Source organism: Sus scrofa, chromosome 16 (genome assembly GCF_000003025.6).
Source record: "Sus scrofa isolate TJ Tabasco breed Duroc chromosome 16, Sscrofa11.1, whole genome shotgun sequence".
Lineage (NCBI taxonomy): Eukaryota > Metazoa > Chordata > Mammalia > Artiodactyla > Suidae > Sus > Sus scrofa.
The window spans coordinates 11,046,706-11,190,884 of NC_010458.4; positions in this window are offsets into that span (position 1 = coordinate 11,046,706).

Genomic DNA, 144,179 nt, shown 5'->3' on the forward strand with positions numbered 1-144,179 from the left:
CCAAAATATAGTTGATATACAAAATTATGCTAGTTTCAGGTATACTATATAGTGATTTGACACTTACATACACTGTGAAATGATCACTTATATAAGCCTAAAAATCATCCATCCTCATGTTTTAAAATATCACTGACCATGTTTCTTATGCTGTATAGTACATCTCTATGCCTTATTTGTTTTTCTGAATCATCTAATCTACTGTTTGTTCCTTCTAGTTTATTTTCAAAATTCTGTTATTGTTTTCTTCAGCTCCATTTGACTCTTCTTTACATTTTCTCTTAGGTATAATTCCCATTGTATTCTTCCATTCCTTGTCTCAGTTTGGTGAACGTATTTATTATTATTACATCAAATGCTTTGCCAGGTAGATTGCTTATCTCTACTTTGTTTAGTCCTTTTTCTGAGATTTTTGCCTTATTCTTTCATTTGGAATATATTCCTCTGTCTCCTCATTTTTCTCCATTCTCTTTTTTATTTTAGTGTGTTAGGTAAGTTATATTTCCCAGTCTTGGAGCAGAGGCCTTGTTTAGGAGACATGCTATGGGTCTTAGCAGCCTTCTCCCTTCTGGTCACTAGAGCTATATACTCAGGGGGTTCTCTATAAATGAACTTCATAGGTCCCTTCTATTGCAGTGGGGTCAAAAACTAAAAGTGTAGGGGTAAGTTGAGCTGGCCTGTAGCCTGGTTGGTTGCTAGACTGTTTCTCATGTGATGGCTACAGACCCACCAGAGGGCAGGGCTGGATTCCTGGTATTAATAGGCTAACGGAAGAATTTCAAAGTGGTTCTTGCCAGGAGTTCCTGATGTGGCTCAGTGATAATGAACCCAACTAGGATCCATGAGAATGCAGGTTTGATCCTTGGCTCCACGCAGTTAAGGATCCAGTGTTGCTGTGAGTTGTGGTGTAGGCCAGCAGCTACATCTCTGATTCGACCTTGAGCCTGGGAACTTCTGTATATTGTGGGTGCAGCCCTAAAAAGGCAAAAAAAAAAATGGTGGTTCTTGCTAGACCTAGCATTATTGGGGTAGTGAACTTATTCAAAGGGCTGCCACCAGGGTTTCCATCTCTATGGAAGGTTTCACAGTTGCTCCTGCCTTTCTAGTAGGATTTCCAAGATCAGCAAGTGAGTCTGACACAGGTTTTTAAACTACTGCTCTTGAGCTGGGACTGGTACATCTGAGTGTGTGAGATTTTGCATGCATCCTTTAAGAGCAGTCTCTGTTCTCTATATTCCTCCAGCTCTCCTGAACATAAGCCCTGATGGTTTTTAAAGGTAGAGGTTATGGTGGCTTATTTTCCTAGGGCAGGTTCCCCAGGCTAGGGATCCATTGTAGGGCTCAGATCCCTTGCTCCTGGGATCTGATTATGATATTCCTCATTTATGAGGACACCAGGTGTGGGTCCTGACTGTACTGTGTCTTTGACTCTCCTACCTGTCTTGTTATAGCTCCTTCTCCATGTCTTTAATTGTGGAAAAATCTTTTCTGCTTCAGGTTTTTCTCAAAGAATTGTAATTTTTGTGTGTCTGTGGAAGAAGGTGAGTTCAGGGTCTTCCTAACTCCATCATCTTGGCTTCTCTATTTTTCCCTTTTCCTGAAGAATATATAAGTTGCAGCAGAATAGTTTATTGTTCTTTCCTGCAGAATCTAAGAAGTCCAACAGCCTTCCTTCATTCCATCACATATCTTCCCCCTTCAGCTTAAACTGGCAGTGTTCCTGACTTGACTGATTAAATCCGTGGTTCACTCCCATACTATTCTCCTTATCAAATGGTTACTGGGCCACACCCTGAGTGTTCTCTTCAGAACAGTGTTCATTTTTGCAATATAATAGGCTGAGAATTTTCTAAATCTTTAAGTTCTGGATCCTTTTTACTTAAAAATTTCTTCTTCAAGTCCCTTTGCTGTACAGAAGAAATTAACACAACATTATAAATCAACTATACTTCGAACAAGTATTTTTTTATTTTGTCTTTAATTCATCACTATAAGCAGTAATAAAAGAACCAAGCCACTTCTTCAAAACTTTGCTTAGAAATTTCTTCATCAAAATGTTGTTTCATCGCAAGTTCTATCTTCCAGAAATACTGGAACACACTTAAGCTACATTTTTTTTTGCCACTTCATGAAAAAGAATACCTTTTCATCCATTGTAAAATAACATGTTCTCATTTCCATTTGAAATTGCATCAAAATCATCTTTGTAGTTCCTACTTCTACCAATAGTCTATATATGGTTATTGATGTATTCATTCTCTAAGAAGATGGAAGCTCTCTCTATAGCTCTTTTCTTCCTGAGCTTTCACCAAAATCACCTTTAACAGTCCCTTCAAGGCAATAGTAGTTTTTTCTCGCATGTGTCTCAGAACTCTTTCAGCCTCTACTTGTTCCCCAGTCCTACAACTGCTTTCATATTTTTAGGTATTTGTTACAACGGCACCCTGCTTCTCAGAATCAGCTTCTGTATTTGTCAGTTCTGACTGCTAGTTCAGAATAGCATAGACTGGGTGGCTCAAACACAGAAATTCATTTCTCAGGCTGGAATGTTTATTAGATTCCTGGTCTGTAGACAGCTGCCTCTTTCTATGTCCTCATATGGCCTTTCCTTGAGGAATGCATAAGGATGGAGTGCACAAGAGAGAATGCAGGAGCCCTGGTCTCTTCCTTTTTTCTTTTTGGACCACCCCACAGTGTATGGAGTTCTAATGTCAAGGAGAAGATCCAAGCTACAGTTGTGACCTGTGCCACAGCTATGGCAATATCAAATCCTTTTGGACTGGGGATCGAACCTGCATCCTGGTGCTGCAGAGACACTGCTGATGCAATTGCACCACAGCGGGAACTCCTGATCTATAAGGATCCTAATCTCAGTATAGAGGACCTCAGTCTCAAGACTTTATCTCAGGATAATCACTTCCAAAAAACTCCAAGTACTTCACATTGGGGGATAAGGCTTCAATATATGAATTTGAAAGGACACAAATTTTCTGTCTATAGCACTATATCTATATTTAAAATTATAAACTGAAGTATAAATACTTGCATAGGGATACTATTCACAAATTCAGTGTATTAAATTGTGACATATGCTCTCATAAAAATACTCTTTGTGTCTAAGTCCACATCCATGGCCTTTGGTTCAGTTGGGTTTTCATTTTTTATTTTTTGTCTTTTTTAGGGCTATATCATAGCATATGGATGTTCCCAGGCTAGGGGTCAAATTGGAGCTGTAGTTGCTGGCCTACACCACAGCCACAGCAACGTGAGGTCTAAGCTGCATCTGCATCCTACAACACAGCTCATGATCCTTAAACCACTGAGTGAGGCCAGGGATTAAATCAGCACCCTCATGGATACTAGTTGGGTTTGTTACCACTGAGCCATGATGGGAACTGGGCTGTGTATTTATTTTATTTTATTTTATTTTATTTTATTTTTGTCATTTTAGGGCCACACCCTTGGCATATGGAAGTTCCTAGGCTAGGGGTCTAATGGGAGGTCTAGCCTCTGGCCTATACCACAGCCACAGCAATGCCAGATCCGAGCCAAGTCTGCAAGCTACATCACAGCTCATGGCAATGTTGGATCCTTAACCCCCTGAGTGAGGTCAGGGATCAAACCTGCATCCTTGTGGATACTAGTCAGATTCATTTCCGCTGAGCCACGATGGGAACTTCTCCACCAGGCTTTTTAAATAGATGCTGTACTCTATCCTTGTGTTTTATTAGGCTAAAATAAAATCCATAATCTTTTAGAGAGCCATGAATTTTCTGGTTTTAATAATTATCTTAGAGCCATCTTCCTTTTGGTGATGATGTTGAAAATTGAGTCCTTTTTTCTAGCGCCTTAACTCCAATGTCCCATTACCTGTTAATTCTTTATCAGAGACTTTCTTCTTCCTGTCTGATTCTGTCCATCATCACACTTATTTAATTCTCCCTGGTCTCCTAGCTGGGATACTGCTGTGAACCCAAAAGTCTGGGATGAAAAATCATCAGCATTTCCCGTGACAAACAGACTTTAGAGACAAGTCCTATTTTTCACCAAAATTAAAATAGTTATGCTAAGTCACTCTTAACTATTTGTCTTCCATCTCTATCACATTCAGCAAACTTTTCACATTCTTCAGATAAACTTTTTATTAAAATGGACTGGATTATTTCATTATGGATTATTTCTATAATAAATTTGTAGATTCATAACTGCCAGGTTAAAGTTCATTAAAAAACAATGCAGGAGTTCCCGTTGTGGCGCAGTGGTTAACGAATCCGACTAGGAACCATGAGGTTGCGGGTTCGGTCCCTGCCCTTGCTCAGTGGGTTAACGATCCGGCGTTGCCGTGAGCTGTGGTGTAGGTTGCAGACGCGGCTCGGATCCTGCGTTGCTGTGGCTCTGGCGTAGGCCGGTGGCTACAGCTCCGATTCAACCCCTAGCCTGGGAACCTCCATATGCCGCGGGAGCGGCCCAAGAAATAGCAACAACAACAACAACAAAAGACAAAAAAAAAAAAAAAAACAATGCACATTTTGACTTGATTTCTAACCAGGATGGCCATGATCTTTGTTGGAGTTTGTGATCTTTCTTTTAGGCACTTTATTCTTCCTCTATTTAATACTGCTTATTTCTCAATATTTGACTTCAACTTTATTCTCTAGGACTTTACCCAAAATATAAAAGTAATCTATTTTTCCCCAGCAAAACATCACATATAGCTTATTGTGCTAGAACACTGATCATTATAACTTACTTGTTTTCCTAGTGAGAATGTAACTTTCTGTAAAGAAAGGTGTTCATACCAAGTTTCTCTGCACAGAACATCTAGTAAATGCCTAAAATGTAATGTGGATTTTCAGTAGATATTTACTGAGAACTGAAGAAATTCTTGTGACAACAGCAAGAAAGCAAAACAACATAATCTTCTCTCCTTTGTCCTCTCATTATTGAATGTTTATTGCATATATTTGTGGCACAACAGTGTGGCTATCTCCCCTACAGTGTTGCTTCTCATTGGATTAGGAACTGTCTTATCATTTGTATACGTAGTTGTAATTGACATATAGAAAGTGAGTAAGAATACAGTAGAAAATCCAGTCTAAAAACAAGAAAATAAAATTTTGGAAATAATCTCTTCGTAGAAAATTGCCTTTATATAGTTACATACAGAAAACTTTCTGAAGGATAGCTCATGATATTGTTTCCCAGACATTTTTTTTTCTACTTGTCTTTTAATGTGATCCATGGCAGTGATTTTTTCATTAATTATCAGAAAAAAATTCTTAACCTATCCATACTATTTGATGGCAATAGAACACTGCTAAACTCTTGAATATTTTTGAAAATAGTTACACACTGAAATGCAAAAGGGCAGAACAAATAATCAGTGAAGTAGTATCATTTCATTAGGTATAATTTAAATAAATTAAAAACCAGTAATTACTGAGCCCTCTCCATGAGCAGGGCACTGTGCCTTCCCTTACTGTATATCACAAGGTCAAGAAAAGTTCCACTTGATTCCCCTTCTTTAACTCTACCCCGTTCCAAGGGTGTCTCTTCATTGCATTTGATGATGCTCCAAAGACCATCTTTAATGGGTAAGATCAAATAAATAATTTCCTCTGCTTAGTCATTCATTTTTCACACAAAAAAACAAATACTGGGTGGCAAGGTAGACGTGTGTGTGTGTGTGTGTGTGTGTGTGTGTGTGTGTGTGTATCTTTGATGACACACCCTTATTCTTTCCAGGTATCAGTGCTTAAATTTAACTCATTTTTAAATTCTTTAAAAGATAAAAACCATCCTATTTAATATACTTTATCTTCTACCTTAATCATAAATCTTGTTATTATTCAATTTGTCTAAGGTACTATCTTGGCATAAAAGTTGGGCCTTTACTAATTCATGTGGACAACGTTAGTCTGAACAAGGTAACAATAATGGACAAAATGAACAAAGAAGGAATCAATTTATTAAGTAAATCTATTAAACTAAAGGATGAATACTATAATTTCATAGGAAGTTGGAAATAATATTAGAATTTATCCAGAAATAAAAATAGAAACTGGCATCCTTTTTCCTCTTTCTTCATCCTCTCAGTTTACCAATCATGAGCTTGTGACACAAAGAGAAAAGAGAATTGAAATTACAAATATGGACTTTTATAGCTAAATGAAATATTTTAACTAGTGGGCATTTTGATGATGGTGACAGGTGTATCTATTTTTATTTTTATTTTATTTTACTTTATTTCTTTTTTACTTTTTTATGCCAGACTCCTTAGTTCTCTTTCAGTCCTGACTATGTGTTTAGGAATAGAAAATATATGTCTATTAATCTTAGAGTCACTCTTTGCCTCAAGAGTAAGAGATGAGCCAAATGTTAAAAGATTGTTAAAGGATTTGCACTGTCTTTAATTCAAATGTGCAAAATAGGACTTTTATGCTTCCTTCTCAGTTAACTATCCAAATTTCAAGGTTTAAATAAACTAGCTTATTTGTAATAAATCTTCTTAAAACATATCTCCTTTTCACTAGTGCAATATAATTCTGTATCTGATTTCAATTTTTTAGTGATTTCTGTTTTTATTAAAATCACACTTTATTGAAATAGCTGTATAAAAACATAGACTCTAACACTGGGAGGAATTAGAAGTTCAGCATTTAATGATGCAATATCAAGGCACATTAATGTAAAAAAGTTTGGTCAAGTTAAATACGACATACTTAACCTCTGAATGGTTCATTAGCCTACATACTGGAGTTCTAAATTGCAATGGAGAAATTATCATATACTGTGATGTAGAATCTATCTTATCAATTATCTTGGTATGGTTTGTGCTTTAGTTTGGGACTGCAAATAAACTCAGAGCAAGCAGGACTTCTGGGAGAAATGATCATGATCAGTCCTAATTTTCCAGAGTTATAAGAAATACTGGAATCCAGAAAATTTACAGCCAAGAGCACAGTTAATAATTATTGACATAAATCTCATTTAGTTGAGTGATTAATCTTAAAGCTGTGGAAGTTAGTGCCATCTTGATTCAGCTACTGGCATTTTATTGTTCTTTCTCCTCATTAAACATTAAAAGAAAACAAAACAAACAACTATAGAATAGTTGGGAACACTGGTTTTAGAAATTTAGACCACAACTTGAAGCCCTGTTCAACAATTTTCTAGCTTGTAATCTTAAGCAAGTTATAAAATTTTCCATAAATTCTATTTCCACGCTTCTATATCATCATCTTTATCATCCCTGATACTCTGGTGTAGCACACAATATATGTGCCTTATATATATCACGTGCCTTTGATCCATCCCGTATTTCAGCTCCAATTGTGGTAGAGAATCCCCAGGCTTTCTACTAGTGTCTTAGCACATGTGCCTGCTGAAACTCTCTTCTTTTCTGTCTCTGCTTTTCCTTGTAAAAGGAGGCTTGCTCAGATGAAGACCCAAGGGATGGAGGTGGGGTGGATCTAGGAGTAGAGATTTGCCCCAGTGCAACACCAGCTCCCCTACTTTGGAGGTAAAATTCTGTGGCACATTCTACATAATTCCTTACAGGGCCCACAGTGGGGTGAAGTCCCAGTTGCACACAGTTCAATTATACATCTGCAATTGTCTTTCTTTTTCCCTGTCTCATTTTACCCCCATCTCTATTGCCTTTCTCTTGGTTTTTCTCAAATAACTAATCCTTATCCAACTACTTATCCTAGGTTCTTCTAGACTTTTATTAGAGAGTTTTTTCTTATCATCATGATTCTCCGCATCTTCGTTGCCGTGATGATCATCACACTCATCATCATCATTGTCATAAAATCATTTGGTGTTTATTTCCATGTTTCCATATTATTACAGAAAAATATTACTTCCTTAGAATAGGTTGAGATTTCAGCAATTGATATATATATTTGACACAATGGAATACAAAGGAAGAAAATAAGGCAATTGTAAAAGGTGTATTGTCCCTTCGTGGTTACTTATGGTGCTATTTCATTGAATAACATTAATCAGAATTTGAATAACACAGATTTTACAATGACCTCATTAACTGCTCTAATATTTTTTCTTTCCTTAATTTAAACTTACTGAAATGATAAATTATATCAAATGGTTTCTATAAAAAGTATTTTTTAAAGTATGGAAATGAGCAAAGTACATCACTAAAGCACATTGAGAACCACATTTTTATAAAACCAGTAAGTCTGATAATTTTTATCTACTCATCAAATATCCATAAGTAGTTGAGATCAATGAAAATATTTATATACTAGAACATAATAAAATTAAATGCTATAAAGTCTTATATCACTTGAAATATGTATTAGCTCAGGTCATTCTTCCTCAGGAATATTATATTTCATCTGCTCAGCATATAATGACCTTCATTTTTATTCTCATTGCCTTAAAACACATTATAAATCAAAGTTATATTTACATTTAATTTTTTTAATGAGGGGAATTATTTGCAAGAAGCTGTGCTATAACTTCATAGATCATCAAGCTTTAATAATTTCAACTGAATCATATTATGAATGAGATAACAATATATTAGAATAAAAAAATAAAAACAAAGCGACATCATAATACAAGCTTGAAATAAGTTTTGCCATATAATAATAAAATTTTGGTGTTTAGTACGAACAGTTATTCAGTACTAAAGATTAAACATAAAGATTGTGAATCACTTAGAATATTATTGCTAACTAGTCAATAATTTCACCCAAGATCCCTGACTGTGCCACTTCTAATCAGAGTCTGCGGATCAAAGTTGAATGAGAATAACTTCATTTTAAGAGGTCATAATATGTTATAGGGATATAAGTACAAGTACATTTTATAGCTTCTCTATTGTACTGATTAAAAGCAAAGTATAAAAAGGTATAACTGATGATGATCATGAATATTTCATGAAAATATTACATTTGAACTGGATCTTGAAATATAAGAATGAAGTTCCAAATGGAGGTTTTTGAGAAGGGAATTTCAAGTAAAAATGTTATGAAGGATAGAAGACGTGCCAGAATAAAAGAGAATTTCATAATTAAGACATAATTAAGATTGGAGAATATGGTGTGAAAATCTGGAAATATGTCTTTTTTTTTTTTTTTTTTGTCTTTTTATAGCCACACCAGTGGCATATGGAGGTTCCTAGGCTAGGGGTTGAACTGGAGCTGTAGCTGCCAGTCTATGCCACAGCCACAGCAACCTGGGATCCGAGCCATGTCTGCAGCCTACACCAGAGCTCATGGCAATGCCACTGAGCGAGGCCAGGATAGAATCCACGTCCTCGTGGATACTAGTCAGGCTTGTTAACCACTGAGCCACAACAGGAACTCCCAAAATCTGGAAATATGCATTGGATCTTTTTATCATGGATATTATGTTTTACACTTACTTTTTTGAAATTTACCCTATAGTTAATGAAGAAGCCATTTGAAGATTATAGGTAGGCATCTCCTCCTTTATCTAAAACCTCACCTTGGGATTTCTCAAGGAGTTCTTCAGAAAACATTTCTTTTGTTCTTTGCCTCATCTAAACTCATGCCTGAGGTCATCTCTTCCAGGTCAATAGTGACTCTCTATGTGTGGATGACTGTGAAATTTAAATTTTCACTGAAGTATTCTTCTTGAAAGACAGGAACCATGTACATGTACATAATATATTGTCATGGAAAGTAAATGGTTTATCTTACATAAAATGACAGCAAAATATGGGTCTTGTCTTTGTATCTAACAAATATTTAATATGTTCTACAGATTTTTTCAGAAACAAAGTGCACTACAATCTTTCTGTCAAAAGTTGTCCAAGATCCTATACCATGGCAATAACTCTGCCTTGGCTTCAATTAGAAATAAAACCAGTCATTAAGCATTAAAACCATTCACTTGGCTTAATTGCTGTACTTACATGATTTCTCATTATGTTTGACTGTCTAGAGACATTTGCTGATGGAGAAGGACTTTTCTCTTTATGTCTGTTCATCACCTGCTCTGAAACTAATTTGGATTCACAGAAAAAAAAATGGCAGTTTCTAGAGCCTGATTTCCACCCAGTGTAGTTCATAAAATTATTATGAAATGAATTTCCAACACACATAAAATCGAGCATTGTTTAACAATTCTAGACTAGTCTAAGGAATGCAGGACAAGATTTTGGTTTATTAACTCAAGAATGTTGTCATAAACACATTTTATGATTGCTTTAGTCCTTGGCTTTAAAATTGTTCAATTATTGATTGCTTTTCTAACTTGAGACAGTTTCAGTTATTTTATATTTCCCTTATACTTTGAAACTTTAGTTGCAGTGTCATACCACACAAGTTCACATTTTGAGAAATTACCATAAAATGACATGGCAGTATTTTTAGAAACCTGAGCACTCATAAATTTTTGTTTATTACTATACATATCTGTTTCTTGATATCTCAGATGTCTCTAAGGAGTTAATGTATACTTTCTGTTTTGCTAAGGAACATCAAGACTAAAACTATGGTAATATTTAATAGTAAAGCCATCTAAAACCTCTTTTGTGGGATATGAATAGATTGAAAATACCCACAGAGAGGCTGTTCAAGGAGGCAAAGAAAATCTAATGTTTAGTTAGGTAGACAAATTGATGAGTCTGTCTTGAGCTTTAAACCTAGTATCCTGCTTTTTGTTATTATTGGAAAAGCTGTCTCTTAAGAGAAAAACAACGCCTAGCCCCTCCCCTCAGGAGTCAGAATGGTGGGAATAGAGATGACTGCCAAGTATACAGTGATTGTTAAAGTGATGGTGGAAATGTGTGGCTGCTATTTTGTGGAACATAAAACAAGTTTCTGGAGAAATGTCAATACTTGAGATTTCTTAAAACATCATCCCATCTCATATCCTCTATGGAATGTATCTTTTTCTTTTATTTTTTTCCCAAGGGCTTCATAAAATCTTTACCTTTTGTATTGGGCCATTTTAGGCCAACTTGCTTATGATAATCACAGGTAACTCAATAATAAAAATTAATCCGTTCAGTAAGAATAAGAGCAGCAATATCTCATAGACAGAGTGGGCATCAGAAAGAATATAATTCAAGAACTGGACAATATAAAATAATTTTTAGAGGAAGGAGTAATACCAATTAGATGAGAATAAGGAGATAAGATAAAGAAAAATTAATTGAGGTCCAAGTATGTACCACACTGCTTCTAGAAATCCTAGAAACTTTATTATTTAATCTTTGAAATAATCTATGCATATTAATTTATTAAAAAATTATAGAACTTGTGATGAAAGGAAAAAACCTCCAACCAAGATGACTCTACCCAGCCAGGCTCTCATTCAGATTTGAAGGAGAAAGCAAAACCTTCGCAGACAAGCAAAAGTTGAGAGAATTCAGCAATAATAAACCAGCCTTACAACAAATACTAAAGGAACTTCTCTAAGCAGAAAAGAAAAGCCCGCAACAGGAAACAAAAATTCCACAAATGACAAGGCTCACCAGTAAAGGTATATATACAGTAAAGATATGAAATCATCCGTGCACAATTATACCACCAAAATCAGAAATCATGAGAAGAGGTGGGTACAAATGCAGGACACTGGAGATGAACTTGCAATTAAAAGAACAACAACTTAAAACAATCTCATATACATTGGCTTAATTGCTGTACTTACATGATTTCATGATTTCATGATTTCATTACATGATTTCATGATTGCTGTTCTTACATCAAAACTTCAGAATAACTGCACACCAAAAATCTACAATTGATATACAAACAAGGAATCTCTAGAGAAGAAATATACCTCATAGTAAATAAGTGCATAATCCACCATGAAGGGGGTCATTTGACATCATTCTTGGAATGCTGAAGTCTCCTTAGATCTGACTCTGATTTCCTCTCCATCAAAGAATTTATGATAATTGTAATTAAATAATGCAACTGTGTAATTAAAAAAAAAAGCTTGGAGCAAAGCTATCATAAAAACAAACAAAAAAGATCAGGTGTGTTATAATTAGGACCCTTTGGAAATCAGAAATAGTCTTAATAATTTTAATTTAGAATTATGGTATGTCATTTCCTTAATGTTTTAGAGACTAGTTCTTAAAGATACATCCCTTTGCTTTCCAAGAAAAGGACAAATATATATTTTGAAGGTTAAGGGTCTGCATCGATTAAATTTACAAGTATTTTGCTCTTTGTCCAAATGTTTCTAGTTGGAAAGTAATAATTATCTTACCATCAGTGACGGTAAATGCTCATTATTATATCTCAATGTTCTCAGTATGACCACACGTATCTCATGGTTTCTTTGGGAATATAACGATAGTTTATTTCTGCACATTGTTCACTGTGTATGTGTATGATTAAATAATGGAGAGTGTGTCAAAAAAAAATTACAGAACTTGATTGAAGTTTTCTCAACTAGGCATTAGTAGAGCTAAAATTTTATCCTAGATTTATCTGACTCCAATTGCCATTGTCTTTCCAATAAATAACACTAACTATGACCAACAATAATCACACATGGTCAGGAAATTTCACAATTTAAATTAAAATAACATCATTCAGCCATACAAGAATGTGATATAAAAAATAATAGGAGACTTTCAGTGATTATTTAACAATATATTTTGTCCCAAGAGGAGTAAATTGATTAAGCTTAATTAGGAAATATTTTGAGTATAAATCTGTGACAGATAGCTGTTTATTTTCATTTTTTATTTTTCTCCCCCAGAATAGTCTTTAGAGAGTTGCTGTTAGCAATTCCTTGTGAACCTTCAAGAAATGTGCTTTCAATTTTTTTGTTTTTTTTTGTTGTTGTTTGTTTGTTTAGTTTTCACATCTTATATTTCAGAGGGAGTAATAAGTGAAATTAACATGCTGATGCTAGAAGTCAGAACACAGGACATTTAGCAGACAATTCTATTTATTTCTGTTTTATTTATTTTTTCTCTTTATGTCTGCACCCACAGCATATGGAAATTCCCAGGCTAGGGGTTGAATTAGAATTGCAGCTATAGGCCTGTGTCACAGCCACAGCCACAGCAACTCCAAATCCAAGCCACACCTACAACTCTTGCCACAGCTTGTGGCAAACCCAGATCTTTAACCCACTGAGTGAGGCAAGGGATTGAACCAGCATCCTCACAGAGCCAACACTGGGTTCTTAACCTGCTGTTCCACAATGGGAACTCCAGAAAATTTTAAAATAAGTTGAAATCACACACTTCATGCAATAAAATCTATAGAATCAGCGGAATGACCTGAAATGTTCCATACATATCTATTCATATTTTTGTCCTTACAGGGTCTACTCTAAAATTAAATAAACCATTTCTTTAAATGGATTTCAATCCAAACTGACTAAGGCACACAGTTGACAAATGTAGAAGCTATGATCTAAGGACATATTAACTTCAGTGTGACCAAAACAACTGGGCAGACTGAGGTATTGACAACAGTTATCAAAAGAAAAAAACAAAAACAAAAGCAAAACTTGACTACATGGACTGGGGTTGGATTTCAATGATGCATGTAAACTAGGTCATGAAATTTAAAAATTATAATCTCAGCAGTTTTAGAAGTACCCCCAAAGTAACTCATTTTTAGTTGCCCAATAAATATCATCAGCTGACTGGGTTCATTGTCCATATGAAATGTTGTGGATCATTCTCTAAATTAGAAGCATCACCTATAGATAACATTCATTTAAGTGTTACCACATGACTGTATAAAGCTGGTTATAGGTTTGCATTTTTCATTTTAAGACAAATATTGCCATATTCCCTCATAAAAGGATATAGCACCCGCTGTATAATAAAACTACAGGAATGAGAGTGAGCTAGCTATAGTCACTAGAGTTACCCAATTAACATCAATGTTTCATAGGTTTCTTTCATGCTAATTATCAACAAAACAAAAGCACTTTAGTATGTGAAACTCATCATAGAAAAAGTCATTTAAAAGGAAATATCATCAACAACGAAAGGAAATGGCATTTAAATGATGCTACTTCATGGAATGCAACAAACTTAAAATATGAGGAATGTCTTCACTTTTGGAACAAACTCTATAAACACAAACAGAGCTGAAAAATAAATCTGGAACAATTCAGTAAATATGAAGTTAAAACACGGTAATTTTTAGAGTATCTAGGTTGAATTGTATGTGTAGGTCGAGGAAAGAAACAACTTATCCCCAGTACTAATAGTCATGATTTTGGTGGAAAAAGCTTTCGTATACAGCAGAAATAACCACAACACTGTAAATCAACTATACTTCAATAAAACTTTAAAAAAATGAAAAAAGCTTTTATATTCCATGATCAATAAGTAGGACATAAAGGGAAAAAGAAATGAATTGTTAAAAAAACATATATAAGCAAAATTCAAACATTCCTGAGATTTTCTAATATAAAAATACTAGGGGTCTATTCCATTTTTCAGAGGTCTCAGCGCAAAGCAAAGGAAAATAATTGTAACTGCTATGACACTCCTGACATAATCACATATTTAAGGGTAAATGAGATATATCTTCCTCCATTATACACTTATTTTTTTAAATGTTAGAATATGTGTCATTTATATTCACAATCATAAACTCCCAACATTGTTACCAAATTCAAACTCTAACTGCTCACCCCACAACAGGCCAGTAAATTAAGAGACCAGGTGTTGGGGCAAGGAATAGTGACTTCATTCAGAAAGCCAGCAGACCAAGAAGATAATGGATTAGTGTCCCAAAGTACCCCCTAACTTGAGTTAGAATTGAGGTTTCTTTTCCACTAAAAGGGGAGGGGAGTGGTGGATTGTTACAAATTTCCTGGTGCCAGAATCCTTTGTTCTTGCATCTGTCTATGTAGGTCTGGTCACAATGTTCCTGTAAACCTCCAAGAAGACAAAAGTCAGAGTCTTGAGAATGGGCTATCCTGTATAATTTAAGCTAAAGACAGTTACAAATATGCAGAGCCAGCATGGCTAAACACAGGCAACAGGGCACAAGGGTTAGAGCTAAAGGAATAGATTCAATATGGAGTCAGGTTTGTTCTTCTCTGTTGCAACATTACAAAAGTGACTAAAACATCTGGAGAAAAAAAGATACATATATATATATGTATATATATATATATATACACACACATATATATACTCATATATATATATATATAAAGTCAAAGGTCTACCTTTCTCCCCATATCTCTTTATTCCACTACTTTTGATGTATATACATTCACTTTAGTCATTTCAAGAAAGAATACCAGACTTTGTTTTCTGACAAATCAATTAAATGTTCTAATAGGTCTCGCTTTTTAAATCTACAGATATTTTACACATTTTTATGAATGCAGAAGAAAACAAAGCAAAACAATCCTACAGAGTTTTTCTAGCAAGCTAGTTTGTTACATCAGAGTCAAGTGAAGAAACTATTTTTTCTACAATTTGTTTAAATAATAGACTCATTTTCTTATGTGGCATATGGAAGTTCCCAGGCTAGGGGTCAAATTGGAGCTACAGCTGCAGCCTTACACCACAGCCACAGCAATGTGGGATCCGAGCCTAGTCTGTGACCTACAGCTCAGCTCACAGTAATGCCCATCCTTAACCCACTGAGCAAGGCCAGCGAAGGAACCTGCATCCTTGTGGATGCTAGTCAGATTCATTGCCACTGAGCCATGATGGGAACTCCTAGACTCATCTTTTTTATAATGCACAAACAATAAAAGGAAAAAGGTCTTTGGAGTTGAATAGACCAGGATTTGAATCTTGATTCTGCCTATTTTCAACTATGGGTCTTGGGCAAAATAAGATCCTTAAGGCACTTTACTTTCTGTGAAATCAGAATAGTTTTAGTTTTTTTCATGCTAAAGAAATAATCATTTGGCTGTCCCTACTTTATCATCTGTAACATGATCATAGAAAGTCACAGAAAAAGGCTGACTACCTCAGTGTTGGTTTGGTGATTGTAGTTCATAGAATTTCTCATGTGTAAATTAATGAGAATTATCACCAAGGTGTGGAATCATTTTTACTTGTGTAAAAAGCATTTACCTATTTTTAAATAGTCTCAAAACCGTGGTTTTGTGCTTGAGATATTGGTATTTCTGCAGTGAAATTTCTTTGACAACTCATTTTTTTCATAATTTGGCTTAGATTTATTTATTTTCTTTTGTTTAAAATTCGATGCAAAAATATAGTCACCATTTCAAATATATTTGCATATGATTCAGTAAAATGATTTATAATTATTTGAATTTTCTCTGCATTTGGGGGCATTTCATTTATAATTTTGTATATTTTTTTTATTTTGCTCTATTTTTGTAATATGTTAGCTTCTGATTTTTTTAAAAGATTGATCTCTCATCTATTCATCAGTATTCCTATATATAAGAAAATCATGATTTTTTTTTTTTTTTTTTTTTGTCTCTCTTTTTTGTTGTTGTTGTTGCTATTTCTTGGGCCGCTCCCACGGCATATGGAGGTTCCCAGGCTAGGGGTTGAATCGGAGCTGTAGCCACCGGCCGACGCCAGAGCCACAGCAACTCGGGATCCGAGCCGCGTCTGTGACCTACACCACAGCTCACGGCAACGCCGGATCGTTAACCCACTGAGCAAGGGCAGGGACTGAACCCGCAACCTCATGGTTCCTAGTCGGATTCGTTAACCACTGCGCCACGACGGGAACTCCTCATGATGTTTTTATTGTTTTCTAATATTTTAACCTCAAACTATTCTTTATTAAGCTTTTCACTTACTTTTTGTTATTCTTTTTGAAATTACATCAGTGATAATGTTGTCCAGCTTGCCTTCTTTCCTTCCTTCCTTCTTCTCTCTCCCTTTTTTTCCTTCCTTTTCTGTTGATTTGTTCATTCTTTGGTACATTTTTTTTTCTTTCTTTTGTAATTTCTGACATTATTTCTTCCTTTCTTATTCTAGAATGTAAGAGATTTTTTTTAATATTCTTTATCACTTAGCGATCAAGGAATTCGGTTTGTACCATTCCTGATTTGGAGATTTCGTGAGATTTTCTACTTAAAAATAAGGCATAATTAAGGTGTGTGTGTGTGTGTGTGTGCATTGAGCTTGTGTCATGATCCTATACATTTTTTCTTTTATATACTAAATTTTTCGAGGGTTAAGATATGTACATTTATGTTTACTGCTATATTGTGTTTATTTCAATACTTAATTATATTTTGTGAAATGTTGCTTTATGCAGTTTGGCAAAATATTGTTGTTAGTATAATAGTATCTTTTCAGCACTATAATGCTATTTCTTTGCTTTATTTAATGTTTTTAACCTCTGGTTAACTTTAGAAGCTATTTCTTTTTTTTTTGTCTTTTGTCTTTTTAGGGCTGCAGCTTATGGTCATATGGAGGTTCCCAGGCTAGGGGTCTAATCGGAGCTGTAGCCGCTGACCTACACCAGAGCCACAGTAACACCAAATATGAACCGCGTCTGTGAGCTACACCACAGGTCAAGGCAACACTGGATCCTTAACCCACTGAGTGAGGCCAGGAATCAAATCTGCAATCTCATGGTTCCTAGTCGGATTCATTTCCACTGCGCCAAGACGGGAACTCCAGAGCTATTTATTTCTAAAATGGCTTACTTTCTTTGAATTTGCCTGCTTTGCCATGGTTCATCACTTCCAACATTTATGTATTTATTGCTCTAAATTTACCTTCTATAACCATCCAAAATTGATAGATTAAGATTTTATATATATATAATATATTATTATATATGTAGAGAGATGATTATATATAATACAAAATTGATAGATTGAGAATATAAATGGAATATGTACTATTGATAGAATTTTAAAAATATTTTAGACCTCCAATTTATGAAATAAAAATACATATCTAAGTGATACACTTTGAGGAATAAGAAAACTGACTTTTAATCAAAAATAATGAAAACATTTTAAAATTCTCAGGGTTCAGTGAAAGAACAATATATACATGTTCTTCAGTAACTGTGAATTGATTAAATGATAATACAATTAATAGTGAATGAATTCCTTCCTAAATATGGGGTGTGCCTGGGTTCCATGTCCCTTCTCAGCTTACCTCTTTTGTTCCTGTAGGGTGATTAGGTGGGCAGACTAGCATGCAGTAATACCTTATTTCCGGAAATTATTTTTATGGTAATTTAGTATATATTTGTCTCTCTTGAGCTGCCTCTGCGTGCGGTTACTGAAATGCATGCTATTTCTTTCTTCTCTTTCTTTCTCTCCCTCTCTCTCTCTCTCTCTGTGTGTGTGTGTATATATATATATATATATATATAGAGAGAGAGAGAGAGAGAGAGAGAGTTGGGAATTGTAGATAATAAAAATGGCAGCTTTGTAATTTCTCCTTTTCTCTCCTGTTCTTCAACTCCTACTGCTACTCTGTCCTCTGGAACTTGGATGCTGACAGAGATATTCTTTCTATTTTCATGGCCCACTCACCTCCCTGACTCTTTTCTACCTGATATATATTAATGTGTTTTGAACATTGCTAATATTGGGGAGGCATGGCTTCTGCTACTTAAAATGGAGAAATTTCATCTCCATTTTTATTTTAGTTTTACTGTTTCTACACTTTAATATCCTCCTCAAAGAATAATCTACAGAATTCATAAATTTGGTAGCATACATAATGATGACTGAGTGTCACAAGGAACTTGTTCATTGATTACTTATACACCAACTTTCATACCATTACTATTTGGCAAAATGTTCCATCCATGGGATATAGTGATCCATTCCTACAAAGTCCACAGAAAAACAGATTGGAAGAAATGAATTCACTTGCCTACATCATGTTTTAGAAGGAAGAAAATAATTTTCTTTCCATACATTAAAACTCTTCATGTGACATCAGCATCTGTGGGGAATGATAGATACATAACACTGAAGCATTGCAAAAGTAATCCAAGGAATAACTTTTAATTAATTTCATAATTATGTTACATTGCATACTTGTGTTATGCCAAGTCAATTTTAAAAAAGAAAATATTTTATTTCAAGTATGTCGAAATTGCTTATTCTCCCTCTTTGTGCATCACTGCCTATCAATTACACATACTGGGTGTAAAAAAATGAATATACAAATGAAAAAACTGATGATTATGAAAGTTCTATTACTCTGTTACCTCATTTTGACTAGGTAAGTTGTTTTGGTATGGTACAGATATATCCTAGTGATACTTTAAAGATTGCCTTCTTGCAAACTTAGAGAAGCTAGAACTAACATTTCCTAAAATTTTGTTCATTAAAAACTAATTTTACCCTTTCTTTGGAAACCATTTTAAGATCAAAAAGTTTGAGAACTGTTGGCTTAAACATTTTCTCCTTGTCACTATTGCATCAGGCCTCTAAAAAAACTAGCAGAGACCACAATGAGTTACCACCTTACACCAGCCAGAATGGCCATCATCCAAAAGTCTACAAACAATAAGTGCTGGAGAGGGTGTGGAGAAAAAGGAACCCTATGACACTGTGGGTGGGATTGTAAATTGGTGCAACCACTGTGGAAAGCAGTATGGAGATTCCTCAGAAAACTAAACATAGAACTCCCATTTGATCCAGCAATCCCACTCCTGGCCATCTATCCAGAGAAAACCACAACTCGCAAAGACACATGTACTCCAATGTTCATTGCAGCACTATTTACAATAGCCAAGACATGGAAACAACCTAAATGTCCATCGACAGAGAAGTGGATCCAGAAGATGTGGTACATATACACAATGGAATATTACTCAGCCATCAAAAAGAACGAAATACCAGCATTTTTTGCAACATGGATGGACCTAGAAATTATCATGCTAAGTGAAGTCAGCCATACAATGAGACACCAACATCAAATGCTTTCACTGACATGTGGAATCTGAAAAAAGGGCAGACTGAACTTCTTTGCAGAACAGATGCTGACTCACAGACATTGAAAAACTTATGGTCTCCAGAGGAGACAGTTTGGGGGGTGGGGGAATGTGCTTGGGCTGTGGGATGGAAATTCTGTGAAATCAGATTGTTATGATCATTATACAACTACAGATGTGATAAATTCATTTGAGTAATAAAAAAATGGAAAAAAAATTAAAAAATAAAATCACATAAAAAATAAAAAAATAACAACTAGCAGAGAATCCCAATAATGGATTACATTTTTCCATCCCTCAGTTGGGATTTCCATTGAGCATTTGAAATTGTTTTATTACTTATTTGATTTACAATCATAAATTAATAGAATTGTGGGGAAATATGTTATTTTTTGCTTTCAACATAAATATTAAATCATATTTCTAATTAGGTTTTTTAACAGCCAGAATTTTGTGTAATATGATTTCCATGATATAGGGAGAGACACTGGTAATTTACGAGAAAGTGTACTCATGAAAGCTATCATGAATTTTAAATGTTTATTATACAACAAATATGTCATTTTTAAATTTTAGTAGTTAAAGCTTAGATGAAAATTATAAACTACAATAAATATATAAATTGCTACCTCCTAATTAAATACAGCAAAACTATATGAGGAAAGAGAGTGTTAATCCACAGCATTTGTTATCGTTTCTCTCTTAATGAAATGGACCCTTGTTTCTTTAATATCTGAGTCAATTTATGAAAATATTTTTTAAAGTAAGTGTAAGGGGTAATGAAAACAATTAAACATTTTCATAAGAAAATTGGGGAAGCTTCTTTGTATCATGTAAATCTTGGCAATTAAACACCACAAGAGATGAAAGAGTATGTCTGGGGTCCCTTTAGCAATCCTGAGAAGTCCAGATCCTTCCCACAGTATAATTTGTAATAACCTACATGGAAAAAAAGAATGAATATGTATGACTGATTTCACTTTGCTGTACACTGGAAACTAATACATCCTTGTAGGTCCAATAAAATTAAAAAGAAAAAAATTAATGTGTGATACAGTTTTCCTGTTAAATGACCAACTGAATAAAAACACTACATTTCCTTTTTCCTTAGAAATATACAACATATGCAATATTTCATTTTGAGAAAACTCATCTGAGATGTAATCATTTGAAGAGTCATAGTTTGAGATTTTAGTTTCATAACCTAGTTAATTATCATAATGACTTCTGAGTTCAACTGCAGTTGCCATTCATCATGTGTATTTAAATTTTAAATGAAGTAAGTAAAATTAAAGAACTTAGTTTCTCAGTTATACAACCACATTTCAAGGACTCTATAGCCACATGTATCTGATGGCTAATCAACAAAGCAAACCTGAAATACTTCCATCTTTGCAGAAAATTCTATTGGCAGCACTTGCTGTATCTTTACAGTCATCTTCTGACCTATTTATTAATTATGATATCTCTTCTTCTGTTAATTTTCCCCTTTGCCATTATGGTTGCAAAATAAAGAAATCTTTATTCTCAGTTTTGTTCAGTAAAAGCCCAGAACAGTTTGGAAAAATAGTCTAGTCTTTCTAGTCTTTCATAATATTATAACCCTGATATTATGCTAAGTGTCTTTTTTTTAAATATTCAGAACTGCTGCGTTTGGAGTATGATATAATTATTGAGTGTTGATTTAGATTTGTTTTTTTAATTTGTTTCTACTATATTTTTGACCATACATTTGTATTGTAATTGCAATATTATCTATAGTTACTTTTTTCTGACTTTTATTATATCTTAATATTCTTAGGTGTATTTGTTTTTATGCACACTGTCTTAATTAGGATGCTAAATAAGTTTTAGAAGGAAATGCATGAAGGAGAATAAGAAAGTTAAAAAAAAGAAAAAAGAAAAAAAAGGAGCAACTTTTAAAGAGAATCCTTTCTGATTTCACAATTGTCTATAAATACAGGAATTTGCATATTAAAGAATCTAACCATTTATTTTTCAACAGAGGAAAATTATATCAATGATATTAAATATATTGCCAAATTGATGTATTAGTTTCTTATTGCTGCTACAACAAATTACCTCAGTATCAGTGGCTTAAGAATATACAAATTTATTATTTAATAGTTCTCTAGGTCAGAAGTCAAACATGGATCCTAATGGGCTAAAATCAAGGTCTTGGCAGGTGTTTTTTTTTTTTTTTTTAGTCTTATAGGAGACTATATTTCTTCAATTTTTCAAACCTTCAGAGATTGTCGGTTAATGCTCTTTCGATCTTTTTTTGTTTGTTTTTAATTTTGTGGTCTTTGCCTGGAGTCTGCAACATACATTTATAACAAATTTAAGTCCACTTTCTAGTAACACTACCACCTCACAGATGGTACATGTACCTTGTAACAGAGCACGCTGGATTTCTCCCTCCAGTTTCTTATAACATTGTTGTCATTTATTTTACTCATCCATAATCTACAGTTTCCAAATACATTGTTGCTGTTATCACTTGAACACATTTTTATGTTATATCAATTAACAATAAGAAACTAAAATACTTTATGAATTCTTTCTTTACCATTTTTCCTTTTTTGTAATGTAGATTCAAGCTTCTGATCCACAATATTTTTTTTCTCTCCTAAAAACTGTTTAAAACAGTTTAAAACAGTTTAAAACAGTTTTTACAAAGTGGGTCTACTCGTAACATTTTCAACATTTTTATCTGAAATTTTTTTATTTTTTCTTTACTTTGCAGGATAATTTCATTGAATACAGAATTTATATTGGTGTTTTATTTTATTTTTTTCCTTTTCAACATTTTAAATATTTTGCTTGCATGGTTTCTGAAGACAAGTCTAATGTAATTTTTATGCCTTATCATTGTTCATCTATAGGTAAGATACGCATTTTTTCCCTCCTGGCTTATTTCCAGATTTTCTTTTTGTCTTTGCTTTCTCTGTAATTTGAATATGACACTCCTTGGTATAGATTTGTTGTTATTTATTCTGCTTTGTTTCTCTGAGCTTCCTGAATCTGTGGTTTCCTGTCTCTCATTAATTTTGGAAATCCTCAGCCGTTAATAATTCAAATAGTCATTCCAACTCTTTATATTCTCATTATGCATATATTATATTACTTATAATTGTACCACGGCTCTTACATATACTTTTTTTTTTCTTTTTTTTTAATTCTTTTCCCTCTTGGTTTTCAGTTTGGCAAGTTTCTTTTGACAAATGTTTTAGCTCACTGGCTATTTCCTCATTAATTTATAATCTATTGATGAGTCCAAAGAGCACTCCTCATTTCTGCATGTTTTTGATTTCCAGTATTTAAAATTTCTTTTTTTATTATAGTTTACTTACAATGTCATGCCAATTTCTGCTGTATGGCAAAGTGACCCAGTCTTATATAGATATAGATATAGATATAGATTTGTAGATATATACACCTTTCCTTTCTTATATTCTCTTCTATCATTTAAAATTTCTTAGGTTTCCATTTTTCTTCTTGCATTACCCTTCATTCAGTTCTTATATGTTTTCCACTTTTCCATTAGAGCACTTAGAATTCTATTCATAGCTATTTAAAATTCTCAACCTGATAATACCAAAATCTCTGCTATATATATTTGAGTCTGGGTTTTGATGTGTAGTTTGTCTGTTTTAACTGGTTTTTTTTTATGTTTGTTTTTGGTTTTTCATTTGTTTGGTTGTTTTTTTATTGGCCTTTTACCATGACTTATAATATTTTGTTGAAAACAGACAGAAAGTATTGGGCAAAAGGTGCTGAAGTAAATAGGCCTCTAGTGGAAGGTTTTAAGTTTATGTGGCAAGAGGTTAAACTGTGTTTAATGTTTTCTACAGCTCTATGTATTAGAGGCTAATATTTATTCTAGTGTCTTGGATTTTGTCTCCTCTTCATGTCTTACATAGGGTCTGAGCCTTGCAGTCGTAATCCATTTAGCTGTAATCCATTATTATACAGGAGCCTGTTCTGTGTGGTGGAAAGATATGGGGGCAGGGAGAGAGAGCATACAATAATCCTATGATTAGATCTCAGATTGTTAGTGAGCACAAGTTCTGAGGCTGTGACTTCATAAGTGCTTCCCAGCAATTTCTTCCCCTGTAGGTGGGACCAGAAGGCTAGAGAGGGTATAATTTCCCTTGTCAAAGTTGGTAGGATGTTGTAAAATAGTATATTTGAGGGTGATTTTTTATAAAAAGATCAAAATGTTCAGAAGCATTTCAAAATTGTTACTTTTCCTCCTCTCCTATAAGAAGTGTGAGGGGATCTTTCTCTCATGTTCACTGTGAGAAGCTGGTAGGGATCCAGGAGGAAAAAATCATAAAGGTCATCTTCATTCCTCAATACTTGATCCTTGGTGCTTTGATCTCAAGCCAGTTGACATTGTGCCTTTGGCAATTTGTTAATAACTGTTTAAATATTCTCATAGGTCCTGGCTCCAGCTTGGAATTTGGCTCCTGGCTGTGGTGTTAGAAAGCTATGTTTCTTGGTATCCTTTTCTCTCTCTGGTTTTCAGGACAGTGATTTACCTTTACACTCACTTTTCTTATAGCTCTATGAAAAATTGTTGATTTTTAGTTTCTTCAGATTTTTCTTTGTTTTGAGGAGGGGGTGAGAACCCCCATGCTCTTTACATGTCAGGCCAGAAACTGGAAGTACAGACTCTTTTCCATCTTCAAAGCTGGCAATGGCCAATTAAGTATTTCTCTGGAATTAGCATCTGAACATCTCGAGGCCATTATTCTGTCTATCGCAGGCTCTAAATTCATAGGTCAGTTCTATGAATTATAGGTTATAATCTAGGTTTCCTTCATCCTAGGAAATCTCTTTAAGCACCTTTTAAACTGGTTTAAAAGCTTCTCTTTCTGTCTCTGTCTCTTTCTCTCTCCCTCCCTCCCCTCTTTGCTTTTCTCTCTCCCTCTTCCTCCTTCTCCATCTCTTTTCTCTCTCCTCAAACACATGAGTTTTGCAATTGTTTTCTCATTTGGATTACATTTTCTTTTTCATTGACTCAGTTTCTGTTAAAATTAGCAGGTGTTCCCGTCATGGTGCAGTGGTTAACGAATCTGACCTGGAACCATGAGGTTGCGGGTTCCATGCCTGGCCTCGCTCAGTGCGTTAACCATCCGGTGTTACCATGTGTAGGTAGCAGACGTGGCTCGGATCTGGCATTGCTGTGGTTCTAGTGTAGGCCGGCAGCTACAGCTCCGATTGGACCCCCAGCCTGGGAACTTCCATATGCCATGGGAGTGGCCCTAGAAAAGGCAAAAAATTAAATTAAATTAAATTAAAAAAATTATGCAGATGTAGTTTCAGTTTGGACCTTAGTCTCTCTGTTGAAGATGATCCTTGATAAAAAGTACCATTAAGTTATACCTAGCAATTAGCATCAGAATACATATGATGCATCCTTACTTGAAGGCTATGCTTAATATGCTACAAATGGATTTAATCCATGAAGCCATCTCTCTCTGTGAAATTATAAACACAGTCAAATAATATTGGAGACCTACAGACTATAATTAAGAACATTATAGAGATGAGAAGATAATTGAAATAAATAATGGGTATTAATTAAAAAAAAAAACCATCAGTACTCCCATTTTTCCAGGTATGTAAACTCATATAAGTTCAGATACACTGTTCTGTTAAATTCCACTATTTCAAGTGCCCCAGTTAGTTTCAGTGATCCTTATACAGAATCAGAATCTCAATAAACAGTCTAATAGTAATCCATATACAGAAATAAAGTCTTGATAAATAATCTAATATTCTCTATAAAAGGAAAGATAACAAGCATGCTAAGCAAATTAATTCAACATAATATGAATATAAAACTTTAATTATATAGCATTATAAAAAATCTTAAAAATAAAAAAGAACTGAATTTGTCTAAATTGCTCATAAATTAAAAATAAATAAATAAATCTTGGGCATGAGGCCCAAGTTTGGGGCAAATGGATATTCAATTCAAATTGCCATCTGCTAGATATTTTTGAAACTGAAGTAGTATAAATTTGTATTTAAGTATATTTTAGTCATCAAAATATTCATACCACAAAATCACCATTTTGAGTGGCATTAATTAGAATATTTGTCTGGCAGTATCTGCAGAAAGACCAAGAATTGAATATGGTAACAATGCAGCTAAATTAATTGCCTGCTGTGATGGACATCTAGGGCCAAATATTCAAAAGGCATCTACAATTTCTTCTGTGATGGCAGGTTTGAGCTATTAGTTTCAAATAACACATGCATTGCCAATCCTATTTCAACAGAACAAAAGGATATCAGTGGAATGCTTTCAGGGGTAAGAAGGGTTGAAGAAAGTTATTTCTGACTATGGATAAATTGTAAGGCACCAGCCATACAGATTAAAAAACTGCCATAAGTGATACTAGCATTTAAATTTGATTTTCTGGAGTTATAAGCTTAAATATGGTAGAACTAGAGACAAATAGATTACAAAATCTATTTTTTAAAGAATACATTATTTTGTTTTGCTTGTAGCCTATGTTTTTATTAAGGACCCATAGAAATAAAAAAAGCATAAGAATGATTTTTTTCTATGCTATTTCATAATTTTACATATAAAAGGAAGTTTAGGAGTTCCCGTTGTGTCTCAGCAGGTTAAGAACCCAACTTGTATCCATGAGGATGTAGGTTAAGAATCCAGCGTTGCTGTGAGCTGTGGTATAGTTCCCACATGAGTTTCTGATCCTGCCTTGCTGTGGCTGTGGCATAGGCCGGCAGCAGTTCTGATTCGACTCCTCGCCTGGAAACTTCCATATGCTGCAGTTGCAGCCCTAGAAAGAATAAAAGAAAAAAAAGAAAATCTAACCATGATTTATAATTATATCAACTTATATATTTTGAACTAATATAATTATATTTAGATAGTAGAAAGACAGATATCATGTCCCTTTTAAACTCTTAAAATAATGTAATAAATCATGTTCTGTTGGGACAAATATTAGTTATGAAAAATGGAATAAAACAAGGAATAATCATCACACTCTCAGGAGTTAGGTAATTATTTTAAATGCCTTAGACCTATTATAATGTAGTTAAAATCTAGAAATTAAAAAAATGTAATTAAAATAGATTACTCAATATATTCTCAATTATGAAGGAAAATATCACCAATTATTAGTTGTGGTTTCATTTGGAATATCTATTTTAAAATTCTATTATTATATTTTTTATAATATTTATATAGTTAATATATATCCTGCTAAGAGCTAATTAAATAAAGACGTTACCTTCTTATTTCTTACAAATCTTTTTTGTATATAATTCCTCCATACAAACACTGGTACTAATTTTTGAAATTTTGTTTCTGTGGTAGATATAGGACTTATGATATCACAATATTAGCAGAGCCCTGGGAATGCTTATTCTGAGTGGTAATAAATATTATGTAGCCATTCTAACAGAAAGGAAATGATTTTTCATAAGGACTTAAACAAAAAATGTTTTATCATATATTTCATTATCTCTAAATATTTTCTTTTTTATATAGTGATTATTATTTTTTTCCATTATAGCTGGTTTACAGTGACCTGTCAATTTTCTACTCTACAGCATGGTGACCCAGTGACACATACATGCATACATTCTTTTTTCTCACATTATCATGCTCCATCATAAGTGACCATGCATAGTTCCCAGTGCTACACAGCAGGATCTCATTGCTAATCCATTCCAAAGGCAATAGTTTGTATCTATTAACCCCAAGCACCCCATGCATCCCACTTCCTCCTCCTCCCCCTTGGCAACCACAAGTCTATTTTCCAAGTCCATGATTTTCTTTTTTGTGGAAAGTTTCATTTATACTATATATTAGATTCCAGATATAAGTGATATCATATGTATTTGTCTTTCTCTTTCTGACTTACTTCACTTAGTATGAGAGTCTTTAGTTCCATCCATGTTGCTACAAATGGCATTATTTCATTCTTTTTTATCTAAATATTTTCTAATTATTTAATCAAAAATTGTGAGACTGTCATGAAGGTCAAATGAAAACATATAAAGGAAAATCTTGAATACTGGCAATACTATGGCTTTTAAGAATCTTTATAGTCTTACCTCAACCAACCTATCCCTGCAGCTACAGCTACCTTTCTCCTCCAGGTAATTTTGTTCTAAATCATACTGTTGTTAGCATTGTCAGATAAAATACTGGGAAGCCAGTTACAAACAACAAATACTTCTTTTAGTGTAATTTCATGTCACATATTACACAGTTCACTAATAGTAAATAAAGTTCCCATTGTGGTACAGTGGAAATGTATCCTACTAATACCCATGAGGATGTGGGTTCAATCCCTGGCCTTGCTCAGTGGGTTAATGATCTGGCATTGCTGTGAACTGTGGTTTAGGTTGCTGACATGGCTTGGATCCCACGTTGCTGTGGCTGTGGTGTATGCTGGCAGCTGCAGTTCTGATTTGACCACTAGCCTGGAAACGTCCATATGCTGCAAGTGCTGCCTTAATTAAAGGGGGGGGGAGGTAATACTAAATAAATATGTAATAGTAAAAATATTAATCAGAGGAGTATGGAGCAGAATAGAATAGAGTATGCTGTCGTAGTCTCATGCAAGAGTTATACTAAAAAATGAACAGTTTATCAATAAATAGAGTTTAAGTATACTATACTTTTATTGACTCAATCCAGCACTCATAACCATCACTAGTTTGGCTAAGCCTGGAACTACGTTTCTCAGAATCTCTCTCACTGTAAACAGTGTTGGTCAAAGAGGACCTTGCATATAATTTAAATAATGGAAATGAAGTGGCCACTATTATTCTGCAGGGGTCAGATATGATAACAGACAGAGGGTTGTCTATTGGGCTTCAGCTGAATCTCATTCACCTCAGCTTAGCCTATGACTCTGCTTGACTGCTGATCTTACATGAGCAACAGTGACCCCAGAAGTTTGGCTGTGATAAGAGCCTTCATAGACCTCTTTAGAAGCTGGCAGAGAAATGCTTGGATTCTCCACTTCTTCTGCAAAGTCTCCAAATTACCCATCTGCATCATGCTTCCTAAAGGGCTGTTAGTCTATTTTTCTGTCTGTTCACCTAACTCATCTTTACGTCTCAGTGCCTCAACTATGTACTGCCTAACTCCTATAATATCTATGACTTCTGTAATATTCAGCACGGTTATTAACATCTGACTAAATTCAGATAATTATGAACAATAGACATACCAGTAATTTTACTGGGTTACTTTCTTTCATTGTGAATTGGCAAATGTTGCAATTTTCTTTGTGTGTATACCACCTCTTTATGGCTCATACTGTGTAAGAAGGTAGGCCTGCCAAGACTTGAGTCTGACACATTCCAGAAGCATAAACATTTCCCTTTAAGAAAATTTTGCTCGTGATTTTTCCAAACACTCATCTTTCACCAAATTCTCTAGCAAATTTGTCAAATCCATCATCTATGGATACACAGTAAGCCCAGTCAGCACCATGGTATTTTGGACAGCTTTGCCATTGACCAGATAATTTACTTCATAGCAAAGGAAGGATATAAATGGGTTCATGTTCATGGGATTTCTGTTCTTAACCTCTGGTCTTCAATACTTTGTTTTGTCTATCACTGGTTTGAAGAGACAGTGGAAGGTACTAGAAAATACCTTGTATGTTTGGAGTTATAGCCTCCAGGATACAGTATATTCTTTGAATCAATAACCAGTATATGTTGTGGTTTATTCCATACCCTGTGTTCAGGCATATAAAAGGGTCAAAGAAGGAAAATGTGAGTGAATCCTCTTGCTATGACCGGTAGCAAGTCGTCAACAAAAGCTTTGTTAAATATTTTGCAATGCTGGCAGCTGTTTTAGAGATAATTATTTCCCAATGGAGGAAGGGTTTATGAAAAAAAAAAATCTAACTTTTCCTTAAAGTAGTAGTTGAGACTACCTCTTGGACATATTATTATCCTCAGGTCCCTTGACCAATAGGCAAAGAAGAAGGTTAGCACACTGGTTGGAGTGGCTTATTGTGACTTTCCAGAAGAATTTGGGTTTACAATTGAAGAAGTGTGGAGAATGTCTATAACTCAGGAAATCCTCTATGGCAACCTCCTAGAAACCTTACATCCTAAAATACAAGCAAAAAGAAAACTAACAATTCAGTACTGGCATGACTGCTTAATTGGTCAGATACTATAAGAATGAGGATTTGGGCCACTTCACTAGGCAAGAAATCAAGACTAGATGAGATATTTTCTGAGGTCAAAGGGAATATGGAATTGGAAGCAGAAAAATGTTATAAATACTGTTATGGCCACATGACCTGTTGTAGAAATGGGGATTTCACTAATGAGGGACATATATTCCTTGCTTTAGCACGAGTATACACATATTTAATAATCAGTTATTTTTCTTTCCACTTTCATATTCCTAATATTTAATATAAAATATAATAAGCATAGTCAGCCACTTATCTTAGTATTCAATTTATGGACTATCAAAAGAGTAACAGTAGCTACACAAAAAATGAATAAACCTTACCCAAATTATGGATAGGGTATTTATGTATCTTTTAGAATAAGGACTAGTGAATTTTCACTTATATAAGGTATGGTTGCCTTATTTTGATGGAAGCAGCTAATTGCTATTTTCTGTATTTGGAAATGAATATAGTTACAATATATATTAAGGATGCCAAGATATGCTTCTATCATTTTTGTTAAGCTGGGTATTATGTTATTCAAAATACCCATATGAATGAGGAATAGAGTTGGTCAATAGAGAAATATCTAGTGCAGCAGCTGATATGTTTGGTTTTTTAATATTTCCTTCATGCCCTAACTTCTCCCTATGTCTCAGAATAATTTATTAGGAATGCTTTCTTTGTACTTTCTACTCCTCTTTCCAGACCTTCACTTCTCATGAGTCTCCCAAAATTATATAAGCTGTAACTCCCCTAAGAAAATCTTTACCCCATTTAGCATACAGATTCTGCAGTGACTCCCAATATTTTACCTCCAGGTCTTCATGCCTTAGTGCAGTTCATGCCTCCTGAGTGTGGGTGGAAACTTTGAGGTACTTCTACCTAAAGAATATAGTGAAGTCAATAGATGTGGTATCACTCCTTTGGTCATTATGTTACATTATATAAAACTTAGTCTTAGCTGGTTGCAGAGAGATCCTCTCCCACTTGTTTTGAGGAGCCAAGATGTTATGACATGAACTGCCTAAGGAAGGAGCAACTTGGAAGCAAACCATGGACAGCCACTAGGCACAAAGGGCCTCATTTTTACAGCTGCAAGGAATTGATTTCTGCCAACAACCACAGGCACTTGGAAGCTCCAGAAAGGAAGACATCCTGGCTGACGTCTTGACAACAGCTTTGGGAGACCATGAACAGAGAGAAATCAGCTAAGCTATATCTAGATTCTTTTTTTTTTTTTTTTGCTTTTTGGGGCCGCACCAGTGGCATGGAAGCTCCCAGGCTAGGGGTCATATTGGTGCTACAGCTGCTGGCCTAAACCACATCCACAGCAATGTGGGATCCAAGCTGCATCTGTGACCCACACCACAGCTCATAGCCGTGCCAAATCTCAGCCCGCTGAGCAAGGCCAAGGATGGAACCCACATCCTCATGGATACTAGTCGGTTTTATTTCCAATGCACCACAATGGGAACTCCCATATGTGTTTTGATTCTTGACTCACAGATAAGGAAGCTGTGTTTTATAAGCTGATAATTCTATAGTAGTTTTTACACAGGAATAGGAAATTAGTATACCTCATAAACTCATAATGATTCTGCTTTCCTGACTGAAACATGATTCTCAGTTCATAGTACATACTACCGTTGGACTCTTTTTTTTTTTTTTTTTTTTTTTTTGTCGTTTTGCTATTTCTTGGGCCGCTCCCAAGGCATATGGAGGTTCCCAGGCTAGGCGTCCAATCGGAGCTGTAGCCACCAGCCTACGCCAGAGCCACAGCAACGCGGGATCCGAGCCGCGTCTGCAACCTACACCACAGCTCACGGCAACACCGGATCGTTAACCCACTGAGCAAGGGCAGGGATCGAACCCGCAATCCCATGGTTCCTAGTCGGATTCGTTAACCACTGTGCCACGATGGGAACTCTTTAGTTTTTTCCCCCAGTTTCTTTGCGATATAATGGACATAAAATGTTATATATGCATACGGTATACAATTTAATGATTTTATGTATGAATATATTGGAAAACGATTACCACAGTAAGATTAGTTGACATCCATCATCTCAGTTACAATTTTTTGTGTGTAAGAGCTTTTAGATCTACCATCTTAGCAACTTTCAAATATACAATAATAAATTATCCTTAACTATAATCATCATGTTGAACATTACAACCCCAGAATTTGTTTATATCTTTTAACTAAAGATAAATATTTGTATCCTTTGACCACACTCACCTAATTCCCCTCTTCCCTATCCTTCACCACTGGCAACCGCAGATCTGATCTGTGTTTCAGTGAGTTTCTTTTTTCTTTAGATTTCACATATAGATGACATACAGTATTTGTCTTTCTCTGCCTAGCTGACTTATTACTATTTCTCCTCACCAAACTGCAAACCTTGTGAAGCAGTTTCTTCTTTGTATCTCCAATGTTAATATATGAGGCACAGTATGAACAGTTGTAGAATAAAAATGACAGACTGATCAAATCAATAAAGTAATGAACAAATTATGATTCCAATCATATTTTGTTTGGAAAATGAGAATGAACAATAGTAGCTAAAATTGTCTTCATCCATGTCAGGATAGTGCATTGCTAAAATGGTCTAATCACTAGCATAAAGTTGCTTCAGGATGTGTTTTTTAAAAATTTAATTCTCTAATTAGAGTCATCAAGATATGCAGTGTTTGAAATCAGAATCGCTTGAGGTAGATATATGGACCCTAACTCAGATACAGCGGTTTAGGATTTTTTGGGGAGGGGGTGTCTCAGAATATGTTTATTATACAGACTCTTCAAATGACATTTATTCACACAAACATCTGACAAATGGAGAAGTATGACTTTCTGTTTTCAAAATTTGAAGAAATATTTTAACATAATATAATGTAGGCTATAATTTCATATAATGTAGATTCTTCACTGTTCAATTTGGAAAATGAAAATCTTCTGTACTTAAAATTAAGTGATAACGATGAGTTCATATACTATTGCTTAAAGTCAGAAGACAGTCGAATTGAAGAAATCAATGTGTGTAGGGATATATGCCAGCAACTGACAAGGATCATTTAACTATCATGTAGAACTGCAATTTCAGAAATTTTATTTTCTGTATTGTGTGATAAATTTATGCTCTTGATTCACTTGCTTTTTGAAATGTTAAAATTAAAAAACAATCTTTTTTTAACATAACTGTGAACATAATGTCAGATTGTTAGTGTTTTTCCATAATTTTAAAAAGAAACCTTGATTCTATTTCTGTTAATTAGATCTCAGGTTTATAAAAAGGATTTTAATATTTATTTCTTGGTCCTGTTGAAAGGATGTTAATCTATTAGATTTTCACTAGCATAATGAGTAATATTTTATACTATTTTTTAAAATCTACTCATCAAAACCCATGTGTCATTTAATAAAAAAAGTAATCTAGAAATTCTTTAGCATGCATTATTATACCAGAATCAATGTTTTTACAGAAAATACTCTGTAATGATAAATATATTTATATTATACTTACTAACATAAACTATAATTTTGTAGAAAATTGAGAGAACATAAGAAATTTGTATACTGGAACAAAAGTATAAAATGGTTTGTTTACAATCATTTGTAAGAATTGATGTTTCATAAAAAGTAATACATTTATTTCAATGTTAAAATACCAAATACTAATTTGCCTTTAATACATATAATATAATTAGATTTAAGTATATGGTGTTATTTCTTACTAGCTCATCTATCTACTCTCTTTCTCTATACAAAACAAAGCTCAGAACATCTCGATGTGCTTTACAGAGTAACATGAAATGAGTTAATTCTTAACAAAAATATGAATTTATTATTGAAATTGATATGTAATAAATGGCTTCATAATTGCACTTTTTAGTATATGTCAATTTAAAAAAATAGTTTCTTGAATGTACTTATAGAATTATACATTTATGTCCTTTCCTATACCACAGTTTTCTGATTAAAAGAAAGTCTCCTTCATTTTGAAATTGGGAAGCTTAGTAGATATTGAAAAAATGGAAGACTGGAGAAAAGTCTAGTAACGCAATCAAGAGATATGACTCAAATATGGAAATATCTCATCAAAATATTACTAAAATGTAGATGCTTATTTGAGTTTTAAAGGCCTAAATAAACAAATATGCAGCCACGATGACATTTTAGGAACATGATAATTTAGAATTTAGACTTCCAGCCATAATGTATATTTTAATGGCAATCTTTTCATTCCAGAACTGATTTTTTCATAAGATACTTTAGCAAATATAGGTATTGATTGTAATGTTATATACTTTTAGATAATAAGTTTAGATCTTTAAAGAAAGGTATTAAAAAACAATTACATTGCAGTGATGACAAATATATTTAAGATATGCTCTGAAGTATGGTAAAAATATTATTGGAAAAAAAATCAGAAATCATACCATCTGCACATTCTCATCGAATTGTTAGCAATATGATCTTGTAAAAGTCAAATATAAAATAGGGTTATTTTAAAATTAAAAATATGATAACAATTAAGTTTGTTCTTAAACTGCTCAATATCATTAATGATTATTAAATGCTCAACACTATAATTTGTAAAGGATATCTTTTAATTATTTGTGCATTATTTCATAAAATACTGTAAAATAAGTTAAAATTTGTGACCAAATACTGTCAGATATGTGTTTTAATAGTTGATTTACAATGCTCTGCCAATTTCTGTTGCACACCAAGGTGACTCAGTTATACACACACACACACACACACACACACACACACATATACATTCTTTTTCTCACATCATCCTCTGTCATGTTCCATCAAAAGTGATTGGATGTAGTATCCTGTGCTACACAGCAGGATCTCATTGCTTAACCACTCCAAATGTAATAGTTTGTATTTACTAATCCCAGACTCCCAATCCACTCACTCACTTCCTCTCCCCCCTGGCAAATACAATCTGTCCTCCATGTCCATGATCTGTTTGTTTTGTAGACAGATCATTTTTGCCATATTGTAGACTCCACATGTAAGTGATATCATATGTCTTTCTCGTTCTGACTTACTTCACTCAGTATGAGAGTCTCCAGTTTCATCCAGGTTGCTGCAAATGACATTATTTTTTTTTCTCTTTTATGGCTGAGTAGCATTCCATTGTATATATGTACCACATATTCTTAATCCATTTAATCTATTGATGGGCACTTGGGTTGTTTCCATGTCCTGGCAATTGTGAATAATGCTGCAATGAACATAAGGGTGCATGTATCTTTTTCTATGAAAGTCTTGTCTAGATATATACCCAAGAGTTGGATTGCTCGGTCATATGTTAATTCCATATTAGTTTTCTGAGGCATTCAGATATTCTTTTAAACTGATCTAATTCTATCAAAATATTATAAACATTTCCACTGATTACCTTTAGGCTGTACATATAAATTTAACTTTGTACATATATGATAGAAAGAAGTTCACAGTTTGGTATTAATTTTGCCACTTGAGTCCTATTCATTCATTGAGTTTTGTATTTTCAGATTTTCAGTATCTTAGACTTTTAGAATTTTATTTTATTTTATTTTACTTTTTGTCTTTTCTAGGGCTGCACCTGCGGCATATGGATGTTCCCAGGCTAAGGCTCTAATTGGAGCTGTAGCTGCAGGCCTCTGCCAGAGCCACAGCATCATGGGATCCGAGCTGCATCTGCAACCTACACCACAGCTCACAGCAACGCCAGATCCTTAACCCACTGAGCAAGGCCAGGGATCAAACCCACAACCTCATGGTTCCTAGTCAAATTCATTAACCACTGAGCCACGAAGGGTACTCCTAGAATTTTAGAATAGGAAATGACTTTCCATCTCTATAATATAGCTAATGAAACTGAAGTTTCAGTAGCCTTCATGGACAAAAGACCCTTATAGGATCTTGTCATCAAAATTGTGTTTTTTCCTTAAATTGGGCCTCCAATATTGCATAAGCTTGCACTTCTAGCTGTTAAGGAGGGATTCATTTCTTTCCCTTTATTACAATATAGGTGTGTGTGTGTGTGTGTGTGTGTGTGTGTGTGTAGGTATGTATGAATTTTAATAGGATGAATTTTAATAGGCCTACATTGAATAGCTTGCCTATCCCAAAAGTTAGAGAGGAGGTCCTTTGAAGCTGCATTATAATCAAAGCCTTGGAGTAAGAAGAGAGAACTGTCAGAAGAAAAAGATGCTCTTGCAAACAATGGTTGAACAGACCAAATACTAGAGGAAAAACATCACACATATGACTGGAAAACAGGGCATGAGTTGGTAATATGCAAAAGATAAGTCTAGGGAGAATGCAGAGGCCAAATCATAGGAGCCTCTGTCTGTGAAGTCAGTTACATGTTATGGAATTCAATAACAGAACCATGTGACTTGTTATGGATTTTGCGAAATGAGGTGATGCAGATAGAGTTTAAGGAGAGGGATAGGCCTTGTTCTGTCTTAGGAAATTTAATGTGTTATATGACTTTCATCAAAAATGGAATAGAGAAAAAAAACACAGATTTAAAGGATGACGAAAGAAAGTCTAACAATCTATTTTGCATACAGAATAATGACTGCAATGTTTTCATGACTAATATATGTTCACTAAATATGAAATTAATGGGAAGTTATTTAATATATTTTAGAAAATATCCATAATAGACTAATCTCATTATTTTGAAATTATTTATAGGACTATTTTAGAGATTTATATTTTATAAAAGTTCAGCACTAGCAACATAATTATCTCATTCCAGCTTTGAAAACTAAATTTATCATGTAAGAATCACAATGTTAAATATGTAAATGAAGAAAACACTTAAATGATGCTGTCAAAGAAAAACAATTTCCTGCTGTTAATTAAGTGCTTTGACAAAATTCAAGATATATAAAGGTCTGAAATATTGATCTCTATTATGATAACTGCAGTTTTATTATTTAAAGCTAAAATATTGACTTAAGAAATTCAATTTCATGAATGTTTGTGACATAGAGGTACAGTTGTTTTCTCTACAAATATTGACCTTCACAAAACTATGCAAAAAAAATGTGCAAAAAAATTGTTTTCCTTGCTTTAAGCAAATCACTGAAATTTTGTGTGTATGTGTGCATCTGTGTGTGTGTGTGTGTGTGTGTGTGTGTGTGTGTGTGTGTGTGTGTGTGTGTAGGGCACTTGCATTGATTTCATTATAAAAGAAAAACAATTTTTTGAAACAATTGTTGACCTGAAACAAATAGACTGCCGGATATTTCACTAGCAAAGATGGGTTTCACGGGGTCTGCAATGATGGGGAGCCACATGCAAATCCACTGCAAGGCAAAAGAAGATCACTTTTATGGAAAGGAAAGGGAAATTGGGAAGGCCAGAGTAAGCAAAGAATTCTGGCTTTTCATTGCTTGAGTCCTTGCCAGAATTCTTTGCTCTCCATCTCGGGCTCTGATATCTTTACAGGGCATGATAGCTCCCCCTTTTGGTCTCCTAACTACATTTAATGGAAGTTTCTGTTTATTTTTCACACATTCAGCACTAACATTTATTTTAATAATTTTCAGTCATTTTAATCTTTCTACAAATCTGACAAATATATTCATAGCCTTTAGAACTGACCAAATTTCACATGACTTTGTCACACAAAGCTTATTCATTTCACACAGGTTACTCTATTCTATAAAATTTACACATTACAGGGATACGAAGAGAAAAAAAGTTGTTTTTACTTTGTCATGTAATGATTTGATTTTATTCTCAACATATCAATTATATTTTTAATATTTTAATTGTTGTTATAGTAATGACTGTCATTCTTTTCATTTATCCAGGTGACATAATCACTCTGTATATAGCTACTATTTTAAACAAATTTTATTATTTAGCATTACTAAAGATGAAACAAACAAGGAGTTCCCGCTGTGGAGCAGTGGGTTAAAGGATACAATGTTGTCTCTGTAGTAGCTCAGGTCACTGCTGAGGTACAGAGTTGATTTCTTGACCATGTGTTGTCAAAAAAAAAAAAAAAGAAACATACAAAATATTTTATCTTCATTTAATCCTTCTCCAATGGTTTACTTTTCTTTATATAAATCTGATTTTTTCATCTTTATTAGTTTTCTCCTCCTAAAAGTCGTTTTAACATTTCTTACAGCACAAATACATGTGCAATAAATTCTATTTTTGTTTCTCTAGAGAATCATTATATCTCCTTTTTTTATGAAGAGTAATTATGCTAGATATAGAATTCCAGTTTTTTTCCAACACTTTAAGTATTTCACTCTACTCTACTTTTGTGTGTGATTTCTCATGAGAAGTCCACTCCAATTCTTGTTCTTGTGACTTTATAGTAAGACTTTTTTTTTCTGTTCAAGATTTTCTCCGGTTTTGATTTTCTGCAGTTTGAATGAAATATGCTCAAGCGTTCTTATTTTTTGTTTGTTTGTTTGGTTTTTGGTTTTTGGTTTTGTTTAATTCCCTAGGTTTCCCCTGAGCTTTCTTCATCTATAGTCCGGTGAATATCATCAATGTGGGAACGTTTGGGGCCAGTATTACTTTTAAAATTTCTTCTGATTTCTTCTGCTTTGTTTTCTTTTTCTCCTTCTGGAATACCAATTACCCATATATAACAGGTCTTAAAATCTGCCTACAGTTGGAGAGAACAAGGCCCTATGTGAAGTTTTGGAATTATTTTTTCAATCTCTGCTTGTATCCCATCTACCTACATCCTACTGACCAACATAATTTACATGGCTGAGCCCAGCATCAAATCTTAAGTCAAATCTTAACTCCTATATTGCAGTACTTTTCCTAATTATTAAGAGCTCTTTCTGTTGTTTATTTTTCTAATTGTTCATTTTTCATAGTATCCTATTCCACTTAGTAGGTAAAGCGTTATTGGATTTGAGAACACTATAATGTATTTTAAAAACATTAATATGTTTTAATATTTGAATTATCTTGTTAAATATTTCTTGATATTTCACACTGAATTAGTTGTTTTGTTTCTGCACTAAAGTAGCTGGTTTTTTTTTCCCTTTCACTGCCCATGCATTTTGAGAATGAGAGACTTGCTTAAATTTTCCTAAGTAGATGGTCAGATTGTTTTTTGTTTGTTTTGGTTTTTGTTTGTTTGTTTTTGCTATTTTATATGTGTATCTTATTTTACCATTTGTTGTCACTCTCAAGCAGAAAAATTAAATAATTGGAAACTTTTTGTTGGATGCTGATACTGCCATTTAGAATATTATGCTATAGGGCTCCCAAAAGAAGAAACTTATGGATAATGTTTACCTAGGACTGGTGTTCCCATTGTGGCTCAGCAGAAATGAATCTGACTAGCATCAGTGAGGAGGAAGGTCTGATCCCCAGCCTCTCTCAGTTGGTTAAGGATACAGTGTTGCCAGGAGCTGTGGTGTAGGTTGCAGATGAGGCTCAGATGCCGGAGGTGTAGGCCAGCAGCTGCAACTCCAATTCGATCTCTAGCCTGGGAAACTCCATATGCCATGGGTGTGGCCCTTAAAAAAGAAAAGTTTACCGAGGACTACCATAATCCATACCTTATTCCTGTAAGAATAATGCTTAGGTATTTTTCCAGTTATACATAGCTGTACATAGGGTTCAGAAATAGAGTTGACATTGTCATTGCATAGAGATTTAGCAACTCTCATTTCTAGCCTCCCTTTTACTTCCAATTCCCCACATTTAATTGCATTATTATTTCCCTTATAATTCTATTTGGCAAGTCAGTTTCCTCCACTTGCTCTCATTTATTCTGGACTCTGAATTCATTTACTCTGCCTCCATGGTCAGCATCTTTCCATCCTCAACCTATCTACCAGACATGTTATTATCTATTGTATACCTTCATATTCTTTCATCCTTGTGATATGAATCCTTTAAATTATTTTTTCTACATTAAATAAAACTTCAGAAAGAAGAAAAATGAAAACATTATGGATGTTGGCTGTGTAGAATTAAAGTCCATGTGATCTCTTAGTTTTCAATGAGTTACAGAGCTTGTTACTGCTTAAGGGTTTAATTGTTTAGTACAACTGCCATATTGGCATTGCCATCAATTTACCATGGCATTACATTCTTCCACTTCACTCATCAATGATTTTGAGCCACTGCCTAACTAGATACAAAGAATGAAACAGTAGGGTGTTGGGTTTTATTTCCACCATTCACTAGACCTTTATGAAAAAACTACCCTGTTTCTAGTATAGTGTTCTAAGTAAGGATATGCAAAAGTAATAGATAATATTTATTCATCATTTATTACCCTAGGCACTAGGTAAGGCACTTTACAACCACTTCTTAATCCTTAAGGCATTCTTTTCAACTAGATAACATTATTATTTCTCTTTTTTACTAGAGAACTCTAATATTTACGCTATTGATTTATCCACAAATAGAAGACCAGGGTAAGAATTCTCTATTTTCTCTTACCCAAGAATATGTCATTATTTTCAAAATGTTCTAGCTGTGCTCTCAAATAGTATCTAGGCTAAAGAAGGAAACAGAAAAATGAACAACTAATCATTTAACATGAGTGATGTTTATTCTTCTCCTTCCCTAATTTCTGCCTCTTTACTGAGGCCCTTTTATTTCTTAGAGGAATGAAGAATAGCGTCAGAGCTCCCAAAAGTGAAGAGCACTCTTCTTTTTTTTTTTTTTTTTTTTTTCCCTTTTAGTCAAGTTGCTCGGTTAGGAGACACAGAGCTGGAAAGAAAGTCATCATGCATTTTTTATTGAAGATATGTTTTTACATGAATTTCAGCTCCAGAATTAGCAATTTTTTTCCCAAAGACAACAATATATTGCCACCAAAACAGGCTTTGATTTTTCACAAATTATAGTTGAACATTCAAAAATAGCATTTAATAGAGCATAGCTCCTATATTCACCCACATTTTATTAAATAGGTCTGTTTTCAGTATATGATTTCAGTGAGTTGGAGGTGTATTATCAGTCCAGATATTTTGATGCATGTTGGGAAGATGATGAGTTGAAGTGATTGACTGACATTTGAAGTGGACACAGTGGAAGAAGCCACAGCCCAGAACGTTTGTAGGAGCTATTTTAAAACATACAGAAATATAAAAAGAAAATATTTGAGCTGAGGTGGCCACCTTTTTGCCCAGTCCCTGTATCACAAATAAAACCTGCCAATCACCACATCAGGCTTGCAAACATAGACACTTTCGTCAGATTCCCAGGCTGGGCAGAGACCTACTGTATAGATATATCAGCACAACTGTTGAAGAAATTCACAAAGCTCCCCATGTTAAACTTTTTAAGTTTTGATTGTTAAATATAAAAGCACTGCAAGAATTATCAAATGTTTAAGGGAAATATAAGCACAATTTAAAAAAGAAAAAAAAAAAAAACAATCCAAATGACACCTGAAGAATAACTTTCATAATGCAGAGAAAAATTATGAAATAGAATATAATTTAAAGGAATTAAATTTAGTAGCTGATAAAGTGAGAGAGATGAATATATGACGGCAATAGTATTCCATGTGGAAGAAGCAATAAGTGCAAGAACCTGGGGAAGAATGAGCTTAGTTGTTGAAACGAGAAAAAAAAAATTGCAGTTCCCCTTGTGGCTCAGCAATAATGAACCTGGGTAGAATCCATGAGGATGTGGGTTCTAGCCCTGGCCTCGCTCAGTGGGTTAAGGATCCAGCATTGCTGTGAGCTATGGTATAGTTTGTAGGTGAGGCTTGCATCTGGCGTTGCTGTGGCTGTGGCATTGGCCAGCAGCTGCAGCTCTAATTCAACCCCTAGTCCAGGAGGAACTTTCTTTCATATGCTGCAGAAGTTGCCCTAAAAAGAAAAAAAAAAAAAAAAAAAAAAAAGAAAGAAAGAAAGAAAAAGAGGAAGGGAGCTAGAGGGTTTGAGATAGAGACAGCAATTGACAGTGATATTGGTGGTACTGACCAGGAATAACATTAAGAAGGGATTTGTAGGCCAAGATCAAGGATTTGCATTTTATTTGACCCATAATGCAGGAATCACTACACGGCCTAGACTAGATAATTATCAATGTTGTATTCTTTCAATGCTCACTTTAGTTTTTTATGAACAACAAACTATAGAGATCGAAGTGAAAATAAAGAGACTGGTGTGAAAATAATTTTAATAATTCATATGAGAAGACAAATACATGATGCAAAGATAATTCAAGAAATAGAAGAGAATTGAGAACTTTAAAGAATACTAATTAGTAGCTGCAGAGAGGTTCAGGACCATATTAGCATCCATCCAAGAAAATAAAATACCCATTATTAAAAGGATCAGTGAGAGACTGAAAAATAATTCTTGAAGGCTAAAAATAAGACCAACTAAATATATCCTCCACTGTTGCTACAGAAAGGGATGAGACACTGAGGAACGCATACTGACTGCCCTTAAAAACACACAGAAATGACAGTCATATTTCTCATTTGGAAGAGAAGGGGAGGAGAAGCATCATGGAGTCACTCTTCCAGAATGTATACCTTGTCCTGCCAGTTAGAAATAGAAGAGTACATTCTGAGACCAAGGGACTTTACCTGACTCTAGTTATTCTTTTTGTTTCATTGTAAATACATCCTTTTGTTCTTATTTGGTTTGGTTTGGTTTAATTTAGTCAATCTGGTGGCCCCAGGTTTATTTACTAGATTGAGAAAACATAGATGTTTATTTACCTTGATTCATCATAAGGCATTTGTTTTGTTTTATTTAAATTTTGTTTAATGGTGATTCATGTCCTTGAACATCTTAGTTTAGTGCTTTCAGTTTTGCTTTTGGAAAATCTATTTTTTAACAGCTGAGTCAGAAACGTTGGGCCATTCTAGCCAAATACTCAGGTCTGCTTAAGAGAACTGTGAGGATTAGTTTACTTTTTCATGGCATCTATCTCTTAACAATTCTTGAGTATTCTATCAGCTTCTTTTACTACCTCTCAGTTTATTCCAAGTATTAAGTAGCATTTTGGAAATCATTTAATTTTACAAAGGTAGATTTCAGGCTCTGTGGTGTGTTACAATTATAAATAGATAAGCAGGGTTATTTACGGATCTGAGGCTACATCGAAAATGTCTTACAACATTAGAGTTTCCGAAACTTTTTCAACTTTAAGGTGAAGACTCCAAGTCTTTCTTAAGATTAGAGCTCAACATAATGAGATCAGAATAAAAGGAAAGGAAGGAATCAAACCATCGTGAAATTTGGATTTTATTTAAAAGAACTTCTCTAAACCTAAGCAAAGTTATTCTCCATAAAATTTCCATCCTTTATGATAACAGCCCTCCATTTCTAATATGACACAATAGATATTCTCTATCTCTCTCTCAGAAAATCCTTCCTACAGATATATAAACTAATTATTATAATAATGACATTGAAAGGAGTCTGTCTTCCATGAATATGAACATACTCAAGGGAGAGAGAAAAGGGAAGTTATTTTCCCTTGGAATATTTATTTCCATTTACAGGAAGAAAAGATTAAGATGGCTGTCTCTAAAGTTTTAAGTGTTAACCCATATACTTCAGCCTGCTGAACACCCATCACATTTTATCGTTAGCAGTCATAGTAGAGTATTTGCTGTTAAGGACAGCTAATATAGATGAATTCCTTAATTTATAATTGCAGTTAGCTTCTCTCATATTATATACACTTGTATGGAATATTCCAGGGATCTTTGAGTGAACATACTTTATAATTGGTTTAGATAGGAAATACATAACATTTGCCTGATAATCATGATTATATGAGTTACATTTGACTTTGGGACTGTATCCTATTATTTGTATCAGAGCAACTTCATACGCCTATATTCTGGACTGTTGATATTCCTTCTAATATACCAAGTTATCTCTTGGGAATCTTAAATAGAAAACCCAAAGTTCCCTCAACATGATAAAAGAGAGAAAGTTTTCCTCGACTGGCCAGTAGTTTTGGATGTAGAAAATGTAGAAGAGTCCAGAGCACAATAAACTTGATATATAATATAAAGTAATGAGATAGGATTCAAAAGTTAAGAACATCCAGAGCCTAATTTTGTTCAGAGGGACGCACTTACTAAATATCAGAGACAGAAATTAGAAATAAAAATCTCAGGAACGTCAAGCAAAATTGGAGGAAGAATATCACCCAATTCATTTCAAGTTCAAAGATCTGAAAACAGCTCTCATTTAGAGGAAAGAGAAAAGTCCTCAATGATTTAAGAAGTGGTTGGTTGTGGCATGATTGCTTTAAAAGTTTGGAAATGTTTCAACTTCCTTTTCTCAAAGTATAGTTTTTATTATCAACTCATGAAATTTATTTTAAGAAGTACATGAAGCACTCCCATTGGTGGTACCAATATTTACTTGGGGCCAGAGTATATAAGAGTTCAAATTTCACCTTATTTGTTAGATTTTTTTCTTCAATTTTTATCCTTCTAGTGTTTACACAGTCATATTCGATTGAAGTTTGCATTTCCCTGATACTTAATGATTCTGAGCAACTTTCATATTCTTATTGGCCATTGAATTTTTTTATTTGGTGAAGGGCATGTTCAGTTTTTTGGCTTATTTCTAATTGTATTATCTGTCTTTTTATAGGAGGTCTTTGTATATTCTGGATATGAGAAAGTATAATTTATTAATACATTCCTTTATTTTTTATTTATGTTTTTGTGCTTTTTAAAATAACCCCCACCCCATTTCGCAAAGATAATGTATATTATGTTTTAGAAGATTTATTGCTTTAGCTTTTGTATTTAGGTCTAAAATCCATCTGGATTTTTTTGTTTGTTTTAGGTTAGATTCAAAATTTAGTTATTAAATATTTATTTGGTTGTTTTCCCATCAGAATGTATAATCAAACTTGCATCATTTATGTCAAAGTCTGTTTATCTTGTCTACCAGGTCCCCCTCCTATTGGTAGAATTGGACCATGTGTTAGCTTCCCCAGCACCAGGGAGCTGTGAAAAATACAGTTTAACTTTCTGCTTTCTGCTTAGCCACTGGGTTTCCTGCTCATGGCCTTAACTCTCATGATACTCTTTAGTTTAAAATTTTAAGTCTTTTTTGGGTAAAACAATACTATCTCAGCATTGTACATTTGCCAAGTACAATTGAACCTTGATTAAAAGCGCTGGGATATCTGATGCCCAGGGAATCTGGGGGAAATGTCAATAAGCTTAATATATGAATACTATACATGAAGTGAAGCTGCTTTTATTTACAATTTAACCTTTTTCTTAATAAATCCATTGAATGTGATAGCTCTCAAATCTTTTTTTTTTAAAAGTCTACAAATATGTCACTAATGGAAAACTTAATGCCAGTCATTACCTAGTTTTAAAAATTCCAGAAAAGGAGTTACCCTTGTGACTCAGTGGGTTAAGAACCTGCAGATCATAGTTTTCCATGAGGATGCCATTTGGATCCCTGGCCTCACTCAGTGGGTTAAATACTTGGCATTGCCACAAGCTCTGGTATAGGTTGCAGATGCAGCAGATCTATTGGTGCTATAGGCTGGCAGCTGCAGTTCCCTCTGGAACCCTAGCCTGGGAACTTCTATATGCCACAGGTTCAGCCATAAAAAAGAAAAAAAAAAAATTCCAGAAAAGCAATAAGTGGTACAAAATTTTTAGTTCAGTGATGTATTTAAAAGGTTATTTTTTTTCTATAGTCAGAATGATTTTATCCTCCTTAAATTCATATGCTAAAATCCTAACTCTCCAAGGTGGTATGGGGCCTTTGGGATTTGATCAGGTTATGAGAGAGAAGACTGCATGAATGGAATTAATGCCTTTAGAAAAAAATCTCCAGAGAGATTCGTTCACTCTTCCACCATGTGAGGGCACAGCAAGAAGTTGCCAGTTATGAACTAGGAAGAGGAGACCCTCACCAGAACACAGCCGTGTTGGTGCATTGATCTTGTACTTCCAGCTTCTAGAACTATGCAAGATAACTTTCTGTTGTTATGGCAGCTTGAATGGAATAAGACATTTTCCTTCAATTAAGCAAATTTTTCCTGTTGTTCCAGACAAACGTCTATATTACTGGTTCTCAGATTTTGTTGAACAAAATTATCATAGGCCATACATGTTTAAAATAAGATCTGAGGAGGAAGGAAGAGCAGAAATTGGAATTTATTTTAAGATATATCCTTGAGAATTCTGTTGTGAGCCACATGGGAAGTCCTATCCTTGAGAATTCTGACGTTACTCTTGGACTATTATTTATTTATTTATTTATTTATTTATTTATTTATTTATTTTTCCTTTTAGGGCTGCACCTAGAGCATATAGAAGTCCCCGGGCTTAGAGCTGCTGTTGCCAGCCTGCACCACAGCCACAGCAACACCAGACCTGAGCTGCATCTGCAACCTATGCTGCAGCTTGCAACAACACTGGATCCTTAACCCATTGAGAAATGCCAGGGAACAAACCTGCATTCTCATGGATACTAGTCCAGTTCTTAACCTGCTGAGACACAACAGAAACTCCAGCTTGGACTATAATTTAAATTACCTAAGAAATTTGGGATACTGGTTAGTTACCAAAAAAATCAGGTAAGGAAAACAGCAATGAGTCACTACATATCAAGGTCACTTCTAGAAAGTTAAATCAGGGTGCTTCATACGCAAATTTTAAGTTTGTCAAGTGACATATTCACTATGCAAGAAAGCATGCAACAGGTATTCAAGAAATGCATGAACATTTAAAAATAATATATCTGAGGTTATTTAGAGGCCTCACCCTTGCCCAGTCATCTTATTAGCATAAATTCAGGTGTGACTAAAGGGGCTTGCTGAGAATAACAAAAGATAGTCCTATCAACTCTATAACTGAAGAAATTCCACGAGTATTAGAAACTCTGTGTTCAGAAATGGAAAAAAGCGAAACAACGAACAACCAAAATAAACCTAGATATTATAATAAATGATGTTCTTATCACCCTTAACATAAGGACCTCTGTGCCAAGGAAAAGAAATGAAGACCAAATACATATATATTTCATATTATTTCACAATATCACAATTGCCATAAGGAAATACCACAGACTGTGTGGCTTAGACGGCAGAAACTTATTTTCCCACAGTTCTGGAGGCTAGAAGTCCAAATAAAAGTGCAGTCAGGGTTTGGTTCTGGTGAGCCCTCCCTTCCTAAGAAAGATGGCTGCTCTCTCTGTGCCTCAGATGGTCTTTCCTCTATGATCATAAAGAGAGAAAGACCTCTAACCTCTCTTCCTCTTCTTATAAGGGAACTGGTATTTGGGGATTAGTATCCCACCCTGTTACATCACTTACTTAACTTTAATTATCTCTTTAAAGGCCCTATCTCCAAATATAGTCAGTCATCTTAAGCAGGGGTTAGTTTTTCACTGTATGAATTTGGTGAGAAATACGGTTGAGTCCATTATCAGATGAAATTTCAATCTAGTCAATATAGACAGACCAATTAGGCCGCAAAGAGCCATAGTGTCCACGCCTTATCATCACCCTCTATGATTCCAGACATATTCCATTTTTGTCACCACAACTATTATTTTCTCCAATAGGATGAATGTCATTTGAGTTATCCACCACCTCAATAGATAACTTCTATTTTAACACAATGAGTCAGTGATACCTTTGATATTTTATTATAGTTAGGATTAGCATATTCTGGGTAAGCATGATTCAAATAAGATAAATTTGTTGTTGTTTCTCTTAAAATTAAATTTCCTTTTTTCCTATTGAAAATAGAAAGACTACAGTGTTCAAAAATAACATGAGTTTCTTCTCCTATACATTTCTATTAAACTGACATTTTGAAGTTTTAAAAAGGCCAAAAAAATATGCTGGCAATTTTATATATGTGATGGCATTAATATTCACAGTCTAAGTAATACAATACCCAGGTTATAATTACATAAGGAAATGGGATGTGCATCCTGATATCTATACTAGTTAATGTATAAATAAGATATAGCACATGACAGTCATATACAGTTGATCCTTAAACAATGTTGGTGTTTGAAGTACCAACCCCGTGCACGAATAAAATCCATATATAACTTTACAGTCAGCCCTCCATATCCATGGTTCTTCAGTCATGGTTTTTCAGTCAACTTTGGATTAGTACTATAGCATCTATTATTAAAAAAATATGTATAAATGGACCCTTGAATTTCAAATACCTGTTGTTCAAAGGTCAACTGCATACACATAACTATAGATGGTCACTTCTAATTGACTTACTCAGTTGTTGATATCACATGAAAACCTGAATGGAATCTGTGTTCCTCCTAATTATTTTTATTATTCTAGGAAAAAGAGATCTTAGATATTGGTGTGAGTAAAAATAAAACAGATTGATTTTAAAGTTTTGTACCATGGAGTTTGGAAAACATTTGAAATAAGATTTATTTTGAAATATATTAATGGTTTTCTTTTTCAATTATACGTTTAAATGTATTTTTTTTCAACCAGAGATTTATTGCACTGAAGAAGATTGAGACTGTTAGAGCTCAGTGCTAAAAAATAAAATTTTAAATATTCTGATTTAAGCTCAAAATAGATTATTGAAGCTCTTTTCAAGAAATATAAATTTTTAATATCAATTACATAAAAAATGTTTGAGATATTGTGTCTATATCATGCATCTAACAACTATTACCTTGTTCCCTAATCTTTGGACTATATGGCTAGGTCTGTGAACTTCAGACACTCTAGCATGACCATGCTTAATCAGGACCCTTTAGCTTTCTTTTCTGTTTTCGGAATACACCCTCCTACAGAAGCCAGCTTTTTTGGGCTTTTCTGCTCTCTAGAAAGTAGTAAAATGGACCTGTCAATTCAAGAAAAGACTATGGGTTTCCATCTATGCTTATGATTGAGAGTAAGAAGCTGTTTAAGTTAATATTAAGGAATGACTAAATCCTCCAGATGTAAAACATGTTTGCCAATGAGCTTTTATCATAATAAAAACTGATAGTTTGGACTTGATTTTTTTTTTTTATCAAATGCCTAAATATGAAATAGTTTTGAACTGGATAAACAAAGCAAATTGTCAGGTTGTTCCTCTAAAATTTCAGCACTTAGAGTGTGACCTGGAAAGACTGAGGTATAGAAAGTGAATTGAATGATGGACTTTAGTGTTTAAAGAAATTGAGAGTTCAGGCCAGGCAGTACATTTCCTGATTTGGTGATGTTCTGGGCATCATGCAGTTTCACACCCTAGGAGCCTGTTGACTATAATTCTGCTCCTTGCTACTTCTGCAAACCTTATCTCTGCATTGGTTATGAAAACATTAGGCTTGAGTAATACTCTCATTTGCTTTATCTTAATTTTGTTATTTTTCTTTCCTGTACTCCTGTCATTTTCAGGGGAAAGGTAGGTTTTTTTCACCCTACCATTTTAGCTTAAAATTAATTACTCTGTTCTTTAGTATTTTAAGACAGAACTCATAACTAAACATTCCTTTTAATTTCTCTTTGTTGCTTGGCCCGGGTCCTTTTATTTTTTAACATAATCTGTAATTTGTCTTGTTAGTTCTCCTAGGGAGAAAGGGCATCAGTAAGCTATGGCTTTTTCAGAAGCATCTTAATGCTCAAATAAATCCTGTAAGCCTTCATCTACTTGAGTTGAATAACCCTACCTGAGGGATATTATTTTATCATAACAATGTGCAAAATACACACAACTCAAAACATATTCATCTGATATTATTGATTCAAACCACCTAAATCGAACATTGAGGAAACTTCAAGATAATATTTTTATAAATTCTATTTGTCAGAATCTTTAAAATGCTTGGCTGCGCATTTTCTTCTTCAACATATTTGTGCATGTTGCCTTTGTCAGGAGCTAGGGAATATTACAATTACCAATCACTTTTTTGTGAATAATTTGCTTTAGGAATTTTGCTGTAGTAACTTTGGCTGTCCCCTCTCCTCCCTCCCTCTTTCTCTCTTTGTCTCTCTGTGACTCCATCTCTGCCTCTCTCAAAGACACTAGGGATGTGGAATGAATTCAGTCCTTATATCTACCTGGTACCAAAACTAGGTACTTGAGTACACTAAAAATTTAAAGGACCATTTCCCACTCCATCCTGATTGGGGTTGAGACAGGTTTCCATCTTTCTCTCTGTTTCCTGAGGATTATTTCCCCCTTTTTTTGCTTCTCAATTCCATAGCCCTATGGGGATAGAGATAAGTTTGGGGCTTCCTGTCAGCTTCCTCCAGGTGTGCAGGCACCAGGTCTGGTTGTGGGCCCCACAAAGCTATTCAAAAGAATTATTGAGGTTAAGAGAAGTCCTTATCCTCCCTAGGGAAGTCTTGGCTTAGATCCTAGCTAACATCTCTGGATACATACTTCATGTTGGCCTCGGAATGATCGGTCTTCACTCCTTTCATTTGCTCAACACTGCCTTTAAATTTGTTTTATGTATTTTAGTAAGCATTTTTATACATTTCCAAGAGAGAAGTTCTCTGGGATATGTGCATTACCTTATTGTCAGAATTAGATCTCTCAAGTCATGTATTTGTGGATCGGCATGGGGCTTATGTTGAGAGAACGATCGCTGGAGAATATCTGCAGTTCTGTTTTCATCTCATCCCAAATTATTAGATATCTGATATTATCTCTAATTCTTTAATAAAACTACACTATCTTACAGAGATAACCCCAAATTGCTCAATACAATATGATTTTTTCCTTGTTAAGTGTCATTAACATTTAACAAGTTAGCATGCATAAATATTATGAGGGTCACTAGATGCAGAGTAGTATTATTTTTGTATTAAGTGAAAGGGCAAATTTATATATATATATATATATATATATATATATATATATATATATATGGTTATTTACTCTATGGTTACATATAAGTTATTTAATATGTGCAATGTTTAGGATAATTTATTTTATTAGATAAAAATCTAATAGATAGTTCTGTGCTTCCAATTTAGAGGATTTGGACTTGTGGTTTTAATTTGTAAAAATTATTACTAGGTTTTAGAAGATATTTGATTCTACAAATCATCTACATACAGTATTCATAACATAGGGAGTACTTTAGCTTATTAGATTAATATGAGTTAATAAATACTTTTTTAGATTTGACTTTCAGGATTGGTAAGATTTGACTTTTAATATACTTTTTAAAATAAGATTGGTAAGATTTTCTTCACTTAGAAAATGGAAGCATGAAAATGAGACAAAATTTGTTAAAGAAGTTTAATTAGTTCTTCATGAAGGCAAATTCGTGAAAATGAGAAAAGCAGAAGACATTACAATAAAAATCATAGAACTGCCAGTTTATATCTGATGCTGACAATGATGTGTGTGTTTTCTCTCTGGATCTGTAGTTATTGCCCAGTTTTAGAATCCTGGACCATATACTCTAAGTAGAAACTCTATAATGATTTTTAGGAAACAGAGGTAAGAAATAGTATATTGGATTCCCCTTTTATTTATACATTAAAAACTAAAGATCAGAAGCAGATTTAGTACAGGTTTCATCATTACTCGCTTAACCAATCTTGTCTTTAAACCAATATCTTAAACTCTGATATTTCTGATATTACTTCAAACAGTCTTTACTCATGCTAAAGGCATTTAGCATATGCCTTTGGTTATTTTATTTGAACTGATTTAAATAAAAATTTAATAGTAATGGTATATGTCATGTATCTGTATTTTCTTGACCTTAAACCCTAACTGGGGATCCTGCTCTAGCAATAAGAGGTTTTTCATCTTCCATTTCAAGCCACTACAAAACATTGATCTGTCTTAAATGATCTGCTCCACTTCCTGAGATACTCATTATTCCCCCATATGAATTTTGCTGAGATGAACACACTTAAATTGTAGAAACCCTTTATGTTAGATTCATGTATTGAGGCAAAACTTGAGGTTATTTCTTTGAAGTTTGGAAGATGTCTTAAAAATGAAAAATAACATTTTCTGCAAAATATTTGGTGTATGAAAATCTAAATGCTCTATCATTTACTTTCCAAAGCCACAGATTGAAGCAATCTGTGTTAAAAAGATATATCTTAGTGGTCTCCATAGAGCATAATGCTAGAATTTGCTCTAAATCCACCTATAAGTTCCATAGCTTTTACTTCATTTCTTCTCTATGGTATCCAGCTACTGGAATCTTTCACAGAAACAAGAACAATGAACACAAACACACACACACATGCACACTCACACACACAAGATAGAAATGTGATAGCACTTCTACAGTTGGAATTATATTGTTTATTCACTATAGAAACTGCCATTTATTTTGACCAGAATGAGTATAATATGAAAACCTTCATATCTGAGAATAGTTTAAGATATGCTTGAATAATATACAGGTTGTATTTTCAAAATATAAAAGTATGTGTATAATACTGAAACATTAATAAATGAAACTTTGTCAGAGTTAGTGTTTTATTTCAGTAGTACTGTGGAGAAGCATTTATAGAATGCACCAAACTCAGTACCTACACAATTTGTGGTCTAAGAAGACACAGCTGAAATATTACATTGAAATATTAATTATGCTTCTAAATTATAAGCAGGAGAAATTAAATCTTAACAATGCCCGATGTTGAAAATCCTACCTCAAAAGGCTTCTCTTTTTTCTTAGGTGAAGAAAGTTCAAAAGACTTAAATTTGTGTTTTAATTCTGCAGAAAAACCAGACTGTCATAGACCCCATATTTTTCTTCAAGGCCTGAATATTCAATAGTCATAGCTGAATTCACAGAAGAAGATCCGCTAGATTGCATAGGAATGAGTATTTTGAGAAACAAGAACTCTCTAATGTTGGTCCAGATCATCAGAGTGCATAGCTATGAGGTATCTAAAGAAAGAAAATACTACTACAACAACAAAACAATTGCAGGTCCCTCTCTGTTTCACCAATCTACCTATATAACTTCGAGTTCTTTATACTAGTGTTAAGACTTTTAACATTCATTTAATTGCATTGAAATACTCCATTTTTTAAAAATGCAATGAAGTGGAATACCTCATGTAATAAATTAAAACTTTCTGCAATGAAGCCCTTTGTTCTCACGTCATTTAAAAATCACACAATAAAAACAAAGATGAGTCCTAGGAATAATTTTATATCTGGGCTACAGCCATATACTTAAATAACATTTCCATCTGTTCCAGGCTGTGAGAAGTTTGCTTGAGTTTAGCGAAGACAGTGCAGCAACATTAGCAGGTTCTTAAATTTTCCTTGGTTAGGCCCCAACTTGGTGATGGCCCCCTTATTTCTGTCTATAGCAGATTAGTAGTTAATCCCTATGCTGTATTGTTTCAGTTGAAATCTCTCCGTTTCTGTAAAAGCTTCTCTATCCACCAAGATTTTTAATTTAGAATATTATTGGTTGAGTTAAATAATACAAGATTAATAAAAGAACTCAGAAATGTGGAAAATAAAGAAATACAAAGTCAGATTTTGTTGAACCACTACAGAATAAAATGAAAGTCAATACAGATAAATAGTGTGGGTTTCTTTGGATGTCTAAGATGGTTTTCTTTCCTCCTAGGGAGTCAGCTTGCACTTTTCTCCTCACTCCCCAGTTCCCTGTTGCCTGGAGCAGAGAAAGGACTAGAAGTGACAGTTACTCTGCAAACTGTATTTACCTTTTGACTTCTGTACTGTCAGGCAAACTGTTTCCCACATAATAAATATGTAGATGGACTAATTAGATCATAAACTGGTGGCAAAGTTCCCCTTTTACTATGCAGAGAGGCAGGAACTTATATCTGACCTCCACTTGAAAACTGTGAATAGGAAATGAGAAATACATGTCAATTATTTTTTAATGCTAATATTCATTCAAATTTGAAAATACTTAATGCACTTATTCCGATTTTGTGGGAATTCATTGAATGTAGTCAGGTTCACAAATTCAGCTGGGTACTTAATCATCATTGCATTTTTTTTTTTTTTCAGGTTGCCCATAATCCTAATTACAAATGCTAATAGAGGAAAGTCCTGTAGTGTGGAAAAATAAACCACATACATTTAGTGATTGTGGAGAGAGAAAGTCATGAAATCAAAACTGGTATTAAAATGATCATGATTATTGCTAAAATGTATAACAGTACAAATTTGAACCAATATAGCCAAATATAATAAAAAATTGATTTATATTAGCATTTTGATGACAAGATATAACGTGTTTTTTCAGGTCCAAGTGATTATTTAAGTTGCTCAAATAGTTTCGAAGTAAAATAATTACATCTGGTAGTTAAGATTTTATTTTCTACTTCTCTGATCATACTAATTTTAAAGTATAGTGTTTAATCAAGGGAACAAAATTAAGCAGGAATGTTCAAAGAAATAAGGAAAGAAATTAGGGTAAATGAATCATTGGACTTTACTATAGGCAAAGATTTTAAATTCCATAGTATGGTTTACATTTAGGCCTTTTTAAAAAATCTCATTACTTTTCATTTTCTGTATAATTTTTTGCACATATGTTAGTTCAGAGAATAAACATTATTTTATTTGATTTATTCCAAAATATATATTTATTCAATGAGCCCTGATTCACTGATACATCAGAAAATATATCATATATAACCTATAGTAACATATTTAAATCATAAATCATCAAATTTCTTGATTATTTTCAATTTCCTAAGATCAAGTATTTGTATTTATACAATTATATGTGTCAGTACAATTCAAAGTACATTCTTTTTAGAATAAGCTAAGAGTCGTCAGGCTAGCACAACCCAATTGCAAAGAAAATTATGATTTAACTATGTTAAAAATTGAAATAGTTAAGAGTAATCAAAATAAAAATACCCTTATAAACATACTTCGCCATATATTTATGCCTCCCAAACTACACTTCGGGACATTTAATCTCATTTGTGTTGACTCATTTCCTACCAGAATAAAACCGTCATGTTCCTTATGAGAAATAAACAAGGATGGACAGGCCCTTTTCCTGCAGTGGAAGATACCGATGTGAGGAGCAGGCTGTTCTGATTATTTTTAAAAAGGCAGTTCTCCTGGATTCCAAAGTTAACTGTTCTTTGTGTATTATTGTTCCTGCTTAGCTCTTCTTTTGATTTTTTGCTAAAGATCAATTAATCTGAACAAATTAAGATGCCATCATACCTAATGAATATCTTTGATTTTATTTGAAAGAAAAATACACAGAAACAAAAGCCATGCAAGCAAGTTAATCATTCATAGCCTACCTTGGAGTGTGAACAGATGTTTTAATTAAAATTGACTGTGAGATAAATTATCCCTTGGTATAAATTAATAAATATCCACATTGGTACAATAAATTACAATACAAATATTTACTTGACTGTTATTACTTTCCTCATTTATTGCAATGAAGACTGCATTTGCTTCAATGCCACTCTTTATAATCTTTTGGTAAGAATAGAGGTTATTTTTCTTCTTCCCTTAACAATGAGCTTTTCTACTCATCAGATTCTTAGAAACTCTGTGCTCGGCTGCTTTATCATCCATTTATTTTCGTAGTCAGTAAATGTTCAGTAATCTTTTTGAGGACAGCGGAAAAACAAAAGAGACCAGTAATGGTAACCATTTTTCTAGAAATACGATAAAATAGTTCTTCCTAACTCTTTATGTCAATTCAGATTTTTATTGCACTGAAACAAGAATCCATGCTATCATTTTCAGAAGACCTTAATGGTTTTGTTGGAGCAAGTGTGTGGTATTGGGGTGGGGTGTGTATTTATCAGAGGCTTTTTTTTTTTTTTAAGAAATACATATCAGGTAATTCTGATCTCATTAATAGGAAAATGTATTATTGAGGATTGTTTTTTCTATTTCAAAAACATTTTAAAAATACAATCTATTTGAATTCTGTAATTACATAGAGCTAATAGGAATAATATCCAGAATTGAGATTAGTTTATAAAATGTTAAATATCGGGTGACTTTATATTAGAAGGGAGTTTAGTTTACTTTGAAAGAAAGTTTAGAAGCACTGTACATGTTTTTAATTTACTTTTCTAGCCCACTTTAATTTTAGCTAAATCCTTATACATTTTGTATCAACATTCAGATAGTTTTGTTTTCTAATTTCATTTACGTCCTTAATTATTTGTATGTGGCTTGCTTTATAAATTATGTTTCTTACAATGTTTAGAGATTGCTTTAATTTTTATATTAAAAGAAAAATGAATATTCCAAAATGGATTTTAGCAATTTAGGAGTATTTGTGAGAATTTTTTATGCAGTATATAAGAACTTGAACAAGACTTACTTCATTATACTAAAATGTTCCTAACATAAAACAGTATCAATATTAATATCATCTAGGACTCCCTCCTGCGGCATAGTAAGTGAAGAATCTGACTACAGGGAGTTCCCGTTGTAGCTCAGCAGACTAGTACAAGCCTTAGTATCCATGAGGATTCTAGTTCGACCCCTGATCCCTGGACTCACTCAGTGGGTTCAGAATTTGGCATTACTGTGAGCTGTGGTGTAAGTCCCAGATGAGGGTCAGATCCTGCATTTTGTGGCCATGGCATAGGCTGGCAGCTACAGCTCTGATTTGACACTGGCCTGGGAACTTCCATATGCCGCAGACATGTATGAGAAGTGAAAAAAAGAAAAAAAAACAACTGAATGCAGTGGTGAGGGTCCTGTCGCCATAAAATGTATATATATTATTTAAAAGGTTTTTTGAATTGTCAACATTATTTTGCAGTTATTACTCATTGCATTCCATAATTCATTTTCAAAATGTAACATATCCTATGAATTATGATCTTTAAATAATTACAATTAAGTATAATCCTTTTAAGAACACTAATCAAAATATTTATGCATAGCAGTAACTTTGTTATAGGTTAGAAAAATTACACTATGAATAATTATCTTGTTTAGTTAGAAAGCTGAAAGCCTATCAGATGATGCTTAGTAAATATACATTTTCCTTTCACTATCACAATCATCTTTCTAAACCCTAAGTAGTTCCAGACTTTGAGACTTGCAGGAGATTCGCAGGCAGAGAAGTTATTTTAGAATGCTCTCATGATCAGCACTTAGAAATGCTATGAAGGGAAGCGGGTTGGAAGGAAATTAAAATTATTCTATGATTCAGTTGCATGCAAGGTCTCAATCGTCTCTAGGGAAACAGTAGAGCTAGGTGGGTACTTAAATTCTTTCAACCTGGGCTGAGGGGATGGGTTTTGTACCAGGTCTCCACATCATCTTGTCGCTGGATCCCAGCTGCTCTGAAAAGTTTGCCTTGGACCCCGCAGCTCACTTCAGCTGAGGGGAAGTTTGGGGTGGGGTTCAGATCAGAGTTATCTATGCCGTCACTTCCAGCAGCTGGGGGAAGAAGCACCTCGGTGATTTGCGATGGAGTAAACCCAGGTGTCATTACATCACATTTATTTACATGCATTACAGTGCATTTGGCTCACTCACTAGAATCCCACAATATTTTTTAATCTCCCTATTCTGTCTTTGGGCTTTTGTCCTTTTCAGCTTATGAAAATTGTTCCACTTCTACGCATTGTGCCAGCAATTCAGAATGTGGAGGTAGCAAGTGTCATAAACTTGTGCTTTCACCTTTTTGGAAAAAATTGAATTTTATGCCATTGTCACCTCTACTGTAAGAAGGTTTGAAAACATAATTACTAATAAATAGGCCAGGAGCTAACACAAATAAATTAGATTTCTCTTTATAAGGAGGATGAAGAGAACAGACATAGCCTACGCAATTAGGATCATTTAATCCTTCCTTTCAACATTTCAGATGTTTCTTTTATAAGTGACAGTGGTCCTTCACAAAGAGTTCAGTTTGAGGAAATGATAATAATTTTATCTTTCCTAGGGAATCTTGAATATATACATCATACAGATATTTTTTTCACACAGTGCATGTTATTTTCCTCTATGTATATGAATTTAATAAAATAAAAATAATAAAATTACATGACTTTCCTATTTATATAGCTACCATTCCCACTAGATTCTTGTTAAAAGTTGAATGTCTTCAAAGTCTTTGATACAATCACAGCATGCTATTTTTATAAAATGGGCCAGATAATTAAGAGGGTTGGGGGATTTCCAAGGGAAATGACTCTCTTATGAATATACAGAGAACTCACACAGTGCCTCAAAATGATCAAGCATTTAAAGTTGTTTCTCAGCCAAGACGCAAACAAATGGTGATAATTCATGGCTGTTCAAGTTTCCACATCACATTTTATAGAATATATTTGGAGAAATAAATTAGGAACCTCTGTACTGATGGCGTGTGTTTCCATGTTATATTTTTAAAATGTCTTTAGTAAATTTGTAATTAGGGGCATGTCTATAACAATATCTCTGTGGTTGAGATATTCTGATCTTGACTTATTTGGTTATAAACACTAGAATCTAATTTTAAATTATAATAAGGATTTAGAATCTGAACTTATTTTTCTGCATTTGGTATTGGCCAGTGGAGGCTTGATATCTGCTTATTTGCAAGATGCTGATTTTCAATTTAACTACTTACATGTAAAGAGACCAGAAAACCAACCTTTTCTTTTGACTCACTAGATGCAGAATGCAAGTTTTGACTAATTATCTGCAGCTGGAGAATATGAGAGTCATTTGTACATTTTAACTATGATTCAAAATTCAAATAACAGGATGCATGAAAGTTTCAGAAACATCATTAAAACATTTGGCTTGAGTTTATTTAATGGACAGACCTCCAGATAAAACATGGAATGTAGGTTGGGAGCAAGCAATACCTTCCTTTATCAGTTCGGTAACTAAAGCCTATAGTCCACTTGATATACACAAGAACCTCGAATTCTCATGCACTAGAAAACAAAACAAAATAAACGTATATTATATTTCTAGCCATTCTACCCTCTCCCAACAAGAAATCCCAAAACTCACTTTTTAGGGTAAAGTGATTTGGCTCATTCACATTTCAAATCAAAGTAGTTCTAGTATTTTATAAAAAATTATTGTCAAAATATTTTGTATAACTATTAATAGTCTGCATTAAAGAATTTGTGTGATAAAAATATAAAACTGATTCTTTCAAGTGCTGAATTCCTCAATACATGTGATTATTAATTTTATATGTCAACTTCACCTGCCATGAGGTGCCTGGATTAAAACAGTATTTCTGGTTGTGAGGATGTTTATGGATGAGATTAGCATTTGAATCAGTGGACCCAGTAAAGTAGTTGGCCCTCCCCAGCGTGGGTGCACTTTATTCAATACACTGAGGGCCTGAGTAGAACAAAAGGCAGAGGAAGGGGAAATTTGCTGGGATATTTTATTTAATCTTCTCTTGCCTTTGGACTGAAATTTATACCATTGACTGTCCTAGTTCCCAGGGCTTTGGACTCTAACTGAATTATCCTGTAGGCTTTCCTGAGTCTCCAGTTTGCAGATACAGGTTGTTGGGCTTCTCAGCTTCCATAACCAAACAAACCCATTCTTCATGATAAATCCAACTATTATCTATCTATCCTATTGGTTCTGTTATTTGTTTCTTGTTTTTGTTTTCTTCTGGAGAACCCTGAATAATACAATATGTCTATAACGGAAAATACACTTTAAAATGTTTTCAATCATTTCTTTCAGATAATGAGCTCACACTTTTAACAAAGATTATTTCTTTGACAAAGATTTTCAATTACCATCATTTTAAACCACTTCCTAGTCTGTAAAGATTCCATTAATTAAATTAATAAATAATAAACCTTTAAAATTTCTGCTAGACAATATAAGAAACATAAATCTACATCAACATATTATAATCAAGAATATAATAAATGTTATAGGTAGTTAGTAATAACTCTATATAGAGGAGTTTCCATTGTGGCTCAGTGAGTTAGGAACCTGACATAGCGTCTGTGAGGATACAGATTTGATCACTGGTCTTGCTGAGTTGGTTAAGAACCCGGCATTGCTGCAAGCTGCAGCAAAGGTTGCAGATGAGGCTGGGATCTGGCATTGCTGTGGCTGTGGCATACGCCAGCAGCTGCATCTCTGATTCGAACCCTAGCCTAGGAACTTCCATATGCCGTGGGTGCAGCCATAAAAAAAGAAAGAGGGAAGTATTTATAAAAAATAATACATAGACAGGTAAAATATGAATATATGTAGAATGCTACTTCTAATGCCATCACTGCAGTGAGAGAATTTACATATCAGAAGACAAAATTATATGCCAGGGAACCATTCCTTCAAATACATGTTGTCGTTTGTTTCTTTTTGAAGGTTAGAAGTTAGAAAATGAAGAAATTGCTGACTAGCCACATGGAAATTATTGCTCATGCGCTAGTGCTAGGAAAACTATTTTTCCATTAAATTATATATTTCTGACAAATTGGCTTTTAACTATCAGAATGTGAAGTTATTTTGCTGCTAGAAATCTCTCTTGGCAAATGTAACGAAAAGTAAACACTTTTCACAGCATTCCTCAGATTCTTTCAGCATCACCTGCCTTCATAACCCTCAGCTGCTTTCTTCATTACAGCTACTGCTACCTCCTCATAAAGGACCCAAATCTCCTAGCTCCTTCCAAATATAATTGAAAGGATACATAGCAGGGCATTGTGTGAACTCTCTCAAAGGACAGTTTGAATAATGTGGCATTGGAGATCAGTAAAAAACAGGCAAATGAACAATCTCTTTTTTGCCTCCCTATGTAGGACTATTTCAAGACATTGTTTCTGCATACAGTCTCCTCTCCTCTCCTTCTCCTCCCCTCTCCTCCCCTCCCCTCCCCTCCCCTCTCCTCTCCTCTCCTGCCACACACAGTATGTGGAGTTCCCCAGCCGCAGTGGCAACCGAAGCAGCCGATGTGGCAACACCGTATCCTTAACTCACAGTGCCAGGCCAGGGATTCCAAGAGGCCTGCATCCCAGCGCTCCCAAAAGGCTGCTGATCCCTTCATGCCACAGAGGGAACTCCTGGCTTGTGATATTCTGGTGGCTAAAATGGGTGAAAGTGCCAACAACTGTGGGTCTTTCAGATTCCACAGCAATCACTGCTAGTGCAGTAACACATCACCTTGCATTCTCTTTCCAATATGGCTCGTTTTATGTCCTTCTCCTATATTTCTACTGTCCGGGATTATTCTTTACTAATTTAGCATTAGTGCTGATTCCTCTTCTCAGGGTCCACTTGCAGGGGAACCTGGGATATAATAGAATATCATCCCTGGATCTGAGAAATCACAAAAGCATATTCCCTTAATATACGCCTATTTTTCCAGCACCTTAATTGGAGCTTTACCTATGATCTGAGGGTATAAAACCTTAGGAGTATGATAAGGAAGGCTAAGCCTCTTTTCACAAAATTTTGTTCCTTAGATCTACCATTTCTCATCACTGGGCTTGAGTAATAAAAATCAAGTCTTATATTTGATCGCTAAACATTTATTGAGAACCTGTGTGTAGCCAGGAACTGTGCTAGATATTATGGCAAAAAATGAATATGGTATGGTATCAATTTTCAAATGCCACACCACAATATCAGATGCCACACCACAAAACTTACCATTTATATTTTTCCAAATACAAGAACAGACAATGGTATTGGTTTTTCCCTGTATTGTAGTAGCAATGGAAAAGGATTCAGAGAATGGGAAACATCAAAGTTATTTTAGGAAATAAAATGGACAACTGGAACTTTCTATCTAGACAGACATACTCTGTGTTAAAGCCCCTTTCTCCCTTTCTTTCAAGAGTTTCTTCTTCTTTTGCCTGCCTCAACTGAGATTTCATTTCTTTGAGATTCACCTCTTTGACTTGAAAGGTCCCCCTTCTATATGCTCTCAGAGTACCCTGTAGTTCCCTTTCCACAGCATCCCCAAGTTTCAAGTGCAATTACTTTTTTAATATCCGCATTTCCTGGTAAACTGAGATTCCATTGGGGCTACTAGAATCTATGCTATTTATAATCTTATAACTGTGGCAGCACTTAAACAGACACTTAAAAAAATTCAGTGAATGCCCAGGTAAAGTTGTCCAGTAGAATGCTTGTAATGAAATCATGAGTTGGGGGTCTGTTTCTGAACCCTATTTTCTTCCATTGATTGTATGTCCATTCTTTCATCAATAAAACACTGGCTTGATGTACGCAGTTTCATAGTAAGTATTTTTTTCTTTTTTTTAGGGCCACACCCACAGTATATGAAAGTTCCCCGGCTAGGGGCTGAATCAGAGCTGCAGCTGCTGGCCCACACCACGGCCACAGCAATGCCAGATCCGAGCTGTGTCTGTGACCCACACCACAGTGCACGGCAATGCTGGATCCTTAACTCACTGAGGGAGACCAGGAATTACATTGGCATCTGCATGGATACTAGTCAGGTTCTTAACCAGCTGAACCACAATGGGAACTCCTCATAGTAAGTATTGAAATCAAGTACTGTGAATTCTCCAACTTATTCTTCGTTTTAAAAATCATTTCAGCTATTCTAGTCAATGTTCAGGGAGAAAAAAGGAAGACTCTAGGTATTTTTATTTGGATGTTTTTTAATCTTTAAACAATTCATAAATAATTAATGCTGTAATTGAATTGAATCTTTCAATTCCATGGCATGGTATATTTGTCCATTTATTTAAGCCTTTGTAAATTTTGTTTATCACAGTTACATTGTTTTAACTGAAGAGAACTTCATTTTCTCTTGTCATGTTTATTTTTAAGTATTTTTTATATTTTGATATTTTTAAACTGAATTTAAGTTTTTATTTGCCAGTTGTTGCTAGTGAAATTGATTTTTTATGCATTAACTTTCCCTCTTTTGACCTTTCTTCTTTTATTAATAATTTTTATTTTTTCCATTACAGCTGGTTTACAGTGTTCTGTCAATTTTCTACTGTACAGCAAGGTGATCCAGTCACACTTCCACATATACATGCCTTTTTCTCAAATCATCATGCTCCATCACCAGTGACCAGCTATAGTTCCCAGTGCTATATCCACCCTTCCTTCCTTCCTACCTTTTCTTCACTAATTTCTATCATGCTTGACTAAATCCGTGCACTGTGATTCTCATAGAGTAGAAAGAAAGCCCAGGCTCTAGTTTAGCAGTCACAGGGACACTCAAGTGGTGATTTCAATTGAGTAACTGGAGGGGCAGTTTTATACTTTATATATAAGGATAGACAGACAAATTCTTCTAGGAATAAAATTGACTTATGTTATCTCGGGTAAGAAAGTTCCCATAATTTTTCTCCTATTCTTTATTTTAAAGATAGCATTTCAAACAATGTATTTAATTTTTTTGCACAATACTTTTTTTACATAAAATAATGAATAACAGAAAGTACAAGAAAATAAAAGAGAGAATCAATTTGGGGTATTTTCACTTTTTCTTCTAAAAACATCTTCTTGCATTGTGAAAATGGTACGAGCTTCATTTTTCTTTAAAAGTTTCAAACTGCAATCAAAGGTAATTTACATAAAAGACAGCAGGTAAGAACATTTTGCAGCATATTTTTCCTTCATACAGGAAGAGAAAGAGAGAAAGAAAAGAAGAGAAAATCATCAAAGAGTTTATGAGGTCGTTTCTGAAACAAAGTTGAACATTAAAAAACAGCCCTTGGCTTTTGACGGAAAATCACTTAAAGTTATCCAGGTTCCATGGAATGCATTTAAGGCAATATAGCAGATGGGGTGTTGAGTAACATCTTGAGTTAATTTATTTTTGAAGTACACAATGAGTTTTTATGATATAATTGAATTAGAGAGTGAGAGGGAGTATCTTTCCCCTGTTATTTTATAGGTACCTTGTAAAAAATATCAGACTATTCTTGGAATCATTTTTATAATATGTAGGACATATACTTAAGTCAACATCAAGCATGTACTTTTAAAAATGTTCTTTTTGGTTTAATTCTGAGAAGATGTAAAGACAGTGAATTATAAAGTTGCTACTGTTATGTTTCAGAGCCAACCTGCTTGTCTGGCATTGAGCAAAGTTTCAGTTGATGTTGCAGAATTTAAATTTCTTATTGTATTTATATATTAAATAGTAAAGCAATTTGAATTTTTCATGACAAAGTAGAAGTATACTTTCAATTGGTTCTCCAGCTTCTGCTCTGTAGAGACAGGGAACAAAATTTAAGTTAAAAAAAAAAGGTGCTTAAAATCTCAAGGATGCCTACTTTCACTTTCATTCGTGATAGAAACAACTGGAATAATAATATGAGTAGGACGACAGCATATAAGTCATCATTTTACCCATGATTTATCACAGTATATGTACTTTCTATAGCACTGCTCAAAAAATTAAAATTTGAGAAAGCCAAATAATAATGACCAATTATATCTTCTTCTATTTGTGGTTATTTTATTTTATTTTTACATTTGTTACAATCAATAAACATGTGTCTACACATCATTATCAACCAAAGACCATTATTTACATTAGGATTCACTCTTGGTATTGTATATCCTATGAGTTTGGACAAATGTATAATGACCTTTATCTACCATTAGAGTATCATAAGCATATCTTGAGGAACACTATTCTCAAATTCGCCTTCATATTTTTTGTTGCATTTAGAAAAATATAAAACAATAGATAGTCTTGGAATAAATTACATTAAAATCTTGTAATGCCATTTGCAGAATCTTGGAAGCCCAAAGAGAAATTATGAAAGAAAGAACAGACAGCTCTTTTCTGCCAGTTATGTTTTAATATCTCCTAAGAAGAGACTTAGTAGCAGAAACCCTGAATGTTCTTAGTTTTCTTATCTGGAGTCCAATTTTCTATTGGATTCCCAAGACATACGATTCTTTGCGGTGTACAAAAGTTAGCATGAGAATATGCAGAGGCATTCATCACACCCTACTCAGTAGATCTGAGGATGACAGGTAACTTGTCAGCCATATACTGTACTTTCCTTCCTCTGTTGCAGCCTGGCAGCTTCTGTACACTCTTTATTGTGCAGGTGCTTTCCTTTGGCATATGTGTTCAGATAATAGAGCAATCCAATCAAAACATCAGTGAGACTCCCTGACAGAACATTTGCTGCTTTGGAAACATTTGCACTTACCATATGGCAAGGGCATCTTAGGCTATGAAACAGTGATTATTTGAGTTTCATTCTTTGAAAAGCATGTGGGATTTATTATGGTGAACATGCACACATTTTTTTGACGATTTATAAGGTTAGTTGCACAGTTAAAGACAAGTTTGAGTTTTAAATCCCATGATATTGAGGAAATGCAATATCAACTTCAGTCACTGTTTTCTACTTAAATTATTCCAATTATTGCTAAAATTATAATTTATCCTAACCTTCAAAAATTTCGTATCATGTAAGTTTATGAAAAATTATGGCTTATCAACAGATCATGCAAAAACTCCACATTGGCTTAAAATACTGGAAGTTCACTTTTCTATTGATTATCTGTCTGTGATGGGTCAGCAGTGGCTCTGCTCCACATCAACTTCACTCTAGGATGCAGGTTGAAGAGCAGCCTTATCTGGAACACAGTCAGTCTTCTGGCAGAGAAAAAGGATACCCAGAGGTTTTAAAGCTGACTCCCAAACCTGTTCGTCACTGGTACATGCTATTCTGCCAACCTTATATTGGCCAAAATAAATCATAGTGTTAGCCTGGTGCCAATTAATGTTGTTTGTATATTTTCTTTATTTTTCTTTTCTTTTCTTTTTTTTTTTTTTTTTGACTTTTTAGGGCCGCACTTGCTGTATAGGGGTTGAATCAGAGCTGTAGCTGCTGGCCTACACCAGAGCCACAGCAATGTGGGATCTGAGCAGTGTCTGTGACCTATACCACACTTCGTGGCAATGCCAGATCCTTAAACCACTGAGCAAGGCCAAGGCCAGGGATCAAACCCGCAACCTCAAGGTTACTAGTTGGGTTCATTACCGCTGAGCCACTACAGGAACTCCAAATGTTGCTGGTATATTTATTCTTCCAAAGGGAAAGGCTTCTGAAGATTCATATGTAAGAAAAAGGTTCATGGAGAGAGAAGTATATACAAATTCCTGGAAAAAATATGTATATTTGAAGGTGGATCATTGTGTAATGGAACATAAATTACACAGCTTATATCTGATTCTGGACCACAGCACTGCCATTTTCCTGACAAACGATGTTAGAAAATGTATTACTATATTCTATTAGACATTCACTTGATGATTAGATAGCATCAAACAGTGACCACTACAAAGATTTATGTTTGCACTAGATTCATTAAATTTTGTGATATAAAAAATACGTATTTTATTTCCTGTTTCATTTTTGAAAACTAAGAAACATTACACTAGATAGAATGATGTACCATGACTTCCATTTTCAGTTTAAAAGAGACCTTTTTTTTTGGCTGAATCCTTGATTGATTCAAAAATAAACTAATGGAAATTTTACATAGTAGGCTCTTTTAGTCATATGAATATTTGTATATTGTCCATATGCTTATATTTTTAGGTATAGCAAGTAGTATGTGTATCAATACTTAACACACACACATTCCACATATACCTACGATTGTAAGCAGAACTATTGTCTCCTCAGTGCAAATAAGAGAGATTGGCGCTGAGTGGCTGCAGTAGTCAGAGAGTATTCCTTATTTATTTTGCAGGTTAGAAGGTATATCTCTCACCCTACTAATCAATGGACTTGGCGGGCTGGATATTTGAAAAGCACAGATTTTTCTTTTTATAAACTCTGAAAATTTAGACAGAAGGATGCATTCCCATTTTGATTTATTCTTGGTACAATAAGAAATGAATCATCCAGCTTTACTTTTTTGAACAATAGTTCTTAGAAAGATCGTAAGCAGTCTGTTTATCAAACTCCTATCTATTTGCAAAAAAAATGCCTCCATTCAAATTGTTCTTAAACTAATGTTACATTAACAGTTTTTTTTTCAGTTCTACCCTGAATCATTTCCAAAATCCGATCTAGAATTACATTAGTATGAACATTGTGCGTGTACCCAGCATTTTTCAGCCATTCTTGTTGGGTTTTAGAAAACTCATTCACACTGTCACATTGAGAAATTTCTCTATTTAAGAAACAGAATAGTGTGCAGGCATCACTTTCTTTTTTTTGATTGGAAAACCAGGTAATTTATGAACGGCTCCTTTTTCTCATGTACTAAATTGATGTAGTTTAGGGAATAAAATGAAAAGACAAAAATTATTCTTCATTAAAATATTTTTGTTAAGTACCTGATCCATCTCTGCTTCTGTTCAGAGAGGGAGAGGGAGAGGCGACAGTGAAAGAGAGAGAAAGGACGAAAGACACAAAGGAGAGAGAGAGAGAAAGAGAGATTTGACAATATAGAGAAGGAAATGCAGCCTGATTGTTTCCTATGGTTCTTATTTCAAAGTGCTGTGATGTCCACACATATCACAGGCTTGAGTCCATGGATGGATAAACAAAGGAGAATAGAGTTACTCATGGAACCCGGAGTTGGAAGTGGTCTCTGTAGCTCTTCAATGTGCCTTGAAGGCCTTGGAATTGACCTTGTAATTATACATATATATATAATCTGTAAACATGACCTTGTGACTACACTATCTCTTTCAACATGAATTCCCTTCTGCCCCATGGTCCTTCTGCTTGATTGATGTCAGAATGGCCATGTCGCTTTGACGGATTCAATAAAGGAAAATTGCCTTTAGGACATTATTTTTTATTCAGTTTGGGTTCTGTTGAATATAAGTATATACCTCACAATCCTTTTAAGGTGTATTTAAATTTTTGTTAGCTGTTCCAATTTATGAATATTTCTGACCACACAGTGCCAATTCACCTGAGTTTTTATCATGAAGATGCCAAACTCACCCCTCAAAAAATAACATAAACATATTGAAAGCACCTAGATAATAAAGAAAAAAATAAGATTTTAACTGTCCTACACCAGGAACTAGACTGTAGAAAATTCTTCCAATCACTAGCTGTATAAAATTGTAAGTATAGAATTACATTCTCTTGGGTGCCACTATAAAAGAAGGTCTCTTGTTTTAAATACCCCCCATTATGCAATCTTTATAATTATAAACAAACCGTACATTTTCCTCTTTTATTTTTCCAATTGAGAGCCATGAAAAATTGATCAGAATTCTTGTCTTGTAGCCATGAACTTGTAGCAATCTCGACAGCATGCATGTGTGTGTGGAAAGTTTTAAGCATGTTATGATATTGATTATACCTTATCATGACATTGCTAGTATCTATTAGGAAGCTACAATAAATTTCTCTATTATCAAATAATTAAAAATTCCTTTGTGTGTCTGTGTCTTTTTAGGGCCACACCTGCTCATATGGAGGTTCCCAGGCTAGGGGTCAAATCAGAGCTGCATCCACTGACCTACACCAAGCAGCCACAGCAACACAGGATCTGAGCCATGTCTGTGACCTACACCACAGCTCCCAGCAATGCCCAGATCCTTAACCCACTGAGCAAGGCCAGGGATTGAACCTGCATCCTCACGGATACTAGTCAGATTCATTTCCACTGAGCCTCAAGGGGAACTCCCAAATAATTAATATTTCTAAGTATACTTTATCCTCATTGTCACTATGGCACATTAAATTCCAAAACATTTTTATACAGCCAAAATATAGGGTTATTATAACATAGAGTTGTATTAAATACTTTCTCAATAAAAACATCATACAATTATTTTGGTTTTAATGATGATTATGTTATTTGCTAGCTTTTAAAATTCAGTTTATTATGATTTATTTTCTTCACTCAATAAATGCTCACCTTGTGTCAGAATTTTTTATTTTCAATTTTGTAATTTTTTCTTAAAAAGGGCTACAAAAATTGTAAGTCCCACAAAACCTAAATCCACTCATGACAAATGTTAGACTTTACCTCACTATAGAGAGATTTCTCCCATTAGCTTAGACATCTTCTCTCCCAATTTTTCTAGTCTGGGCAGGATATTTTTTGTTCCAGATACATTTTTTTACTCTTAATCATGTTTCAGTATTGTTTTTTCTTCACTTTTATTGCTCCTGTAATCACCTTGGGAATTTTTATTTTTTTAATAGATATAGACATTAAAATATAATTTTATTTTACATATAACTGTCTCATGTTATATGCAATATTAATGCTGTGTTAAATGACATTCTTTTTTACAATTTTTATGTATAATATAATGCATAGGCAGTATTTTTATAATACTCTTGGCCAAAGGTAAAATGGTTAATAATTTTTGCAGGTACACAATTGTTCCTTGTATTAAGTATATGTCTCCCTATTGCATTAAATCATTGAGTTTCAGGGAAATTTAGTAAACAGAAGAAAGAGAAATATTTAATTCTAATCTAAAGAGCTCTTTCCTTCATTAGAGGTTAGTTATTTTCACTAGTAACTTGAATGTTCCTATTCATGCAGATACAATATCTTTTTTTTTTTTTTTTTTTCTGCTTTTTAGGGCTGCACCTGCGACATATGGAAGTTCCCAAGCTAGGGGTTGAATCAGAGCTACAGCAACTGGCCTACACCACAGCCACAGCAACACAGATTCAAGCTGCATCTGCGACCTACACGATAGCTCATGGCAATGCTGGATCCTTAACCCACTGAGCAAGGCCAGGGGTCGAACCTGTATCCTCATGGATACTACTCAGATTCGTTTCCGCTGCACCACAACGGAAACTCCCAGATACAATATTTTGTTTTCTTTAACAAGTCAGCTGGAGGCACTGAGATATAATGTCACTCAGCTCTCTTTTCTAGTTTCCATAAGTGTCACCTCCATTTTTCCTTACTGTTTAATTATTATATGTCTCATTGAGCACATTCTTAACACTGTACAGTGATCAAGTTTAAGGCTTATTTACTCTTGTAGTTTGGATGCCTTCTGAAGAAGACCTTGATCTTGTCAGTAACTCCATTCCAAATTGCATTTAAGGATCTTACTTCCTGAGAGGTTTCCAATGACAGCTAATCAAGGTATGTGGATTCTTGATATTCTCAAAGTGTGACCCTTTACTAACTCTTGCCTGTTTCAGTTATATTTTCCAATGACAGATCTTGCTGTATCTAACTTGCTTTAGTTCCTGTATTTTTCTGTCTGCTGAATAAAGTGACCGTATTAAAATGGATTACAGGAGTTACCATTGTGGCTCAGTGGTAAGGAACCCAACTAATATCCATGAGGATGCAGTTCAATCCCTGGTCACGTTTAGTGGGTTAAGGATGCGGTGTTGCTGTGAGCTGTGGTGTAGGTCACAGACATGGCTCAGATCTGGCATTGCCTTGACTGTGGCATAGGCCGGCAGCTACAGCTCTGATTCCACCAATTGCCTGGAAAATTCTATATTCTGTGGGTGTGGCCCTAAAAAGACCAAAAAAAAAAAAAAAGAGAGAGATTACAAATAATTTATCTCCAACATGCCTAAAAAATCTCAAGAATGCATTGATATTTCCTGCAGGAACTGACGCAGGACAATCATATGAGCCTCATATCACTAGTACAAGATCTAGGAGACATATTTCTGTTACTGTGGATGCTAATTATTCATCCTTGTTTATTCCTGAGTTTACACTATTCTTCATGTTGGTTAGTTAATTAAATGCCTCCTACCATAAGATGTTTTCTGTAATTAAGTTTGTGCTTAGAGAAGAACAATAGTTTATAATGAGAGCTTTTATCAAGTAAACCAAAGAATTAAATGAAGTTAGTCTCCAATTCTGAAACAGACTATCAATCCTCAAAACATAAAACAGAGGTGTAAAGCTTTAACAAATGCAACATGCATTCCAACTGCCAGTTTGATATGAAGAAACTATACAGAAGAATCTCAGGACAAATAATTTACTGGGATTTTTTTTTTTCGTTTGTAATGATTTTTGTTTTTTCCATTATAGCTAGTTTATAGTGTTCTGTCAATTTTCTACTGTACAGCAAGGTGACCCAGTTACACATTCTTTTTTCTCACATTGTCATGCTACATCATAAGTGACTAGACATGGTTCCCAGTGCTATACAGCAGGATAATTTACTGAGATTTAAATTGTGGTTTGTCTTTTGTGTCTACTAATTAAATTATTATACAATTATCTTATGAAATTATTATTATGTTTCTTGTGAGTATGTCCTTTCTCTTTATGTCACTTCATTTATGTGTTATAAGAAATATTGGATAGTGAAATATTTGTGATTAATAGGCTGCATAATTTTGACAAGTGATTCATAAAAATAGGATTTTAGAAATGATTGTAGGGACTAAAATATCAAGGAATTAATAGGATGCTATGTACAATTCAAAGAAGGTATTTTATAAATTATTTTTAGAGAAAATATCATTCTTGCACACACACAGAATCACAGAAATAAAGAAATGGCATATGCCTAGTACAACTAAACTTATTTCATTTCCAATAGGTTTAAGATCACTAGGATATTTAGTAAAGATGAAGCTTTAGTATCAACTTATGAGACATGGTAGAAGCTTATTGAATGTGAAAGAAGCTATTCTATTTTTAGTACTTGGGTTTGCCAGTTTAGGCTGGAATCACTGGACTAAAGAGTGTGATGAAAATTGCCTTTTTTTCATTATTTACCAGAAAGAAGACACATGTCTGCTAGAAATTTTAAGTACTATAAAAGTAGGAAGAAATCATTACAGTTTAGCAATTTTTTTTCTGCCACATAAAGCTAGTGTTAGAAGCTTAGTAGAGACTAACATAAACTTCAGATTTAATTTTAAATTGCAGATACTAAACTCAGTTATTTAAAGAATATTCCATAAAGTAACATTGCAGTGAAAATAATTAATCAATCCCCAATATATTAAGTTTATAATCTGTTTAATGTAAAAAAACAAAAAAACAACTCAATTTTAACCTAAACAATCCACTCATTGGTCTACAAAGCAGACAACTCTGACATTCTAATAGATATGTTAAAATGTTTTCTATGGATCTAATCGAATCCTTTCAGGAAAAACAAAAATTACAACATATCTGTAGAGCCCAAATGCAAAATCATCACCATGCATGTGGAATACTGGTTGCTAGTTTCCAGGGGGTTGTAAGAAGGGAGTGGAGAGGAACTGCTCCACAGCTAAGGGATTTTACTTTTGAAGTGATGAAAATACTTTGAAACTAGTGTTTGCATAACATCGGGTTGCATGTAGGGAATGTACAAAATAGCACTCAATTATTTACTTTACAACGGTTGATTTTATGTTTTGTGAATTTCACTTCAATAAATTATCTCTTTCTAAAAATGCAAACTCTCCATCAGATTCCCAGAATCAATTTTTCCATCTGCGTGTTCATTTATGGGGAGCTCCCTCATATGGTTCACACTTATCAAGTCCAATTGTAGTTTTCTCCATTTCTTTCATTAGGCCAGGAAATTCTTTTTCATTTAAGAATTCCTAGGACTTAATATAGTTTTGGTCTTGGAGTTCCCCTCATGGCACAGCGGAAATGAATCCACCTAGGAACCACGAGGTTGCAGGTTTGATCCCTGGCTTCGCTCAGTGGGTTAAGGATCCGGTGTTGCCGTGAGCTGTGGTGTAGTTTGCAGACATAGCTCAGATCTGGCATTGCTGTGGCTGTGGCGTAGGCCGGCAGCTGTAGCTCTGATTCAACCCCTAGCCTGGGAACCTCCATATGCCAGGGGGTGCATCCCTAAAAAGACAAAAAAACAAAACAAAACAAAAAATATATATATATATGTATATATAGTTTTGGTATTAATAAAAAGAGGGTGTCAATAAAGAGCTGATGTTAATTATTATTTTATTTACATTTAACTAGTTTAAAATGGCAGATATTTATATTTACAAATATATTCAAGACTTCTAAATAGATACACATTTCTTAGAATAAAGCAAGGAGAAAGAGAGCAAGAATGACATTTTCTTATTAGGGTTGCTGATTGCATCTCAGTAGACTTGAACTTTCTTTAAATATCATGGTTTTAGGGACAGACTCAGAAAGCGGAAGGAAATCTTTATAACTGGGTTCCATAGTCAGAATTTCCCAGTGTTCTGACCTTGTATAAGGTATCCAACATTCATTTAGTTATCAATAAAATGCTATTAATGTTTAGTTACCAACAAAATATATATGTTAATGCATATCCTTTGTATATACATATGTGTAGGTAGATAGACTATGTTCCATTCAAAGTTCTTACTGACTTTTTTTTTAAAAGGTAGGCTAGACATTAATTTTGCTTTTTCAAAAATAGTTTATAATGCAGGAAGAAAGCATAGCATTAGAATCAGATTAAATTTTAAATAGAGCTCTTCCACTTTTTAGGTTAATGACATTGGCCAAGTCTCTTAAACGCTCCTTGCCTCAGTCTACCCATCTTTAAAATGGACTATTACAACATTTATATTTGGCGATTAAGATTTTAAAAAATGCTTAAAATGCTTAAATTGCTTGAAATGGCACTGAAACATTAACCTTTTTTTGTTTGTTTTTCATTGTAAATGTTATGGTTTTAACACAGTATCTGTGAAGGTGACTAAAGTGTCTGGTTTGTATTATTATAAATGTAGCAACCCATTCCCACACCAGCAGAAATCAGCATGGTTGAGGCAACACTCTCTAAAGGGTATACCTTTCCTGATTTACCAGTTCTGGTTATCGAAGCTCTTGAATGCGTTTCAATGACTGAGATTCATTAGGTCCAGGAAATCAAATGAATCTAAACCAAGTACTAGGTACCTGGAAGATCTGTTTAACTGACTTCTCTTATATACACGTTATAAGTCCACACAATGGCATAAAGCTTTTATAATGAAATCCATGTATTCAAAACAATAAATCCCAAATTATGCAAGAAACTACTTCAGAGGACTTCAGCTCTTTCACAGTTAAGTCTCATTAAGGAACTAGTGAAAATAACTGTGAATATCTTAGAGACAGCCCCTCTTGTAGCCTGATCTAAATTTCTCCCTTTCTGTGTGACTCAGGCTATTTTGACTGGTGCCAATCTGCTCAGAGATTTCTCTTTTATAGGCCATGTTCATCACCGTTTTTAAATTTACTCACATGCCATATGTAAAACAGTGTTCATCAATTTGTTTCAAAAGTCACATGTTCCTGGTGAAAATCCTATTGCACTGCTTTATTTTCGTACTGGAATATTCCCCATTCTTCTGCTTCTCTGTGCCCCCACAGGATTTTCACTCAATGTGCTCATTCTTTGCTAGCTTCCTTCTCCTGTAGAGCTTTGGTATTCTCTGTTGCCTTGTTTTAATAGTTCTGTTGCCCCTCTGTACTTTTTTCACCTATGAAAATGTATTTCCAAAATAATGTCTTGGAAGAAAGTCCCTCATTAAACAGAAATGTGGACGCAATGATACCACTTATATGCAACTGAACTATTTCCTTTCTCCTCCAGCTGTGTCTTCGTTCTTTTCCTTACCATCAACCCATTCCGATTTGCAGGATCATTTGTCTCACTGTCTCACTCCCCACATTGGGTTGAGCACAGAGTAGTGTAGTTTTTCTCTTTTTGGAGGTAATTTGAAGTAAATACAATCCACGTAATTATCTTAGAGTTATCCCTTTCCCCTCGTATTTCAGATGAAAAAGAAAAATGTATTTTACTCTATTGTTTTCTTTTATAAGCATCTCAAATACATATAAAAAAGCATAGCATTTATTTTATTCATCAAATTTTTTTCTTTCTGTACACCATACAGTTCATTGACTACTTAATAGTAGTAACAGTTACCGTATTATGTTAACAGTACCTGTCAAAATGAGAACAACCTGCTTCCTTGTTTTATGTTAGTTTTTATCATTCCTGTTACTTATAAAGAGTTGACTTGCTCTCCCCAACCCGATATAGTTTATATCAATTTTTCTCAGCACTTTCATCATGAATAAAAACAGTATATATTATAGAATATAAATTAGAAATATTAAGCCTAGAGAAGGCATTTCACAATGAAGGTATTTAACATATTGCCCGAAGGGTGAAAAGAGTACATTTGAATTTACAGGAAAAAAGTGGTGGAAGAATTCCACAATGGACTCAAGACTCAAGTAATTTATTTGAAATCCTGTTTCTTAGTTTTTCACTGTGTATCTCCAGTTCTCTGCTTCTAAGGGTTTCTAAGCTGTGCCTCTCATATTTGGTAGGACTATTTACAGCTGTACAGACAGACAGTCTGTTATAGTGAATTAGTTGGCATTGTATAGAAGCTAATTAAACAAACAAGAGACCTATTCATGTGTAATTAAAATAAAGAATGTGTAAATCCATTCTCAGGGAAGTTAGATACTGTGTTATTTTTTAATCAGGTGAGACTACAAAAACAGTTGATGAGGGGAAGTTTCCCAGATAATAAATAAAGAATGACAGAGCCAGAGCACCATTTTGAAATTGCTAATTAATTAATAGGTTTAGATGGTGAGCATCACTGGCTGTAACATCAAAGACAGACACCCAGATGTTTGCGTATCTTAATAGACTCCACGGGGCCTATTTTAAAGTGTTTTTGTCAGAATTCCACAGGTGGGAAATGAGCTGGTAGGGGTACTCAGCTGCAAACGTGTTATTCAAAACTAGGAAGCGTGTCTCCAAGGTTGGCTCAGGTTGGTGGGCTATCGCAGCACCAAGGGCTGAAAGAGCACAGCCTCTGCTACGTGCACAAGCCAGAGTATGAGGTCACTTTCAGGAGCTCAGAGGGCAGAATGTTAAGTCACACATTGTTTTCAGGCCTTGAAACCTAATAAAATTTGCTCTGCTGAATTTTGGACCAGTAACTCCTTTAGTCGTTCCATTTTCTCCCTTTTGGAATAGGCGTTATCTACCTTATCCCTGTTCCACCATTGTATTAGAGAAGCAGATAACTTCTTTTCTAGTTTCACAGGAGACATAGAGGAAGTTCTTTCTGGACGGATTAGAAGCAGATTCTCAGTCATACCTGATATAGGTGGTTTAGATGATGAAATTTGCTGCTTTTTGATTATATATGGATGAGATTTTGAATTTAGAGCTAAAACTGGATTAAGATTTGGGGAGATTTGGGATTAGGATAAATATATTTTGCATGTATAATTGACATGATTTGGGGAGGACCAGATGTCAGACTGCGGTGGGTTGTACAGCATTCCCCCAAAACTCATGTTCATCTAGAACCTCAAAATGTTACTATGTTTGGAAATGGAGACTTCGCTGATGTCATCACTAAAGATGAATTCACACTGGATTTGGATGAGCCCTAATTCTAAACTGGTATCTTTATAAGAAAAGGAAAGATGCACAGGAGGACAGAGAGAGAATGGCATGTGAAGGTGGAGTCAGAGTTATGTGGCCACGAACCAAGGAATCCGAGAGATAACAAGTTGAAGAAGGAAGAAAGGATTCTCCCCAGATTTTTTAGGGAAGCTGGCACCTTAATGGGACTTCTGGCTTCCAGAATTGGGAGGTAAACGTTTATCTTGTTTTACTGACCTGTCTCGTGATGCTCTGTTACAGCCTCCGTGGGAAACGAATGCAACGTGTAAATGTGAAAGTAGTCATTTTGGTGATTATGTACAAGATTGTTTATAAATATTATGAGTGCTTGTGAAAGTGAATTGTGACCCACATTTTCAGTTGTGCAAACAGCAGTAATAGCAATAGCTTCAATACTACACCAAAAATAATGGCAGAAATAAGAATGTTACCAATATCAAATAACTTCATTTTTACAGTAAACTTCTTTGCAAATTCCGTTGTTATTGCCATAGTATAGATGAAGAAACATGTTTCAAAGGTAAAATTAATTCTCTAAGGTCAAATAGCAATGAATTAGAAGAATAGGGGTTTTATAATTTTTTTCCATCTAACTGAAAACATTCTCTTCACCATTACAGTGTAGCGACTATGGTATCAGTCTGCTGATAGCCTACAAGGATCTTGCCAACTTTGCTCAAGATCATGTTATATTACTAGTTTTATATTTAATAGATTTTTTTATTCCAAAGTATTACTTTACAGTTTAGACTAATAAGTTTAGACTTTGATTTTCAACTCCAGTCTATCTGTTATGAATAGACCTGTTACTCTCAAAAATTCACTATTTAAAGCACTGGACCCCAGTACATCATCACGTGATTTTATTTGGAATAAGGTCATTGTACATATAATTAGTTAAAATGCAATCATGAGAGTAGGCCCTTATCCAATTTAGCCTGAGTCTTTATACTAAGGGAAAATCTGGAGACAAAGACAACCATGCCAAGAGGGTTAATAAAGGGAAAAACACAGGGAGCAGATGGTCATCTACAAGCCAAGGCTAGAAGCCTGCAACAATTTCTTTCCTCACAGAGCCTTAAGAGAGAACCAGCTCTACCTGTCAATCCCTCAATTTCAGACTTCTAGCCTCTAGATCTGTGAGATCACACATTTCTACTGTATTAGTTATTCAGTTTGTGAAACTTTGTTACAGCAGCCCTAGCAAATGAATACACTGTACATCATATTTAAAAATTTACCCTGGGGTTATCCATTTATGAAGAGTGGGAAAATAATACATTATATGCCAGCCCTTACCTCTGACCACAGGCTCAGACCCATGAGATTTAGCAATGTAATAAATGCCCTTTCAGAATAAATCATACAATTTAACTTTGGTCCAGTTTTATTTGGGTCATTTTGATACTTTTTTTTTTTTCCAGTTTAACATGCAACTTCATTGTCTTATTGTCATTCTTGAAATGGGAATCTCTCATTTATCTTATCTCTTGAGAAACATTTTTTACTTTGGTTATGATCCATCCAATTTCCATTATACTTCTGTTTAAAAGTTTCTATTCTCAACCTAGCCCCTCAGTACTAACTTCCTTCACTGAAGTTTTTCAGCCATTATCAGTTTATGACACTTACTTGTTTCCCAGCGACCAGTCAAGTGATAAAACATTCCAGATACTTAGTAAATGTTTGTGGTTTATGATGACCACTGTAACATGTTATATGTCATAATCCAGATTAGTGGAACATAATCAAAAGTGGACTTATTCTTTTTTTCTAGTATCCATTCAAGTAATTCCTGTGGATCTCTTTCTTTCTCTCTCTCTTTTTTTTTTTTTTTTTTGTCTTTTGTCCTTTTTTAGGGCGGCACCAGCAGCATGTGGAGGTTCCCAGGCTAGGGGTCTAATTGGAGCTGTTGCTGCCGGCCTACGCCAGAGCCACAGCAATGCCAAATCCAAGCCACGTCTTTTACCTACACCACAGCTCAGGGCAACACTAGATCCTTAACCCACTGAGTGAGGCAGGGATCAAACCCGCAACCTCATGGTTCCTAGTGGGATTCGTTTCCACTGTGCCACAATGGGAACTCCGAATCTCTTTCTGTATAATTGGATGAAATTTGGGGCCAGGACCATTTTTTTTTCCCATATCATTCCCAATAAGTAAAATATTTTCCTGGTTCTTTTAGTAAACAAATATTATAGTTACACACATCCAATCAATGATTATATATTGAAGACTGATCTTTATGAGATAATGTTCTGGGTGTTCACATTTTTCAGTGGAGAAACTAACATAAATCCCTTTCCTCAGGAAGCTCATACTTGTATGCAGTGGGGGCAATTAGGTAAGGCTTCCTGAAGGAATAAATGACTTATATTTTATATACACCTCTTGAACAGTTTTCTCTACCCTAGGAGTCGTCCTATTAGAAAAAGTGATATGAATATCATCCCTTATTTTAACTAAAGTTATCAATGGCACCAACTTAATTATGGAGGACTTTCAGTCTAACCCCAACTCACTGGTGAGATTTATTATGAGTCATAGTATTGGCCAACATGTTTTTTGCAGGTCATTTAGATGTCTGAAATCACTAATATATCCTGCTGTACTTGGCTGAATACCTTGAATCAAGTGGAGAATCAATACATATCCTTGAGTAGATAGTCACTTGGCATTCTAAGCTAGAACCTAATGGTTTATGGGATTTGTTTAGCTGGTTGGGTCTAGTAACCAGAAAGAGGGTGAAAGAGGTCAATACTGACAATTAACATCATTCTAATATTTGACTTTTTTTTTTTTTTTTGGTCTTTTTAGGGCCACACCCATGGCATATGGAGGTTCCCAGGCTAGGGGTCTAATCGGAGCTGTAGCTGCTGGCCTAGCCCGAAGCCACAACGAGGCCATATCTGAGCCAAATCTGCAGCCTATACCACAGCTCACGGCAATGCTGGATCCTTAACCCACTGAGTGAGGCCAGGGGTCAAACCTGCAACCTCATGGTTCCTTGTTGGATTCGTTTCCACTGCACCACAACGGGAACTTCCATTCTACTATTTGAAGTCCAGGTGATAGCAGCCTTTTTTTGCAAGTGTTATGAGACAACTTGAATGTACTTGTTCCCAGCCCATTGACCAGGTTAATCAGAGTAGCCAATTGAGGAGAGCATTCCTGACAAAAAATTCCAGAAGCTACCATGGGATAGAAGCAAAGGGGTGGCTCTACATTCTTATTGCTGACACCAATGATTTCATCAGCTTCAGCTGAGACTGACTTTTGGCTGAGACTACAGAATTTATTGGCCCATTGCCATGACAGCACTCCTTCTCATACAGAGAAGAATAAAAAGCAGCCAGATCACTAGGAGGGTATTTTTTAATCACTTTTCGAACTACTCAGCCTATAGATATTCATTAGTTGTGAGCATAGTGTGAGACACTAACTACCCCCTCCTTACCTACCACTTGGGTGAAAGCACCTGTGACCAGATTCATGAAATCTTCCTATATCCTACAATACCATATTTCATATCTTGATCTGCAAAGTCCTCATCCTTTCTCTTCCAAAGCTATGTTTCTGACATCATTCCATGCTCCTCGCCAAAAACTATTGAGAATCTGTGAAGGGTCAGAGATTTATGTTACTCGTACCAGCTACAGTTAGCTTGCCACAACTGCACGGATGTTTGCAGAAGACAGGACATTACTGGGTCATATATAGAGGATGTTATTTCTGCACCACAGAAAACAGCCCAAGTGCCCCAGGGACAGTTCAGAAAAACTCAGGTGGAGGCTGTACATGTAGTGTTTTCACCACAGCTGAGGAATCTTGAACTTAGGGACCCAGATATTTTATAACAGGACTGAACTTTGTGCCAGGTGGAGGCATTCTTTTTATTATACTGGGCAGTAAAAAGCAAAAAGCAAACAAACATAAAAACTACCCTTTTACTCGTAATGACACACTTTCTTTCTTTGTATTTTATAATTTTACGAAAATTCTTGGTGGAGTTCCTGTCAAAGCTCAGCATTAAAGAACCCAAATAGAATCCACAAGGATGCAAGTTAGATCCCTGGCCTCGCTCAGTGGGTTAAGGATCCAGCGTCGCCATAAGCTGTAGTGTAGGTCACATACACAAGTCAGATCCAGCATTGCTGAGGCTGTGGTGTTGGCCAGCAGATGCAGTCTGATTCGACCCCTAGCCTGGGAAACTCCGTATGCCGCAGGCACAGCCCTAAAAAGCAAAAAGGAAAAAAAAAAATCTTAAAAATCTAGTCTGGAACAAGGGCTGTCATTGCCTCTGCATGCAAGAAATGTAAAAATACATTTCTTGGAAAGGAGTCTTCCAACAAATATTCCAGCAAACACTTGACCCTTAGAAATTTCACTGAAGATGTAGTCTTCTGAATTTCAGAGAGTTAACATAGCATCCTCTGAAGCCCAACTGTATTGACAAGCTCTCCAGTATGCTTGCAACCTTTAGTTCATACCAATGAACCAAACTTTAGTTCAGCAACCAATAGCATGATGTTTTCAATGTAATGGAATAGTGTGCTGTTCTGGAAATATGCCACAAGTCCAGACATCTTTGGATTATATCATGGCAGATGGCAGGAAATATGCCCTACCCTTAAGACAGAACTGGGAATGAATATTTATGTCATCCCATAGGATGGGATCTGTTTCTGATCCAGTTTTCTGATGGGAAGAGAAAGTGTTCCATTCACTACATCAATGCTGTATGCTTCTTAACTGAGAATTTATTAATATGCTTCAGCACTGGTACCACCATAGGCCCAATAGCTGTAATCAGGAATAATACTTGTTAAGTCTGCAGCACATACCATTATTCTTCACAGTTGATTTTTTTCTGGGCAGGCCAATCTTGTGAATTAAAAGGAGACACAATAGGGGCCACCACTGGAGCTTAATGCGTGTCTTTAATGGCAGTATTAATCTTTGCCATTTCTCTGGGACACAATATTGTCTTTGATTTATTATCTTGATCAGAATGGGAAGGGGGAAGTTTTGGAGATTGGCATTTGGCCTTGTTCACTATACTAGCACTAATAGGACAAGGACCCAGTGTGGGTGTTTTCTCTGACTGCCAAGAATAGCAAGTCCAATATATTTTCAGGGATGTGGGACATGACCTCTGGGATCTCATTCTTATCCACTGGGTGCGCTATGATTTGGACTTTAGCCAGGATTCTATGCATTATTTGGCCCATAAAAACTCCTTCTCTGCAAAGGGGGCCATGGCAATGTTTTGGGTCTCCAAATATCAAGGCCTTCTTGTAACTCCTTCAGTGTATGGCTTGTTTCCAAACTTAGGCCAATGTAGAGCCTATGTAAAATCACCTGAGTAAATTGCTCATAGATCTGCTTTGGGAAAGACTGGGATAATCATAACAATATATATTTGCCACAAGGTTATGGAGCCTTTCTTTTCAGGAACTTGTTCTAGAAAGGGTTCTCTAGGCAAAGGTTTCTGGACTAAGACATTGGCTCAGGTCTGAAAAATAAGCAAAGGAATGTAGCTATTGGAGCAAGCACCTTCTGCCTCTGTTCATTTGTTTTTGTCTTTTGGGGTTTAATTATCAGACAGCACCCTTGTCAGTTGGCTGTTTCATGCTTAGGGTTGCCATGTTCTTTTACCCATCACCCGACTTCATGTGAATCGAGCTCCTCAACTGCCCTACAGCCTTGATAGTCATTATGGTGACCAGGCATCCTGGCTTCTTCAGGTTAAGCACTGCCACCTGGCCCCCAGTGCTTTGACAGTTCGTTGTTCCCATGGGTGTGAATGAGCTCCAATCTCTGATTCTGTTGCCTCTTCTACTGTTAGCTATGTCCCTCATCATTCAGCTTCTTCAGAATGCAGGAGCCCCTCTTGTCAATACATTCCTCATGGCCTGTCCTGTGGGCTTGCCTACCCAGTGGGTTCTCTGACCCTACATAACAGACCTTCCATCCTGCCCACTTCCCTGAGCCACTTTATCCCTCTCTTTACTGGCTACCAGACACACTCAGGCATTTCCTCTTTGCTAAACATTGGCTATCACTTTGTTCAGCCTTTTAAATAACAACCTTGCAAGGAGGGTCCTGACCAGAGTGTATAATCTCATATCTTATGAAAAGTCTCATATTTCTAGTCTTATATGGCAGAAGCCTGCTTGACCAATCATATTTGAAATCCAAGGTCAGTGCTAATCATACAGCTTTTATTAATACCAATAAGCTACTTCTTGTAACTCCTTCAGCATATGGCTTGTTTCCAAACTTTTCAGGCCTGGCACATCAACAGGTAGCATATGCCGTGACCTGACTCTAACTACTGGCCTGGCAGGCAGGAGAGGAGGTAAGAGCAGCGTCCGAGGGCTCTATTCTTGCCTGTTGGAGAACAGGTCTCTGTAGCACCTATCCACATAGTGGAAGTGTTATCTCTTACCAGGGAAGGATAGGCAAACTCTGCAGGCTTTGGATGTCATGGGTTCCTGAAAAATCACATCCTTGGAGTTCCCTGGTGGCTCACTAAGTTAAGGATCTGGCATTGTCATGGCAGTGGCTCTGGTCACTGCTGTGGTACAGGTTTGACCCCTGGCCAGGGAACTTTCACATGCCATAGGCATGGCCAAAAATAAAAATAAAAACAAAAACCAAAAAAAACATCATCAGTTTTTCTGGATATTCTCAACCTGTGTGTGTTTCAGGGCATGGGGTTCTCCCAACCAGAACTCAGACCTTAGTGTAACTGATCTGCCTTGGCTAAGCATTCTGACATCTCTGATTTAAATATCAGTCTCTTTTAAGCTGTGAAAAAACATTGCCACTACAGGAGCTGAGGGCCTCTTTGTGAGCTACCAGAGGCCTTCTGGCTCTCCCATGCAGCCATTAGCAGTTTCTTAACCACTTTTAGTCTTTCATTATCTCTCTGTAAGATCTCGAAACAACTCTTTAGTAAACTGGTAACACTTTTTCTACAGGCATCACTCCCTCTTTATATTTCAAATACCTGGATCATGGCACCTGAGATATTCCTCTCCAGGTGGGCATTTGACTAGGTCATCAATACCTTGCACAAGGTAGCAACTGGGTCACTACCTTGTGCCAGGGATTATCTGTGCCCCACTGCTATTCAGGCTATTCAGGGTAGTGTTATCTTGGCCTGCGGGGTCAGGAGTAAAGCAGTCCTAAATTTGCTTATTACTGTCTGTATCCTTGGATTATTTCTTCCTACTACCACTTGGATTAGTTCAGGTGGTCTGTCAGGCAGACAACAAGATGTAATTAAAGGTATAGGAGATTTACTAGGGAGAAAGACTGGAGTCAGGGGTGGGTCCAGGGAGGAGAAGGGCCTGAATAGGGTTGCAGGGCTATCAGACCAGCATGCAGGTCTCAGCCTGATGCAGGAGCCTAGGGAGGACGGGCAATGCATTTCAAGGGAAGACTTGTCCAGTCAGATGAGTGGTCCTGGAGCCAATGTCACCTACTAGAGAAACCCCACATCTTGCATCTTGCAGGGATAGGCCTGCTTTGGTATTCTTGCAGTTCTCTGCCTTTGGCTGAAAGCAACCTGTGGAAGGCAGGGCCAGGGAATAAATGTGGTGGGGGAATTCTGGCCTAGCAGCAGGGTCCTTGTCAATCGTCTTCCTACAACAGGAGAATTGAGTGGCACATTTCCATGGCCTGTCTTCTGCAAGTCATATAAAGTATTGCATCTCAGCACAGGGCTGTCCAGTAGAAAGAAGGGAGAAAACCATTTGCAAACTCCTCTCTAATATTCCCTCTGTGGTATTAATTCCCTACTCTTTGAGTTTGGGCATGCATGGGTACCCAGTGTATTTCCCGGTGTCTAATACCTAAGCAGCAACAGGACAACCCTAGTGTAGTGCAAGCCTGAGACAAGGGCCATTGCTTATACCAGTATGAGATTGGTTGTTAAAGAGGAAGCTGGGCAAAAGTGTACAGAAAATGGTTGCTCTAAAGCTGAGATAGGTGAAGCTGAGAGTGTCCAAAGTGGTCCAGTGGAAAGTTCTATTACAGAGGTCCCTGGAAATGAAACATTGAAATGTGTAAAATAGTTAAGGATATTCAATGGCATTTAGTGTTTTATTTTCACTCATTCTAAGTAACCCAAACCATAGCCATTATAATATATGCATCTTAACCAAATTAAGTATATTCCTCAGTGGAGCTAAGCTGAGTTAATTGTTTCAGTTTATTTTTAATAAGCAAGCTCAAACATTGAAAAAATCCCAAATTCATCAGAGTACGTTTTTAGTTTGGATTTTTAAAATAACCCCTATAGGTTTACTTTAAAATTCTTTCTAATCCTTCTAATTTAGTTGTGAATAAAGAGTGACCCATTTCACATTATTTTTTCCTAATAGGAGGTAGTAGGAATAGAACAGCATGTTCAGCCTGAAGATAAGCAGCCTGGTTTGTCTGAATATATTTATAGCTGGTATATTATCTTTTGCTCTCTACACTAAAAAGATTAGGGGGTGATATAGTTGAAAGAGAAAAAGTAGAACTACCCTGGGAAGTAAAACTATTAGGAGCAATAGACTTTCCCACCACGAAACTGCACAAAAGACATACATATTGAGACCAGACCGATCAAATGTGCCTTTAACTTCTGCATAGGGGGTAGAAGGTTAACGGAGATGGAACACAGGCAGTTCAGAAAGTAGCCTGAGACCAAGGTCAAGCTATCAAGCCCACGATGGCAGAGCAGTTACTAGTCCTACACATTTCCACACTGCAGGTGGAATGAGGTCTAAGAGATGAAAGCAGTTAAGATGAAAAGATTAGACAAGGAAAGATAGGGAAAGCAAGCACTCTTACATTCTCCTAAACACCATTTGCTTCATATGATTTAAAAATAGTGTCTTGTGCGTTTCACACCTATGATCACACATTTATATTTACAATAGTTGTCTATCTCTACCTCAATGTCATACCTCCCTCCTACTTATAAAGTCCCCATTTCTGACTCTCCTGTCATTTTATGCTGTTTCCTAGTCCTCTGCGTTGCAGGCAGCTGCTGGCTGCTGGTCAAAGCCCTCGGTTCTTAAAAGATTTTAGCCCCGGTTCATCATCATTCTTTCCATCCAACACCTGTCTCAATTCTGTTTGATTTATTTTATCATCCATAAAAATCAGCTTCTTGTTCTCAATCCCTTAATTTTTTGTCCTCCAAAGCCCTTTTCTATGCTTCCTCAACTATTTATTCCTATAGCCTAGGAAACCCCCCCCCTAAAAGTGATGTTCCCTCTATAACCTGCTTCAAGCATCACACTCTCAGCCTAATGCCTGTTCTCAACTCTTTGCCTGTCTCATTTACTCTTTCTTACTCTGTCTTTAGAAATCACTATATCCCATCAACACCTATGATCCATTTAACTCTTGTTGCTAATAATTCTTCCGGCCCTGGCTTCCCTCTGTATTTAGCCTACATTTTGTAATCACTTTCCAGATCTTAATTTTAGTCCTTCATTAATATCTTTAATTATTGAGAAATATGCTGTTTCATACCAGAAATGATCTGACACAAAAAAAAAAAGTCCTCTAGGTTTTGATTTTTGAATGAGAGAAAACCATATGTTTTGGGAGAAAAATTGCTCTAAAATTCAATTGGTTTGATGCTAAGAAACCACCCTCAGCTATCCAGTGCAAATTAGATAAAGTGAAAAGGAAAATGACTATTCATTTCTGATCTCTTATGAAACCGCTTATCTGATCTTGCCCATTAACCCTTCTTATAACTGTTAAACCCAAATGTCTACTCAGCACAATGAGGGCACAGCTGCAATGGTTTAATTGCTATCCTTTCTGAGGACTAAAGCATTGAAAAATATATTCTTCCAAATTGCTTCTTTGTCAAGATCCACCTGTACTGAATACCTAAGCTGCCACATTTTGGTTATGAGCTGCCAGTATCATTGGTACTAAGACAGCCAGCACCTCTGTGGCAATACAGATTAGCTCTCAATTTATGGAAGCACAGGGAGGGGCCCGACAATAAGCTTCAGGGAATTGTTACCTGAAGGATCGTGGGAGGGCTCAAGAGTAACAGTCATGGTATTGGATGTGCATCTATTAGGAGTGAGAGCTTGAGCCTCAGGAACAAAAGCAATGCCTCTGGGACCTATCAGTGCTCTTGTTAGGTGCACATATTTTAGGAATATGAGTTCTGTACTAACACATTTTTCGGGAAAAACACAAGTCTTTGCATCTTACATATGATTCTTCTGTGGAGCTCCTCTACTTTATGCCTGCCAAAATCTCAGCAAGAAATTCCTAATGTGCTAAACGAACTAATCTCTGAGGTTCCCTCCAGCTTTAAAATTCTACAACTCTGTGGCAACTAGGGCTGAAAATGTACTCATGGTTATAGTTTGTTCCCTAAAATAAAAATGGAATAAAACAGATGAAGATCCAGGTGCCACATGAAAAGCAAAATGACTAACTGTGTCAACAGGAGGTACATCGCATCCTCATTGCTCAACTATAAGGCATATTTTATGGAGTCATTTGCTGTCTGCTTATCCATGTGCATAGAAATACATGTATCCTCTGTGTGGAAAAATTAATGTCACCCTAGGAAATCACAGGCATGCTAGCCAAAGTTATGAAGTCTGAAAAACTTTTATCAAGTTTTCTCGAGTATTTGTTGATAAATATTACCTCTATTAATTGAAGATTATCACAAAGTGAGAACTCCTTGATATTGAGAGAGGTAATTTTGGTGCATATTAACCACAGCATTTAATATCTATTAATACAATAGAAAGTTTGGTGTCCCTTAATGGGAGTATTTTTTTCATGGATAACAATATGTAATTTAGGAACTAACAACAAACATAGGTACTTGGAGAAAAATCAAAAGGTAAGAATTTTAAAGTGATTTTTATACATGGCAGTTGCATAAATCTTTGATGCCAGACTCACTGAGAGAACAAATGAATTTAATGAAGAAGTAAATTAAGACTTGGATGTGTATTGCAAACATGACAAGATGTTCAGTAAATATTTAAAACGTAGATTTAATTGCTTTCATGTTTGTTTTTAATTATAAAAGAAAATATAGAAGCAAACTGTTTACAGTAGCTCTGCACACCTACAGAAAGCGACATTAGCACAAATAAAATGATGGCTTAGCTGCACAGATAGCTTAAGTATGTGACTTGGTTTATGTGACAGATTGATGCTAAATCTAGCTTTTCCCCATTGGTTCAAGTTCCTCTTTCCCAAAAGACCATGAATTTTAGTCATTTAAATGATATCGAGAGATCTTAAATACACAAATGTAACTACCCTCTGCAGCAGAGCTGCTGTCACAAGTGATGGGAAGTCATAAGCAGATAAAGACAGTTCAGGCACCACCTGAACTCTGAGTGTTAAAAAGTGGAGAACCTTCCAAAAGGGGATTGAAAGCTGTGGATCATGTGACTTTATCAAGCTGATTCAAGTTCAAGGGCCTAAAATTCCCATAGTTTAAAATGTTCCTGGGGGTTCCCATTGTGGCTTAGGGGGTTAAGGACCTGGCATTGTCTTTATGAGGATGCAGGTTCGATCCCTGGCCTCTGTCAATGAGTTAAGGATCCAGCACTGACTTTTGCTTAAGCTGTAGCATAAGTCACAAATGGGCTTGGATCTGGTGTTGCTGTGGCTGCGGCATAGGCCAGCAGCTGCAGTTCTGTTTTGACCTGTAGCCTGAGAACTTCTATATGTCATAGGTGCAGCCATAAAAGAAAATGTTATTCCTGTTTTGAAACACAAAGATTATCAGCGTAGGAATTCCTGTTGTGACTCAACAGAAAAGAATCTGACTAGTATCCATGAGGATGCAGGTTCAATCCCTGGCCTCGCTTAGTGAGTTAAGGATCTGGCCTTGCTATGAGCTGTGGTGTAGGTCGCAGAAGCAGTTACTATCCTGCATTGCTGTGGCTGTGGCTTAGACCACTAGCTGTAGCTCTGATTCAACCCCTAGTTTTGGAACCTCCATATGCTGCTTGTACAGCCCTAAAAAAAGCAAAAAAAAAAAAAAAAAAAAAAGATTATTAATCTATGTATGTTCTTCCACAGTAGAGATAAAAATCTCATGAATAGAAGAACCCTGAATTATCAAAAATTTGTCTTCTCTCTCAAACCTGGCAGGATCACAGGTGTGTGGGCTGAAACATGCAGCTGCATGTCCAATGGGAAACAGGATAAATAAAGAGTCAGGCATACATAATTGTACCTTCTGCTCCTGTTGTGTATGTCTAGTCACCTTAAACAAAGGGTCTTCAATACCATTGCCCCAAAAAAGCAGTGGTGGTGGCAGCTGGGGACAGAGGGAGAGAGAGAACTTCACATGAGTACATATTCCAACTGCAGTGCTTCACCCTTTCCTCCCCGTCAATTAGAACTGAATTTGTTCAAAACCATTTTTGGTATGGGAATATATATGTCAGATTAAAATTATCCATCTTCTCTATCAAATTGTTCGGTCAGTCTGAGAAGGAATATGATTCTTGATCAGTTGGAATCCAAGAGAAGAAAAGGGAGAGGGAGAGAATTTTAAACATTTATGCTGGATGGGTGATTCTAAAGTAGAAAAGGAAAATATAAATATTTCTAGAAAGTAAGAGCTCCACATCCAATGCAAATGCCTTAAATCAACATCTGGTTTGAGTCCAACTGCCTGCCTTATCCTACGCCATCTAACACAAAAGCAAATCCTACCAGTCTAAATATGCTGACAATTTAACCAGTGTTTTCTGCAAAGCTACACATTCAAGAGAGGGGGGTTTCAGGGTTTAAAGAATTTTGAAACTACAGAGAAAAGTGTCACCAATTACTTAATTTAACAATTCTATCTATTCTTTTATATGCAAATAGAAAACATTTGGATACCATTAACAACACAAAAAAGAACAATAGATGAATTTATCTATTGAAAACATACAATTATAGGCAAAAAGAAATAATACAAAGTTAAGTCAAAGTTTATGATGGATATAAATATTAAATGGAAAAAATTAGTGCCATAAAATATATGAGGAAATATTTGTCATCTGGAGATTTTAAAAAAAAGTTTTTCTTTGATGAAGCCCAAAATTATGCAGCATACAAAATAAATTATAATTCATCAAAAATTAGAATTCATCAATAAATTAGAATTAATCAAAACTCTCATTCCTAAGACATTGTCAAGAAAATCAAAATGCAAATGATAGTCTGGGAAAAGATAGCTTTGTCCAAGACATGCCATGGGCAAATCACCTGTGTTCAAGGTATATAAAAAACTATTATAACACAATAATAAGACAAATATAGAAATAGTGATATATGGGCAGAAAATTTGAAAGATATTGCTCTTGGAGTTCCCATCATGGCTTACTGGTTAATGAATCTGACTAGGAACCATGAGGTTGTGGGTTTGATCCCTGGCCTTGCTCAGTGGGTTGAGGATCTGGCATTGCTGTGGCTGTGGTGTAGGCCAGCAGCTACAGCTCCGATTAGACCTCTAGCCTGGGAACCTCCATATGCCATGGGTGCGGCTCTAGAAAAAGACAAAAAGACAAAAAAAAAAAAAAAAAGAAAGAAAGAAAGATATCACTCAAGAATCATGCACAAATACATAACACGCACATAAAAAAATTCTGAACTTCTTTAATCTTAAGTGAGATGAAAATGCTAACCATTAGGATCTACCTCTCTACATCCATTAGATAGCTAAAAGCAATTGAAAAGTCTGACCATATCAAGTATTGTCAAGGATATGGACAAGCTAGAATTTACATATATTGCTGGTGAGAATGTAAAATGACACAACCAGTTTAGAAAACAGTTTTCATATCAGCATTATCTGTAATAGTAAAAAAAAATGATAAGAACCAAAATGTCTGTCAACAGATGAATGAATAAGCAAATCATGGTATATTCATAAAATAGAATGTTTCACATCAATTTAAAAGAAATGACCTATTAATATGCACAAAAAATGTAGATCATTTGCAAAATAATTATCTTGAATGAAAGAAGTCAGGCAAATAGATTACAAATGATTCCTCTTCCATACAAATCTAGATTATGCAAATGAATCACAATAGCAGAATTAAAGTCAATGGCTGCTTAAGAAAGGAAGATAAGGAAAGAAAATTTCTAAGAGGAAGTAGGAATCTGTTTTATGGGTAATAGAAATATTCTTATTTTTTCCTCTTATTTGATAGAAATGTTCTTTATCTTGTTTATTGTGACAGATTCAGAGGCATACAAACATCAAATTATACAGTTGAGATATTCGTATTTTATTTTACTTTAATTATACTTCGATAAGATTTAAAAATATGAATCCAGGTATATACTATAAAAGAACGCAGAACTCAGCATCTCAAAGTTGAATAAAAAGGAATGTGGAGAAAAAAGATTTTAGAGTCCAGTTTTGAAATATGTAAGCTGCAAAAATTTACAAGTGAAATTTTTGTAAATTTCAAAATTTGAAGCACATAAAAATATACCTATTTGATCATAAAAATATAAGTATCTAGCATTTATTGCAAACTTACCATGTACCAAGCATTATTCCAGTACTTTACCAGCATGGTTTGGTAACTTCAATCAGTAGCGTCCTAAGCCTTTTCTTTCAGAGCTGATGTACATGCTGATACACAACAATGCAGGGTACCCATTGCCCTCAGAAGCTCATTTCCACCTTAACATTTTGGGTGTTTTTTCTGGGAAATCAGATTCTGTGTGCTTATACCTCTTATAAGTATATAACTACATTTATATATACTGTTATATAACAAGTACACTTATTGTATATACTTATACAATATTAAGGGTATTGTTTGGTGCAACTAAGAAAAAATAACCATTAAGTATGTTGACTTATCCTATAAAAGCTACAATTATTATTCAATTTTATGAAAAGAAGATCACATCCCATAATAAAATGATTGCAATTAAATAAGTGGCATAAGGGGGGTAGAGGGTTGAGCCCAGTTTATTTATCTTCAACATTCAAAATTTTAATTACATGTTCTGCATTTAAATTACAAGAAGGGGAATTATAGATAGAGACTCTTTAAAATGTTTGTATAATATAAAATCTGCCTAATTAAAAATACTTAAGCAAAAATATTTTATATACTACTATGAGGCCATAAGAGTGTATTTACTGCTCTTATTTTCATGACCATGTCTTACAAACACATGCAAATGTAAACAATCATGAAATTATTTTTCATATACATCTGAAATATGAATCCAATTATTGTATGATTCTAAGTGTTGATCAGACACTCTGTAAGAATTTATCTGATTAAAAGAATGTTTGCTTGGAGGTCTCCTTTGGTGCAGCAGGCTAAAGTTCTGGCACTGTCACTGCAGTGGCTCGGATGCCTACTGTGGCGCAGTTTTAATACCTGTCCCAGGAACTTTCACATGCTGTGGGCATGGCCAAAAATAGAGTAAAATAATGTACATTTGAAAATATTAATCTTCATAAGATAATAGAAATACAGTTTCTAAACAAGCACAGGTAAGATTATGAAAACAGGCTCAACAAAAAATCTCTACAGTTGGCGATATTTATTTTCAAATTTATAAAATTATAAATTTCAAATTTATAAATACATTCATATATGTATTGCCTCAGAGGTAATGATAGACATTGTTATTAACAACAAAAATAGACCTAGTTTTAATAATTCACAATATGATAAAATACAATCAATTGCTTTTGCTTTTCTAATGTTTCTAAGGGTATAGATTTATTTTAACCAGTAGGTTTTATGTCCTTAATTTAATAATGAATTTTAAATATATTTTTAAGAATTGTGATAAATATTTCATTAACATATTTCAGTCTTAGGTTTTAATTTTTTTAATATTATAAAACTTTACAGTAGGGTGAACAAAATATGGTCTGTGTATTTCCTAAATCTCTTGTTCACATGACATACTCACATGTCATTCCAAATTTGACTGTAGAAGCTTTTTTACTGAGATGCTTTAGTCATTAAATTTTATGAAATTTTTACCATTCAGCTTATATAGAACTTCTATTTATCTATATATTTATCTATCTATCATCTATCTATCATCTATCTAGTCTATTAGCCTATATAAATAAAAAGAAAAATAAATGTGAATTTGTAAAATACAGTAACTTCTTTGCAAACATTTATTCTCGGATTAAAATTGTTAAAAGTATGTGTGTGTGTGTGATCTTTTCTTACTTCTTTGACATGGCCTACATTTGTTAGAAAAATCTGATGAGGTGTTAATTTATTTTTTATTTATTTATTTTTGTCTTTTGTCTTTTTTTTAGGGTCACACTCTCAGCATGTGGAGCTTCCCAGGCTAGGAGTCTAATGGGAGTTGTAGCCGCCAGCCTACTCCACAGCCACAGCAACACAGGATCCTTAACCCACTGAGCAAGGCCAGGGACTGAATCCACAACCTCATAGTTTCTAGTCGGATTCATTTCCACTGTGCCACAACGGGAACTCTGAGGTGTTAATTTAAAATTATTACTAGCTTCCTGAATTTATATTTTTGGATATATCTTTATTAAAATAGGAAACAATATGCTTTCAGTCTTCAGTTCATTAAAGCTGGAACTCAATGCCACATCTCATATTTCTAACTATCTATTTAGTAATCATGATCAATTCACATAGACAGGTACCATGGCAGCTTAAAAATAGCTCTAGCTGAGTTATCTTGAAAATTTAGGAATAATAAGTAAATCTATTTTGGTTTATTTTAACTCATAAAACACAGACTACATTTTGGTTTGAAATTGTTATAGTTAGAAGTCTTATAAGTGTGTACATTGATAAATTCAAATTTATTATTTAAAATTTGTAATATACAAAAATAAAAAAATAAATAAAAGTAAAATCTTTACGTATTTTCTGACAGCTTGTATTTTAGGCATTAGATACCATCACTTACATTTCTCTAAATACATAATTGAAAAGATCATATTCATAGCATTGGGCTTACTTTTCTATGATTGTCTTCATGGTTAAATTTGGCATTGATGACTATATACATTAGAAGGGAAAAATGCACTGTAATAGAAAAGACATATAACTTATATGTTATAATCATAAGGGTTTTATGAAGTAATTGAATGCAACTGGAAATCCAAAAGTGAATGTTATACTTCTCCCCTCTCTATTTAATCTCTTGATGTTTGGGTTTATATGCTTGAAATTTAGATAACACTGTCATTTCTGTGCCTTAAACTACTTGTGAGACTCGATCAGATAATAAATGTGATCTCTCTTCAGGAGTTAATTTATAAATATGAGATATAATGTAGTTACAGACATTTAGCAACAGAATGTCATTATGTGGTTCACCATTTTTTTCAGTGCTGTGCAAAGCAGAATTTTCTGTTATTGTAATTTGTCAATAATCATAGTGGTTATAATACATTATTTATTATATGTCAGGGTTTTACTTTGATTTTACTTTGCAAATATTTCTTTTCACTCTCATATCAACTCTTCAACGTAAGCAAAATATTTTGTTTTTTAATTGTTTTTCCACTTTCATGGCTTTAAAATTCAGAGGGTAAGTTGCATTCTTTCTATTTTTACTCTGATAAAATACATATAATGTAACATTTACCATTTTAATCATTTTTAAGTGTCCAGTTTAGTGGTATTAAATACATTCAATTTGTTGTGCAACCAACACTCCCATCCATCTCCATAACTCTTCATTTTGTAAACTGAAACGCTAAACAATAATCCTCCCCAGTGCCCGGTCCCCGGCAACCACCACTACAGTTTCTCATTTCATGATTTTGGTTACTCTTAGTTCCTCCTATAGATTGAATTAGGAGTTCCTGTTGTGGCGCAGTGGTTAACGAATCCGACTAGGAACCACGAGGTTTCAGGTTTGGTCCCTGGCCTTGCTCAGTGGGTTAAGGATCTGGTGTTATCATGAGCTGTGGCGTGGGTCGCAGACGCGGCTCCGATCCCACGTTGCTGTGGCTCTGGCGTAGGCCTCCGGCTGCAGCTCCGACTGGACCCCTAGCCTGGGAACCTCCATATGCCGCGGGAAGCGGCCACAGAAAAAGGCAAAAAGACAAAAAAAAAAAGTTGAATTATACAGTATTTGTCTTTTCGTGACTGGCTTATTTTATTTAGCATGATGTCTTCAAGGTTCATACATAATGTAGCATATTGCAAAATTCCTTTCCTTTTTTAAGGTTGAATATTATTTCATGTATACGAGAATATATATATAACATTTTCTTCCTCCATTCATCTGTTTACGTAAATTGTTTCCATGTTTTAGCTACTGTGAAAAATGTTGCAGTGAGCATGGGGATATAGCTGTCTCCTTTACATAGTAGTTTGATTTCCTTTAGGTATATATGAAGAAGCAGGTTGCTGGGTCATATGGTAGTACTATTTTTAATTTTTGAGAAACCTCCGTGTTATTTTCATAGTGGCTCTATCAACTTGTATTGCCACAAGGTGTATACACGATCCCTTTCCTCCACACGCTCACTAGCAGTTGTTAGCTCCTGTCTTTTGCCTGTCATTTTAAGGATGTGAGTTGGTATCTCATTTTATTTTCATTTACCTGATAATAGTGATATTTAGAACTTTTTTAAATGACGATTTGCATATCTTCTTTAGGAAAATAGCTATTCAGGATCTTTGCCCTTTTTTTTTTTTTTTTTGTCTTTTTGCCATTTCTTGGGCTGCTCTCGTGGCATATGGAGGTTCCCAGGCTAGGGGTCTAATCGGAGCTGTAGCCACTGGCCTATGCCAGAGCCACAGCAACGCGAGATCCGAGCCGCGGCTGCAACCTACACCACAGCTCACGGCAAGGCCGGATCCTTAATCCATTGAGCAAGGCCAGGGATCGAACCCGCAACCTCATGGTTCTTAGTCAAATTCGTTAACCACTGCGCCACGATGGGAACTCCCACATCTTATTCTTGATCTTAGTGGGAAAGTTTTCATTCTTTCAGCAGTGGGATCTAGGGTTAGCTATTTTCTTGTCATGAATGGCCATTGTTATGTTGAGGTACATTCCTTCTATACCTATTTTGTTGAGAGTTCTTCTTATTAAAAGATGTTGATTTTATCAAATGATCTTTCTACATTTATTGAGATGGCTTTATGGTTTTTGTTCTTCACTGTGTTAAAGCGATGTATCATATTTATTGATTTGATTATGGTAAAACTTTCTTGCATCCCAATAATAAAGCCCACTTGATCATGATCTGGGATCCTTATAATGTGCTGTTGAATTTAGTTTGCTAGTATTTTGTTGTGAATTTTTGCATGTGTATTTGTCAGAGATTTGGGGCTGAAATTTTCTTTTCTTATAGTGTCCTTTTCTAGCTTTGGTAACAGGATAATGCTGGCCTCATAAAATGAGTTTGGGTGTATTTCCTTCTTTTCAAATTTTTGGAAGAGACTGGGAAAGATTTGCATTAATTCTTATTAAACGTTTGGTAGCATTCACTTTTGAATTCACCTGATCCTGGAGTTTTCTGTGTTGGGAGGTTTTTGATTACTGATTCAACCTCCTTACTAGCAATTTGTCAATTCAGATTTTCTATTTCTTCATGATTCAATCTTGGTAAGTTGTAGGTTTCTGGTAATTTATCCCTCTCTTCCAGATTGTCCTGTTTCTTAGTGTATAATGGTTCTTAGTAGTCACTCATGATCTTTTGTATTTCTATGGTATTGGTTGAAATATATTATCTTTTAATCATAATTTTAAGAAATCATAATTTTAAAAAAATTATTTTTCTCATGGTAAATCTGACTAAAGGTTTATTTTATTTATCACTTAAAAAAAAAAAAAGCAGTTCTTGGTTTCACTGATTTTTTTTTTTTCCTACTAACTTTTTAGCCTCTGTTTCATTTATTTCTACTCTGATCTTTGTTATTTCCTTTCTTCTGCTAACCTTGGACATTATTTGTTCTTTTTTCCTATCCCTTAATGTGTAAATCTAAGTTGTTTATTTGTGATTTTTCTATCGTTTTAATGTAGGTATTTATTGTTATAAACTTTCCTTTTATAACTGCTTTTGGTGCATCTCATCAGTTTTTGTATGTTGTGTTTCCATTTTCATTTTTGTTTAAGATCTTTTTTGATTTCTCTTTACTTCCCCCCACCCCCACTTTGACCCACTGATTGTTCAGAAGTCTTATTTAATTTTCACATATGTTTTAATTTTCTCATTTTCCTCCTGTTATTGATTCCTAGTTTCATATCTTATGGTCAGAAAAGATACCTTATGTGATTTTTTTTTTTAATTTGCTAAGACTTCTTTTGTGATCTAATGTATGGTCCCTCTTACAGAATATTCCACGTGCCCTTGATAAGAATGTGTATTTTGCTGCTACTTGATGGAATTTTCTGTATGGATCTGTTGGTCTAAAGAACAGTCATAGTCCAATTTTAAAATTAATTTCTATCTGGGTATTCTTTCCCATTAAAAATGAGGTATTTAGATGTCCTACTATTGTATTGCTATTTCTCTCTTCAGATCTGTTAGGATTATCTTAATATATTTGTCTCCAAAATTTGGTTCATATGTATAATTGTTATTTCCTCTTGATTCACTGACATATTCATTACTACATAATGATTTTCTTTGCATTTTATTATATTTTTTACCTTAAAGTATATTTCATCTTATACTAGTTTAGCTACCCCTCCTCCTTTTTACTTCTATTTGTGTATTTTTTTTCATCCATTCACTTTTATCCTATGTGTACCCTTAAAGCTAAAGTGAATCTCTTATAAGTACCATATAGTTGGGTCTTGTTTTGTTATCATTCAGTCTGTAGGACTAGAGCACTATCAGTGGGTACAGAGAATAAAAGAATAACATAAACTATTTTATAATTAATTAAGTTGCATAGCACATTGTGTAAGAGTTAAAAAATATCTTAGTATATATATAAAATGATTACTTTGGAAGTAATAATTCTATGAATAATTATAAGGCACATCAATTGAATAAACCTGTTATTTTGGTTTTAGGATATTAATGTTGAAGACATGGTAAACAGACAAGAATAAATAAATAAATTTCTGGATCATGGTAGAGTTGTAGAGCTTATATTCTGAACTGGAACTGAAATTAGTACCTACATGTTTATTTTGGAAAAGAATAAATGTCCAAGAATAGAAGTTAAAAAAAATATAGCTTGTAACTAAAAAAAACAAATAATGCTTGCAGAAGTTGGTACAACACTGTAAATCAACTATACTTTAATAAATATAAATAAAATAAAAATCTGATGAAGAAAAGAGGAAGATCCATTTTAGGGTGGAATCATCACTAAATGCAAACTCTAAAAGGCTTCCACAGGTGTGCTTGCCTGCTTTGCTCACTGACTGTGGAGCACTGCCACATCCTCAGCATAATGTGCAGCCTTCCACGGTGACCATTTCAAAGGCAAATATACATGTGAAAATGTAATTTCTGAAGTTCTTGAAAACTGCACTTCATAAGCAATTAAATGGAAGGATCTCACAGGCAGAACCTGGAGTGGATGAAGCCAGAAGAATAAGAATAAATAGTATATGGCTCCACTTATATGAAGTTCAACAACAAGCTAAACCAATCTGTGGTGCTAGAAGTCAGATTAGTGGTTACCACTGGGGAAGGGGTATTGGATTTGAAAGTGTAGAAGGGAGACTTCTGGGGTGCTTAGAATATTCTTTCTTTTTCTTTTCTCTTTTTATGGAAGCACCTGTGACACATGGGAATTCCCAAACTAGAAGAATCAGAACTGCAGTTTGTGGCCCCCATCACAGGCATGACAACAACAGATCCAAGACACATCTGTGACCTATGCTGCAGCTTGTGGCGACACTGAACCCTTAACCCACTAAGCCATGCCAGGGATCAAACCTTCATTCTCAAAGAGACAACATCAGATTCTTAACCCACTGAAGCACAACAGGAATTCTGAACATTCTGCGCCTTAAATTGGGTGGGGGTCATGAACATGTGCACACATGTGAACTTGTATTGAGCTGAATACTTAAGAATTGGCACTACACTATATTTATGTCATGCCTCAAAACAAATTTTTGTCATAAAAAACAAATATGCATTTTTTTTTTACATCTTGAAATATTATTCACTGTGTGAATCAATGAAACAGTCTAAACCTCCAGGAATATAATAAAATGTTGCTGTATATTATCGTGATCCCTTTACCATTTTTGCATACTGAGAAGCCTTCCACACTCCATAGGTGATATGGGAATTTTTCCTGTAGAAATATGAGTAGAGTCAGAGTTTTCTGTTGCTGCTGTATTATTCAACTTTTGAAGGAATATACTGTGTGACAAGCAACTACTAAATCTCAGTGATTTACAGCAAGGTTTATTTTTGTCTACAAGTCTGAGAGATAGCTATGTTGGCTTCACTCTAGCCTGAGGGCTAGATTCGGTTGTGCTCCACATGTCTTTCATTCCTGGAATACAAGTAAATAAACATCATCATACTTCTCTTGTGGAAGGAGAGAAATTTTAGAAGTCAAACACTCATACATTTAAAGCCTCTGTTCAAACACCTGTTCATATTCTATTAGCCAAAGCAAGACTGACACTTGGTCAAGCCCAATATCAGTGGGAAAAGCGTGGTGGTGGGCAGTGATTATTTTGCTAAATATAATGCAATCAATTAAAGTCAGTTAGAACTGAAGGGCTAACTCAAAAGGAAAGACAATTGACACATACTAGATATTTTGCTAAATTAAAGACAGAAAGAAGTAGTTTTACCATCAGAAAAATGTATAAGATTATGCCCATGCTTTTCTCTGTCTTATGGTATTACTATCTTACTATTTTTTAAAAAAACTGAAATTCCAATTATAGACTTACTATCATCTCTAACTTCAATTTTATTGCAATTAATATTTTTCCACAGCAAGTTTTTTATAGAGGACACCGCTCTTATAACTGCCCAAGATTGCATTTTTCCTATTGCAATAAACATTGCTAAACATGTAAATAATTTTCATTGGCTACTATGTGGTTCTGCTGCTGGTATATAGTTTAATATGTGAACACCTAATCTCAATTTAGGTCCAGATAAATAAATACAAATAAAATTACCATGCACAATCTTATTAAAATACACTGATGCTCTCCCAGAAAACGTACTTTCTTCCCTGTAAATCTCTAATTATGGCAGCCCTGTTATGAATCAGCCTCTCTAATTATTTTGACTTTGTTTGTCTACTTAATTATCCTTTTGTTGTTAGATAAAATTGGAAAATATTATGTGCATTCACATACATAATTACAGTATTTGAAGTAGTGGTTTTAAGTATTTGGAAAAAATATGCTACTATGATCTGTGTGATTAGCAAAATTAATCAATGAATTCCTAGGAAATGTAGCATATTTTCTTTTCCAATATGTATATCTAATCAGGTTATATAGTACTTACCATTCCATAGTACTTATTGCTGGAAAGGACCCAAAAGATCAGTTAATCAAGGGATCAGCAAACTTTTCTGTAAAGATCAAGATACTAAACATTTAAGTCTTTATGGTCCAGGTGGTTTCTGTCACAAGCACTCAAATCTGCAGTTGTAATGTGAACACAACCATAAACAGTATGTCAACGAATGAAAGAGTTTAGTTCCAATCAAACTTTTTTTCACAAATTAGGAGGTGGCTGAATTTAGCCATTAGACTATTACTTATAAAGCCCTGATCTTGTCTAATATATTTATTTAAGAAATGAAGAAACTGAAACTTAAAAGGATTTGAGATTGTTATTCCACAATTAGCAAGGCAGCTTCTAAAGTTTGCTAGATATTACAAATTTAATGGGTTATCAAATGTAGGTTTAGAACCCAAGATTTGTCAGTTCTGACTGAGAAGCCAATATCTTTGAGCAACAGTTTCCATCATATGTGTTGGGAAGTCATACTTTGATTTAGTAAGCATAAATTTTAATTTAAATCATGAAGCATAAGAAATCATCTCACTGCTTTGGATGATTTTTTAAAACATAAGTATATTCTTTGACTAATTTTGGACACAGACTATAACTTGACTGATAAAATGATGTCCTAAATCACAAGATGAATCACTCCCTATACAATTATTTGTAATGTGAGGATTGAAAAAAATATATAGTTTGCAAATGACTTTATAGATATTTAGGAAGTTACTATTCTTACAGAATATTTCTGGTATCTACTAAAGGAATAACTTCTCAAAAGTGTATGTCTTTTCATAATTTTCTTTTTAGCCAATATGATTTATTAATGTAAGCCTTTTTTAATTGAGGGAAACCAAATAATTTTTACCAGAAATATTATGGCTCATACTTCTAAATTAATTATAGCAAGTTTAAAATATACCCTATATTCCACGCATTATTAAAATAGTATGAAACTAATTATTCAAAAATACATAGTATTCTGTTCCTCACAAACTATTTTAACTTTTTAAATAAATATATTCAAATCTTTAAAATCAAACCAAAAAGCAAAGCCACACAAATAAATTTTTATTTTTTCATAAGCTTTCTCTTGGAGTATTTTTCATGGGTTTTTATGTAGAATTTGGCTAGAAACATGTTTTTTTTCCAGTATTTCCTATTGAGTTTATGACCATCTACTGTATTTCAGTGTTCTCCCTTCTGAAATAAAAATAGTATACTGAATATGGATTCAGATTTCAAAGTTCTAAGAGTAATTAATAGTCACGGCTACTGTTCATACATGCCACAAAGGGAGTTCCTGCTGTGGCTCAGCAGATTAAGAACCCGACATAGTGCCCATGTGAATGCAGGTTTGATCCCTGGCCTCACTCAGTGGGTTAAGGATCTAGCATTGCCACAAGCTGTGGCATAGGTCTCAGATATGGCTCATATCCGGCGGTGATGTTGGCAGTGGAGTAGGCTTCAGCTACAGCTCTGATTAGACCCCTAGTCCAGGAATTTCCATATGCTGCAGGTGCCGCCATAGAAAGCATTAATAAAACAAAACAAAACAAATATGCCACAAAGATACATTCATGGGATGTAGAAAAATTATTACTATGGTGCAAAGGACTTAATTGGATTTCTATTCATTGATTTCTTTTTCAAACTAAGGCTAACACAGTCATTATTTCAAATAATTTTAGGAAATTTATATTTAATCAATATATTTAACCTGTAAGTCTAAATAAAATAAAATAAGGTAAGGTATTTTAAGAGTGTGACATTACCAAATTTAAATATAAGTTCTAATTCTCTTATTTTTTAAAAAATACTTAGTGGACACACTCCATATATACAATGATTTTAAAATATGCATATTTGAAGAATGTAAGTTTTATTATATTAAATGTGCTAGTTAAAATATTATAACTATATTAAATATTTGCTAAAATTTTATTGGTTGAATGATGTTGAATTAAAATAAGTGAATCCAAGTGTTATATGATTGAAATTTTAAATACGTCTGCTTAATTTATTATCAAAATGACTATAATTCCTTCACAAGTAAAGCTATAAAGCAACGAAGAAGGCTTGAGAGTGATATAGGAAAGGTGAAGAGGTGTTGGGAGACTTAACCATTTTTTTGCTTTGTTTTATTTTGTTGAGATGAGGAATATAACATTCTAAAGGAAAAGTTCAAGTTGATAGGGTCTCGACGGTGAGGAAAGCTAGAAAAAATCTCTGTGCAGCAGAAAGATATGAGATCAAGTACATATTTACATATGTACCTATCTAGTTATATTTTTAAAATTACCCCCAAAACTGCTGACAAAGGAATGGTATTCTCGTTTTCAGTGAGCTTCTAAGATGTCCTTTCAAGTAAATTTTCTAACAGTGATAGCAACGGACACAGTAATCCATGAAGGAAGAGATCGGGTAGTGGAGAGTAGCTGAATACAGTGAAAAGAGATTCAAGTAGAACGCTTTTAAGCACCACATCATGGATGGCTTTTGGCAATTCTGTGTTAAAGCAGAACTGTGTAGTCCTTTACAACTATCAATTTCAGATGTAAGGCAAAGTGAATAGTGTCAATTTACAAGGAGATTAAATATTTTATTCACTTGAAAAATAAATGAATTGATGATTGATATCAACAGAATATGAGAAGTAAAACGTATTATTTTTAAAAATTTAGTCACCCAGTGGTTGTGCTTTCTTATCCTCTTTTAAAATCCTCATTAAAAATGATTTGACATGTGTAAAAATACATTTGGGATAATAAAATAAATGCAGTAACACAGTGAATTAAAAAAATAACTTCCAAGTCAATATTTGAGTTTCTATTTTGTAGGAAAATCTAAATAATAAAACAGGATATAATTTGCATGCTATCAATACGGTTAAGATTTCAACTCTACATATAACACAAGAACAGTTTGTTCCCTAGGTACATGAATTACTGTCATTTGGCATCACTATTGATGTTTTCAGGAGGGTGAGTGCTATAATAAAGACTTTTCCTAAGATGGTGAATATTTTTCTCTTGAAATAATGTCATGAGAAGATACTATTTCAATTTGCTCTCCACAGTCTTAAGGGAAAATGAAATGCAGCATTATCATATGAATATGCAACCAACATATTCTCAACTAAACTTAAATTCTTCTAAGAAAACAAAATATGGAACATTCTTTTTGGAAGATGTTTATTAAATGTCAAGACCATATCGAGAGTAAGAACCTATGTAGGAATGAAGAGAATAGCAGAGATGGGTCACAGTAATTCTGTTTAACTGACTTGTCAGAATTAATTAGAAACACTTTCTAAATAATTAAAAGTTTCAAACATAGTCCTCCATAAAAATATGCTTATGTTTTAGAGATGTCTTTACACTATTTTGACAAACGGAGTTGATTATGAGTGAGAATTGTGTATTCTAATATATATATATATTTTTTTAATGAACACAAACACAACATGACATATGGAAGTTCAAGGGCCAGGGACTGAATCCTAGTCACAACTGCAATTTATGCCACAGCTGCAGCCATGTCAGATACTTAACCCACTACACCCAGTGGGGGATTGAACCCACTCCTCGGCAGTGGCCCAAATCAGATTCTTAACCCACTGCATGACAGTGGGAACTCCTCCAATACTTCTTTTATATTCTTAGGCATGGCATTTTAATTTAGTAAGCTCCAGAGTTAACAGGCTTGGGTTTAAATTGGGTTTTTATCTCATACCATTTGTGTATTGAAAATCAGTGCTTAGCTTGTAATAACCTATATGGGAAAAAAAAGAATGGATCTATTTATATGTATGACTTATTCACTTTGCTGTACACCTGAAACTAGCACAACATTGTAAATTAAATTATACTCCAATAAAATTAAATTAAAAAAAGAAAGCCAGTGCTTGCTCACATCCTTATTGCCACTTCTTTCTTCAAAGTATATGGTAAGCTCACAAACCCCATATCCTTGCTGTTGAGCAGAACTGTGCGAGAATAAACTAGGAAAAGAATGCATGTCACTTACAGAATACATCACTTAATAACTCCTGGAGTCTTCTATCTCTCTTTCTCCATTGCCAAGATGGTGGAGGAGGAATAAGGATAAGATGAATATATGTCAGATGGAGAAGAATTGTCCAAGGATGCCCTCCAGATCTGCAGTAGACTTTGCATAAGTGAAATGAAATTTGCTATGTGAAGTCACCAAGAAATCTGACTGTATTTGTGACCTACAAATTCATACTAGCTATGTGACTTCAGGCTAGAATTTGACCTCCTCAGTTTTACTTTTTTATTCTGTAAATGAAAAGTTATGACACACAGGCTTATGGAATAATAGCACTTTTACTTTCTTTGTTTGTATTCAGAATGTTATTAGGTGACCCACAAAAGAAAACTGATGTGGAGTTTATATCTTCAAAATTTTAGTTCCTTAAGATACAGCTATTTATTCTGACTATATAAAATAAATGAAATGATACATTTAGTATTCAGTGGGAGGTTTTATTTATTTATTTTTATTTCTTACAGACAAGTTTTTGACCTAATGAATGAACTAAAAAGCAACATGTCTCAATGGAAAAAAAAAAAGCACATCTCAAATCTTCTAGCAGATCCATAAATGCTAGGGCAAGTGAGTTCCTGGATTACTAATTTAACATCATCCATAGATAAAAGTGTAAAATTTAGGAAGGAGGAACATGTCATATAAAAATGATAATAGACCATTATGGACTTATCATAACCCCCCCACACACCAAAAAAAAATCATATATTGAAATTCAGGCTTCGATGTGATGGCATTTGGGGATGGGCCTTTGGGAGGTGAATAGGTTAACAATTGCCTGGGGAACAGTGTTATGGTCCTGGTCTCTTCTTGTTTCAATGGGGCCTTATTAGTAAAACTCGATACCAGGTCAGATCCTAGTACTTGTGAGTCTCATTAAACAATCTGATACTTTCTACTTTCTCCCCCAATACCAAAAGAGAAAATCAAAACAGAAATTACAACATATTAAGCAAAGAATCTTGAAAAAATAGTCAAAATTTGGTTATATAGGAATTCCACTTCTTATAGAGGAGCAGGTTCCCAGGTAGACTAACTGCCCCACGCATATCAACTAAAACCTTGGCTGACAAAACAAGAAATAACTACCTGAGAGCTGTAGAAAGTAAAGACATGCAGGCAGATTTTGAACGGGTTTTGAAATTTGGGGGAAGGTGACCAGCACAAAGTTAGTTTCCTGGTTTTTTTTTTTTGTACTATGTGTTTGCCCTAAGGGAAACCACAGATATGGTGGTGGTTAATAATGTTCCTAAAACTCTGACAGGAATCCTCCATCTTTTCTGCTGCAGAAAGCAGAGGAATAATTCCAAAAATCACTGAAGAACTGAGGGAGTAAACCAAACAGGAGAGAGACAGAGAAAAAGAACCCTAAATCTGTCTAAATCCAGACATGCTCAAGTCAGGCTGTCCCATTAACCACACAGGAGCAAGGTAGGAAAAAAGCTATTTCAGCTGAGATCTAAGCTTTAGCCCAACACAGTTGTGCCAAAGTTTGAAACAGAAGTATTAGTAAGTTACTTGGATTCTATAATAAAAATATCACTGTTCTTTAGAGACATATGAGATGGGAGATATGAAAGAATCTATTGTTTCCATACCTATTAACAGTGTCCAAGATATTATCCAAATTTCTTAGCATAAGAACCACTAGAGCAATGCAACTCATTCTCAGTGGAACAGACACTCAACAGCTGAGTACTCAAAGATGATTCAGGTGCTAGAATTATGAAACAAAGATTTTTAAAGTAACTATTCTAACTATGTGCAATGAGGAATACATATCTATGATAAAAGAAAATAATGGGAATTCATAAGAATCATAAGTAAAGAATCATAAAATGTAAAAAAGGAAAAAATTCTGCAAAAACTGCCATCTTAATAAAAACAATACTGAATGGTGTTCAAGAAAAATGAAGGTAGAAGAGGAATCAGGTGATGAGGTTGAAGACAGATTACGCAATCCAAAGAAGAAAAAGAAAAACTTGGGAGGAAAACAAAAGCTCAGAGACGTGTGGCATTATTGTCAGATAAGTTTAACATACAGAAAATTAGAATCTCAGAAGGAAAAAAAGCCCGAACTGGAAACAACTCTAATATTCATAAACAGGTAAATGGATAAAAATATAATGGATTAATATTCATCATTAAAAAATGCTGATACATGAAGCAACATGGATGAAAGTCAAAATCATTAGGCCAAGTGAAAGATGTCAGTGAAAAGAATACAAATTCCATGATTTCATTTATATAAAATTTTGGCAAAGGTAGATTAAATTATAATGCCAGAGGGTAGATTATTGATTATTTGAGGTTTGAGAGAAAGAGATGATACATTAAAAAGAGATACATAAAATTTTAGGGGGCGAACAAAATGGTCTGCATGTTATTTATACGGTTAACTTCATAGTTCACATTTTGGTATCATTCATTCAATAGCATTTTTTAAATGTTTGCGGATTACTGTGCAAAAATTGTTCCTCAATGCAAGTGATTAACAAAATTGTAAAAATTTCAGAGATATAGTTAAAACTAAAAATTCAAAGTTTTCATTCTCAAGTACTGCTGCAACTTAAAGAACAAACCTTTTGTGAAAAGAGCAAAATAAGCCTCTGGGAAACAGAAAGACATAATAAATACAAACACATATTAACAATTGGAATATTAATTCTAGCATTAATAAATCCATTAGTTGATCCTTTGCAAGAAACCAATCAAACAGTAAACCACTAGCTAATCTAATCAAACAAGGGAATAATCACATAACCATATTGAGAAACTAATTATAGGACAAAATTTTACTCAACTCTATTCAAATAAATTTGAAAATTGACTTCAAATTCTCAGAAAATATAATCTACCAGGAGAACATAAAATGTAAACAAACCAGTTATCATGGTAGGATTTTGAGAAAAGCTGTCAAACAACTCCTTTCCAAAATAAAACAGGGCTGAATTTTCACAAGTGGTTCTATCAAACCTTCAAGATATAAATATTTCTAGTGTTATTTAAATGTTTCCAAACAGAGACAGGAAGAAAACCTCCCTCTCCCTTTTCCACCAACTTCCCTTTTAAAGAGGTTACCATATTTATTTCTTTGTATGTTTTTGGCTCACCTCAAATGTTTAATGATTTTAGCAATGAGCTAGTGGGATTACGGGCGGCGGCTACAAGGTTACTCTATACCAGTTAGGTTGCTTCCGCTGAGTGTATAAGTATGTGTTTCCTGGGAGTTCCCGTCGTGGCGCAGTGGTTAACGAATCTGACTAGGAACCATGAGGTTGCGGGTTCGGTCCCTGGCCTTGCTCAGTGGGTTAAGGATCCGTCATTGCCGTGAGCTGTGGTGTAGGTTGCAGCCACGGCTGGGATCCCGCGTTGCTGTGGCCCTGGCATAGGCTGGCGGCTACAGCTCCGATTAGACTCCTAGCCTGGGAACCTCCCATATGCCGCGGGAACGGCCCAAGAAATGGCAAAAAGACAGAAAAAAAAAAAAAATGTGTTTCCTTAGAGAATATAAGCTAGCAAAAGACAAATCAGGTTGGACATACCACAGTATTAAACCAAGTCAATGTTTTCTCTGACAGTAAAACAACATTGCATTGTCACTACTGATTTGAGCTGCTGTTGCATTTTTCTCTTCCTTTCTTATGGACAGGACTGACCCCATGTTAATCTGATATAAATTCTTCTAATTCCCTTTCTTACTTTTAAAGGATTAAGTCCATCCATTTTTCTTATAGATTAGGTCTAAATTCAGCTCACTCATTACTGAAATTTAAATATAAAGTGGCCTGTCATGAATCAGTGACTTTTATTCTACATAAAATATCTTAGTAATTTGTCTTTACATTTTTCACAATTTTACCTACTAAAGGAAAAAAAAAAGCATTTATTGTTCAGTCTCAATGCTGCCTACCTAAAATCTATTATAATTTGATCACTGCTGAAGGGGGGAAAAAAAAGATGATGCTGAATCCTAATTAACAGTAAATGATAGAATAATTTCCCAGTATATTTACTATGAGAAAATATACATAAAATTTTCCCCTTTAATCAGTTTAAGCATTCCTTTTTGTAGTACTAAGTATGTTCACTTTGTTGTGTAACCGTCATTACCATCCATTTCTAAAACTTGACTAGATATTTTGAAATGTGAATAAATATAAAATTTTAGTGACCCACATGACTTTTTTGAAGTAAGGAGAGAAAAGAAATATTTAAAAATTTTAATAGTAGCCACTCATAGTTTAAACTTTGATAATTTTAACAAGTAACTATGGCCATTTTTACCATTATAATGATAAAATAGCTGAAACAAGATATGTCTTTTTTTGGAAAGATTATTTCACCACTGTCAAAGTAGTGATTATACAGATATAATAGGAAATAACACAACACCTTACAATTTAGGTTTCATACATAAATATTAATTATAGAAAAAGGCAATTCAAGAATTTCAAGCAAAATGTACAAAATGACTCATTCGTTCTGCAGATGGTTTCTACTTCAAAGTGAATTACTGCCAAGATGCATATAACATTTTAAAATAAAAATCAGTATATGCCATTCCAAAGTTTTTAGAATCTTTGGTTATTATTGATGAAAAAGGAATTACAAATTGCCAGTTTTTATAGACTTGCATTGGTATACATATGTAATATATGTTTAGTACATGATAACTTGATGACTTTTTATGTCTGATCTAAAATTCCAGGTTTTAAAAATAAATTCTCTTGATCCTTCTTGTTTGACTTTCTTCTAAACTTTTATATTTTCAACCTGTAAAATATAACACATATATTTGAATTTAACTTTAGAAATGTCTGTATAGTTTATTTCTCTAAATGTTTCTATATAACAAAATATCATTTTCATAAACCATAGTCATAATGAGTAGCTCCTTTCTCATTTTTCAGTAATCTTACACATATCATAGATTGTTTTAAAAGCAAGTGTAAATGCCATGTAGAAAAACTGAGGAAAGACAGATATCAGGCTGACAATAATTCAGAGTATTAAATACCATTTCCCTAGAATATTTTGCTCCTTTACAAATTTCTCCTCATCTTGTCTCAAAAACTGAGTTAAGGCTCAGTAAAATGATTGCCTTTTTTAAATTGAGATTTACAATAATTCCCCCAAATACAAAGCCTTTCATTGTGAATGTTTATACCTTCTCCCATTATCTCCTATGTTATTCAGATTTAGCCAGAGAAACATAAATCACTCCAGGTGTTTCGGGCAGTAGGGGATTGAATGAAAACAATTAATGCTTATACAACCATTTAAAAAACTGAAGTAGTAAATGTTAGGGAGGCCCTGAGGAAGTACAGAATTACAAAAGGTGGAGGCAAGCTGTCCTTGAAGATTTTAGCTGCTTGACCCATTGAAATGGGTGATTTTGCTAAGGATAGCAGGAAACTCTTGGTAAAGCATAACCAAAGTTGGCTGCTGAATTCTGTGGGCCCATTCACAGTTTCCACTGGTGACTGATGTCTTAGGATCACCTTCCAACTTCTGGATCCTGCATGAACATCTCTCATTAGGAGAATTAAAACTGGAACTCTGTGAGTTAGACACTGAGAATTTTAGATCCAGACTTCTCCACAGAAGATACAGAAATGAATATAGAAAATGTGGAGTTGGTAAAGCCCATTTAGCACCCTTCCTAGGAGAAAAAACTTCTATGTAAAAGATATAAAAAACCTACTTTCCTAAGCCTACCAAAGCAAGGGAATGCAGTCTTAAGATTTTTCCCAGGCTCATTTGAATTGCTTATTTGATTGACATTTGAGGAATAGTCTAACAATGCTGGTCAATCAAATCAATCCCAGTGTAATTAGTTATTTCATGAATTCAGAGCAAAACCTTTGGCAATTGGCAGAACATATCACGTGTTAGGGATACAATGACTTCAGAGGCTCAAAATAGAGGGTAAAGATGGGAAAGTAAAACAAGTGTTACAAAACAAACTTATGAAGGTAAATGTGTGTAGTAGAGAGCACCAGGAGAACAAGCAAACAGTCATAAGTCATTACCACCAAATAAGTAAGATTTCAAAGAGCATTCAGATAATGAGGCTGATTTTGCCAAATCCAACTTAGCTTCATTATATTCTGTTCAATAATGAACTGTCTGATTGGGACGTACAGGACTTATGAGCATTGGCACAGGCTTCAAAATTCAGTATCAAACATTTTCAGGATTAGAAAATGAGGGAAATTTTTAAAAGATTTACTTTGATTCTATCAGAGAGTTTAAGGCCTCAAAACTTTTCAGTGACACCAACTAGTAAGGTTGACTAAATCTTCCCTATTTACATGCAGATTATTTGTGCTCTGAATAAAGTAGAGACAGTCACTGGGAATAAGCATCAACTGGCATTTATAGAGCAGCTGTGATGCTCCAGAGCACCAAAAACATTGCGAGGAATATCCATTTAATTAATTTGATATCAAGGTCAGTATATAGAGCAAAATAATGTACGTGTGTGAATGCTTCTACTCTTCTATTTTGGCTGCTAAGTCTAGACAAATTAACTTTTTTATTTACTTTCAATACTGTACTGAAGCTGGAGCTACCTCTATTCTTCATTCCAAGCATCAAATTTGTGCTCCAAACTGGATCTTCCAGGTCACTCTCTTCACTAGTAAAAGCCATAATTTTCTATATCATAAGTCCCATGATAATTAAATTTTTGTACTTTAATTTTCATCAGAATCTGCAGGCATTTTAAAAATTAGTAACTCAATTTATTTTTAAATGACCACTCCTGTGGCATATGGAAGTTCCTGGGCCAGGGATTGACTCTGAGCTGCAGCTGCAACCTATATTGCAGCTGCAAACTATACCACAGAAATTCTTCCATAAGCATCTCAAATTGCTTGGTATTATGCCTTTCTCAAATAGTGCCTCCTAAAATATACATTTCCCTTTAAAATAGAGTATGGGGTCACCAAGAGATTTACTGGTATATCACCTGACCCAGAACCTATTCTTCTGTTGATAGTATCCCATAATATCAGGATATAATTTTCTATCTCGTGCCTTAACTTCACATTTAAGAGGCAATTTCTGTATTCCACCAGACTAGCAATTTCTAGGTGGACCAATATGGTCAATATAGGTTCATGGCCAATTGCGATTTCTGTTTTAGTGTAATATAGAACTCTTATTCCTAGGCAATGTGATATGGGGTATTGAGCCATGAATTGAAGACTCTTAAATATTCTGATGGTTATGCTGGCCATGGCCCTGCAGGCAAGAAAGAAAAACCTATTCTGGGAATACATATCAATCCCAGTCAAGGTGAATTACTGTTCCCTCCAGAGTAGAAGAATTTAAATACAGTAAACTTGCCACAAATGATAGCTTTATACTGGAGGTTCATCTTGATCTCTGTTGCTGACAGTTTAGGAAAGTGGCAGTAACTAGATTAGACAATTGGCAAACCATACACAACCCATTGTGTGCACAGCATCCATCTCTGCCACCATAGCTTTTCCATTTATGTGCCCATTCTTTCAGCACTGGGGTTGCCATTGATCATGGTGACTAAAATCAATGGGCTGGATTATTCTATCTTCTTAGTTGTGGTATCAAAAAAGATGCAAATGTCTTTATATTGCACGTCCATACCAATTGATCTTTATGTATGCCTTTTCCTCAGAAATTATGTCAATGATCTTTGAAATTTTCTTTTTCCACATATATGTTCAATGATAGGCCATCTGCCACTGTCCATGAACCTAGACATATTTCCTTCTTACATCACATTTCTTTCTGTACAAAGTGGATGTCCAAGTGTATCAGTTGAAGTGCTTCATTAAGGAGACTTTCTTTTTTTTAATAATGATTTTTATTGTTTCCATTATAGCCGATTTACAGTATTCTGTCAATTTTCTACTGCCCAGATATAATCTGCTTCTAGCTGCATGGTCACTTGGTTGCCAGTAAAAATTCCATCTTAGTAGCGTACCTTGAACTACTTCTCAGTCTGCTAAGTTTTTAATGTGCATGCTTTTTTTTTCTTCAGTTTACATGACTTTCCTCTCACATCCCAAGGTAATAATTACATCATTATTCTCTTATTGGGGATTCATATTAACTCCATATTAAATTGAAAGATATTTCTGGTACCACAGAGTCTACTGAACCAAGTGGCCCAAGGTTCAGAGCTATGGAGATTGGGCAATCTGCATAGTTCTTTCCTTCTCTGTACACATGCAAAGATGTAGCCTTTTCTGTTACCCCATAATCTCAAGTGTGAAATATGCTGTTTGAACTTGAAATGTTCTACCAAGTGTTGTACTTTATTCTTACTTGTAGGAGGGAACGCCATTTATATCTTAGGCCATTTGACCCTGAAAATCTTCACTTACATGGAAGGTCCCTGGATATTTGTATCCCTCATATCTGACTTTATAATTCTCCACCTTATATATTGCTAAATCATCCCATAAGACTTCTGTTGGCTTCTGCTGGAACTTGACACAAAGTCCTTCAGCTTCTTTGCATATAGGCTTTCTAATGTTTCCATCGGGCTCATCATCTCTCCAGTCAATATATATATTGGTCTGGCTGGTGGAGAGAAACATAGTATAGTTCCTGAGGATAAGCAGTATTTTGTAAAGCAGTTGCCTCTCTTCATATTTCTACAGGGTCTTCCAGAAAGTAGGCAATGTCATTTAATAAGAGCAGGTAGGTCATATTTATAGCCAGAGGGTATACAACAGTGGTTCTCAACTAGAGGCAATTTGTCAAACCCCATAGGGGACACACTTGTTTATGTCTGGAGATATTTTTGATGGTCACAACTGGGGGAGGAGGTGTTGCTGGCATCCAGTGGGTAGAGACCAGGTCTGTTGCTAAACCTCCTACAGTGCACAGGAGAGCCCTCCACGATAAGTATTATTTGGTCCAGTATGCCAGTAGAGCCAAGGTTAAAAAGTTTTTGGTTTAACAAATGATGACAAATGCCCATATATTTCCTTCTCAAGTTTCAGGATTTCACTCCTTTCTTAGAGCCCTGAGATGGGCATGGGAATTCTGCTGGGCTTAGAGTTCTTTCATCTTTAAATTTTGGTTTCTCTTGTGATTACATCATAAACTAATTTTTCTACCCCATCTGTCCAATAGAGAGATGTATATAAGAGATTTATGGGGGAATTTTCTTGAGTGATGGACCTGAAAGGTGGGATTTGGGCAGAGGAAGAAGCTTATCTGCACTACAGTTGCAACTGAGGTTTCAACCAATACAAAGAGTTCTAGAGGTGGGGTGGTCTTTCAGAGACTGTGCAGATTGAGTCAAAGGGGTGGACCTTTGAATTCCCACATGAACCTATCAGTAGCTGTGGGTCTCCCTCTGGGAGAAGGTATCTTTGAAAAAATGCAATTATCTGTGAGGATGGTGACTGTAAGCATTACCAGCAGCTCTTCCAAGAAGCTGAATGATGGATGTGCCAGCCTGAAAGAGAGCTTCAGTACAGAGCACAGCAACTATGTACTTTAGCCATAAGAATGGTTGACACATGGGGCCAGAATCCTGGTATCAATGGTGGAACTATTCAGAAATATAAACACAGTATCTAGAAGAAACAGAAATGATAAATGCATGCTTCGATTTAGAATCCTAAAGCATTAAATGGATATACAAAGGATAGGGGTGTTGGTAACTATTTGTTGGGTAGAAGAGAAGGAAGAGAATATGGATTGAAGAATGATTACTGACACTTTTCTACATGCAGGCAGTAAGAAAGTATATCAAAAATGAAGAACTGATAATTAGTAATCTACAGCAAATTATATTGATAAGAGCAATCCTTCCTATTTTTTTCCTTTTTGGAGAGAAGTATAATTTTAAAAAAGAAAATTTCAGTGTGTACCAGGTGGTATCAGGAATAACACATCTCTGTTGTTACGGAAAACTGTGTTCTCCACCCACTCTGTTGACCTTTTTTTAAAAGATTTTGCCATATGTCTTCCTCATGCAGGTTGGTGACTGAAAAGAGAAACAAACTGCAAGAAAATTTTGAATTTGAAGTGATGAAGTATAATTGTTGCTGCTTAGCCATGTTATAATGTATAGTTATTATTTCTTCACTTTTATGTGACCTTTTATATCTGTTTACAAGAAAAGTTATATTTGCCTTGGAAAATGGTTTTCTGATATTGATAACTATCATTTGAAACTTATATGTCCTTGTAATCACACTGGTATAAAAACAATAGTTTTTCTGTTTGTGTTTGCTTTGATCTTTGTCAGCTCTCCAAGTAATAAATTACGGAAGGCATCTAGGAAAAAATAACTTTGTAGATGTCATCCATCATCGTTTTTTCTTCCTACTGTCTTTGAGAGAGTGTTGTCATTTTCTCATACAAAAATTTTAATTGTCCCTGCTACTTCCATGTTCTCGCCTTGATCCGTAGTACATATTACATTCACTAAGAGCTACTATTTCCCCATAAAATATAGCAAAATAAATTCAATTACAAATGTAGATTTCTTTGCAAACATTGAACATGTGGTGTAAAAATTTGCTGAATATTTGGAAATATGACCTGTGACAACCATAAAACCAATTATTGAGTAGACTCTAATAACTTTAAATTAGTGGTTCTATCCCAGGGCAGATACTTGCACACAAGTGTGTACACACACAGATGCCAAAAGACATTTGACATCATCTGGAGATAATTTATTTTATTTTATTTTATTTTTATGTATTTATTTATTTTACAGCTGCCCCCTCGGCAAATGGAGTTTCCCAGGCTAGGGGTTGTATCGGAGCTGCAGCCTCTGGCCTATACCACAGCCACAGCAACATCAGATCCAAGCCACATCTGTGACCTACACCACAGCTTACATCATCTCTGGATCATTAATCCAATGAACAAGGCCAGGGTTTGAACTTGTGTCCTCATGGATGCTAGTCAGATTCATTTCCGCTGAGCCAGGATGGGAACTCCTGGAGATGTTTTAAATTGCCATGACTGTAATGAGTACTCCCAGAATCTAGCAGGTATATGTCAGAGATGTGACAAGCATCATACAATGCATAGGGCAGTCCCTCAAACAAGAACATTCTAGTCCAAAAGAGCAAAAGTGCTGACAGTTGGGACATCTGCTTTAGATATTCTCACATAATTAAAATAATGAAAATTTAATTGAAAATGCCATGTTTAATAGAATTAGAAAATTAGAAAATTAACCTTGTTAATTCTCTTGCTATTGATCAGATAGTTTTTCAAGTTTTCTTTTTTTTTTTTTTGTCTTTTAAACTTATTGCTTTCACACCAATAGATTCATTTGAGTTCATTCCAATAATAATATTAAGATATATCATTTATTTACCAAATTCCAATTTGACTTAAGGATAATATACAGGATATTTGAAAGTATATGTCATTATTTTGAGAAGCTCAAATGGCTCATTAATTTTAAAATACACTAGAATAAATAATGAATCATTTAAATTTAATTTTCTTTCTTATTTCTATCATTTTAAAATTCAAGTTTTATTTTCTACTGCATTGTTTCCATTTTTGAAGGGATATTGAAATGCATTATTAATGCTCAGTTTGTGTGATAAATGCTACATTCAGACTAATTTATGTACAGTCAAGTAAACCAAGTATTGAAATTAAAAACAAAATAAAACAATAAATCATCCCATTAGTAGTAGGAATAATGGAATATGCAAAAGTTTATTGAGTATTACCTAGGGCACATAAGTAAGATAGAATGTTGGTAAGGTTGTAAAACACATGAAAATAGAGATATTAGCTTCGTTTCAAAGTAACAAGGAAAATTGCCACTGAGTTGTGAAAATTGCTTTCCTTTTAAGCTCCAGGATCCTTATATTTCAATTTGACTAATTCTTCATATGCTTAATCAGTTTCTTTCTCCTGATCTGAATCCTTCTTTGTTCTCCCTTACAACAAAGGTCATATTTACAAGTCATAATAATGCCTCTGCATTTCATCTGACACTATATCACTAAGTTCCCCTTAGACATTATTGTGATAAACTTTTTCTTAGCAGATATTAATAAAAATTCCCTTTTATTATAACAAAGAAATACATAAGAAACATCCTCCCACTTATTTTTATGAAGCAGAAATTTACAAGTCAATTCTAAAAGAGCATACATTTTTCCCCTAGATATAGCTAAATGTTGATAAATATATAAGAATATATTCTCTTCATATAAACACTTTAAACAGACTCTGGTTAATTTCCATGTTTTAATCTTAGGACCTTTGGGGGAAATATAAATTACAGAAATGTCCCATCCATTAATCCTGAAAAAGTGCCCACATAGCCAAAGTTGCTATTTTAATGATGTTGTTATGCAAAGCTATGCGAAGAGAAATTGTAAGATCAATGTCAGTGAATAATCACTAATCTCATCTATAATCATAAGTTTAGATAACTAGCAGTTTCATGAAATAATTAAAATCAGAATGCAAAAGTTTTACTCAAGGACAAGAATGAAAAACTGAGTGTTTGCACTGTCCTATAATTTTTTAAGAAATGATAAGTTGGGTATTCTATTATTTATACCCCCAAAGGACTCTAATTACTAGGGCAAATATTGGATCTTAAAAATGTTACAAAATCATAATCAACTATATATAGAAGATGAAAAAGAGAAAAGTTCTTAGTGACTGCATGAACTAAAACATGACGTTTAATAAAGAAGGATCAACATGGGCCTGTGAGGGGAATGAATAGCTTATTTTATATCTCTCCCTTTAGCATTTTTTCTCTTTACCTACTCTTTATGCTTCAGAATCAATGCAAGGGATAATATATTGTAACATAAACCAAGTAAGGTATGAAGGCTGGAAAACTTATGTGAAGAGAAATAAATTTTGAAACTGCCTCTCGGGTTGCATGTCTCGCTATGAGGTAATAGAGGTAAGAAATGCCAAGCTTCTTATATTTTTCTCCTTTCAGGTAAGAAATGCCAAGTTTCTAATATTTTCTCATTCCATGGAGCCCTGGAGTTGAGAATCAAAACAGGGTTAGCCATCGAGAGAAAATTCTTGTACTTATTAGGAACATGTCTTTCCTAAATAAATAAATAAATAAATTGTAGGAAGTTGGGGATTGAGTATGGAACCAAGCAAGTAAGGGGATAGATGAATTAAATTATTCTGCTTTTGTTCTACCTCTTACTTTTAGTCTAGGAAAAGAGATTTCTTGATCTAGTTGGCTGATTAGATTTGTGCAAAAGCCCCAATTTTGCCTGAACTTAAGCCACTATTAGCTGCATATTTTATTATTCATTGTGATTATATTTCCCTCAGGGACTTTTGAAGTGATAGAAAACTTAATAACCAAATCCAAATATAGTTAGCATCATTTTACAACACCTTCTATCCTAAAATTTATTCCTTTTCTAATTATCAGATAGAGAAATGATTATGATGCATCTTCACCAAACACATATTTAATATAGTAGAAATTAGTTATATTTGATAGAATATCTAATTAAAATCTTGTTTAAAACAGAATGAACTATGGATTTAATGATAACAAGTGTTCATTTATGGGGCTCCATACTTGGTTGAATGATGAAATCCCAAACTGCCGATAAAAAGATTGAAATCAATCTGCAGGACAATGTTTAAACACACTCTCAGAGAGCTTACCCTGTTCTACTTCTGTATCAGTTCCTGGAACAGAAATGGAACAATGAATGGATCTGTAGGTGAAACTAATTTAGGATATATTTGTAAGTATATTAGATGATGGAGTCAGGATGTGAAGGAGAATTGATGTGTTAGATGGACCAAAGCAAATTAAATGATATGTAATGAGAATAAATGTAAAGTATTATGCTTAGTTCCAAAGAAACAATTGCAGGAACATGAAATAAAAAAATGTCTTCGCACCAGGATATGTGAAAAAGATATACGAGTTCTAGGTGACTGTAATTTTTATAGGATTATATTAGATGGTGTAAGAAATGCAAATTTGATCTTCGACTCTACTAACATAACACAGAATAGAGAAAGTGGGGAATTTAAGGGTCCCATTATAACCTAAGACTGAAAATGCATTTAGGGAAAAAAAAAATTTTGCCAGCCATATTTTGAAAGAAATGTCATCAAATATAGAACATACAGAAAAAGAACATTTCAAGAGAAGACTTTATTATAATAAATAAATAAATATAATAAAGCTTTTACAATTATTTAAAATGCTTTGCTCTAGAACGACAAATATTAGATATATACTACCCAATTCCAAAGAAAAAAATAGGGGCATAGATAGAAAATATGGGTAGAGAGGCCACATAAATATAGGAATTTTTAAATATTCAGAATGATAATGGAAATAACTCTGTGTTAGTTTGGACTTTTGGAAAGCAGACACAAAGTTGTAATTAGAATGTTAAGAGAGTTACAGAGAAAAATGCTTGTGAAGGATAATGGGAAGGGCAACCTGGAGTAGGGAAGAGGCCGTAAAACATTGATGTAGGTCTGACGCCTATGAAAAGAGAGGGGTAAAAGAGGAGAATTGAGTCGTAAAAGAATTGCAGGGTAGGTTGTAGAAAATCTTATCCATGCTGAAGTAGAGCCCCCAGAGGTGTCTGCTGGAAGAGCCTTTAGAGGAGTGGTGTTTGGGAAGACAAGGCTCTAGGACAGCTGCTTTGCTCAGTCAGTGGCTAAGTGCCACCCTAGAGGGTGTGGCTTCCAAGGGAACACTGACAGATACAAAAATCCTGGCAATGAGAGGCTGGCTATCTGATAACTGCACTCCTACTTTGTTGATAGTTTGCTAAACCCAAGAGCTCTAGAGCAAGACTGCTCATTAGAGGAAAATGGCAAGGTCCTTTACAGCGCTATTTTACGTAGCCATTGTCTGAAGCCATCTTGAGAAAGATGACCTCAGCTCAAACTCTAAGAAAGTAAATACCTGCGCTTTTCAACTAACCACACTTGCAGCATGTTCCTTCTTGAAGGAGGATCTGGGGCTGCATTGTTCACCATTTGCCACAAGTAGTTCCACTTCTCCACTCACTGTTCAGGCTGCAGCTTCTCCAGCGTTCCAGTGGCTGTCCCTTCCTATGTATAAAAGTTGAAGAAGGAGGATAATGAATCAAACTACCACTCTCATTCTTGCAGCTGCTCCGGGGACTGCAACTCATAGCATCCCTCCTTTATTATACATTATGAATTCCACTAACTTTCAGCCATCACCTCTGCTGTCTTTTGACTGACCTAGAACTGTACCAGAAATCTTCATTTTAGGGGTCAATCACATCCTTCTCATGTACATGTCCACCCACAATCATAATTGGCATAGGGAGAACTAACTGATGGCCAAGTGCATCACTTGCACCTTGTGTACATTCCTCATTTATCTGACACAGTGACAATAGCCCTATCTTTTCCTGATTATCAGAGTCAGTTACCTCTGAAAATATGGTAACTTCTCTTCTTGCCTGTAGGTCCCCTAGAAAAAGATCAACTTCTTCAGGGACCATAACCTTCATCTCAGCAAAGCTCAGAGTTCTGGAAATGAGAAACATAAATCAACCAAATGGAGTATTGAGAGTGAGGCCTTTACCCCATGATTCCTTGACCCTTAAGATTTTACTATTGGGGATGCAGTAACATAGAGACATCTCTGATACAGAGAGGATGGCCCCCCTCTCCTTAGAATATAGCCTCCAAATTGCCATGTCAGACATACTTTAACAAGTCATTCCAATTCTCTGGGTCCAGCTGTTTCTGAATATGGTCCACTCCAGCATTTCCTTCATTAGGAATAGTGCTCTCTATTCTGACACTCATTTGTATGGAATTTCAAGCCTATGGGCATATGCTACATAAACTCCTGAGTAATGATGTTGGCTAAGGCTCAGCAAGTTTGCAAGCTGGCAAAGCAAATTCCTACCTGCAATAAATATATATTCCTGTGAGAAAAAAATCAATAGCAGTTTTCAGACATTACAGTCTATTGATATCCTTGAGGCATCATCTCATACTAAGTACTCTGTGTTACTCTCTATTGTACACTTAGAAGTAGAAATAGCTAGGTCAACCTTAAATAAAAGGAGTCTAAGCATTTCCTTCATCTCTGCTTCAATGCACACATAATTTGTATGCTCATTTTGCCTGCACTGAGCATCAGCTGGCCAAGTTATTAATAATACCTATTTAGTTGTGCCGTGTTTCTTCTGCGTTAGGTATTTTCAGTTGCACCACAATATATGATACAAAGATCTTCACACTTCATCCTGATTCCCACTTACCTTTCCTACTATTGTTATAGGCTTCAAGCCCCTTCAAAGAGATTAAACCCCAAAGCCTCAGGCCATGTCTTATTGTAATGCCCCTTCCTCCAACTTGATCAGCCTGGGCTGATCACTCCCTACTAGGGAAGGAATATTGTCCATTCCTTATCCCTCCACTCTATAACCTGTTCCCCATGCGCATAAGGTATCCTGCCCAAGACCAATCAGAAGATCAAATATGCCCCCATACAAGATCAAATTAACACTCAGCCCTTATGCACAGGTATAGGGGGCCAGGGCAGGAGAAATTAGGTCTCCACTCACGTCTGCATTGTGGGGTATAAAGACAATTGTAGAGTGAGGCAGGCTCTCTTTTTAATCTGTGCATGCTCTCTCTCTCTGATGATTTACTTTCACTTTAATAAATTTGTAAAATGTCTGGTGTTCCAGTGCTTTTCTACAGTGAGACAGGGACCGAGGAAACTCTAACTGTATCATATTAAGATGCCATGAAATGACCTACAGGTTGATTCTCTAATCCAGTGGATTTATTATGTGCTGTACTCTTTTTTTGTTTTGTTTTGTTTTTTTGTTTGTTTTTTAGGGCCACACTTGTGGCATATGGAGGTTTCCAGGCTAGGGATTGAATCGGAGCTACAGCCACCAGCCACAGCAATATGGGATCCAAGCCATGTCTGCAACCTACACCACAGCTCATGGCAACGCCAGATCCTTAACCCAATGAGTGAGGCCAGGGATCAAACCACAACCTCATGGTTCCTTGTTGGATTCATTTCCACTGTTCCACGATGGGAACTCCAAGGTGTCCATTTTTTTCCTGGGACCAGAATTATAGGGAGGGGTATAATACTTCATGTATCTGAGATTCAGTGTCATCTCAGACCATGTTATAAATAGTTCTTGAAATATTATATAATTTTCTATGAATATCTTTTTTTTTTTGTCATTTGTCTTTTTGAGGACCAAACCCACTGCATATGGAGGTTCCCAGGCTAGGATCTAATCAGAGCTACAGCCGCTGGCCTATGCCAGAGCCACAGCAACGCCAGATCCGAGCCACGTCTGCAACCTACACCACAGCTCATGGCAACACCAGATCCTTAACCCACTGAGTGAGGCCAGCAATTGAACCCGCAACTTCATAGTTCCTAGTCGGATTCGTTTCTGCTGCACCACGATGGGAGCTCCCTCTCTAAATGCATTTTTTCCGTGTTTTTCAAATGTATGAATTATCACACTAGCTATAATGTTCCCCCTACCAGAACATTTTCCCAAGTCAACATCAGTGAAAACATTGGCAATTGGGCACCCTTCTTGTGTCAGAGAACTATTTTTGCTCTGAGCTGGGGTTTTCAGTGTCTGTTGGCCAGTGAGTGAAGCGATTCCAAAACCTCTTCTTACCACCTGCTCATTCAGGCATCACTCCCATTACTATCATGTCCATCTGCTCCTTTGTGAAATAGTGTCTGAGATGAAGTTAGAAGTAAAAACTATGTGAGGATTAAAACATGGAAAATGAAAATGGAGAAAGCTGGATTAAACATGGAAGCAGTCAAAACATGAGGAAGGGGTGAAAAAGATGCTATCAGCCAATAGGGAGTTACAGAGCAAAACTATGGCTCAGAAGAGGAGTCCCATTTGGAGAAAAGTAGCCAGGCTCTTGAACTCTTGGTCATTGCATGGGACCATAGCTTAAAAAGCATGATCTTGGCTCAAAAGATGAGCAGATGTGAAGGAGTTAACAACTCAAAGCTTCTAGTTAACCTCATTCTTCCAAGTCCTTTCTTGGAGGGGTACCTGAATCCTGCATCTCCATGTTCATTTAGGTTCATCCACACCTTACAGGTAGCACGGATTTACACTAGACTTCATTAGGACTGTTCTTTTAATTGTTCGTGTGCTTCTTTTTTTAGGGAAAAAAAACTATAAGCAATAAAATTGGATAGCATGGTCTATACAATTTATGAGTTAAAATATCATAAATACAAAAGATATTATAAGATAACTCTTAGCATATAATGCAGTAATATAAGACATATAATATATGTTAAGGAGAAAATACCATAAAACATTAACAGTGTTTGCTTTTAAAAAGTAAAAGGTGAGATTTTGGAATTTTGAAACAAGTATTTTACTTTATCTCATTTTTAAGTGAACATGTTCAGCTTTTGAAAATATCTAAATATCTTCTCAATAGCTGATAGATAGATAGATAGATAGATAGATAGATAGACAGACAGACAGGCAATAGCTATAGATCTCTAGGTCTAGATCTGGATTTAAATCTAGATATATCCTTTACCAGATGTTTGCTTCTAAGTCAGCACATCCTCTGAAGTCAGATACCAAATTTTCCTGCATCATCTGTACCTCCCTCCTTAACTGTTCTGTTCTTCTCTTTTTTCATTTATAAAATGGAGATGATAATGGTAATAATTAATACAAATTAATTTTATGTGAACTTTAGGTAGTGTCTGGCACTACAAAGGCTTCAAGTAGTGAATGGCACATATTAAGTATAGAATAGTATTTCTATTGTGACAACTTTTTCAGGAGGAAAACTGGGAAATAATAAAAGTTTGGATTTTTTAAGCCAAAGTTTGACCTTCTTCTTAGATTTAAAACTTGAAGGAAATGAGCTGGTATCTATGAATCCTTGTTCAGCATCTCCAAATAGGGAATAATTAAGATTTTGCAATTTGGAGAATGTATAAATGAATGCATACAAGTTCTCTATTAAAATGGTATAAATCTCTGTGATGATGATGATAATTTTTCTTTGAGAAATTTGTGAAGTGAAAAAACTCTTCTAGCAAATAAACCTCATGGATTCTTTTTTTTCTCAGAGAACTGGAGCCCAAGTCGTCATTGTAAACACCGTTATCATTATTACGATTATTATCTTCAACATTATCAACATTTCTTCATCTCCAATTTTGTACTTTTAGCCAGATTTAACTAATAAACTTATGCAAATAATTTTTTAAAATATGCAAATCAATCACTTTTTGTGAGGAAAAAAAATAATCTCCATTTCTTGTTAATCCTGTTACTAATTTTTATTTCAAAAAGATTACTCATTGTTTGGAACAATACATTTCACCCTTAGATTAAATTTTTCTTTGCATGTGCTTAATTTTCATATTTTAATTATTCCATGGGGTCAAAGTGATAAGAGAGAGAAAATATATTCAATTAACTAGAAGCTGTGCACATATATATTTAAATGATGTAAGTAATTATTACTTAAGAGTAATTCATTATCATTTTTAGCTTTGGGAAGTAGTACTTTCAGTTTTTTCAAATTAATTTGATTACGTGAAAGATGTCTTTCTCTAGAAGAATATCAAGCCCTTGCTATTGTATGGTTTGCTTACTCCATAGTAAATTAACCACTTCTGGATTCATCTTGGACATCTAAAGAACTGGAAAAAAAAAAGCTGCAATTAAAACGATAAGAAAAATATTGCTCAGGCAGAAAATGAATGACTTTTTAGGAACCCATAAGAGAACAGAGGTCAGGGACATTGTGGGAGTTCCCACTGTGGCTCAGCAGTATTGAACCGGACTAGTATCCATGTTCGATCCCTGGCCTCTCTCAATGGGTTAAGCATCCAGTGTTGCTGCAAGCTGCAAGGTAGGTTGTAGAGGGCTCTGATCCAGCATTGCTGCGGCTGTGGTGTAGGCCAGTAGCAGCTCTGATTCAACCCCTAGCCTGGGAACTTCCATATGCCGCAGATGCCGCCCTAAAAAGAGAGAGAGAGAGAACAGAGGTCAAAGGACAAACAAACATTTGCAAACCTTTGGCAGAAGTTGCTAGACACTGTTAAAAATATGTGGGAAAATTAAACTAGAAAATATGATGAACTGTTGGAGGCTGAATGTGAGTTTGTCTATGGGTGTAGAGCTCCTGGGGGCCTTAGCAATAGGCCATCTCGCACATTTGCATGTTCTTTCTTCTGTAATCAGGCTTTCCAGGGAGATTCAGAGAAACATCCTCAGCAATACTGGTTGGAGAGAAGACAAGCCATGATGAAACTCATCCAGGCCTATGGTCATATGAAATAAAAGCTTTACCTGAAGAGGGACAATGACAAGCACATAGACTTAAAATACTAAAGAGTTCTTGCTGCAGCTGGAAAAGGGAAAAAATGCTAGAGATTATGTGACATGTAGCTTAATTTTAATCAGTATGTTTAATATTAATTTATCTACAATTATATTTATGTTATGAATGAATTTACAAACATGCATGTATTTACAAATGTATACATGATAAATATTTAACTGTATATATATGTGTGTTTGTGAATATCATCTTAACTTTTCATATCTTTTCTGCTGATTTGCATTTAACTTAATATTCTGTGAATACTCTTCCATAACATTAAATATCATTCAAATATTTGGGTTTTAGTGGGTGCAATGTCTTGCAAAATATTTGAGAGCTTTGCACTTTCAGCTATTATAAATGTTTTTCCTTTATAAATTAAACTTAACTAAATAAAATAAGCTGAAGAGTGCTAACAAAACATTATTGTTTTATCCTTAGAGTAAATCTTATAATTGGAATCATCAGATTTAAACTTTTTTCTGGACTTTCACACTATATTTCCTAAATCACTTCACAGAAAATTTAAACTAAATTACATTCACCTTAGCAGTGAATTAGAGCCCTCATTTCTCTGTAACCTGGTCAATAAAACATACTTTCTATATATTTTAATCTGGAACTGCACCCCTCCCCATCAAACTAAGGGTGATATTATGTGAAAACACATAATTCTGAATTTTGTAATTGTTTGTGATTTAGCAGTCATTAAAAAGCATTTGATGGTACTAAATACATAGCTGAAAAACTGAAAACAGTACGTTTTGTACCTATTGGGATATATTTAATCTTAGAAATGTTTTTCCTACCATTTTTCTCATTGATACTGTTGCACTTTCCTTGCTTTAACAATGCCTTCTCTCTCTAGTCTTTGCCTTTTCGGTTTCATTTTTTAATAGCCTACCCATTTCTAACGGCTAGATTAAATTCCTAACAGGCCATAAATTTGAAAATTATAGTAAATATTAAAAACTTTGTTCATCACAGCTTTTCTTTTTTTTTTTTCTTTTTAGGGCCATACCCACAGCATATGGAGATTCCCAGACTGGGGGTCGAATTGGAGCTACAGCTGCCCAGCCTACACCACAGCCACAGCAACACAAGATCCGAGCTGCATCTGTGACCTACACCACAGCTCAGGGCAATGCTGTATCCTTAACCCACTGAGGGAGCCCAGGAATCGAACCCACATCCTCATGGATGCCAGTTGGTTTCGTTAACCACTGAGCCACTACGGGAACTCCCATCATAGCTTTCTATTAACAACTTTTGTTCAAGTCTAGAAAATGAGTCTGGGCTGACTCACTATGGAGAATTTGTTCTGTGGCCATCGCTTACCTGCTGAGTGTCTATCAGGTCTTCCCATCAGAAGTTTCCTTCTTCATAGTGTAGGCTTGTATACTGAAGAAATTCTTCTATTTCAGAGAAATTTCTAATTCCATTTTAAATCCTTCTAGGATAAGAGACATCAATATACTTGGGGAGAAATGGTTCCCATGGTCTTCAAAGCAGATAGAGTGTCCTACACTGCCTCCAGTCTGTTACTGCTTCCTTTTTTTTATTTCCTCTCAGGGTAATGAAACTACTGTTTGAAAAAAAAACATATATGTGTTACATCCTTGAGAAATTATCTTCAGAAGTAAACTGTAAACTTCAAAATTGTAAAGCACCTGCTGCCATTGTGGATTTATGGCTCAGTGCCCAATGGGTATTTTCTTGTGATCCCAAATGATCATCACAGACTGGCCTGTCCCAGGCTTGTCATAAGGACACAGCTAAGAGCTGGAACATCTATGAGAAATTAAATGTGTAAAGTCTCTTCTGACTTTTTCCTTAACCATATGGTAAAGAAGAGTTGTAATTTTTGCTCAGCAAGTGCATTTTATCTAATGCAGAGAAATACAGAAAAGTGCAGAAACATTCAAATGATACAACAGATTATAGGGTACCAGATACTGACTGACTAGCGAGACCTTTCGTGGTGAATGAGAAAGTGAAGGGCTGTGAAATTATATGATTGGTCTATAGATCAAGAAAATAGCATCAGGCTGTTTCATTTTTTTTTTTTTTTTTGGAAACTCACCATTCCTTTTTGATATTATTTTCCTTAAACTTTTGTTGTTATTTTTATTTTCAGGATTTCTTCTACTTTTTACATTAGTTGATATGAAGTCTTCCTTCTACTGTTATACCCATTACCCCATACACTTGACATAGTTTCTTAAAAACTTTGAAAAATAATGTACAAGGACAAAAAAATCTTAATTTCTGAACAACCAAGATAAAGGATTAATATTTTCTACTCTATTGTTTACCTATTATCCACAAATGATGGAAAACAGAAATTTTTTAAAAACAGTTTTATAACCTACAGAAAATCTATGTAGATGATTACACTCTAACCTTCTTTACAGGGGCGTGAACATAAAAGGGAATAATCTCTCTTACCCCAAGCAATCAAGGAGAATTCTTTGGCATTTTGATTTTCATGAATAAGTAGCTCAGCTCTAGGAGAGAAGCATACAGATATTCAGTCAGAGTTATTCACCCAAACTTGGGCCAATTGATTGGACATCTAAACTTGGGCATCTAAAATTGTAATTGGGTTTGTGAATATGCGTGTGTTTTGAACATCATGCATATTCATTGCAATGAAGGTAAATAGGGTAAGGCAAATTCGTTTTTTTAATTGATGAGATGGAGATTAATATAAACTTTATATAAACAAGTGCTTCTTCTTCCATGAAATTTATCATCCTCCTATTTCTCTCCAGTCTATAATCTTGAACCTACTTGAAAAGTTGAGTGTTAATACATAGCTTTTGATTAATATGGTTAGAAAATAGAGTTTTTCTTAATTAAGTTCTTTCCAGTGTAATCGGTTCCTCAGAAACATTAAAGTGCAATCTGATGTTCAGTCAAATAATATTTTAATATATTTCCAGTAAGAAATGCTTGAGGTTCAGATAAGTTTTAACAAGACTGAGCACAATTCCTATAAACCAATCCATCTAAATAATATTCTAATATATATATATATATATATATATATTTTTTTTTTTGTCTTTTTAGGGCCTCACCCACAGCATGTGGAGGTTCCCATGCTAGAGGTCGAATCATAGCTATAGCTGTCGGCCTACACCACATCCACAGCAACACAGGATCCAAGCCATGTCTGTGAACTACACCACAGCTCATGGCAACACCAGATTCTTACCCCACTGAGTAAGGTCAGTGATTGAACCCGCGTCCTCATGGATACTGGTCAAGTTCGTTGACTGCTGAGCCACGATGGGAACTCCAATAATGTTTTAATCTTAATTTTATATTGGATAAAATATTTTTCCTGAAATTATTATGACAAGATACAGAACTCCCCAATATATGAAACTTTATCCCAGGCGAAGGGAAACATTTTAAAAATTGCTTGTTTATTTTTACAAATATTGCCTTTGTGAAGGATTGTATGTGACCTCCAGGGGTTTTCTGCATATATTTCTCCTATTGTTTCCACAGAAATACTATCAGGTTTTTCAAATGTCATGGAGTATAAGCAATAAAGAAACTTTTACCTCACTTTCAGTTTAAGATTTTCAGATTGCCTATTTTTTCTTCATTTCAAAACATTTCAGTATTGAGAAACTAATTGAGTGGAGGTATTTCTCATCAACCCAGTCAGTGTAAAATGGTCCCATTGCTTAACATTGGTATAAAGCCTATTAAAGTTAATGGAAGAAAAAATTACACCACTGAGGTAGAAGACATGGCAATGACTTGAATAGAGACAAAAGGGGGTAACAAGCAAGAAAGGTTAGACTTACACAGGATTTATTATATGGCTTTTTTTTTTTTTTTTTTTTTTTTGATGGGGGAGAGGAAGCACTATTATCTACCTGAAAGTGCATGTTAGAGTCACTATAGGCCATCTGAATTTGTTAGTATTCTGGCCATTCAGTCTAGTTATTATGAAAGTTGTGTAATTTTTTTCTCCCCTGTATAGTATCAGAGCCACTTCTTTGCTTTTTCTGACTTTTAGCCCTTCTAAGGTATCTTCAGTCATGAACGGTGATATGAAAGTAGGCCTGTCATCATCAATGGTGTCTAGACACAGGCAATGCCAAAGCAGCCCTCACTTCTCTACCTCAAGCACCACTTGAGCTCTTTTCTCTTTATTCACAACCAGGTCAAAATACGGCATCCCCTTAGACAACAGGGTCCTGTCTCACTCTTCTCAGTCCAAATCCTTAGGTTTTTTTGCCAGGATAATTTTCTAATATTTGAAACTAAGTCTTACATTTTAACCACCTCTTTCCAGGAAATTGAGAATGAACCCCCTGTACCTTCTATTTCTATGTCTCCCTTCTTTGAGCAAAACATATGAGATCATATATGCAGGTGTTTGTGAAGCTTGAAGGCCTCATTTTACCAGCTCAGATGAACTTCACTTAGCCCCTGAAACTGAATCCCCCTGTTTGACAAGAGTTAGGACATTTGAAGCGTTGATAAGGAACAAAATCTATTCTGAAGAGATTCAGTGGGCTCCTCTAGAGCTTCTGATTCCCAGATACCAGTAAATCTCACAAAGGATGACCTCATTCACTGATGCTCACTTCTCCAAATGGCCTGGGCAAGGCAGAGAACTGGGTTGATCAGAGATAGTGCCAAGTAGAGAGTGAAATAAGATAAAGAACAATGCAGTGAGGATGTTCCCAAGAGAGTCATTCCATGGTAGCACATTTAGACTTGGCTTGCTTAGAGAGAAAACTCCCCTGTTTGTATCTGTTCCATAGAAATTGTTAGGCCTTAGTGGATAGATTTAGTGACAGGTCTAAAACTCCTCACAATTGCTTTAAAGGTATTAATACACTCACACTTCCTTGTCTTTTAAGATATGAGATATATTTGTATTTTATTTTCCTGTACTATTACTTTCTTAACAAAGTGTGTACCCTATCTTGGAAGATCTGAATAAAATGCAAAGCTTTGGGCTCATTTGTTTAATAATAATATGTGGGCCAAGCTAATTGGCGTTTTGTTATTGTTGTTGTTGTTGTTGTTGTTATTGTTGTTTTTGCTTTTTAGGGCTGCCCCCCATCATACGGAGGTTCCCAGGCCAGGGGATGAATAGGAGGTACAACTGCCAGGCCTATACCTCAGCCACAGCAATGCTGAATCTGAGCCACGTCTGTGACCTACACCACAGCTCACAGCAACTCTGGATCCTTAACTCACTGAGCGAGCCCAGGGATTGAACCCACAACCTCATGTTTCCTAGTTGGATTTGTTTATGCTGCGCCACAATGGGAACTCCCAAGCTAATTGTTAACCTCTCTGGGAAGCCCACATCCAGGGCTGGTTATGAAAGACAATCAAGGTCTGATTCTGCTGGCCTCAGTTGGGACATGTAAGAAAGGCCATTGAAGCCTCAGTGCTCCCCATAGGCCCAGCTAGGTCTCAACTGAGACAGCCTTTTCTCTAAACTTTTCTCTCTGGCCAATCTTCCTTCCCTCCCTTTCTTTTCATATGTTTTGATCCTAAAAGCTCAGCCTAATAAACATTCTACACACTCATCTAAGTTTCAGAGACAGGTTCCAGGGAACTTAAACTCCAACAGACTTAAGTAGACACACACACAGATATATTGGCAGACACCTGGACACTCATGTAGTAAATACATAGTAATCAGGTTGAATTAATCAGGATCTTAATTTTCACAAATTATAATATGTATATTATATATATATATAAACCCATCTCAGGTTATATATGAACCATCATGTGTATTATGGAGATGTCAGTTGGCATCCTACTTCTATCACTTATCAGTTGGGTGAAATAGGGAAGCTATTTGCCCTTTGTAAATCCAAACGTCCTTATTTGTTAAATGGCAAAAATAAATCTTAATGTTGTTGCTGTTAAAAGTCAATGAGACAAGTCATGTTAATTACTAAATATCCTCCCTAGAACACTCTTACTTATCAGCTATTTTATTTTATAAAATAATTCGAAGGTGTATTTTTGATATAGAATCAGAATGTGTTGTAATCATGGTTGGATAAAGTCATAACATATGATATTTTCTAATGTTTTTTTCTCCCAGAGGAAAATATGCATATGAATAAAATTAGAGCTATAGCTCAAATAAATTATTAACCTGGATTGCAGTTTAATTATGCTTCTGAAGTAGACTTGATCTCCAATAGGCTTCTTAAAGTAAAATTAAAAAAAATACTTATGACTTCAAGTTGGGTCATCTATGCATATATTGGGCCTTAGGAAAATGTCTCCAGGGATAACTTTCTCTTCCCTCTGCCTTCTACACAATAGAGGTAGAAGAAATCAAATGGAATGTAGAATAGTGATTATATATACTGTCAGTAACTCTTTGGTGTTGCTTCCAGAAGTAAAAGAAAGGGTTTTGGGGTCAGGGGTCAGAGTGTGCAATAAATTTCCTGTTCAGTAAGGTCACACATAAGCTTCTTTTTGATCAAAAAACATATCCTTTGATTCTTGGTTGATGGAAAATTTTGCATATCACTGGAAGAGGGCTTTGTGCCACTTTACACTATAAAATACATCTGAGTAACCTAAGGCTAGCTATTATAAATCATGAAGAAAGTCAGGTTTATTGAATATCAGATTTCCATTAAATCACATTCATACACAAAGAGACAGTTCAAATTGTAATTGAGGTTGTCAGCTTTCATTCATCTTATATAGGATTATTCCAGCTACACATTATTCATTCTTTTGTACTTTGAGTCAATTTATCTGAGTCTACTTGCCATAAAAAGATGAAAAGGGACAGGCTGAATGTTTTCCTGTTAATGCTAACAAAATAGTAGTGATTTTCTAATTACAAAACAATGCTTTTTCCTCATTCAAAATTGAGTAAAATATAATTCCATTTTATGTTTCACCTGTAATCCATATAGAAAGAAAATCAATATGTGATGTAACAAAATGAATTAAAATGCAAAAAATGTCAGTTCCCCAGGAATTGTCTGAAAAATAAATTATTTTTAAGTTGAGAAATTTCTAGTGAGGCACAATGAGAATTATTAAAGTGATTAATGATCCCTGATGATTAATACTGGTGAACTTTCACTCTGACAAATGCAGGACTCCTGTGGAGTAAATACAGCAACTTTAAAATGGCTTTGAAAAAAAATGTGAAAGTTGTAAAAAATTGATCTTATGAAGCAATTGAAGAAATCTTATGAGCAATTTCTTAATTATATCATTCTTGTAAAACTCATGAAAGTTACATTTAATGTTGTCATTAAATCACATATTATTTTGCACATCTAGTTATATGGAATTTGGACAAACAGTATGAATTTTTTTTGGTCTTTTTGCCATTTCTTGGGCCGCTCCTGTGGCATATGGAGATTCCCAGGCTAGGGGTTGAATCCCAGCTATAGCCGCTGGCCTACGCCAGAGCCACAGCTGCGCAGGATCTGAGCCATGTCTGCGACTTACACCACAGCTCACGGCAATGCCGAATTGTTAACCCACTGAGCAAGGGCAGGGATCGAACTTGCAACCTCATGGTTCCCAGTCAGATTCGTTAACTACTGCGCCACCACGGGAACTCCCACAGCATGAATTTTTAATTGTGTCCCAAATAGTCCAACCACAATAGAGAATGCAATTGAATGATTGAATTATGAACTTTTTAGGGATACCAAAGATATTCAGTTCTTTTGCAGTGCAGAAATAAAAATATCCAAGTATTACATTTGTTTTCCTTTTGTTTTGGTTTTTACTGTAATTTTGCATAATTCTAATTTTGTATTAATTCAAACATTTCACATGAAACTGACTTAATTGTTTAATATTTTAAAGGTTGCAAACCCCTTTGAGACCATTCGAAATATGTGTTCCTAGCAATTTATGGAACTTCTTTTGGCTTTTTAGGGCTGCACCCACAGCATATGGAGGTTCCCAGGCTAGGGTTTGAATTGCAGCTGTAGATAGCGGCCTATGCCACAACCACAGCAATGAATGCTGGATCCAAGCCGTGTCTGCAACCTACACTATAGCTTACAGCAAATGCCTGATCCTTAACCCACTGAACAAGGCCCGGAACAAACCCACAACCTCATGGTTACTAGTCGCATTTATTTCCACTGTGCCATAACGGGACTCCACAATTTATGGAACTTTTGATCCTACAATATGAACACTAAGGAATCCTATCTAGATTCCTGATAATTAAGATGGACTTGTGGTCCTGGTCTGTCCTGTACAGTTTGTTATTCATTCATTCATTGAGTCATAATGATTATTTGTTCATTCAGTTCCTTAAAAATGTGTTAAATCTCTACTGGGCAGCAGGTGCTAGGCCTTGGAATCTCATTTGTTTACTTATAGATAGTTCCAGTACTTATGCCTTATTTCCAGCTATGGAGATAAATATTAGTCAAATAATTACACAAATGAAAATTTATATTTTATAGGGAATATAAAGACTCACTTACTATAAAAGGAGTTCCTATGTTGAGAAGAAACCATGTGATAATTTACCCTGACTTATCCTAAAAGAATCAGGAAAGACCTCTTGAATTCTGAAAGTTGAGCGTACACAAACTAAATAAAACTTGGGAGAATGGGCAAAGGAAAAATTGAACATTTGCAGCAGGATAATATTACATCTGCAAAGATCCTAAGCATTAATTCACTGATTTTAGAAGCCTGAGGGAAATTAGGAGATTGGGGGAAGTGAAATGGAAGAGAACAGGAGGATCCTAGGCATTCCAAAGTGTTATTTGAAGAATGATAGTTCTTTTATACATGTTCCTTGTACTGTTTATTAGTAGATAAGTTAACTAGTTTATTTTCTTCTGTTGGTACAGTTTCTAGCATAATTTTTTAAAAATTTACTTATGATTTTTACCCATTGCCTTAATAAATTTTGTTGATTCTTATTATCTTTTAGTTGATTCTCTTGAGTTTTCTAAGTATAAAAGCATATAATTGGCAAAATTTACTATTCATGCCTCATGGTCTTAAGAAATAAAAATAGAAGTTGGAAATAAAGATGTATTCTGCTTTTCTCTGTTTTATCGTATTATGGTAATTTCAAAACAATATTAGTAATCATGGTGACAAAACTGTATGTATTCTTGCATTATCCCTAATTTAATTGATGATATTGGTTAATTTCATTCAACAAATATTTATTGAGTATACCATGTGCTGGGCACTGGATATACAGGAAAACAGACCAAATTCCCTGTCTCTTGAGGCTTGTATTTTAATGAGAGAGAGATAGTAAAAGAGAGAGAGAGACTATGTACACATATAATCAGATTTCTTATTTAAAATTTTAATATATGTTTAATTAGCTGAGCATATTAATTAATATATATCTAAAAAAGCTAAGGAATAATAATTTTTTAAAACATAGGTTACTGCTTGCTCTAAAGATTATATAAAGGAATATGAGCATTTTATTGATCAAAAAAGTACAGGCACTAAAGCTTTGATTATGCTGAATTACAAGTGCAGTAAGGATTACTGTGAATTTCTTTCTATTCTTAAGAGAAGGATATATATCCTCTACTTCAAGGCAAACCAAAGAAGGAAAGACTTCTGAGAACTAATGGAATTGCTCCTTCAACACATACCCACAGAAGTTTTGGGGCATCATTGGTATGGAAGAGGCTGGCATTCTTATGAGATACTTTCATTTTTTTTTTTTCTTCAGGAATCTGTTGACATTGTTGGAAATATCTCACTGAAACATCTCACTGAGATACCACTGAGGTGGGTGATTTCATCTTAAATTCACACATATCTTCTTTTTCCAGCTTTTGCCATCTGAGGTATCTCTGGGTTCTTTTTACTGTTAATTTTGACCATCCAGGTGGGTCTCTTAAATAGCAGAAGAAACAACCCAAAGCCAATTTTCTCTCCTAATTATGGTCTGCACTTGATCATTGGGAACCTCTAACCCCATTTCTCATGCAAAATTTCCCATGAGTCATGGTCACCCTCAATCCTGCCACCTCAAAAGTAATGCATGCAAAAATGCATGGGATTTGCTGCATAGAAAGGATGATGGTGTGACATCAAAGATACTAGTAGCACCTTTGGTTTCCTCTATGTGAAGCAGGCACTTTCCACAGTGCCGATCAATCCAGGGAGAAATACATGTTGCTATCTAATTATAGATCTTTTTCCTTAATATTCCCACTCACAGAATCCTGTAATTTCCCAGTCTCTCCAAACTCATTAATAAACTGCAGTTAGATTGCATGATAGAGATTAAAAATCAGCTTTAGTCACATATTTGCAAGCCAGCATAGAGGCTATGTACCTCACTTCAGATAAGGACACACAAATTAAATAGAATCTTCTATGCCAGAACAAAACCATACCTTACATTATATTTTGTATTAAATTTTAAATACATTAATCTTTTGTGAACTTTATCATCAATTTAATGACTATGTAGAGAGTAACAGTTCACCCGCTGGATACATGCCAAAGCTCTTGTGGACTCCTCATTTCAAATATGAACAAGGTCACAAAAATGTTCTTGTAAGTTTAAAAGCTTCCAAGATTATTTCCCTTTGATAGTTTCAGGTCTAAGAGGCCATCTTCTTCTCACCCTTGTGGAAAATAGTCATTTATATCATCCCTAGTCCTTTAGCACAGCACTTAAGTGCCTTAATTTATATCACTAATCAATATCTGATTAATTCATTTTTTGTTTACTAATGGTCTCTCAGTTGGCTGTGAGTAGATATTCTCTTGGTCAAGATGTATTGCCAATGCCTATTACTGGGTTTGTCATATAATAAGTACCAATAGGTAATTTTTGAGCAAATAAATTGAAGATGAATGACTGAGTGGCATAACTCATTATATAGATATTATATTTTAAAGTATTACAACCTTAATGTTGCATTTATATTTCCATATCATTAATATTAACACTTTTCAGATCTTCTTGAGATTAATTTTTTTTGCTTTGCATCATGATTAAATAAATTCTAATACATTTTAAAATTGACTATTGCTGATTTAAATATAAAATTTGATTGATTGATCAATTTTATTTCTTTGGCCACACCTGTGGCATATGGAAATTCCTGGGCCAGTGATAAAATTCAAGCTGGAGCTGCTACCTTCTCCATAGCTGCAGCAACACGGGATCCTTAACTCACTGCATCAGGCCTGTGATTGAACCAGTGTCTCCACAAAGACAAGCCGGATCATTAACCTACTGCACCATAGCAGGAAGTCCCTTAATACATGATTTTATTATTTTTTAATATTGTGTTTCTTAGAATTCTCAATAACTTTGAGTGTTACCATTTCTTGTACGGAGTGAAAAAATGTCACCACTTTATCTGTTAATTTTAATTATCTGGCTACTAGTAGAGTAAATGTGTTTTTGTTTGTTTGTTTATTACCGCTTCCAACCTCTTCTTTAGTGAATTGAGTTTTCATGGTCTCTGTTGATTTTTTAATTAAGATACTTATTTCCTTACTGATTTATAATTTTTTAATCCATTAATAATATATACCCTTTATATATATGTGGCTATAACTTCTTTTTAATTTTTTTTTTCCTTTTAGGGCCACACCATAGCATATAGAAGTTCCCAGGCTAGGGGTCAAACTGGAGCTGCAGCTGCTGGCCTATACCATAGTCACAGCAACACAAGATCCAAGCTGCACCCAGACCTACACTTCAGCTTGTGGAAATGACAGATCCTTAACCCACTGAGTGAGGTCAGGGATTGAACCTGCATCCTCATGGATACTAATCGGGTTCTTAATCTGCTAAGCCACAAGGAGAACTCCACAAATAACTTCTAATTGTGATGAAATTATAATTTTGTGGTGAATTTAAGTTACCCAACTTGCAATTTTATTTATGAAGTCAAGTTTAATATTTTGGCTCTTAGTATTCTGAAAAGACCTTTAAAGAGAAGTGTTTAAATAATATAATTCTCTATTATATGCATATTTTCTTTAACTCATATATTTAACCTAATTGACATCTGCTTATTACATTGACTATTTGGATTCTTAGATTAATTTATAACTTGAAAGAAAAAAAATGCAAAGACATGAACTCTGGGTACGCTTTTATAGTTTTATTCACCTTCATTAAACTAATCTATTTTAATATAGATTATCTATTAAGATTTCAGGAGGATATTTTGGGTTGTCATCTTTCCCGTGCAGCAAACCCCATGTATTTTTGCAGGCGAATATTTTGAGATACTTGATGTGGCACATGACTACCTCCACCTTTGACACATATTTTGGAGTATGTGGTTAAATTCTTCTCCACCGTCCTCTTCATTTTAGATTATGTCCTAAATTAACATACAATCTAATTTAAGATTAAGACCAACTGGTTGACCCTTTCTTTTTTTTTTCTCCTGTTTTCTTTGCCCTTTTGATTAATTCCTTCCATACTTTGTTTTCACCTCTTTCATTACCCTGAACATAAGCAATCATTTGTTGACTTGTGTATTTCAAGTACAGACTGTGTGGTATGTCTTACTATTTCTCCAGTGTCTTTCTAGAGGAGATACGGAGCTGCTTCCATTGATTTTCTCCCAAGTAAAGTTGTGACTTGATAATCTCCTTTTCATATCATAACCATTCTCCTCAAATCAACTCTGTTGCACTAATGTGGAGGCTATGTATCTTCCATTGCTGAAAGGGAATTTGTCCAAGTGCAATTAGTAGAATGAGAACCTATTAATGTTTCGAGGAACAGGTGAGTGTTAATTATGTAATATGCTGGAAGGGACAACTCCTCAATGCGGGCTCACTCAGATACTCAAATGGAAAATCTATGACTGCTGCACTGGTGTCCCCATGGCTGCTAGATCTTGGCTATACTGTCTTTGCTTAGCAATGCTGAAGTGAAGCAGAAGTTCACATATACTTTCTCCAAGACTGAAAGAAACTTCTTACAAGATCTACCAAATTCCCTGTATTATTTCTCTCTTTGGATCTTAGGAGCCATTTCTGGTCTTAGTAATATGAGTTAAAGGTATGCTACTTTCTTAAATTTTACATGTGTTTCTATTACCATTTTCTTAGCATAATATAACATGATGGCTTCTCCTAGGGTTGATGTTGAAACTCAAAAATTAGGAATAATTAGTGTGGTTTTCTTTCTGAAATCACTTTTCTGTGTGATGTCCTACTGACAGATATCCTATGTGCATGATGCCTCCATGACTTAATATGATAATGGATATATTGTAATAAGAGATTTTGTGAACAAAATCACATCGATGAATCCTTCAAAATATCATCCAACCACAGGAACTAGTAAGTGCCAGGCAATATGTTTTGCATCTGGGAAACACAGTTGTCAAAACACACACAAAGTCTGACCCTGTGAAGCTTACATTCCAGCAGAATTTGAACTCTGGGAGAATTTGATGTTCACCACTAAATATTATTAACATGAAAGTGAATTAAAAGCACTTCCCTTATAAAGTTCTAAAAGTAGAATGGAAAAGACAATAAATACTTTTTAACCACATAACCAGATAAGAGCTATAAAGGAGGTTTAACAAGGTACAGAAAAGAGCAACATTTAAGTCAGCCAAGGAAAATAACCCAAGAAAGCTTCCCCAGAAGAGGTGACATTAAGATGAACTTTGCAGAATATGTAGTTTTATTTCTGGAAGGAGAGTTGAAGAAAGGAATTAGGCATGTGATCAAAGGCATACTATCATGGGACAAAATGGCCCATATAAAGCCACAGAGGTTGTTATGGCAGATGGGAATAAGGTATGTCCCTGTCTCTCCTCGTAACTCTCCTGTTATCTCTTTTAACATAGTCCCACCTGCCCCTTAACTTCTCCAAACTTTCAGCAATTTTATTTTATATCTACAATATTCAAAAGTAATTTTCATCTCATTAAACAAATCCCTCACTTTAAAAATTATTTATAGTTAGTAATAATCCCTGAGAATTTGGAACACTCGAATAAGAGAGCAGATTTTAAGGTCTTCGAAGGTGCATATTTTTTTGCGGACAACTCAAAATATCCACATTTGGGGGATCTTTTCCATGTGTTTATGTATTCCAAAAAACAAAGGAATGTGCATTTTCATATGTTAGCCAGACATATTAAAAACTGCCTAAAAATGTGTTTTTCTCCAGTTGATGAAAGTGGTAAAAGATGTTTCAAGAGGGAAAAAAAAAGACAGAATTGTGGCGTTTAAAACTGCTTACTATTTGAAGACTGTCAACTAATCCAGTGTCATCAGAGTATGGGGTGGGTGTAAGAAGTAGTCAGGCATCTGGAAAGAGAAATTGAGAGCAGATTGTAGCAGGAAATTTTTGGCACTCCATGTCATTTATTCTATAGCTAAAATCTGAGTAAATTAAAACTTTCAGTAATGAGAGTCCTGGTCAGGACTGCTGTCCTGGAAATGTGCATTTGAAGCACATTTAGATGTACTAAAGAAGAATAGGCATTCTGCTGATTGGTGGTGATAGATACTTGTACATATTAAACTCTGAATTCCGTTCATATTTGGACTATGACATTTGGCAATCACGTCTCATGGTTATTAGTATACTTACAGATACTACAGATCCAATGTTCATTTTTGGCAATGAAAAAGTTTAGTGACAATTTTATCATCAAATGAAATTTGTAAGTAATGTAATCTACCCAAACACATACAATAGTCATTTTTTTTTTTTTAATTCTAAAAATGCAGTGCAGTTGAAGGTCTGGAGGGTAGAGGAATTTCTATGTATATGAAACCAAGGTAAATGGAAGAGTAGTTAGGATCCAATTTCAAGAAATTGCATCCAGAAATTCATTGTTAGAGTTGTGGGGCTACATTATCCATACTCTGTCCCAATACCACATATTTAAAAGGAAGAATTAAAACTTATCTATGAACAAAATCCAATATATAAAAATTATATGAGCACTTTGACAAAACAAACTTATTAACTGGACACTGGTATTAGTCCAAAAAAATAAGTTCTTAATTGTAATTTGGATATGGATGCATTAGTATGCATACACAAGAGGAATAATATAACTTTTATAGCTTGAGTCATAGTCGGAATAATATTCTAAATTTTTTCACATTTTGTAATAATCTGCAAATAGAAAAATTTTAGATTTATAATGCAATTTCTAAATTATATTAGACTAGCAGTTATTATACAAGAGATGGGAAGAAACCTTAATGTATTAGAAGTTGGAGAATAAAAACTGCTTTCATTTCTTTTTTTTTTTGTCTTTTTGCCTTTTCTAGGGAGGTTCCCAGGCTAGGAGTCGAATTGGAGCCATAGCCGCCGGTCTACGCCAGGGCCACAGCAACGCAGGATCCGAGCCGCGTCTGCAACCTACACCACAGCTCACGGCAACGCTGGATCCTTAACCCACTGAGCAAGGCCAGGGATCGAACCTGCAGCCTCACGGTTCCTAGTCGGATTCGCTAACCACTGAGTCACGACGGGAACTCCCCAAAACTGCATTCATTTCTTTTCTTTTTTTTTTTTTTTTTTTTGTCTTTTGTCTTGTTGTTGTTGTTGTTGCTATTTCTTGGGCCGCTCCCGCGGCATATGGAGGTTCCCAGGCTAGGGGTCGAATCGGAGCTGTAGCCACCGGCCTACGCCAGAGCCACAGCAACGCGGGATCCGAGCCGCGTCTGAAACCTACACCACAGCTCACAGCAACGCCGGATCCTTAACCCACTGAGCAAGGGCAGGGACCAAACCCGCAACCTCATGGTTCCTAGTCGGATCCGTTAACCACTGCGCCACGGCGGGAACTCCCTGCATTCATTTCTTAACCTGATAATTCATTTTGCATTATTTGACTTAAATTTCACACATTCAAATTTTTTAAACTGATGGAACTGAAAGAAATTGGAAGAGAAATAGGATTATAGACTAGAAGCAATGGTTTAAAAGAAATGTAAGTGAAATAAGTGAATTACACATTTACAAAAGTTTGTTTTTATATGTATGCGATAAAATTAGAATATTTATTTTGAAAGTTGAAAGCTGAAATCTAAATAAAACCTTAATAGTTTAAATAGAATGAATGTAAGTTATTATGTAATTCTATTTCTTGCTGAAATAAAAGGGTGAAAAACTTTATAAGACAAACTCAAGTTTATTTATAAGACAAAGTCAGTAAACTGTTTCTCAGTGTTCATCAAGGAAGTGCAATTAGGAATAATGGGAAGAAATTTAGGAGAGTGCGATTAAGGTCAACACTTCCTCAGCGAGAACTACTGGGTAAGACTGGATTCCTCTCGGAAAGAGAAGAGACTTCCTCCCACGAGGCAAATGCTGGCAGAGTAGACATTACATTAAAGGGCCCATTAGAAATAGGTTTTCTCTCCTGGTGGAGAAATGGACTCAATGGTCTGATTCTCACACTTATTCCTTTAAGTTCAGTGACCCTAGACGCATAAGGTCTGATTTACCCTTTGCCCAAAGATTTGAAGAACTGGAAGAATTCTCAGAACTCCCATACTCAAGGATAATTACTACTCCCCTCTATGTTCAGTGTTTAATATATCACAAAAATACTTAAATGTTTCTTTTATTTTTTTTTCCTGAATATGAAGAGAACACTTGGATACATATTCTGAAAAAAAAGTATTCTGTTGAAAACTTGCCCACTGTTAAGTTCAGAAGTTTCCTTAAGTTGTCTCTGTTGTTAAATACTGAGTCTTCTGAATCTCAGAATACTACTGATAAACTTTAAAATGATATTCCAGAAAGGACAGTTTCTTTTGCCGAATGGCTTCTTTGTTTAGTTGTGGCGGTGAGAATGGAAAGCATCTTTAAATTTTGAGGCGAGCAGTTCTGAGAGTAAGATAACATATGGTGTGAAGAAGCAGAAAGATGAAAAGAAACAGAATTCTTTTTAAGTGAGATAATAATATTTTTCTAACTATATCATTTGTTTGGTAATTTTCCTTAGTAGGAAGCTAAGAAAACTTAACCTATACATTATTTTATTATTGCCAACCAACAACTATATAAGTGTAGGAAACACAAACTTACTTTTTAAAAAGTTTGAAAGCACAAACTTTCCAAAAATTAAATTAATTATTTAAAAGACATAGTAGTCTCATTACATTCAGAAAAAATTCTTCTCATTAATTTGGTTCATAATATTTTAGAGTTAAAATTATACATAATCTGAGAAATTACTATGGGATGATATTAAGGTGACTTTTTTTTCAAACCAAGGTCAAAAACTCCATAGAAACAATGTTTTAAAGTGCTGAACATTCTCCATAAGGATTTTATATAAAATCCTGCATCCATTTATTTGATAATATAAAAAATAATAATGTGTTTGAATATCTGATTAAATATAATATATTGCTAGCATGCAATTTCAGTGATTTTATCTGTTTGATCTTAGGTTTTGGTGAAGGTTGACTGAGCACAAGTAGTTTTATTTCAGTTATTATCAAGCTAAGTAAGATAGGTGATTTAAGATGAAAGTATACTGAAAACTCTGGGCTTACATTATTTGGGGGCAGGAATTACAGGATTTTATAGAAGAAATTGAGTATCATAATCCTTGGATTTAAGAATGATGAAAGTAATGCCTAGTTGCAAAAATTTTAACTATGTTCAGAAAAGTAAAATAAATAGCAGTTTCAGGTAATTTTTGTTTTTTTATTTTTGTTTGTTTTTTTGGTTGCACCTACAGCATGGGAAAGTTCTTCTGGGGCCAAGGACTGGAACACATGCCACAGCTGTAACCAGAGCCACAGCAGTGACAATGATGGATCCTTAATCCACTAAGCCACGCAAGAACTCTCTTCCAGGTAATTTTTGAATCATCCTTAAAAGTACTATAACTAATTGTTATCTAAATTATGGTGTATTTTTATCTTATTAAGAAGGACCTGTACTAATTATATATTTAAAGGCCTAAGCAAAATTTCCAGAATTTCCAAGGCAAAAATTTCTATATTGAGGAGCTATGAATGTGCTTGGTTGTCTCAGGAAACTAGACTCTGATTTCTTTCATTCAGTGAAGCTTCTTTTCTTATTAATTTTTGAATATGAATTAATAGATAAATGAAATGAGACACAAATTACATAGGACATTTTTATTCATTTATTTTTTGTCTTTTTGTCTTTTTAGGGCTGCACTCACCCACAGCATATGGAGGTTCCTAGGCTGGGGGTCCAATCAAAGCTGTAGTGCCTGCCTACTCCAGAGCCAGAGCAATACGGGATCCCATGCTGCTTCTGCAACCTACACCACAGCTCATGGAAATGCTGGATCCTTAACCCGCTGAGCGAGGCCAGGGATAGAACCTGCATTCTCATGGATGCTAGTCGGGTTCGCACTGAGCCACAATGGGAACTCCGCATAGGGAATTTTTATTTATTTTTACTTTATTTTATTTTTGTCTTTTGTCCTTTCAGGGCCACACCTGTGGCATATGGAGGTTCCCAGGCTAGGGGTCTAATGGGAACTGTTGCTGCCGGCCTATGTCAGAGCCACAGTAAAGCCAGATCTGAGCCACATCTGCAACCTACACCACAGCTCATGGCAAAGCTGGATCCTTAACCCACTGAGCAAGGCCAGGGATTGAACCCACAACCTCATGGTTCCTAGTCAGAATCGTTTCCACTGTGCCAAGATGGGAACGCCAAGGGCATTTTAAAATCAATATTTTCTAATATGGTTTAAACAAAATTTTACAGTTTTAGTAGCTCTATAGAGACTTAACCAGTAGTGAAATATGGTTTTTCTTTCCTCATAGAATATAATTATCATCATCAAGAAGAAATGAAACTGCTGCTTGAATTTACATGGACTTTTATCAAATAACCATTGTTAAAAGTCTTATAGGAGTTTCCATCATGGTGCAGCAGAAACAAATCCCACCAGGAACCATAAGGTTGCACGTTCTACCCCTGGCCTCGCTCAATAGGTTAAGGATCCAGTGTTGTTGAGAGCTGTGGTGTAGGTCGCAGGTGAGGCTTGGATCTGGTATTGCTGTGGCTGTGGTGTAGGCCAGCTGCTGCAGCTCTGATTTGACCCCTAGCCTGGGAAACTCCATGTGCTGGGGATGCAGCCCTAAAAAGCAAAAAAAAAAAAATATTACAATAAATACAAAGTTGGAATTAAGAAATACTAACATAAAGTTTATATGGAGTTATCAATTTAACAGGTAAAAATACTTATGAATACTCCCCAAATTTATAAAAACCAAGGTAGTTTTAAAATACAATAATACTAACAAAAACATAAATGATCTTAATTTTTCAATTTAAGTTGCCTTTCTTTCTAATGATTTGTTTCTCATTTCAAAAAGAGATGTTTGTTTTACTTATAGAATTGATGATTTAAACAACATTCCATAAAGTTCTTTAAAAAGGAATATATGCCTATGAGCCAATATTTAATATCAATCTATGATGGCATAATATGTTTGTAAGAAAAAGGAAAAGCAATCTAATAAAATCACCTTAATTATAACCATTGAGTAAATTCATCCAAATACGTTTTAAGAAATCCACTTTACCTGTTAAGGATTCTACTTGCAATGAAAGTTTTAATAAATATAACTGATGTGCAAACGAACAACAGATTAAGAAGAAAAAACAGTGTACTCAAGAGGTATCAACATTCCAGGAAGATAAGAAAGAAAAATGCCAACATTATAATAAAATTTTCCCCCAAAATGAACAAAGTCCAATGAGTTTTTAATTAATCTTAAAATTACTCATATTTTAGCTTCTCATAAAAAATTGCTATGAAGATAACAATTTTTTTTATTTTTTTATTACTCAAATGAATTTATCACATCTGTAGTTGTATAATGGTCATAACAATCTGATTTCACAGGATTTCCATCCCACAGCCCAAGCACATCCCCCCACCCCCCAAACCGTCTCCTCCGGAGACCCTAAGTTTTTCAATGTTTGTGAGTCAGCATCTGTTCTGCAAAGACGTTCCGTCTGTCCTTTTTTCAGATTCCACATCAAATGCTTTCACTGACATGTGG